We start from the raw sequence: 103,581 nt of genomic DNA on the forward strand, positions 1-103,581 counted from the left end.
TTTTAAGCAGAAGCACTTACCTTCTGCCTGGTCCCTGGGGCCATCTGAGTTTGAGACCTTGGTTTATAGGCAAAGAAAATAAAGGATTTGGGGGACTGGTGGTAGGGTGGGGGAATCCAAATGGCACACCTTCAGGAGGGAGTTGATCCAGGAATCAGAGAGGGTTGGCGCCTGCACTGTCCCTGGTTCCTGCTTTCTGGGCCTCGGCTTCAGTTCAGTTCAGTTCAATTCAGTCGCTCAGTCGTGTCCAACTCTTTGCGACCCCATGAATCGCAGCACTCCAGGCCTCCCTGTCCATCACCAACTCCCGGAGTTCACTCAGACTCACGTCCATGGAGTCAGTGATGCCATCCAGCCATCTCGTCCTCTGTCGTCCCCTTCTCCTCCTGCCCCCAATCCCTCCCAGCATCAGACTCTTTTCCAATGAGTCAACTCTTCGCATGAGGTGGCCAAAGTACTGGAGTTTCAGCTTTAGCATCATTCCTTCCAAAGAAATCCCGGGGCTGATCTCCTTCAGAATGGACTGGTTGGATCTCCTTGCAGTCCAAGGGACTCTCAAGAGTCTTCTCCAACACTACAGTTGAAAAGCATCAATTCTTCGGCGCTCAGCTTTCTTCACAGTCCAACTCTCACATCCATACATGACCACAGGAAAAACCATAGCCTTGACTAGACGGACCTTTGTTGGCAAAGTAATGTCTCTGCTTTTTAATATGCTATCTAGGTTGGTCATAACTTTTCTTCCAAGGAGTAAGCGTCTTTTAATTTCATGGCTGCAGTCACCATCTGCAGTGATTTTGGAGCCCCCAAAAATAAAGTCTGACACTGTTTCCACTGTTTCCCCATATATTTCCCATGAAGTCATGGGACCGGATGCCATGATCTTCGTACTCAGCTGTAAGATGAGGTGATAGATGGGCACACAGTGTTGTGAGGATTGAGTGGCACGATACAGGTCAGGGCAAGTTGCTCATAATGCTAGATGGGGCCGGCTCCATCACCCTCGTTCGGAGGTCGGGATGGAGTGGTGGCGCCTGACGAAAGGAGGCCTCACGCAATGATCTCTCAGTTCTCACAGCCTCGATTGGGTAAGGACAGGGGACCCTAGGATCATCTCCCATCGCCGAGTTCCCAGGGTCCCAGACGGGGAGGGGGCTCTCCCGGGCTGGCTCTGGGGTCGTACGGGTGTCGCCAACTGGCTGCACAGTCGGGAGGGCGCCCTTTCCTGGACTTCACTTGTGGCTCCAACGTCCCAAGCCGGGCGAGGGGCGTGGCCTGGCGGCAGGCGGCCCCCAACCAGATTGGTCCTCCGACCCGTCACTCCCGGGCGCCCGCCCCCAAGTATAAACGCTGGTCTTGGTCCGGCCCAGGACGGTTTTGGAGCTGGCTTTGAAGTAGTGGCAGCTGCGCCCCTGACGTCCCGCTGATCGCGGTGAGAGGCGAGGGGCCCCGATTGAGGTGGGGGTGGGGTCCGCTGAGTCCTGGGGTGCCCTAAGGGAGGTAGGGACAGGGAGGGCCTTCCTGGGGACTCTGCTCGTCTCCGCGGCCTGGGGAGGGGGTCTCCAGCCTGGGCTGAGCACTCTTCCCTCCCCAGAAAAATTCAACTTCTGGAACAGGCTTAGACTTTCAGACTTTGTTCTCTCAATATCTAGGACTTTGGCGGGGGGGAGGCGCACGAAAGAACACCCTAGAAGTGGCAGCATGGGGCGGGGGGCTAAGTCCCCCGTCCCAAACCACATCCTCCTGCATTGCTGACGCACTTTGGAGACAAGCCGCAGCCCATTCCGCGTAGAAATTCCCCCCCAACCCCCACCAGGGGAGCAGTCCCTCTGCCTAGCAAAGCCCCTTCCTCTCCAAATGGTTTTGGCGCCTGGGGACTTGGCCCCTCCCTTGCCCTCCTTCTGGCACCCCAGCTGACCCTGGGAGGGTCTGGGGCCAATCCCGCCTCCTTTTCCTGGGTGGGTGTGGCCAGGGGATTGCACAAAGTGGCGGTGGGAAGGCCTACCCCTTATCTGAGTCCTTGGGACGTTTGTAAAACCGGAGCCGAGGCTTGGGTTCCTTCTCTGGAGAACTCTGGAAGTTGGATCTGAGCATATCCTGCCTGCAGTTGGACGGCTGCGTGACTCCAGTCTCAGCCAGTTCTTGCTCTCACAGCTGAGGCCTGCTGCAGGCAGGTTGCTGACCCCCAAGGACTCTTATGGGGGAGGGGGGTGTGATATCTGCAATGGCCGTTCTTGGTTAAACCAGTTCCAGAGGGATTGGATGGACAAAATGGATGGGAAGGAGGACCTGTGTGCTGTCCAGGTGAACTCAGGCTCAGGGGAAGGGGAGGGGAAGAACAGGAGTCAGGTGATGATCACCAGGGGTGGATGCGCCTCCTCACCCCACTTCCCGGGTGGGGGACCTTTGTACCAAGCAGAAGCTCAATCCTGGCTGGTTTCACCAGTTTCTGTGTGGCAGACAGAGTGGTGTGAAATGGATCCGTTTACTGAGCGCCTGCTACGTGCCAGGTCCCAAGCTGAGTGAGCACGTGCAGTCTCTCCTCCAATCCGCAGGGACTCTGTGCTAGGAATGGTTACCCCCATTTCATAGATGTGGAAAATGAGGCTCCAAGAAGGGGTGTTGCCTTCCTAAGCTCCCACAGCTAGCAAGTTGCAGAGCCGGGATTAGAACCCAGTTTGGACACCAGAACTGGTGCTCTCAAAACATTGGTTTGCTGGGTTCCACTCGTGTGTCTGCATGTGCACGCTAAGTCACTTCAGTCACGTCCAACTCTTCGTGACCCCATGGACTGTAGCCCGCCAGGCTCCTCTGTCCATGGGATTCTCCATGCAGGAATACTGGAGTGGGTTGCCATTTCCTCCTCCAGGGGATCTTCCCAAACCAGGGTTCGAACCCTCCTCTCTTATGTCTCCTGCCTTGGCAGGCAGGGTCTTTACCACTTCCCAGATTCTGGGAAGCCTGGGTTCCACTTAGGGAATGGCAAACACAATATCTGGAAGAAAATGCTCAGACTTGAGGTCAGGGGTTCACCAGAGGCTTCTAGAATGACCGTGGGGGTCATTCATTGTGGGGAGACTTCTCTGGCAGTCCAGTGGTTAAGACTCTGAGTTTCCACTGCAGGGGGGTCACAGGTTTGATCCCTGGTCAGGGAATATGCAGTGTGGTATGACCAAAAAAAAAAAAAAGCACGTGGGGAACCAGCCTTAAGGAAGGTTTAGCCCCATTTTACAGATAAGAGGACTGAGGTTATCAGGTTATGAGGTTATCGGTTACGAGGTTATCAGCTCCTTGCCCACTTGCCCAGCATAGGTGGGGCTAGGACTCCTGAAATGTAATCTGACGAGGCTCTAGGTTTTCCACCTGGCCAGGAAAGTGGAGCACCTGTGGCTGCTGCTGTCTTGCCTGCAAATGTGTGCATTAGATTCACCCAGGGAACCTCTCTTTTGATTTCCCCACATCCCTGAGACTGACATGAGGGACATGCACTGGGGCCAGGCATGTTCTTTCTAGCTTTTTTCTTTTAACGTTAATTTTTTTTTGAACAGATAATATTATCTACTTGGCTCACAAGTCAGAGGCTTGCCCCAGCTACACGATCTTTCTTCCTGTGTCTCTTTAAAGATTTATAAGCAAATACTTTAGCCCCACTCACACCTTTGGTCTCTTAACAATATCTTGTTGTGTTAGTCGCTCAGTAGTGTCTGACTCTTTTTGCGACCCCAGGGACTGTAGCCCGCCAGGCTCCTCTGTCCATGGATTCTCCAGGCAAGAATACTAGAGAGGGTAGCCATTCCCTTTTCCACGGCATCTTCCCAGACGTGGGCTGTGTCAATTATGTGTAAGTTTTACAGTCTTCAGCCACTGCCCTGGGCTACCATTGTTATCTATCTTTATTGCCCTTCTTTTTAGCAACACAGGTACACGTCTCTGTCCACGTGGCAGTACCAGTATGGGACTGTCCCCGCAGTGAGGTTTCTGGGTCAAAGGGAAGGTGTCTTGAAACCCAGTAGTAACTGACAACTTGCAACTCCAGGGGTTTTGCACCATAATATTGATAGAGGTGGGGCTTCCCAGGTGACTCAGCAGTAAAGAATCCATATGCCAGCGCTAGAGGTTTGATCCCTGGGTGGGGAAGATCCCCTGGAGAAGGAAATGGCAACCCACTCCAGTATTCTTGCCTGGGAAATCCCGCGGACAGAGGAGCCTGGTGGGCAACAGTCCACAGGGTCACAAAGAGTTGGACACAACTGAGTGACTAAACAGCTGATACAGGTGAGCCCTTGGAGGGCTGTGCGCAGACCTCGCCCTTTAAGCTGTGGCCCCAAGACCAGCTGCTTGAGCAGCAGCTGGGAGCTTGTTGGAAATGCAGACTTCTGACCTGATGAATCAGCACCATTTTGAACAGGCTCACAAGTGCATGTAATTGATCTAGAGGCAGAGTTCTAGGAAATGGGGGGGGGGAGCCCTGAGGGCAGGTGTGAACTCGGACTTGCCCATGGAGGGAAGCGAGGAGCCAGCTGTACCCTGACTAGTCCTTCTGCTCACAGTGCGTGCTTCTGAGAAATGTCTGCTGACGAGACTGAAGCCACTGCCAGCACCCAGGTGACGGCAGAGGAACCGGTACAGCAGGTGAGAAAGGCCTGGGATCTGTGGGAGGAGCCTTCCCACACGCGAGCCTTGGCAGGAGGCTGCTCGCAGCACAGGGGGGTCGAGAGACACCCTTCCAAGTGGGTCGAGTTCTAGACCCTAGCAGGTTCCCCATTAACAGGCGAAGGTGGGAGAACTGGGGGATCCCAGGGCTCTTGGGAGAACAGGGGTGCAGCTCTGTTTGAACTGCCTGGCTCCCCCAGGCAGATCTTTCCTGTCTCTGCAGGTTCTCTTAGAGTCCTCCTTCTAAGAAAGTCAGTTTCTAATTCCACTTCTGCTTCCCAGTTTAAATAAAATTCCCCTTGCTACATTTTTTTTTTGGCCGTGCCAGGACTCTTAGGATCTTAGTTCCCCAACCGGGGATCGAACCCGAGCCCTCAGCAGTGAACGCTAGGCGTCCTAACCACTGAACTGCCAGGGAGTTCCCCAAAGTCCCTTTTAATAAACAATTGTTTTAAAATAGAAAGTGAAAGTGAAGTCGCTCAGTCGTGTCCGACTCTTGGCGACCCCATGGACTGTAGCCCGTCAGGCTCCTCCATCCTTGGGGTTTTCCAGGCAAGAATACTGGAGTGGGGTGCTGTTTCCTTCTCCAGGAGATCTTCCCGACCCAGGGATTGAACCCAGGTCTCCTGCATTGTAGGCAGACGCTTTACCATCTTAGCCACCAGGGTAGAGGTATCATTCACATACCGTAACTGGAGAAGGAAATGGCAGCCCACTCCAGTGTTCTTGCCCGGAGAATTCCATGGACGGAGGAGCCTGAAGGGCTACAGTTCATGGGGTCGCAAAGAGTCAGACACGACTCAGCGACTAACACATGCGCACACATGTACCATAAAATTCATCCTTATGAGGACTTCCCTGGCAGTCCAGTGGTTAAGACTCTGCATGCCCACTGCAGGGGGCATAGGTTCAATCCCTGGTGGGGGAACCAAGATCTCACATGCCGCATAACAAGGCCAAAAAAAAAAAAAAAAAGATGATGAAGCATTTTTAAAAAGTTTACCCTTATGAAGAGTACTACTCAATGATTTTTAGTAAACTACCCATATGCAGCCATCACCACCACACTGGACATTTTTCATCTCCCCCCAAAAGAGACCCTGTACCCACCAGCAGTCACTCCTCATTTCTCTTTCCTGGGAACCCCTTATCTAGGTTCTGTCTCTACTGATTTGCCTGTTTTGGACATTTCATATAAATGGAGACACACGCTACAATACCCTTTTGTATCTCGCTTCGCTTACTGAGCGTTATCTGTTTGAGGTCCCTCTCTGTGCTGTACTGATAGCATCTGTTGGTGCTCTGTCCCCTTACTTTTTTAAAAATGAATTTTCATTGGAGTATTTTGACTTCCCTGGTGGCTCTGTGTAAAGTACCCTCCTGCCAATGCAGGATGCAAGAGATGAGGGTTTGATCCCTAGGTTGGGAAGATCCCCTGGAGAAGGAAATGACAACCCACTCCAGTATTCTTGCCTGGAGAATGCTATGGACAGAGGAGCCTGATGGGCTACAGTCCATGGGATCACAAAAGAATCAGACACGACTTAAGGACTAAACAACAGCATCAGTTGACTTTTATTTATTAATACAATTAATAATATAATTTATTAATACAATGTTCATTTCTGCTATACAGCAAGGTGAGTCAGTTATACGTATATCTACTGTTTTTTAGATTCTATTTTCATAGGTGATTACAGAATATTGAGTAGAATTCTCTGTGCTATATAGTAGGTCCTTATTAATTTTCTCATTCCTTTTTAAAAATACGGTAAAATACACATAACATAAAAATATACTATTTTACCTGTTTTGAAGTGTGCAGGTCAGTGTCATTAAGTATATTCACAGTGTACAACCATCATCACTGTCTTATTCCAGAACTCTTTGCTCACCCCAAATCGAAACCCCACACCCACTAATAGTCAGGCCCGTTCCCCTCTCCCCCAGCCCCTGACAACCACTAACCTGCTTCCTGCCGATGGATTTACCAAGTGGACATCTTGTAGAAGTGAAATAAGTAGAATCATGTTTATAAAAGTAGAACCTTCTGGGACTTCCCTGGTGGTCTCAGGACTTTGTGCTTCCACTGTAGAGGGTGAGGATCGGATCCCTGGTCACGGAGTTGAGATGCCACAAGGCACAACCGAAAAAGAAGTAGAATCTTCTACGTTAGGTGCCACATAAGTGGAACCATATAGTATTTGTCCTTCCGTGTCTCGCTTATTTCACCAAATATAATGTCCTCAAGGTTCCCCCGTGTTGTATCAGAATTTCCTTTTAAGGCCGAATCCTATCCCACTGTGTGCACGGAGCACAGGACACTCGGCTTGCTTCCACGTTTTAGCTGTTGTGAATAAAGCTTCTTTGACCATGGGTATACAGATGTCTCTTTGAGATTCTGTTTTCAGTGCTTTCGTCTATATACCCAGAAGTGGAACCGCTGGGTCATATGGCAATTCCATTTTTAGTTACTTAAGGATCACCATAATGTTGTCCGTAGGGGCGGCATCATTTTTCTTTCCCGCTAATAGCACACAAGGGCTTCAATTTCTCCACATTCCCACCATCACTTATTAGTATCTGTTCACTTGATAGTAGCCATCACAGTGAGTGTGGGGTATGAGGTGGTATCTCATTGTAGTTTTGACTTGAATTTTCCTAACGACTTGTGATGTGGAGAGTCTTTTGTGCCTGTTAGCCCTTTGAAGGCTGTGTGTGTGTGTGTGTGTGTGTGGGCTGTGGCGAGCGGGGCCTACTGTTCATTGCAGTGTGGGGGCTTCTCATCACGGTGGCTTCTCTTGTGGAGCACGGGCTTTAGGACGCAGGGCTCGATAGTTTTGGCTCCCGGGCTCGAGCACAGGCGATACAGTTGTGGCGCACAGGCTTGGTTGCTCCGTGGCATGTGGGATCTTCCCGGCCCAGGGATGGAACCTGTACCTCTTGCATTGGCAGGTGAATTCTTTACCACTGAGCCACCAGGGAAGTCCTTGGAGGCTATGAATTTTTAAAAACATGCTTTCTACCACATTTTCTGTATCCATTCACGAATTCACGGACATTTGGATTTTTTTCCATTTCTTGGCCATTGTGAATAGTGCTGGTGAGAACATTCATGTACAAGTCTTATGTGGACATGTGTTTTCCTGTCTCTAGAATCATAGGAGCAGCATTACTGGATTTTGTGGTAACTTTGTGATTAACTTCTGAAGAGACCTCCTGGGCAAACGCTGAAGGAGGACTGCCTGAGTCCAAGCTCCAGCTTTGCCATTGGCTCATTTTGTGGCCTCGGATGACTTACTTAGCTTCTTCTTGCCTCAGTTTACCTGTCTGTAAAATTGGAATAGTACTCCCAATCCTGGGACTGGCGATTGCACAGATTCTACAGGTAGAACCTATGAGACTTAAGTCTTCTGTATGCGTCTTCTCACGGGTCACCTTTGCAGCTCCTTTAGGACAGAAATGATTTCTCATTTTATGGGTCAGGAAACTGAGGCTCACAAGGCCTGTCTGACTACTCAGTTCTGCTCTTGTAGGTTAAGAATGGCTACATTCAATACGTAAATGAATGGGAATAGCCATGTGCCAATAAAACTTTATTTACAAAAACCAGGTAGCATGGAATATCATACCATGAAACAATGAGGCACTGACATGCAGTGCAGTGTGGACGAAACTTGAAAGTATGTTCAGTGAGGGAAACCAGGCACAGAAGGACAGATACTGTCTGATCCCACTCACAAGAGCTCCTTAGAGGAGTCAAATCCATAGAGACACGTAGGTGGTGGGGCCAGGGGCTAAGAGAGGGGAGTCAGTGTTTAAAGGGAACAGAGTTTCAGTTTAAGAAGCTGAGAATCTGGAAACAGATGCTGGCAACGGTTGCACAATGTACGTGTACTTAATGCCACTGAGCTGTGCACGTAATTATTTAAATGGTAAATTTTATGTGTATTTGACCACAATTTTTAAAAAAAGGAGTGAAGCACCAGCACACGCTACTACATGGAGGAACCTTGACAATGACACTGAGTGTAAGAGGCCGGACACAAAAGGCCACGTGGGATTCCATATTTTTTGTGAGGTGTCCTGAACAGGCAGCAGTCCACAGAGACAGAAAGTGGATTCATGGTTCCCAGGGGCTGGTAGGCAAGGGTGTGACAGTCAATGACAACAAGTTTCTTTTGAGAGCGATCAATACTCTCATTAAGAAATTAAGACAGTGAGAGTTACACAGCCTTGTGAACAAATGCACTAAAACCCTCTGAATCGTGCATTTCAAAATGGTGAAATTCTATGACGTATGAACCAGATTTCAATAATGCTGTTAGGAAAAAAAAAGGCAAAAGGAAAAGCAAGTAGTGGGCTGGCCCTGGGGGTGGGACGGGGGGCATAGTTCACTGACATCAGTTTTAGACCTGAGCTCCAGGACAGTGGATTCTCATGTCTCGTCACTGCCTGGCACACCATGGGTGTCAAGGTCATGTTCAGACAAGTGGGGTGCTGGGCCAAGATAGAGGAAGCGCCTGGAGGAACCAGGGAGTGCCTGGCTTGTGCAACCGAGTGAGTGCAGAGGGAGGGGAGGCAAGCCACGTCCCCGGCCTGAGCCTCCCTGCCCATAGCCCAGTGTGGTGGACCGCGTGGCCGGCATGCCCCTCATCAGCTCCACCTGCAACATGGTGACCGCCGCCTACACGTCCACCAAGGAGAGCTACCCCCACGTCAAGACTGTCTGCGACGCGGCCGAGAAGGGGTGAAGACCCTCACGGCTGCTGCGGTCAGTGGGGCCCAGCCCATCCTGTCTAAGCTGGAACCGCAGCGTGAGTGAAGCATGGGAGCCCATGGACCGTCCACTCTGGCCTATTTCCGGGTGGGGGAGGCGGGGTGGTGTCTGTGGACCCTCCCAGAGCCCCTGAGGGATGTACGTGCGCAGTAACCATCAGCTGTCTATTGCCCCCACCCCACGCCCACCCCCACAGTCACCTCGGCCAGTGAATACGCCCACAGGGGGCTGGACAAACTGGAGGAGAATCTGCCCATCCTGCAGCAGCCGCCGGAGAAGGTGACTAACCCCCTCCATGAGGGGTGGGGTGGGGAGGATGCTCCACTAAGACTGGGGGCCTAGCTGGGTATGGGGTCTGTGGTCTCAGCTTAACCCATAGCAGACAAATGTGACCGCATTTATTCTCCCACCCTCTCTCCATTGAGCAGCTGGAGGAACATTCTGAACACCAGCCAGATATGCCCAAAGCCCCCTAGGGTCTTCCACCTTGCCTAGAGAAAAAGCCAGAGTGTTTCTGGTGGTCCCACCTGATCTGACTCCACTGCCTCCCGACCCTCTATGCCCACCTCAGTTGCTCCATTCTGTCCGTGCTGGCCTCCGTCCTCCAGTTCAGTCACATTAGTGCCCACATGTACGGGACAGGGTGATGGATACAGAGCCCTTGCCTTCGTGGAACTTTCATCTTGGGGAGGCAGGGGAAAGCAGAGACAGTGAACACATCCATCTCAGAGCTGCCTCAGGACCTTTGCACGTGCCGTTCCTTCTCTGGACCAGGCTGCCCGGTCTCTGAACTTTCTCGGCACATGTTCTTTCTCGGCACCATCCAGTGTGGAAACCAACAACCATATGTGGGTGTTGGGCCCTTAGAAGGTGGCCAGTATGACTGAGGAACTCAGTTACTAATTTTAATTATTTAAAATGTTATTTTTATTTAATCTACTTTCTTTGGATTTTTTGATGTGGACCATCTTTAAAGTTTTTATTGAATTTGTTAGTATTGCTTCTATTTTATGATTTGGTTTTCTGGCCCCAAGGCATGTAGACAGACTGGATTAGGATCCACTATAATGGCCTCATTTTACCTTAATTACTACCTTAAAGTTCTCATCACTAAATACGGTCACATTTTGAAGTCCTGGGGGCTTCAGTACCCTTTAGCCCATAACACCATGGGAAGAAGTGGAGGCCCAGAGAGGTCGAGTGATTTGCCTGAGGATACACAGCTAGGATATATCAAGCCAAGGACTCTAACTGGGCCATCCAGCCCCAGAGCATGTGATCTTAACTGCTCTCACCCTTCAGGGTCACCCGGGAGCTGGAGCTCCTCCCTTCAGCCCACCCCTTGTAGAGGTTGGGGCACAGGGGTCGGGGCACCCAGGTACAAAGGGAGGATGGAGATGCTGACGCTGGTCCTTCTTGTAGGTCCTGGCAGACACCAAGGAGCTTGTGTCGTCCAAGGTGTCAGGGGCCCGACAGGCTGTGTCCAGCACAGTGTCCAGTGCCAAGGACACTGTGGCCTCCCGAGTCACCGAGGCAGTGGACGTCACCCGGGGTGCTGTGCAGAGCGGCGTAGACTTGACCAAGTCCATGGTGACCAGCGGTGTCCACTCAGTTGTGGGCTCCCGTGTCGGCCAGATGGTGCTGAGCGGGGTGGACACAGTGCTGGGCAAGTCGGAGGAGTGGGTGGACAACCACCTGCCCATGACGGACGCTGAGCTTGGTGAGTGCAGGCCTTGACTCTGGGGCCCCTCCCCAGACCATCTGATATGGGTCCCTCCCAGCCACCTGGAGTCTGTCCCTCACAGGCTGTCATCTGGTCCCTGCCGCTTCTCCCCATCTGTCTTAGCCCACCTCAGTCAGCTTGGTTCCTCTGCCCTGGTGCATGGTATCTGTCCTCCCTGAAGCAGCCTCCAGAGGGCGCCTGTGAGCACTCAAGTCAGGCCCCTCCTCTCCCCGCAGCCCTCCAGGGCTCCCATCTCCCTGTGGGTAACAGCCTCAATCCTCCTGGAAGCTCCCTTGTACTTACCCACCTGCCCTCATTCATTCTGCTCCAGGCTCACTGGCCTCCTTGCCCATCCTTGACCATGTTCCCACACCGGGGCCTTTGCACTGGCCTTTTCTTCTACCAGGAACCCTTACATGACATCTAGATGGCTCGTTCCCTTCCACCTCCAGCTTTGTGCTCACATGCCACACACCCCCTGCACCCCTCATAAGACCTCTAAAATCACACCATTCCTTGTTCATATTGTGTCCTGAAACCTCCCCCTTCTTGGCTCTAATTTTTCTCTAGTCATCAGTTCCACAAAGCAGAAGCTGTGTCCCCTGTCTGGTGCCCAGCAGGTGCTCAAGTCCCCGAATAAAATCACTGAAACTCTTCTCTATCATTCCACCCATACCCAGGCATCTATCTGTTCAAACCCTGAGCACCGGTTATATGCCAAACCTGCTTCCAGGTTCTAGGGATATGTCAGTGAACAAAGTTCTGCCCTCATGGAACCTTAAGGGTATAGCAATGAGATTAAAGGAGATGTTTCTGAGTAGGTGACCTTGCCCTGAGGTATATGAAGCTGTGCTGATGTCTGAGCAGAGAGACCAGGGGACAGCGTGGTGCCTGATGTGTGTGGGAGGAGCAGGGAGGCGGCATGTGTGGCTGGAGCAGAGTGAGCCTGGGAGAGAGAGGGAAGAGGGAAGGGCAGCAAGGGTACCGGAGCAGATTGTGAAGGGCCTTGTGAGCCATGGGAGGACTTGGTCTTTTACCCCTAGGGAAATGGGAACCCTGGAAGACTGTGAGCAGAGGGGGTGGGGCCTGACTCAGTGTTCACAGGCGCCCTCTGGTGGCTACTGTGGGAAAGACACCGGGGGTGGGAAGCGAAGGAGACAGGTTCAGGTGACCCTGCTGGTCTAGGTGAGCTGTGATGGGGCTGGACCAGATGGTGGCAGGAATAGACCCGGGGTGAAAGAGGTGAGACAAAGTGGCCAGTCCTACTCGTGGTTTCATATACCTATGGCTCGTGGAGTTGGCCTTGGCCCTGCGTTCGAGGCACAGCCATCCTTTGCACACCGTGATGGGAACTTCCAGCCGTACCAGTATTGCACACACTAGTGCCCATGGCAACAAGGGTCCCCGAGGGCCACGTGTACCCAGACACCACGCTCCATCCAGGGGGAGCAGGGCCAATGATCTCAGGCCCTGCAGCTCCTGGGTTGAGGGTCTCATGTCACTTGGCCTTTGAGTTTTCAAAACTTTACCCTGCATCTCTTGAAGGAAGGGATCCGGCTGATGTCGTCCATCTTGCACACCAAGTGCAGTGCCTGCTGGCCCCTCCTAGTGCTCAGACAGAGTAAGATGCAGCTGTGAGTCTTGGTCAGCAGAAGGCAGGGGAAGATGCAGAGTTTGCAGGGAGGCAGGTTGTGAGCCAGGCCTGGGAGCCACTTCAGAGAACAGATCTATCTGACCAGCTTTGATTTTCTTTCTTTTGTGTCCATCTGCTAAGGATGAACAGCTTCCCTGGTGGCTCAGTGGTAAAGAGTTCGCCTGCCAATGCAGGAGACGTGGTTGGATCCGTGGGTGGGGAAGATCCCACGGCAACCAGCTCCACTAATCTGGCCTGGGGAATCCCATGGACAAAGGAACCTGGCGGGCTACAGTCCAGGGGATCACAAGGAGTCGGACACGACTTCGTGAATAAACAACAGCAACTAAGGATGAAATCATTGTGCCGAGAGGGGCTTCAGGTGCTGGGGGGTCTGTGAGTTAAGGTGCCATGTTATAGCTGGGACGCTACTCATGGGCTTCTGCCAGAACAGCCCTGCTCCCCCCATCTCCTGGGTCTCCCCTTTGCCAAGGGCACCTGCCCCCTCCAGGGGCCCTGCCGGCTTGCTCCCACATGCCTGGACTCTACCAGACAGTTCAGTTCAGTTCAGTTGCTCAGTCGTGTCTGACCCTCTGTGACCCCGTGGCCTGCAGCACACCAGGCTTCCCTGTCTGTCGCCAACTCCTAGAGCTTGCTCAAACTCATGTCCATCAAGTTGGTGATACTATCCAACCATCTCATCCTCTGTTGTCCCCTTCGCCTGCCCTCAATCTTTCCCCACATCAGGTCTTTTCCAATGAGTCATTTCTCATTGGTCTTTTCCAATGAGTCAGTTGTCAGACAGCCTTGGCCTAAATAACGAAGCTGCTTTCACTTCCAAGGGCAGAGCTGCAGGGTTCCCAGAGGGCCATGGAGAAGCTGTGACCAGTAGCCTGGGTTCAGAATGTTGTTGGTTTGGATTTGGTCTTTGCAGACTTGCCTTTGGTCAGGAGAATGGGGCAGGTTTGTTTTTCCCAAGATGCTGACTTTTGCTTTTGTTGCTTTTAAATGTCCCGGGTGTTTAGTACTTTTGTTCAGTCATTTGTTTTATACATTGTATAATCCTTTTTTGGGAAGTTTAAAAAATTTTATTGAAATATAGTTGATTTACAATGTTGTGGTAGTTTCAAGTATACAGCAAAGTAATTCCATTTTACATACGTATATGAATATATTCTTTTTTAGATTCTTTTCCATTAGAGGAAAAGAATATATTACAGGATATTGAGTATAGTTCCCTTTGCTATAGAGTAGGTCCTTGTTAGTTGTCTTTCTCATTTAGTTTTTACTTTTATTTACTTTTTAAAAAATGATTTGTTTATTTATTTTATTCGGCTGCTCTGGGTCTTAGTTGCAGAATGCAGAACACACCTTCAGTTTTTGTCGTGGCAGGCAGGATCTTTAGTTGCAGCAGGTGAACTCTCGGTTGTGGTATGTGGGATCCAGTTCCCTGACCAGGGATTGAACCTGGGCTCCCTGCATTGGGAGCTTGGAGTCTGGACCACTGGACCACCAGGGGGGTTCCTTTTTTTTTTAAGTATAACTTTTTTTCAGGGGACCACATTTTCTTGACAGGCCAGGTGGTAAATAATTTGGGCTTTTTTGGGCCATACACCCTCTGTTCCAACTATGCAACTCTGCATTGTAGCACAGAAGTGTAGTCAGTAAGTAAATGAATGGGTGTGACTACATGTCAAAAAAATTTTGTTGACGAAAGTAGGTGGCATTCAGCCCAGGGGCTGTATTTGCAGACCCTGCTATAGGGCATTTCAAATCCAGATAAGGTTACTTACAAAACTCAAACTTTAAGAGCTACTATATTAAAGTCTACAGGGAGCAGAATAAGATAGGATCAAACTATCAAGACAGATGGATTTCCATCCTGTTACCTTGTAACTTTACGAGTATTTTCTGGACTAGACAGTCCTAACTTTTCCTTAACTGCTGTGAAGATGGTTCTCTTGTGGCTCAGACTTCTCATGGAGAGTCAAGTATCGTGGTTAAGAACATGGGGCCTGGTGTCAGATCTTGACTTGTGGAGCCCCAGCTGTGTGACCTTCGGCAAGTCAATTAATCTCTCTGAGCCCCAGTTTCCCCACCTGTAAAAATGGGATGACGGCGCTTCCCTATTAGAAGTGTTAAGATTTTTTTTTTTAGAACTGTTAAGATTTAATAAGAATACATGTGAGGAATTTGCCTGGTGGTCCAGTAGTTAATAATCCGGGCTCCCAGTGTAGGGGGCACGGGTTTGATTCCTGGTCGGGGAACTAAGATTCCTGAATGCCACGCAGCATGGCCAGAAAAAAAAAGACATAACAGAAAGCATGCAGAGTGCCTAGAACCTTGTAAAAGATTGACCACTATTAATATATGCTAGGACCTGTACAGGCAGCATTGGCCAACTCTTTTTGTAAAGGATCAGATAATGAACGTATTTTTTAAAATATTTATTTGGTTGTACGGGGTCTTAGTTGCAGCACACGAGATCTTTAGTTGAGGCATGCAAACTCTTGGTTGCAACGTGTTGGATCTAGTTCCCTGACCAGGGATCGAATCCAGGCCCCCTGCACTGGGCGCAGAGTCTTAGCCACTGGACCAACCAGGAATTCCCAGACAATATTTTAATCTCTGCAGGCTAAGAGGCCACATACTCTGCCACTATAGTTTGAAAGCCGCTGTAGACAGCATATAACGAACATGCACAATTGTATTCACGGGTTGGATCATATAAAACTGGAGGCAGGACAGATACAGTCCAAGGGTCGTAGTTTTCAGACCCTCACATTAGTCTAAGGCCTCTTAATCCCAGGATATTTGGCCCCCATCCTACCCATTTCACAGATGAGGTAAAAGCCAAGGCAGGGAGATCCTTTTACACTTGGAGACCGGGGCATAAACTCTGCCTTCACCACGCTTCTCCTGCCTCCCCACCGCAGCCCGCCTCGCCACGTCCCTTGAGGGCTTCGACATCGCCTCGGTGGCCCAGCAGCGCCAGGAGCAGAGCTACTTCGTGCGTCTGGGCTCCCTGTCAGAGAGGCTGCGCCAGCGGGCCTACGAACACTCTCTGGGCAAACTGCAGAACACCAGGCAGAGGGCACAGGAGGCCCTGCACCAGCTGTCACAGACGCTTATCCTGGTGAGGTCCATGGTGAGACGGTTCGGTGGTGAGGGCAGTGGCAAGCAGCATATGCACCAGTGAGCCCGCCCCAAGCCTGCTGGCTTACTCCTCCCCATTCTGCATATCTGCTTGGGCCGGCTCATGCGGTTGCAGTCCTGGTTGAGTTTGGTGGGGCTGCTGTAACAAGTACCCCAAACTGGGCAGCTTAAACAACACACATTCATTGCCTCACAGTTCTAGGGGCTGCGAGTTCAAGATCCAGATGTCAGCAGGGTTGGTTCTTTCTGAGGCCTTGCTCCTTGGCGTGTGGATGCTGTCTTCTCCCTATGTCCTCACCTGGTCATCCCACCATGGGTCTGTGTCCTAACATCCCCCTTTTAAAAACATTTCATTCGTTTATTTTCTTTTTGGCCACGTTGTGCGTCATGCAGAAGCTTAGTTCCCTCCCTGACCAGCAATTGAACCTGTGCGCGCCGCAGTGGAACCTCAGAGTCTTAATCACTGCGCCACCAGGGAAGTTCACCTAACAGCCCCTTTTTATTTAAGGACACCAGTCATACAAAAACGTTGTCGTCGTTCAGTTGCTAAGTCATGTCCGACTCTTTGTAACCCCATGGACTCTAGCACACCAGGCTTCCCTGTCCTTCACTATCTCCCAGTGTTTGCTCAGATTCATGTCCATTGAGTCGATGATGCTATGCAACCATCTCATGTTCTGTGACCTCAACCTTTCCCAGCGTCGAGGTCTTTTCCATTGAGTCGGCTCTTCAATCAGGTGGCCAAAGTAATGGAGCTTCAGCATCAGCATCAGTCCTTCCAATGAACATTCCAGGGTTGATTTCTTTTAAGACTGGTTTGATCTCCTTGCAGCCCAAGGGACTCTCAAGAGTCTTCTGCAACACATTTCGAAGGCATCAGTTCTTCAGCACTCAGCCTTTTTTGTGGTCCAACTCTCACATCTATACATGACTACTGGAAAAACCATAGCTTTGACTATATAGACCTTTGTTGGCAAAGAGATGTCTCTGCTTTTTAATATGCTGTTCAGATTTGTCATAGCCTTTCTTCCAAGGAGCAAGCATCTTTAAGGTCCACCCTAATGATCTTATTTTAGCTTAATCACTTCTTTGAAGACCTGTCTTCAAATGAAGTCATAGCCTAAGGTCCTAGGGTTCAGGGCTCCAACCCCCTGGGCTCCCTGTGGATTCTTGCCTCTTCCAGCATGCCTGTGGACCCCCAGGGGCTCTGCCAGCTTCATTCAGGCCCTGAGGCAGCCACCATCTATCTCCCTCTGCCCCAGATGGAAACCATCAAGCAGGGCGTCGATCAGAAGCTGGTGGAGGGTCAGGAGAAACTACACCAGATGTGGCTTGGCTGGAACCAGAAGCAGCTGCAGGGCCCGGAGGAGAACGCGGCCAAGCCAGAGGTAACCACCAGGGGTGGCACTGGGTGCTTGGGGCCCTGGCTTGCCTCTCCACACGCTTTCCCCAGCCTCTCTTCCCATTAACTGCCTTCAGGACCTGATGACAACTCCTCCAGGATGCCTGCCTGGATATTTACTCTTGGGTGCACATATTGCTTCTGAACCACAGGGCACTTGATTGGGATGGGTCTCTACCTGCTGAATTCTAAGCCATGCTCCATTTTCTTGAGTCCTGACTCCTCGGGCTTCCCAGGTGACTCAGTGATAAAAGAATCTACCTGCCAATGCAGGAGGTGCAGGAGACGCCGGTTCAATCCCTGGGTGGGGAAGATCCCCAGGAAGAGGAAATGGCAATCCACTCCAGTATTTTTGCCTGGAAAATCCCATGAACAGAGGCGCTTGGCCGACTACAGTCCACAGGGTCACAGAGTCAGACACGACCGAGTGACTGACTCCTCTCCCCCATCCCAGGGTCCCATGACATCCTTCATATTTACCCGCCAGGCTCCTCACGACAGCTCCTCACTAACACACTCTGGCCCTTCCAGTCTATGGCAAGCGCTGGTCTCTTGAATGAGCCCTGACTTTGCCACCTGTGCTGTCACTCACGGAGAAGGCAATGGCACCCCACTCCAGTGTTCTTGCCTGGAGAATCCCAGGGACGGGGGAGCCTGGTGGGCTGCTGTTTATGGGGTCGCACAGAGTCGGACACGACTGAAGCGACTTAGCAGCAGGTGTCACTCATCCATGCTTTCACTGAGTTGCTGCCTTAAACAATCCTCGTGCCTCATTCTGAACCATAGCCTCTCTGTATTAGGGACTCTTTTGATATCCTAGCACTGTAGGTTCTCAGCCTAACCTCGCTGGGCCTCAATTTCCCCATCTGTGAATGGGGTGCAGGACCATCTGCAGGGTCATTGAGGTGAAATGAACATACGTGTTTATAGCAGTGTTTGAGTCACAACATTCACAAAGGGGAACAACCCAGATGTCCACCAGCAGGTGACGCATCACAACATGTGGTCCTTCCACACACGGGAGCATCACTCGGCTGCGAAAGGAGGGGAGCCTGACACTCACTACCATGTGGGCACACCCTGAGAACACGATGCTGAGAGATGCAGACACAGAAGGACACACAGGGTGGGGCTTCATTGATGGGAAACGTCCAGCACAGGCCGATCTGTTGACACAGAGAGTGGATGAGTGGTTGTTGGGAGCTGGGAGAGGGGTAAGTAGGGATGGAGTTTCTTTTTCTTTCTGTGTTTTTTTTTTTTTATTTTTTGGTTAAGCCAGGAGGCTTATGAGATCTTAGTTCCCTGACCAGGGATCAAACCTGTGCCCCTGGCAGTGACAGCTCAGAGTACTAACCATTGGATCGCTAAGGAATCCCCCCCTTTTTTTTTGGAGTTTCTTTTGGGCTGATGGAATGTTCTGAAATTAGATAGAAGGGCTGGTTGCACTACCTGGTGAATGTACTGTAAAAAAAAAAAAATCACTGAATTTTTCACTTAAAAGCATGAGTTTCCTGGTATAAGAGTTACTTTACATACACACACACACATTGACACATAAGGCACACAGTGTTTAAAAAATGATATTTCTAAAGATATTGTGAGTATCTCTGTAAAACTGTTGCGCATTCAGACCCTAACCACTTAAAACCATCTTCCCCAACCCCCCAACTGCTGAAGAGAAAATAGATATTGATCCTGGCAGCACCTCCTGGCCAGGTTTAAAGCCAGAGTCCTCAGCTGACCAGGCTCAGGACAGTCTAGGGTCCCTACCTGCTTTGATTTCCTCCCCAGACTCAGGAATTTTCGAGGACTCTCATCTCAACCATGGTCTCCCCCACTGCTTACAGCTTCGGCCTCAAAAGTTCTTCCAGACCTTCTCATTTTAAAAAAAAAAAACAAACACTTTTTCAAAAACGAATTTATTGAGGTGTAAAATTCAGTATCTTGTACTTTAAAAGAGTTTTGAGGGAATTCCCTGGTGGTCCAGTGTGTTAAGGACTCAGGACTTTCACTGATGTGGCCCTGGTTCAATCCCTGGTTCAGGGAACTAAGATCCCACATACTGTACGGTGAGACCAGAATTAAAGAAGTTTTGAGATATAATTCGCATACTGTACAACTGACCCATTTAAAGTGTACAATTTATTGGTTTTTAGTATATTCATGGGTTGTGTGACTATCACCTGTGTTAATAATTCAGAGCATTCCCATCACCCCAAGAGGAGACTGTCTCCCTAGTATCATAACAGCCCATTTCTATCTTCCTCCATGCCCTGGAAACTGCAAATGTACTTTGTCCCTGTGGATGTTTCTTATCAATAGAATCATACACCATGTGGCCATCTGTGTCTGGCTTCAAGGTCCATCCACGTGGCAGCAAGTGTCAGGGCTGCACCCCTTCATATGGCGCAAGAACGTGGCGGTGTGCGAATGAACCACATTTTGTGTCCCCGTTTGCCAGCAGATGGGCATTTGGGTTGTTTCCGCTTTCAGCGGCTGTGAATAACACCCCTTTGAGCATTTGTGTACCAGTCTTGGCACAGACATGCGTTTTCTTTTCTCTCGGGCGGAAGTCTAGGGGGTGGAATTGCTGAGTCAAGTGCGCACTTAGGCTTACAGCTTACCATTTTGAGGAACTGTCAGAACGTCTCCCAGAGTGACTGCTGCGCTCCAGTATATGAGGGTTCCAATTTCTTCCCATCCTCACCAGTGCCTGTTCGATCTTTTTTTTTTTTCAAATTTATTTGGCTGTTCCAGGCCTTTGTTGTGGCACTCAGGACCTTGAGTTGCAACATTCAGGATCTAGTTCCCTGACCAGGAATGGAACAGGGACCCCATGCATTGGGAGCATAGAGCCTTAACCACTGGACCACCAGGGAAGTCCCATATATGTCTTTTTTTTAAACAGTTTTTTTTTTGTCTTTTGGCTGTGCTGGGTGTTTGTTGTTGCACAGACTTTCCCTAGTTGCAGCAAGTGGGAGCTATTCTTTCTCTTGGTGCACAGGGCTCTTTCTGAGGTGGCTTCTTTTGTTGCAGAGCACAGGCTCCGGGGTGCACGGGCTTGGTTGCCCCGAGGCACGTGGGAACCTTCCCAGACCAGGGATCGAACCTGTGTCCCCTGCTTTAGCAGGCAGATTCTTAACCACTGGACCACCAGGGAAGCCCCCATGTCCGTCTTTTACCCAAATCATCCTAGTGTGGGTGACGTGTGTCTCATCGTGGGTTTGAGCCACACTTCCCTGATGTCTGATGAGGTTGAACATCTTTTCATGTGCTTATTGTTCTGCGTATCTTCTTTAAAAATATCTCTGTGTCTGTTTTTTAATTTGACCAGCAATTATCTGGCACGGTTTGAAACTCGAAGCGCTGGTATTCTGAGCCTCCATGCCCTGGGGAAAGGCTTTCCCCAAGGCGGGTGGAATACCCCCATTTCCTCTTTCCTGGTCTTTGGGGCCTGTTGTTGTGGTTCAGTCGTGTCAAAAGTCGTGTCTGACTCTTTGTCACCCGGTGGACTGTAGCCTTCCAGGCTCCTCTGTCCATGGGATTTTCTCAGGCAAGAATACTGCAGTGGGTTGCCATTTCCTTCTCCAGGGGATCTTCCCGAACCAGGGATCGAACCCACATCTCCTGCATTGACAGGTGGAATCCTTACCGCTGAGCCACCTGGGAAGCCCCTTGAATCCTATTACCCCCAAAGCAAAGGGTGATGTCATGCCCCCACCCGCCCCTTCTCAGCAGGTCGAGTCTCAGACGCTCGCCATGTTCCGTGACATCACCCAGCAGCTCCAGACCACCTGTGCCTCGCTGGGCTCCGGCCTCCAGGGTCTGCCTGCCCACATCAAGGACCAGGCGCTACAGGCTCGCCAGCAGGTAGAGGACCTCCAAGCCACCTTCTCTGGCATCCACTCCTTCCAGGATCTCTCCAGCAGCGTCCTGACACGGAGCCGCGAGCAGGTGGCCAGGGCCCGAGAGGCCCTGGACCACTTGGTGGAGTATGTGGCCCAGAACACACCCATCATGTGGCTGGTGGGCCCCTTCGCCCCCGGAATCGTCGAGAAAGCCCCAGAAAAGAAGAAATAGGAGAGGCTGGAGGAGGGCTCAGAGGGCTCTGGCCTTCTCCGAGGGGCTGGCGAGTGACAGGGGACCCCTCACTGGGAACGCACCTCAGGAAGCTGAGGTTCTCAAATCTGACCTGTCCCTCATCCTCTCCATGCTTGGAGGAAGCGTGTCCTGAGCATCACATCCGTCATTAGGACAAGAGTTCTAGGGAAAAAAAATTTTTTTTTCTAGAGGGTTCCAAATTTTTTTTCTTCCTTAAAAACCAGGAATATAGTTCTTACATCCCACACCCTTTTTCTACATTGAGGCCCCTGGATATCAGCCTGAAGCTAGTGGACTTGGACCTCTGGGAGGTGAGCCTCTTATGGGTGAGGTGGGGCCAGGGCAGCTGACACTCAGTCTGGAGCAGGAGGGGGCTCAGGCCTGCCCAGCGAGCCCTGGGTGCGGGAGGCTTCAGTGTTGCCTTAATAAATTTTACCTGCAAAGTCCAGGCCTCATATATATGTGTATATGTGTGTATGTGGTTTTTTTATTTTTCAGCAGCTGAACAACTCTGGAGTCTCTGTATGGCCTTCTTGGGCTGTGGGGGTCTTTCATCTTCCCCCCACTCACCTGCCAGAGTCTTGCCCCCGTTGTCACGTCCCAGGCAGCCAGAGGAAGGGAGAAGCCCACCGCTTTTCCTGTACTGGGCCTTCCCAGGCATGTCGGGGAACTTTGTGACCCCTGAAAGATGCTGATGACCTGATTTCTCACATGGCAAAGGAGACTTTACAAATGGGATTCAATTAACACATTACTTACCAGACATATTAATATGTCTTTTTTCACCTGAACATTATTGACTGGAGATGTATCAGTATGTTTTTAGAGAATGATACCGTTATTATCAGGCTTCCCTGGTGGGTCAGGTGGTAAAGAATCCACCTGCCAATGCAGGGGACACAGGTTTGATCCCTAGGTCTGAAAGATCCCCTGGAGAATGGAACGGCAACCCTCTCCAGTGTTCTTGCCTGAAGAATCTCATGGACAGAGGAGCCTGGCAGACTACAGTCCCTGGGGTCGTAAAGAGTCAGACACAACTGAGCAACTAACACACACACACACACACACACATACATATACATATAAATTATATATATATAAAAGACTCCAGACTTCTGACCTCTAGAACTGTCAGATGATAATGTGTGCGGTTTCCAGCCGCTGTGTTTGTGGCCATTTATTACAGTAGACTCAGGGAACTTGTCCTGGCTTTGAGGAATTCAAGGTTGCCAGTTTGGGGTTTCCAAAATTTCTATCCATTTCTGGGACTGGCCGTGTTCCCACTGCTGTGCTAATATTTGCTTACAGAGAAAACACAGCAACCAAATTCTCCACCCACTTTGGCCCAGGGCCATTCCGTACACTTCACGTACAAACCTTTTTGGTCTTGTGCTGTATTTTATTTCATTTAAATTATCTTTTTAGGTTGTGCCATGTGGCATGTGGGGTCTTAGTTCCCCTGCCGGGGGTCGAACTCAGGCACCCTGCATTGGGAGTGTGAAATCTTGACTACTGGACTGCCAGGGAAGCCCTTGGTATTGAGCTTTATAGATGGAGCACACAGTGGGGAAGGGTCCGCCTACTGTCAACCATGTTGGTGATGGCGAGACTGTGCTCATTTTATTTACGACATGCTCTCAAGGGCTCGGCGTCCTGTGCTGGCCTGGCCATGCTGGACTCCAGCTTGGTGATAGGACGTGGGTCCACTGGCCAGCTCCTTGGTCCCTGCTTTGTGACCCTGGGTGGGGTCTTTTGCCTCTCTAGCCCTCGGTTTCATTGATAACCAGCTCAGTGCAGTTCTGTGCAAAGATTCTGTGGAGTGGTGTACTTAAAGATCCTAAGGTCAGGACCTCCCTAGTGGTCCATGTTAAAGATCTTCATCTTGCAATGCAGGAGGTGCAGGTTCGATCCCTGGTTGAGGAGCTAAGATCCCACATGCCTTGTGGCCAAAAAAACACCAAAACATAAAACAGAAGCAATGTTGTAACAAATTCAATAAAGACTTAAAAATGATTCACATCAGGGGCTCCCCTGGTGACTCAGTGGTAAAGAATCTGCCTGCCAACGCAGGAGACATGGGTTTGATCCCTGATCCAGGAAGATCCCACGTGCCGAGGAGCAACTAAGTCCACATGCCACAACTACTGAGCCTGAGCTCTGGAGCCCTCGAATTGCACCTACTGAAGCCCAGACACCCTAGAGCCCATGCTCTGCAACAAGAGAAGCCACTGCAATGAGAAGCCCACGTGCTGCAACTACAGGGTAGCCCCTGCTCAGCACAAATAGAGAAAAGCCTGAGCAGCAAAGGAGACCCAGTGCAGCCAAAAATAAAGTTACATTAATAAAATAATACTGCATTGTGTATTTGAAAGTTGCTGAGAGTAGGTCTTAAAGTTCTCATCATAAGAAAAGAAAAATGTTTAACTATGTGAGGTGATAGATGTTACCTAGACATATTGTGGTCCTTTCACGGATATATTGTTAATATATTGTGTGTGTTAGCCACTCAGTCGTGTCCAACTTTTTGTGACCCCGTGACCTGTAGCCCACCAGGCTCCTCTGTCCATGGAATTCTCCAGGCAAGAATACTGGAGTGGGTTGCCATTTTCTTCTCCAGGGGATCTTCCCAACCCAGGGATCAAACCTGGGTCTCTGGCATTGCAGGCAGATTCTCTACCATCTGAGCCACCAGGGAAGCCCGATATATACATACATCAAACGGTTATGTTGTACGCCTAAGTTTAATGCTCTATTGTATGTCAATTATTTTTCAAAAATAAAAAAAGATTAAATATTTTGGGGTAGTAGTAAGAAAAGGAACACATAAAAATATATTCAGAATTATAGATGCCATGGAAAATTTGCCTGTCGACTCAGAAATGAATACTTGCTGTGTGTCAGGCAGTGTGGTAAAATGATTTAGAGTAAAAGTCTGCAAACCAGCCCAAGGGCCAATACTATCCAAAGAATTTGACTTTTGGCATGACTCACAAGCTAAGAATCTGTACATTTTTAAAGCAAAATTACACAACGGAGACCTCCTGAATCCTGCAAAGCTGAAAAGACTTACTATCTAACCCTTTACAGAAATAGCTTGCCAAACTGCTTGAGACCACCATACTGGCCTTCTTCCTGTTCCATCTTACTGCTTAGACTTAACTGTTTCTCCCAGTACTTAAAGATGGGAACAAGGATGAATTACTGATATTCAAGGACGTGGTTGAAACTCACAGGCATGGTGCTGAGGGAAAGAAGGAAGATGCAAACACACCCACACTCTGATTCCCTTTTGATGAAGTTTCAAAACCAAAACTAAAGCTATGATGAGAGAAACCAGGCGGGCAGTTGTCCTGTGGGTAGGGACAAAGAAGGGACCCTCGGAGACTTGTAGCGGTTGGAATCGCCTCTAATATATCTCGGTAAAGAAGTTGATTACAGGGAGTGTGTGAAATATGAAGGGCTTCCCTGGTGGCTCAGACGGTAAAGAATCTGGCTGCAAGTGTAGAAGACCCAGATTTGATCTCTGGGTCGGAAAGAGTGTGTACATGCCCCCAAACCCACTGAGCTGTCCCTTTAAGCTTTACGCTTGTGAATAACACGTCAATACAAATTAAGAAAGAGAAAGTAGCATGGTGGTAGAGATGTGGGAAGTAAGCCCTTCTGTTCACTTCCGGGGGGAGTGCAAACAGGGATACTCTTTCGGACAAAAAAAATCTCTGGTAGTGTTTAGTAAGAGTGAGAGTGTTTCTTCTCCATGTCTGAAAAGGTCCAGAAGTTCCTGTTCTTTGTAGCTACCCTAGAAACTCTTAGAAACCCTTTCAACGAAGTCACGTAGTCTTTTTTTTTTTTTGGCCCCAGTTCAGTTCAGTCACTCAGTTGTGTCTGACTCTTTGCGACGCCATGGACTGCAGCACTGCCAGGCTTCCCTGTCCATCACCAACTCCCGGAGTTTACCCAGACTCATGTCCTTTGAGTCGGTGATGCCATCCAAACATCTCATCCTCTGTTGTCCCCTTCTCCTCCAGCCTTCAATCTTTCCCAGCATCAGAGTCTTTTCAAATGAGTCAGCTCTCCACATCAGGTGGCCAAAGTATTGGAGTTTCAGCTTCAGCATCAGTCCCTCCAATGAATATTCAGGGTTAATTTCCTTTAGGATTGACTGGTTGGATCTCCTTGCAGTCCAAGGGACTCTCAAGAGTCTTCTCCAACACCACAGTTCAAAAGCATCAGTTCTTTGGCGCTCAGCTTTCTTTATAGTCCAACTCTCACATCCATGCATGACCACTGGAAAAACCATAGCCTTGACTAGACAGACCTTTGTTGGCAAAGCAATGTCTCTGCTTTTTAATATGCCGTCTAGGTTGGTCATAGCTTTTCTTCCAAGGGGCAAGCGTCTTTTAATTTCATGGCTGCAGTCACCATCTGCAGTGATTTTGGAGCCCCCCCAAATAAAGTCAGCCACTGTTTCCCCATCTATTTGCCATGAAGTGATGGGACCGGATGCCATGATCTTTGTTTCTGAATGTTGAGCTTTAAGCCAAATTTTTCACTCTCCTCTTTCACTTTCATCAAGAGGCTCTTTAGTTCTTCACTTTCTGCTATAAGGGTGGTGTCATCTGCATATCTGAGGTTACTGATATTTCTCCCGGCAATCTTGATTCCAGCTTGTGCTTCCTCCAGCCCAGCATTTCTCATGATGTACTCTGCATAGAAGTTAAATAAGCAGGGTGACAATATACAGCCTTGACGTACTCCTTTCCCAATTTGGAACCAGTCTGTTGTTCCATGTCCAGTTCTAACTGTTGCTTCCTGACCTGCATACAGATTTCTCAAGAGGCAGGTCAGGTGGTCTGGTATTCCCATCTCTTTCAGAATTTTCCACAGTTTATTGTGATTCACACAGTCAAAGGCTTTGGCATAGTGAATAAAGCAGAAATAGATGTTTTTCTGGAACTCTCCTGCTTTTTCCATGATCAAGCGGATGTTGGCAATTTGATCCCTAGTTCCTCTGCCTTTTCTAAAACCAGCTTGAACATCTGGAATTTCACGGTATTGTTGAAGCATTGGAGAATTTTGAGCATTACTTTACTAGCGTGTGAGATGAGTGCAATTGTGCGGTAGTTTGAGCATTCTTTGGCATTGCCTTTCTTTGGGATTGGAATGAAAACTGACCTTTTCCAGTCCTGTGGCCACTACTGAGTTTTCCAAATTTGCTGGCATATTGAGTGCAGCACTTTCACAGCATCATCTTTTAGGATTTGAAATGGCTCAACTCTTTTGGCCCTGACCAGAGGTCAAACCTGTGCCCCCTTGTGGTGGAAGCATGGAACCACTGGACCCTCAGGGAAGCCCCATCACCTGATCCTTTCATCAATCCCATGAAGCAGGTGCTGTTACCGTGGCTATGTTACAAGGGAAGGAAACTGAGGCATGGCTCAGAGGACTCGCCCGTGGCCCCATCTCATAGCTGGTAAGTATCAGAATAAGGATTTGAACCCAGCACTCACTCAGACTCCCCCTCCCCGTCCCCTGCTCTGTGTTCATAGCCACTAACGTATAAGGCGTCCATGCCTGTTTGGGGGGGAACATTGGCAGCAACCAGCTTGTCCAATAACAGCTGCTGTGCTCAGTCATGTCTGATTCTTTGTGGCTCCATGGACTGGAGCCCCCCAGGCTCCTCTGTCCATGAGATTCTCCAGGCAAGGATACTGGGCTAGATACTGGGTTGCCATTTCCTTCTCCAGGGAACTTCCCTACCCAAGGATGAAACCCACATTTCCTGCATTGGCAGGCAGAATCTTTACCACTGAGCCACCTGGGAAACCCCTGAACAATGACAGAGGACTCAACAAACTGTGATATAGCAATGCTTAATGAGACCACAACACACTTTAAAAGAACAGAGTTTGGGGACTTCCCTTGTGGTCCAGTGGTTAGGTCTCCGTGCTTCTACTGGAGGGGGAATGGTTTTGACCCCTGGTCAGGGAGCTAGGTTTCCCCAAGCTGCATGGTTTGGTCAAAATAAAAAAGTCTGGGTTACATATACTGGCTTAGAAAAACGCTGGAGACAGTTACCAACTTATGCTAAGTTGCTTCAGTCGTGTCTGACTCTTTGCAACCCTATGGACCATAACCTGCCAGGCTCCTCTGTCCAGTGGATTCTCCAGGCAAGAATATCAGAGTGGGTTGTCATTTCCTACTCCAGGGATCTTTCCAACCCAGGAATGGAATCCAAGTCTCCTGCCTCTCCTACTTTGGTAGGTGGGTTCTTTCAACTAGCTCCAACTGGGAAGCCCATAGTCACCCAGAATAAAGCTAAATATTGACACCATCGATGTCCAGGGTCAGCAAACTACTATCACTGTCCATCCCACTGCCTGGTTTAAATAAAGTTGTAAATAAAGTTTTATTGACACACAGCCACACTCATGTATTGATGTATCACCTGTGACTGCTTTGGGGTTACAAGGAATGGCAGCATCAGGTAGTTGTAATAAAGACACTATGGTCCGTAAGACGGACAGTATTTTACTCTCTAGTCCTTCACAGGAAAAACTTTGCTGACTTCTGGCCAGTTTGGATAAACAGCAAAGCCAGACCAAAGTGAGCTGAAGACGACTGAATGACTGAACAACAATAAACCTACCAGGAACGGTTGTTTTAAGATATGGATCAGATGACCACCAAGATGTGTTTGGTGTGGGAACAGCCATGTTATGGGTGCTTCAAAAAGTAGGTGTGCGGGTGTGGGGAGAGGTGTGGGAAGATCGGTTGGATGCCTTCTCCCTGTCCAGCTCTGGAGGCCCCAAGGGCATGGACCACTTCTTCCCCCACCCCGACCCCAAGGTGTCCCCAGAGCCTAGGCATGCCTAGCACACAATATGGGTTCAATAAAATTTCTCCCTCTCAGGAGACTAGGAATAAGTGAGGCATCGTGGTGGGTGGTGGGGGGGGCAGGCCGACGGAGTAGGACTTAGCATCTACATAATTTACATTTCATCTCTCTCCCAAAAACCTTTCAGTGAACTTTGGCCTGGAATCCTTGCACTGCTTGGGAGATCTAATGATAAAATTCAGGGTGTCCAATGTACCAATTAGGGGGAAACCCTCATATCTTTATTCTCACTGACTCTAACTGATATTTATCATTTCCTCAATTATGGATGAAGTTCTTGTGGCTTTGTCTCAAGTAGAAAACCACAGACATTTTCATATCAGGTCACATGGCCTCAGGTGGCTCAAAATACGGTTGACCCTTGTTACTATTGAGAAATCACTGGAGGGATGAGGTCTTGCTAATGTGGTGATACACACAGAGGTGGAACCCTAAGTTCTGTTTGTTTGCTTGGGTATAGCTCTATTTCAGAAGTCTTTTTGAAGTTATTGTCTTGCAAGTGTTTGAAAGCAATGCTTTAATGTGGTGAAATATAAACATGAAACTTACCTTTTAGCCTTTTTTCTTTTCCCTTTGGTTTTTTTTTGTTTTGGCAGCACCATGTGACATGTTGGATCTTGGTTCCTAGACCAGAGATCAAAGCCACACCCCCTCCGGTGGAAGCGAGGGGTCTTAGCCACTGGACCACCAGGGAAGTATCACCTTTCAACCATTTTTAAGTGCAAAGCTCAGTGACATTAAGTACCTTTACTTTGTTGTGAAACCATCCCCACCATCCATCTCCTGGACTTTCTCATCTTCCCATACTGAAACTCTGTCCCCACGAAACACCGACTCCCCCTCTCCCTGCTGGTGGCACCTACCACCTCCTTTCTGTTTCTATGAATCTGACCCTCCTAGGGGCCCTGAGTGGAATCACACAATATTCGTCCTTCCCTCTCTAGTTGATCTCACTGAGCACAATATCTTTAAGGTTTCACATCGTTGTAGCCTGTGTCAGAATTTCCTTCCTTTTTAAGGTTGAATAATACCTCATTGTGTGGGTAGACTCCATTTCATTTATCCATTCATTCAAGGATGAATCACTAAGCTGTATTTTTTAAAAAGTATTTTAATAAGTATATTTCATATACATGGCTGAGTCCCTTTGCTGTCCATCTGAAACTATCATAACATTGTTAATCGACTATACTCCATATAAAATAGAAAGTTAAAAATATATATATTTCAACATAATGGACTTTGTTGTAACCTCCTGTATTGGGTTTGATGAATCTAACAAATGGTATTTTTAAAATAGAAGTGTTAAAAAAATAAAATAAAATAAAATAGAAGTGTTGTTGCTCAGTAGCTAAGTTGTGTCTAACTCTTTGAGACCCCATGGATTGCGGCACACCAGGGTTCCCTGTCCTTCACTATCTCCTGGAGGTTGCTCAAACTCATGTCCATTGAGTTGGTGATATTATCTAACCATCTCATCCTCTGCTGCCCCCTTTTCCTGCCCTCAGTCTTTTTCAGCATCAGGGTCTTTCCCAATGAGTCAACTCTTCACATCAGGTGGCCAAAGTATTGGAGCTTCAGCTTTAGCATCAGTCCTTCCAATGAGTATTCAGAGTTGATTTCCTTTAGGATTGACTGGTTTGATCTCCTTGCAGTCCAAGGGACTCAAATTGAAGTATAGTTGATTTACAATGTTGTGTTAGCTTCAGGTGTATAGCAAATTGAAAAACATGCATATATTTTTCAGATTCTCTTCCATTATAGGTTATTACACGATATTGAACATAATTCCCTGTGCTCTACAGTAGAACCATATTAGCTGGTTGGGAAGATCCCCTCGAGGAGGGCAAGGCAACCCACTCCAGTATTTCTGCCTGGAGAATCCCATGGACAGAAGAGCCTGGTGGGCTATAGTTGGCAGGCAGCAGTCCATAGGGTCGCACAATCGGACACAACTGATGCAATTTAGCACTCATGAACCTATTAATCCTAAATTCCTGATTAACCCCACCCACACTCCTTTTCCTTTGGGTAACCAGAAGTTTGTTTTTTATAACAAATGGTATTTTGATAAGAGATTCCAGGTGACAAAGAGGCCCAGTAGAAGGTATTATTTATGGCTTTTGTAGGCACCTTCCTCCATTAAAAAAAAAATTACATTTTACAACTGTGTTGGTTTAAAGACATATGTAATTTAAGCTAGATTATACATTTTTTTCCTTTCTGATTTTAAAAGAAATTAAAACATTTTCATGGGTCCCTCTGAGCACGATTGGCTCTGAGCACTGTGGTTTAATTGTGCCAGATAGATATGTAAGCCCTGGGTCTAGGACCTTCCAAAAGGTTAGGACCCCTGTGAATTTAATTTTATATGTATTTTTTATTACTTTTTTTGTTTGTTTGTTTTTGGTTACAGGCTTTAGTTAGTTCTGCTCCCGGTGAATTTTAAAACGTCACGTTTGTGGCTTTAAGAGAGGCCCTCTTGCAAATTCCCTGGCGGTCCTCTGGTTCCGACTCTGCCCTTTCATTGACGAGGGCCTAGGTTCAAGCCCTGCTGAGGGTACTAAGATCCCGCTGGGTGACTCGGCCAAAATATATATATATATATATATATATATATATATATATATATATGCGCCATCATGCTGTCTGTCCCTCTTCCAACCACAAAAGCGTCCCCAAACCCCTCCAGGGTGGCCATGATTCCCACTCTCACCCCTGTCCCCAATTATCCCATCCCTTTTGTTTTTTTCCTGGAAAACATTAATTATCCATTGAGATGCACTAAATTGTGGTGCTTTCTCACTAGACTGTGGGTCCCCGCAGACAGGGTTTTTGTCCCTGCGGAGCCCCGTGGTGGTCTCCCGGGCTCGGGCCTCCCAGAGGTCCCCAAATACGGTCTACGTGGCAGCCGGGGAGGTAGAGAGGACGTCGCTGGGGCGCCTCAGGGACTTTCCCTGTCCCGCTGGGAAAGCGTGATCTCACCCGGTTCCTCCCTCCTCGCCGGACGCGGAAGGGGCGGGCGGAGGCCGTGCGCCTGGGGCTACAGGCGCGCCCTCCGCGCCCTGCCATCCGCGGGCATCGCCACCAGGCCATCAGGCCACCAACATCCGCCCCGAGGACCCGAGCAGTGCGGCCGGTCGCCCCCGCGACCCCAGGTAGGTGAGGAAGGGGCGAGGGCCTGGGGGGATGGGAGAACCCCGCAAGCCTGCATGGGCAGGGGGCCTGGCACCCAGCAACCCTCACCACGGGTCAAGGCCAGTTGCCCTCCTTGGGAGCTTTGAACGTCCTTGCGATGCATGTTCAGGTACCCCGCCTCAACGCTGCAGCTCCCCTCCCTGGCCCAAGTCCTCCTCCCCCCTACTCTTCCTCAACACCCGGAGTCCTCCCCAGCAGGCTCTGTTTCCCTCCCAATACCCCTTTCCTCCTCCTCCTTTCTGATATCTTCTCCAAACGGGGCGCTCTCTCTGCCCCAGCCCGGGTTCCTCCCGCCCCGGGATCGCCACTCACACCGCCCTCTCCTCCAGGGCACTGAATCCCCACTTTTTCCAGGGGCTTCAGGGACCCCTTCCCAGGCGCAGCGCACTTCTTTCAGTGGGTCTCATTCATCAGATGGGTGCCATCCCATTCAGATGGGTCTCCAGGAATGATCAGCTCCTCACTCCCTAGACCTCCCCATGGGGTACCAGGTTAGTTGGTACTGGCCCAGGATTGGATCCAGGTCTGCTCAGTTGTGGCTGCTGGCACCACTCAGGGCCTGGCTGGCCCCAGACCTTCTTGGCGCCTGCACTCTTTCCCTCTCCTTGTGGCTGAGCAGGGATTTGGGGGAGGGGCACCCCCTGTGACCTGGGCAGGCTGAGGTGTGGGTTCTAGAGTTTGGGGGAAGATTGGTGGAAGCCCCAGGCTCCAGAGCCTGCCCCGGGCTTCTGTGTTCTCCTCTGAATTAGGGTCATTCATTCATCCTTCAACAAACATTTATGGAGCACCTGCTGTGTGCCAGTAGACAGTGTTCAGTATGTTGGGCACACAGTAGGGGCCAAATAATGTCCTCATGGAACCACAGTGGGCAGAAACTGTGACTCGTGTGTGTGCTAAGTGCGGAGGGCAGGTATCTGATCCCTTCTTTAGTGGACAGGCTTGATAATTCCTCAGATCCAGGCGTGGGAAGGGGACTGCACATAGTAGGTGCTCAGTGAATAAAGGGGGCTTTATTCTGATGACTCAGATGGTAAAGCATCTGCCTGCAATGCAGGAGATGCGGGTTCGATCCCTGGATCCAGAAGTTCCCCTGGAGAAGGGAATGGCAACCCACTCCAGTATTCTTGCCTGGAGAATCCCATGGACAGAGGATTCTGGTGGGCTACCATCCATGGGGTCGCAGAGTCGGACAGGACTTAGCAACTAACGCCCGCAATGAATAAAGGCAAGGACCCTGTAGCCAGGCTGTCTGGTTTAAATTCCTGCCTCTTTACTTTCTACCTGTGTGATCCTGGGCAAGTCACTCAGCCTGTGTGTGCCTCCCTTTACCCCTGGTAAACAGGCAGTTTTTGAAGTAGTCTTAACTCACAGGGTTGGCTTTTGCTTTGCAGAATGTGTGGCTATAGCAGGTGCTGAAGAAACACTTATTGAATAAATGCCCTTTGAGTCTCCTACATGTTTTCCAGAGATAGTCTGGTTATATTTTAACTTCCATATCTCTTTGGAGCTTTTTAAAAAAATATCTATTTATTTCACTGTACCAGGTCTTAGTTGAGGCAGCCAGGATCTTGGGTCTTGGTTGCAGCATGCAGGATCTTTAGTTGCAGCAAGCAAAAATCTTAGTTGCAGCGTGTGGAATCTAGTTCCCTGACTAGGGATCGAACCTGGGCTCCCTGCATTGGGAGTGCATAGTCCTAACCACTGGACCACCAAGGAATGCTTTATTATATTGTTACTCTAAACCCTCACACATGACAAGGGCCCCTTTCCTGCTGGTTTTACACACAAGGAAACTGAGGCTGAAAAACAGGCTCCTACAAGCTGGCAGGTGGCAGAGCCAGGTTCCCCACTCTTGTGGCTGCTCCCCTGCCGCCCAGGTGCCCACTGTCAGGCTTGAAGTGGACTTTGCCCTGGAGGCCGTGGAAAGTAGGGCAGAATGAAAGCCAGGTTTCCTGAAGGCTGGGGTGACCGCTGAGCAGGGCATGTTGAGTGGATGGGGAACACGCTGGGGGAGACAGTGTCTAGGGAGGGGACACTGAGTCTGGGCTTAGGCTGGCAGACAGGGAGATGGAGAAGAAAGAGGGTGTGATTTTAGGCAATTTGCCAAGAGGGCAAGCAGGAGTGGTTGTGCCTGGGTGGTTCTCAGTCTGACTGTGCTGCGTACTTTTGCACAAACCCAGCCCTGAGCCTCTGCTGCGGGGGCCTCTGGCTCGGGGCCTCAGCTGGGGCGGGGGGCCAGGGTGGGGCAGTCATCATTCATTTGGAGGCTCATGGGACCATCAGGATGTCCCAGGCATTGGTCTATACCATCTCTACATGGATTAACTCATTAGACCTATGGCAGCCCTCGTAGGAAGGGCTTATCTTTGTACCCAATCCACAGAGGAGGAGCCTGAGGCACCGATGTGTATATGGCCAGCCCAAGGTCATAACCTGGGGGAAGTACAGCTGAGATCTGAACCCCAAGGGTACTCTCTCTCTGACTGCTCTCTGTTGCCCTGGAGGTGACTCATTTCAGATGGGTGATCTGTAAAAGGGGGCAGCCTTTGGCTCCCAGACCAGTGCAGCCGGCAGGGTCTCGCTGGCCATCCAAATTCCAAGAGAAACCAAAACATCTGAGTTTCACACACAATCTTCTCTGTTTAACGTTGGCAGCTATTTCAGATTGACTTCTCACACTGTTGCTGGTGTAGTCGGGAGTTGGTAAGTTTCATTTTTCCTTTTTAGCATTTTTTAAGATTTTTTTTTTTAAATGTGGACCATTTTAAAAGTCTATTGAATGTGTTACAACATGGCTTCTGTTTCACATCTTGGTCTTTTGGCCATGAGGTTATGTGAGATCTTAGCTCCCCAGCCGAGGATCGAACCTACACACCTGTCATTGGAAGGCGAAGTCTTAACCACTGGACCACCAGGGAAGTCCCTCCTTTTAACGTTTTATAGACATAGGGCCTGAATTCAGAATAGGACACAGATCCTAAGTATTGAACTTGAATTTTCGGAGTGATCACTGCATGAAATAGAACTTAATGTCCAGCCCCTCTCGTGTCCCGTCCTTCACACTCTATCAGCTGTTGCCCTTTATCAGTTAAAAATTGGAGGGTGCATGTCAACATGTGTCTGATTTTTTTTCTTTTTTAAAATTAATTTTTATTGGAATATAGTTGATTTACAATGTTGTGTTAGTTTCAGGTATACCGGAAAGTGAGTCAATTCTACATATACATATAGACAGTTTGTTTTTTTTTAAGCTTCTGTTCCTGTATATGTCATTACAGAGTACTGAGTAGAGTCCCCTGTGATTTTTTTCTTTTTAAGTTACTACACACACAGCTGTTTCTAGGAGCCACTGAGAGGTGGAAAGAAAGTTGATCCAAGGGTCAAACTGCAAGTAATTTTGATATTTCCATAAGTTTTGGCTGACTTGGGGGCCCATCTGAAAGTAAGATTGTTGTCCTTTTTGATCCATTCTGTCGATGATGGTAACTCACATCAAAGGTAGGAGAAAGTATTCCCTTTGCCTTTTTCTTACTGCTCACTTGTGCCTGCATTATAGCAAGTTGTCTGTCTTCCACTTTCCTCCAGGACTACTCTGGCCATGAGCTCATTGCATGGGCTATTTTAATTATAACTAGATAAATCTGTTTCTCAGGCCATGTAACCAGGTCCATGGAAGCTGGAATCTCTGGTGATACACTTTGGAGACCACAGGGTTAATGAGTTTAGATTCGGGCAGCCTGGGTTCCCGTCCATCTGTGCTCCTTACATACCTTTTCTCATGCTAATTCTTTTTTTCCCCCCTAATATTTATTTATCTGGCTGCACTGGGTCTTAGGACATTAGTTCCCTCACCAGGTATCAAACCCAGGCCCTCTGCCTTGGGAGCACAGAGTCTTGACCACTGGACCACCAGGGAAGTCCCATTCTTGTACTAATTCTTCAAGATCTGGTATGTATTTTTTCAGATCTCAATTCAAACACTTTTATATATATATATATGTACATAGTTTAAGTGAAATCTGAGCCTACTGAAACAAAGTTGGGTTTAACGGGGTGAAATTTTTTCTTTTTTCACACTGCCCAACTTTTCCATTTTCATTTCAATTCAGTCGCTCAGTCATGTCTGACTCTTTGCGACCCCATGAACCACAGCACACCAGGCCTCCCTGTCCATCACCTCCCGGAATCCACCCAAACCCATGTCCATCGAGTTGGTGATGCCATCTAACCATCTCATCCTCTGTCGTCCCCTTCTCCTCCTGCCCTCAATCTTTCCCAGCATCGGGATCTTTTCCAGTGAGTCAGCTCTTTGCATCAGGTGGCCAAAGTATTGGAGTTTCAGCTTCAACATCAGTCCTTCCAATGAACACCCAGGACTGATCTCCTTTAGGATGGACTGGTTGGATCTCCTTGCAGTCCAAGGGACTCTCAAGAGTCTTCTCCAACACCACAGTTCAAAATCATCAGTTCTTTGGCGCTCAGCTTTCTTTATAGTCCAACTCTCCCATCCATACATGACCACTGGAAAAACCATAGCCTTGACTAGACGGACCTTTGTTGGCAAAGTAATGTCTCTGCTTTTTAATATGCTGTCTAGGTTGGTCATAACTTTCCTTCCAAGGAGTGATTTTGGAGTCCAAAAAAATAAACTCAGCCATTGTTTCCACTGTTTCCCCATCAATCTGCCATGAAGTGGTGGGACCGGATGCCATGATCTCAGTTTTCTGAATGTTGAGCTTTAAGCCAACTTTTTCACTCTCCTCTTTCACTTTCATCAAGAGACGCTCTTTAGTTCTTCTTCACTTTCTGCCATAAGGGTGGTGTCATCTGCATATCTGAGGTTATATTTCTCCCAGCAATCTTGATTCCAGCTTGTGCTTCTTCCAGCCCAGCATTTCTCATGATGTAATCTGCATAGAAGTTAAATAAGCAGGGTGAGAATATACAGCCTTGACGTCCTCCTTTTCCTATTTGGAACCAGTCTGTTGTTCCATGTCCAGTTCTAACTGTTGCTTCCTGACCTGCATACAGATTTCTCAAGAGGCAGGTCAGGTGGTCTGGTATTCCCATCTCTTTCAGAATTTTCCACAGTTGATTGTGATCCACACAGTCAAAGGCTTTGGCATAGTCAATAAAGCAGAAATAGATGTTTTTCTGGAACTCTCTTGCTTTTTCCATGATCCAGCGGATGTTGGCAATTTGATCTCTAGTTCCTCTGCCTTTTCTAAAACCAGCTTGAACATCTGGAAGTTCACAGTTCACGTATTGCTGAAGCTTGGCTTGGAGAATTTTGAGCACTACTTCACTAGCGTGTGAGATGAGTGCAATTGTGCGGTAGTTTGAGCATTCTTTGGCATTGCCTTTCTTTGGGATTGGAATGAAAACTGACCTTTTCCAGTCCTGTGGCCACTACTGAGTTTTCCAAATTTGCTGGCATATTGAGTGCAGCACTTTCACAGCATCATCTTTCAGGATTTGGAATAGCTCAACTGGAATTGCATCACCTCCACTAGCTTTGTTCGTAGTGATGCTTTCTAAGGCCCACTTGACTTCACATTCCAGGATGTCTGGCTCTAGGTCAGTGATCACACCATCGTGATTATCTGGGTCGTGAAGATCTTTTTTGTACAGTTCTGCTGTGTATTCTTGCCACCTCTTCTTAATATCTTCTGCTTCAGTTAGGTTCCTGCCATTTCTGTCCTTTATTGAGCCCATCTTTGCATGAAATGTTCCCTTGGTATCTCTAATTTTCTTGAAGAGATCTCTAGTCTTTCCCATTCTATTGTTTTCCTCTATTTCTTTGCATTGATTGCTGAGGAAGGCTTTCTTATCTCTCCTTGCTATTCTTTGGAACTCTGCATTCAAATCGGTATATCTTTCTTTTTCTCCTTTGCTTTTCACTTCCCTTCTTTTTACAGCTATTTGTAAGGCCTCCCCAGACAGCCATTTTGCTTTTCTGCATTTCTTTTTCTTGGGGATGGTCTTGATCCCTGTCTCCTGTACAATGTCACGAACCTCCATCCATAGTTCATCAGGCACTCTGTCTATCAGATCTAGTCCCTTAAATCTATTTCTCACTTCCACTGTATAGTCAGTCATAAGGGATTTGATTTAGGTCATACCTGAATGGTCTAGTGGTTTTCCCCACTTTCTTCAATTTCAGTCTGAATTTGGCAATAAGGAGTTCATGGTCTGAGCCACAATCATCTCCCAGTGTTGTTTTTGCTGACTGTATAGCGCTTCTCCATCTTTGGCTGCAAAGAATATAATCAATCTGATTTCGGTGTCGACCATCTGATGAGGTCCAAGTGTAAAGTCTTCTCTTGTGTTGTTGGAAGAGGGTGTTTGCTATGACCAGTGCATTCTCTTGGCAGAACTCTATTAGCCTTTGCCCTGCTTCATTCTGTACTCCAAGGCCAAATTTGGCTGTTAAAATTGAATACAATGTAATATTTACTTTCTCCCTGGCAACTTGTAGCCACATTTCCAGTGCTCAGTAGCCACACAAAGCTGGGACTGCCATAACAAAGTCCCTCAGGTGTGGGGCTTAAATACCAGAAATTTATACTCTCATGGTCTGGAAGCTGGAAGTCCAAGGTGATGGTGTAGGCAGGGCTGGTTCCCTCTGAGGCCTCTCTCCTTGGCTTGCAAATGGCTGTCTTCTCTCTCTGTGTCCTCAAGAGATCCTCTGTCTGGGGTGTCTGTGTCCTAATCCCGTTTTATAAGGACACCAGTCTTATTGGATTGGGCTTTCCAAGTGGCTCAGTGATAAAGAATCTACCTGCAATGCAAGAGATGCAGGAGACCTAGGTTTGATTCCTGGGTGGGAAGACCCTCTGGAGAAGGAAACAGAAACCCACTTCAGTATTCTTGCTTGGAGAATCCCATGGACAGAGGAGCCTGGCAGGCTACAGTCCGTGGGGTTGCAAAGAGTAGGACACGACTGAGTGACTGAGCGTGCGCGAGTGTGCGCCCGCGCACACACACACACACACACTTAATGGATTAGGGCCCCACCCTAATGACTTCTGGAGAAGGCAATGGCAACCCACTCCAGTACTCTTGCCTGGAAAATCCCATGGACGGAGGAGCCTGGTAGACTGCAGTTCATGGGGTCACTAAGAGTCGGACACGACTGAGCGACTTCACTTTCACTTTTCACTTTCATGCATTGGAGAAGGAAATGGCAACCCACTCCATTGTTCTTGCCTGGAGAATCCCAGGGATGGGGGAGCCTGGTGGGCTGCCGTCTCTGGGGTCGCACAGAGTCAGACATGACTGAAGCGACTTAGCAGCAGCAGCAGCTAGTGACCTCATTTTTACCTGATTACCTCTGTAAAGATCCCGTCTCCACTGTAGTAATATCCTGAGGTCCTAGGGGTTAGAGTTTTAACATCTAAACTTGGGGAGGGGGACCCAATTCAACTACTGACAGCCAGTTAGGATTCCCTGGTGGTCCAGTGGTTAAGACTGTGCTTCCAGCGCAGGGAGCAGGGATTCAGTGCTTGGTCAGGGAACTAAGATTCTGAATGCTGCATGGCAAGGCCAAAACAAACAAACAAACACAACCAGTTATGTTCCATAATAATTATATGGGCCAGTGTGTGTTTCAGTCATATTCAGCTCTTTTCGATCCTACAGACTGTAGCCCAGCAGGCTCCTCTGTCCATAGGATTCTCCAGGCAAGAATACTGGAGTGGGTTGTCGTTTCCTCCTCCAGGGGATCTTTCTGACCCAGGGAATGAACCCGCGTCTCTCATGCCTCCTTCGTTGACAGGCAGGGTCTTTATCACTAGCGCCACCTGGGAAGCCCATTTGGGCTCCAGTGACAGGCATTTTGGTTCTAGGATGAGAAACACCAGTGGTATCGCACTGTTCTGCCCACCCCTAACTGTGCAATCAAAGTTTGCCCCTCCGTGGAATGGAAAAAGAAAAATCTTATACCTCTTTTGTAGCCCAGGTGTTGGCAGACTCTTTCTGGAAAGGATGAGAGTATCTATTGTCATCTGGAGGGGCTACATGATCTCTGTGGCAGCTGCTCAGCGGAAAGCAGCCCTGGGCCCCAGGTCAATGAGTGAGCGCGCCTGTGTTCCAGGACAGCTCCACTAAAACAGCCTGTGGGCTGGGCTTTGTGACCCCTGTCCTAGGCAGTTGAACACAGTGTCATCGGGGCAGGCTTAAAATCTGACGGAGAAGAGGGAGTGAGCTGTGGGGATACCAGGGGATACACAGTGTTCTAGGCAGAGGAGCAGCCCGTGCAAAGGCCCTGAGATAGGACCGTGTCTGGCAAGTTTGAAGGACCGCAGGAAGGACAGTGTGGCAATTAAGAAATATAATATACTAGGTTGGGACTTCCCTGGTGGTCCAGTGGTTGCGACTCTGCGCTTCCACTGCAGGGGGTGCAGGGTTGATCCCTGGTTGGGAAAACTAAGGTCCCACATGTGGCGCAAATAAATACACTTGTCTGTATATTATGTATATATATGGCTTCCCAGGTGGCTCAGTGGTAAAGAATCTGTCTGCCAATGCAGAAGACCCAGGTTTGATCCTTGGATCGGGAAGATCCCCTGAAGAAGGAAATGGCAACCCACTCCAGTATTCTTGCCTGGAAAATCCCATGGACAGAGGAGCCTGGTGGGCCACAGTCCATGGGGTCACAAAGATTTGGACACAACTGAGCGTGCATTTTTTTATATACATATACCTACTTTGTTGCCATATATTTGCTTTTGACAGAAGTAAAAACATTTATGAAAAGAAAAAAGGAACTCTTTGCAGTAATATATGGCTCATATTTAGTTTTTATGGAAAAATAATTCAGAAACCAAGGAAGCACATAAGCAATACTTGTTCTCCTTTTTATAGTTATGACTCTATTTAAAAAAATATATATTTCTTTATATATTATTTATTTGGTCGTGCTGGGTCTTAGTTGCGGCATGTGGGATCTAGTTCCCTGTCCAGGGATTGAACCTGGGCCCTTGTATTGAGAGCTTGGAGTCTTAGCCAAGGGACTGCCAGGGAAATCCCTTTACTATTGACAAATGAAGCACTGAAATGTTGACCTTCAGTCTAGTGGACAGAAGTGGTTTTGTCGCTTTGCTTTTGTCATATATTATACATAATAATAGTATTTTATATACAATATAAATTGGACTGGATTGTCAGCTCCAAGAGGAAAGAGTATTCCTTTTTTATTCTTTCTGTCCTGATATGATCAGTAGTGTTCAATACATGGCAAATGCTGGAAAATTACGTCTTGAATGAATAAATGAATGTTATGTATATATACTTTCCTCCTCTTCACAGACTTCCTTTATTACTTGCAATAAATATGTTTAGAGTTTTTAGTCTGTGGATGGCACAATGGCTTGCTTTTTTTTTTTTTAAGCTCACCAGGTCTCTTAAAAATATCTGAATCGATTGCTAACTTGGCACAACTCAGCAGATTCCTGAAAATCTGCTTTTCTGGCTTGTCTTGAAATGTTAGCAAATGTGGTCCTGCTGAGCCCATTTGTCTTCTTGGCAATACGCATGAGGCAAGGCCACCGCATTTAGACAGGTTGAGGTGGTTCTAGGTTTTCGAGTTAAAGCCCAAGTGCCCTCTCCCCCACACCCCGAGACCCACAAGACCCTGCATGACCTGCCCGTCCCCTGCCTGCCCTCCCCTCCTCCCTCTCTCCTCCTTGCTCAGTCTGCTTCAGCTCCACAGGCCTCCTCAGTGCTCCTCCAACACACCAGACACAGTCCAGCCTCAGGGCCTTTGCACAGGCTATTCCCTCTGCCTGAATCTCTCTTCCCTCAGATGTTCGATGGGTGGCTTTCTCCACGTTTGTGTCCCGTTGAAATCTCTCTTCTCATCAAGACCTCCCTAAACCACGTTGTTTAAAACTGCGCACGGAACTTCCCCTGTGCTCCAGTTGCCGAGACTCCGTGTTCCCAGAGCAGGGGTCCCAGGTCAGGGAAGTAGATCCCACATGCCGCAACTGAGACCTGGTGCAGCCAAATAAATACATATTAAAAACAAAACAAAACTGCACACACCCACCCCTTGATTCGTGGAGTCCATGACCCTCCTCCCCTCCTTGTTTCTCTGTGGCATTTATACAGTATAAATGTGATATACCGTGAATTTCACTCATGTCTCTGTTGACCACTTGTCCGCCCCACTAGGAAGTCAGCGCCATTTTGGGGGGTCTCTGTTATTTCTCCATCCCCATAAGCATTTCAACATGTCAGGCTGCTTCAATTTTCAAAAACAACCCGACAGCTGCTCACCTCCTCGTGGGTTTCCCCCAGCACCGCCTCACCCTCTGCCCCTTCTTGGCCACTTCTCCTCTGCCCACTCTGCTCAGTCATGTCTCCCTCAACCCTCCACCCTCTGGCTCTCTCTGCTCTGTGCCTGGCTTTCCTGGAATCATTGACCTTTGTCCTGGGCCCTATGACATTTGCTCAAAATGAATTTGCAAAAAAAAAAAAATGCTGAGGCATTTATACAGTGACGTGTGTGATTTGTCAGTCAAGGGGATTGATGGATGAATCAGCTCTTGATCCAGACCAGGGTTCCTCCACGTCAGGGCTTAGCAGCATGTAGGGCCAGGTCATTCTCTTGGGGACAGGGGGGTCATCCTGGGTGCTGTGGAATATTGAGCTGCGTCCCTGGCACCCACCGACCCAATGCCAGGAGCCTCCTTTGATGCAGTTGTGACAACCAGAACTGTCCCCAGATGTTGCCAAGTGTCCCCTGTGGGGATAGAGTTGTCCGTGGTGGAGATGCACTGGTTTTGGCTCTTGCAGGGGTGCAGTTCTCATCCTGGGCACCAGGGTGGAACAGGAAGTAGGCATAGTTGAGGGGCAAAGAATGTGTTCTTAGCCCCCTGGACTGGGAGTGAGGCTGTGCATTTATACAGGTCTGAACGTGATATACCTTGAGCACCTGGGGACTTAAATTTGGGGGTTTGGGACACTTTTCATGGTGTCTTGTTCTGTGCCCTTGGGAGAAACCTTCTCTCCATGCCTGCCTTTTTTTTTTTTTTTGCCACACCACGTGGCTTATGGGATCTTAGTTCCCTGGGCTGCTGTGCTGTGCTGTGCTAAGTTGCTTCCACTGTGTCTGACTCTTTGTGACCCCCGTGGACTGTAGCCTACCAGGCTCCTCTGTCCATGGGATTCTCCAGGCAAGAGTACTGGAGTGGGTTGCTATGCCCTCTTCCAGGGGATCTTCCCGACCCAGGGATCACACCCAAGTCTCCTGGGTCTCCTGCATTGCAGGTGGGTTCTTTATCACTAGTGCCACCTGGGAAGCCCTTAGTTCCCTGACCAGGGATCAAACCCAGGCTCCCCTGCAAGTGGAAGTGCTGAGTCCTAACCATTGGACCATGAGGAAAGTCCCTCTTTGCCTGTTTTCTTTTTTTATTTATTTTTGGCTGCACTGGGTCTTTGTTGCTGCATGGGGGCATCCTCTAGTTGTGCCAAGCGGGGGCCACTCTGTAGCTGCAGTGCCAGGGTTATTCATTGAGGTGGCTTCTCTTGTTGCAGAGCGCAGGCTCTAGGCACTCAGGCTTCAGTAGTTGCAGCCCAAGGGCTTAATTGCTCTGAGGCACGTGGGATCTTCCTGGACCAAAGATTGAACATGTGTCTCCTGCCCTGGCTGTGCTGTGCTGTGCTTAGTCACTCAGTCATGTCCAACTTTTTGCGACCTCATGGACTGTAGCCCACCAGGCTCCTCTATCCATGGGGATTCTCCAGACAAGAATACTGGAGTGGGTTACCATGCCTTTCTCCCAGAGATCTTCCCAACCCAGGGATCAAACCCAGGTCTCCTGTATTGCAGGTAGATTCTTTACCAGCTGAGCCATAGGGAAGCCCAAGAATACTGAAGTGGGTAGCCTATCCCTTTTCCAGCGGATATTCCCGACCCAGGAATTGAACTGGGGTCTCCTACATTGCAGGCAGATTCTTTACCAACTGAGCTATCAGGAAAGCTGGTGGTTGTGAGGCAGACAGAAAATGTAAAAGGTTTAACACACAGGAAAAGGTCACCCAGTGGCCAGTTCTGTTGTGGGGGGACATGGAGAAGACAGACTGGGATAGAGAGCCAGGGTGGTTACCGAGGGCTCCCTGAGGTGGTGTCATTGTACCTGGGGGCTGAGGATGAGATTTGGGTCACCCAGGCAAAGGTCTGGGTGCTCCAAGAAGAGGGAATGGTGTGTGAAAAGAGCCTGTGGTGGGAACCAACTTGGCATTTTTCAAGAAATGGAGAGAAGAGGAGAGAGCCTCCAAAGGCTCGGCAGCAGTGTTAGTCATAGACCTGACCCTTGGTCATGATTAACTTCATAGTAATAATGAAACATGTATCAGTTAGCTATTGCTACATAACAAATTACCCCAGAACTATGTGGCTTCAAAACACAAACATTTATTATCTCACACAGTTTCTGAATATTAGGAATCTGGGGGTCAGATGAGCTGGATGGTTCTGTCTCTAGGTCTCTGATGAACCTGCAGTCAGGCTGTCTTCCTGGCTGCATCATCTGAAGACTCAGCTGGGGCTGGATTCTGAGACTGGCACCCCCATGTGGCTGGTGGTGGTGGTGGTTTAGTCACAATTGACTTTTCTCTCTGAACCACTGTTTGGTGGCGGTGGTGGTTTAGTGGCTGGTGGTGAGAAGCCTCAGTTCCTCCCCAGGTGGGCCCTTTATATCATGGTTTGCCCCTGACAGAGTGACAGAGAGAATGACTAAGAAGGAAGCCAGTGTCTTTTATTTATTTTAAAACATTTTATTTATTTTGGCTGTACCATATGGCATGTGCCATCTTAGTTCTCCAACTAGGGATTGAACTCACACTCCCTGCAATGGAAATGCAGAATCTTAACCACCAGACTGCCAGGGAAATCCCAAGCCAGTGTCTTTCATAACCAATGTCACAAGTAATGCCTCATCACTTCTGCCACATTCTATCAAACTCACAGAACTCTAGGACCACATTGGAAGGACCATCCCAGACTGTGAATACCAGGATGTGGGGTCACTGGTGTCACCTAGGAGACTGACTTCCTGAGTGACAGGTATTGAGTGCCTGCTGGCTTCCATTCATGGGACTCAGAACTTTCCATATGTTAACGCTACTCAGCTCCCTGAAACACTCCCATAAGTGGGCTTATTACCATCCTAATAGGCAGTATAGTCTTGTGGTTAAGCACATTAGCCCCAGCCTCTGGAACCAGACAGCTGGGGTTCAAATCCCAGGTCTGGGATTTCTCTGGCAGTCCAATGGTTAAGACTCTGTGCTTTCACTCAAGGGGGCGCAGGTTCCATCCCTGGCTGGGGAACTAAAATCTCCTATGCCATGTGGAAAATATCGAACAAACAACTAACAAACCCCAGATCTCTCACTGGCTGTGACTTGGGGCAAATGACTTCACTTCTCTGGCTTACCTTTTCCCTCTGTGAATGGAAAAAATATTAGTTGCTCAGTCATGTCTGACCCTTTTCCACTTCATGGAATGTAGCCTGCCAGGCTCCTCTGTCCGTGGGATTCTCCAGGCAAAGATACTGGAGTGGGTAGCCATTTCCTTCTCCAGAGGATCTTCCTGGGAATGGCTACCCACTCCAGTATTCTTGCCTGCAGACTTTCCAATTGTGGCACTTGGGCTTTAGAGCCTGGGCTCAGTAGCTCTGCTGCACGTGGAATCTTAGTTCCCCAATCAGGGATCGAACCCACATCCCCTGCATTGCAGGGCAGATTCTGAACCACTGGACCACCATGGCAGTCCGGGTCTGCTGGGTTTTGGTGGCATTGGGGTGGGGGGGGGGTGACGTCTGTACTGCCTCTCAGAGCCCCCTTTCTGGTGATAAGCATGTCTTTCTGCTTCACAGGTCAGTTCTACAGCCCCCAGGGGTCCTGGTGCCCGTGAGCAGGGTGGAGACACCGGGCCTGCAGCGCAGCGGGGCGGCGTGCGGAACATGACTTCATCATCCAGTGTTTCTCCCGCAGCCGCTGGAGGCTACGCCCACCTGAGCCCATGGCCTGCACCGGCCCTTCGCTCTCTGGCGCCTTTGACATTCTAGGCGCCGCGGGTCAGGACAAGCTCTTGTATCTTAAGCACAAACTGAAGACCCTGAGGCCTGGCTGCCGTGGGGCGTACCTCCTGCACGCCATGGTGCTCCTGAAGCTGGGCCAGGAGACCGAGGCCAGGATCTCCCTGGAGGCACTGAAGGCGGATGCGGTGGCCCAACTGGTGGCCCGCCAGTGGGCTGGTGTGGACAGTACCGAGACTCCAGAGGAGCCCCCAGACCTCTCCTGGGCCGTTGCCAGGGTGTACCACCTTCTCACCGAGGAGAAGCTTTGTCCCGCGACTATGCGGGAGGAGGCCTACCGGGCAGCCCTCCGGGCTTTCAGATCCAGGGACGACCTCCAGCTGGGGGAGCTCCAGGAAGAGGCCCGGGACCGGTGCGGGTGGGACGTCCTTGGGGATCTGGGAGGAGTCCAAACACTGCGTTCCGATCTGGGCTGCCTGCCGCCGTCCTCGGCCTCACTTTCCCGGACGCGCAGCGACCCGCGGCCCATAGAGCATCTTTCCGGCTGGAGCACAGCGTGTTCCCTGAGATCCACTGGCAGCCCGGCCTCCCTGGGCAGCAACTTGGAAATCAGTCAGTCGCCCACCATGGCCCTCCTCAGCGTGCACCACAGCCACCACGGGCCCAGCAAGCTGTGTGACCATCCCCAGGCCAGTGTGGTGCCCGAGCCTGCCCCTATGGGTTGCCAGGAACCCGAGGAAATGAGCTGGCCCCCATCGGTGGAGGCTGCCGACTCCCCGGTGCGGCCGAGCAGCCCAGGCCCCGGGCTTCCCGAGGTGACCACCGATGCCTGCCCCGCCAGCCCGCACGACCCACCGGAAGTTCCGGAAATCAGCGCCCACTATCCGGTGGAGTGTACGGATGTGCCAGCAGCCCCGAAATCTCTCCCCTCGCCTTCCAAAAACGCCTGCCTAGTCACAGATCAGACGCCAGTCCAACTTTCAGAGGAAGACACCGCTTACCTGTCGGCTCAGCCACGCCCACCGACTCCTTCCATGCCCCAAACATCCCCGTCTTTTCCTTCCGCATCGACGTCTCCCTTTCCTTCTCCATCGACCCCTCCTGAGGCTCACCCGACCCCTTCTAAGGCTCACCCGACCCCTTCTAAGGCTCACCCGACCCCTCCTAAGGCCCACTCGACCCCTCCTAAGGCTCACCCGACCTCTCCTAAGGCTCACCCGACCTCTCCTAAGGCTCACCCGACCGTCTGGAACCCAGAGCCCCCTCCTCCGGAGCTGGAGTCGTCCGAGCAGAAATTCTATAACTTTGTGGTGCTCCACGCCAGTGCAGACGAGCACATTGCACTGCGAGTGCGCGAGAGGCTGGAGGCGCTAGGCGTGCACGATGGGGCCACGTTCTGCGAGGATTTCCAGGTGCCCGGGCGTGGCGAGCTGCACTGCCTGCAGGATGCTCTAGACCACTCGGCATTCATCATCCTGCTGCTCACCTCCAACTTTGACTGCCGCCTGAGCCAGCATCAGACGAACCAGTCTCTGATGAGCAGCCTCACGCGCCACGGATGGCAGGACTGCGTGATTCCCTTCCTGCCCCTAGAGAGTTCCCTGGCCCAGCTCAGCCCCAGCACGTCTAGCCTGCTTACCGGCCTGGTGTTGCTGGACGAGCACTCCAAGATCTTCGCCAGGAAGGTGACCAACACCTTCAAGCCCCAGATGCTGCGGGCCCGCAAGGCCAAGTGGAGGAAGGAACAGGATGCCCGGGCACTGCGGGAACAGAGCCAACAGCTGGAAAGTGAGCGGCAGCACGCAGCGGCATGGGGCGCGGCGTACTCGGCTTACGTCCATAGCTACCTGGCCTACCAGACGCAAGTGGAGAAGCTCCAGGTTGCTTTGGCGAACTACATGCCATTTGGGACTCAGCTGCCCTTTGGGGGACAGGGGTCCGTAGGAACCCCACCATCACCCTTTCCCACCCTGCCCGGTCATCAGCCACCTCCCCTTCCTCCTTGGCTGGGGGGCACGCCCCCACCAATCTTCCCGCAACCCCCGCCGACCTTCCCGCAACCCCCACCAACCTTTCCGCAACCCCCGCCAACCTTCCAGCAACCCCCACCGGCCTGCCCACAGCCCCCGGACTTCTCACAGGCACCACCTGCACGCCCTCAGAGCCCTGGGCTCCAGCCTCTCATCATACACCATGCACAGATGGTACAGCTGGGGGTCAACAACCACATGTGGAATCAGAGAGGGACCCAGGCACCCGAGGACAACACGCGGGAAACAGAATGACCTAGTGACTGGACCTGATGACCTCGACTTTGACCACCCCCCTTCATCTCTAGGGGGTGGTGGAACACAGGGTTGTTTGCTACTTTCAGGACACTGCAGGGGAGAACTTCCATCTCAGGAAATAGGGCAAAATGGGCCCCATGACTTTCTGGCCCTGCTGCTGCTGCTGCTAAGTCGCTTCAGTCGTGTCTGACTCTGTGCGACCCCATAGACGGCAGCCCACCAGGCTCCCCCGTCCCTGGGATTCTCCAGGCAAGAACACTGGAGTGGGTTGACATTTCCTTCTCCAGTGAATAAAAGTGAAAAGTGAAAGTGAAGTTGCTCAGTCGTGTCCCACTGGAACTGGAGGTGTCCAGAACTGGATATGAGTTTACAAATTCTCTCTCTTCCCCTCTCTCTAATGGTGGTGATGGGGAATGAGCTGGGGGTATGGGTATGATGTTTCAATTGTAATAAATATTTATTGAATGCTTTGATAGCATCATTGTACTCGGGAAGGCCTGCTCCTTGCCATTTGTCAAGATAAAAACGTGGCTAGTGGGACTTCCCTGGTGGTCCAGTGGTTACGACTCTCTGCTTCCAATGCAGGGGGCACGAGTTCCATACCTTGTCAGCGAACTGAGATCCCACATGCCATGCTGTGTGGCCAAAAGCAAAACAAAAAACAGGTGGCTACTATTGCCATAAAAGGAACAGGAGCTGAAAATTTGGTTTCACTTCACTGGTCAGGATGTAGTTGCGTGGACTATCCCCAGCTGCAAGGGAAGCTGGGAGATATAATCTTCTCATGGGCCATGTGCTTTGCCAAGAGTGTTGGTTCTAATGCTAGAGAAGGTGGGGAGAAAACACCTTGAGTTGAGAGTACATTTGGCCTTTCTATTGCAGCCCTTTTTCGGGGAAGAAGGGGTCTGCATTGATGCTCTCACCTTGAAGGCTGGGCTCAGATCACACTGTGTATTCTTGTACAAGTGCCTTCACCTCTCTTGAGTCTCTGCTTTTTCATCTGTGAAATGGGTTTATGAGGCCATTGTTCCAAGGTCATCAGCAGATCACGGGCGATTGCAGTGAAATACCAGGGACAGTGTAAGTACTTGTTAACTTCGTGTCTGGTATGAAGGGGATTAATCTTTTTAAGGGTCTCTTATTCTCTATTGAGAATAAGAATAGAATTAACATTTGTTGAGCACTTACCATTTATCCATTCTGGAGGCTTTACATATGTAAACATTCTAATCCTCAAAAATGACCTCCCTGGGACTTTCGGGGTGGTCCAGTGGTTAAGACTGCAATAGCCACTGGATGGGATGTGGTTTTCATCCCCGGTCAGGGAAATAAGATCCCACATGCCCTGCGGTGTAGCCAAAAAAAAAAAAATTGACCCTCCTCCTGGAGTAAAAGATTTTGTTACTGGGCCCATTTTGCAGATGGGGAAAACCGAGGCTGAGAGAGGTGAATTCTGGCCCCAAAGCCACACTGATTGTAAATGGGGAGATTGCAATGCCATAGTCGGATTTCCGAGGGAGGAAATGAAGACCAGCCCAGGAAGGGTGTATATGGGTCAGGCGTGTAGGCCTTCTCTGGCCCAACAGCAGGATTTGAACACTGACTTAGCATGCCCTTTCTTCCACCAGCCGCCCCAAAGGGCGGGCCTGGTGTGAGTCAGCCAGGCTGTCATGCACCATTTCCTATTTTAGTAGCTGACTAAGATTTTGTCGAGGATCTGCTCCTGGACTGGCCTTCTCCCCGTGAAGTGAAATCCGGAAAGATTAGATTCTTCGTTGGGGTGGAGTCAAGGGAAGAGATGGTTTCCCTTTTTTTTCTCTTCTTTTTGACCCTGCAGCATGTCTTATAGGATCTTAGTTCCCTGACCAACGACCAAACCTGGGCCGCCCCAGTGAAAACGCTGAGTCCCAACCACTGGGCCACCAGGGAAGTCCCAAACAGAAAGTTTCTGATGACTGAGGCTAGGATCTGCCACAATTCATTGGACACTTGCCATTTTTTCAGTTGACCAATATTTATTGAGCTCCTGCTGTGTGCCAGAATCGTCCCAGATATTGGGGTGCAGTAGGGGCAAAGACTCTATTTTCAATTGCAGGCGGAGGTGGAAGGGAGGGAGCAGGGAATGAGTCATCAAATGAGGAAGTGAGGTAGTTTCAGTGAGGAGACTTAGAGGAAATAAACAGGGCACCTAATGGTAGTGCCTCATGAGCAAGAACTTTGGCCCAGATAGCCAGGAAGGGCTTCTCTGAGGAGGTTGTATTACAGCCAATATCTAGAGAAAGAAAAAGAGCTGGTCATCATGGGAAGAACTTGGAAAGGAAGGTGATCTTCTGGGCAGAGGATACAGGCTGTGCAAAGACCCTGGGGCAGGACCGCATATACTGTTGCGTGAACAGCAAAGACAGACAGAGTAGGTGAGGGGGATAGAGGGAGGAGGTCCGGGAGAGAGGGGACAGGCAGGTCGTGCAGGGCTTTGTGGGCTGCAGGAGGACTTAGGTTTTTGCTCTCAGGGAGTTGTGAGCCCTGGAGGGCTACGGGCAAAAGAGGGGCGAAGTCTGACTCAGGTGCTCACATGCGCCCTCTGATGGCTGCTGCAGGGAGGGCAGACTGGGGAGCGAGGCAGAAGCTCTGAGTCCAGGCCAGTGAGGCTGGAGGTTAGACCCCGGTGGAGGCAGAAGAGGGAGGAGAAGTGGACGCATTCAGAACGTGAGCTTTTATTTCGTCCCTGAAATGTGAGTCACAAGTCACAGCCCTTTTCTGGGCCGCATCTTTCTCACCTGTGCCATGGACCCGGGAAGCTTCGGTCTGGAACTCTGGTAGGTATATCACTGCATCAACCCAATGTATTTAAAAATGATCATTTTGAAAGCCCTGAGCTGAGGGCTTCACGTAGTGCCTGGCATCCCAAGTGGCTCAGTGGTATAGAATCTGCCTGCCAATGCAGGAGACATGAGTTTGATCTCTGGGTCGGGAAGATCCCCTAGAGGAGGAAATGGCAACCTGCTCCAGTATTCTTACCTGGAAAATTCCATGGACAGAGGAACCTGGCAGGCTAGGTCCATGGGGTGGCAAAGAATTGGACACGACTGAGTGACCGAGCTTGCATGCCTGCACTCACTTCATTCTCTCAATGGCCATGGGAGCTAGAAACAGTGTTCCCAGTTTACAGATGAGAAAACTGAGGTCAGGAGGGGTGGTGTCATTTATCTAAGGTCATACAGCTCACAAGCAGTCTTTTGGGGCAGGATAAGGAGCCAGGTGTCTCTCTACTGGATTTTAGCAGCTTGTGAATTTATGGCCTTGATTTTAAAAAATTCTTTGAAATATTCCTGTTCATTACTTGCTAATTTCTGGCTTCTCCACTACAGCCTGCCCACCCTGAGGGAGCTTGAGGCTGATCTGTCTTGCTCACTGCAGCATTTTCAGAACCCACCACAGACCGTGGCACACAATAACTATTCAGTAAAGTGAATCCTTTTGACAGACAGTTAGTGAGCACGTACTGTGGGCAGACCCTGCTGAGCGCTGTGGTCACAGGCCTGGTCCCTGCCCCCATGGAGCTTACTGGGCAGTAAGTGGAGAGGATGTGGATTCTTCCATCCATTTAGCCAACCAACATTTACTGAGCTCCTACAATGTGCAGGCCCTTTGATGTAGGGATGACTGAGTGGTCACCCCCTTAGGTGACCCGAGACACCTCTGTTCTGTCCTTCCAGGGGTCATGGAGCAGTTTCAGAGACAGAGTTACAGGGTGGTCAGGACTGTGATAAAGTGTAGGGGGCTCAAAGGGGATCCTTGACCAGCCTGGGGGGAATTAAGAGGACCTTCTGGAAGGAGGAAGTCAGCTGACTTATGTCAGAATGAACCATTGGTGGACAAAAGTGTCCCTGGGGGTGGGCACAGCACTGGCAAAGGCCTGGAGGGGAGACCCTGTAGGGAAGGTCAACTTCACAGGAGGCCACAATTCCTGCTGCCCCAGCGCCCCCTGGTGGCCACCTCCAGCTCAGAGAGCAGCTTACCTCACATGGCTCCAGGGGCCTGAGGGTGCTTCCTCTAGACCAAACAGCCTTGAAGGGAAAACAGAGGAGGGGCTTCCCTGGTGGTCCAGTAGCTAAGAACCCACCTTGCAATGCAAGAGACACTGGTTTGATCCCTGGTCCGGGAAGATTCCATATGCTGTAGAGCCACAACTACTCTCAGCCACAACTACTGAGCCCAAGTGCTCTAGAGCCTGTGCTTGGAAACAAGAGAAGTCACTGCAATCAGAAACCTGAGCGCTGCAACTGGAGAGTAGGCCCTGCTAGCCATAACTAGAAAAAGCTCTTTTGCAGGAGCAAAGACCCAGTACAGCCCCCTTCCCCCGCAAAAAAAAAAGGGGGGGGTGGGAGTTTTTTTAATTTTTTCATATAATCAATATATTGCAAAGTCATCACCAATTCCAGAATGTTCTCATCACTCCTTAAAGAAGCCACATCCCCAGTAGCAGTCACTTGGCAGCCGCCTCCTCAGACCCTGGCAACCATGAATCTGCTTTCTGTCTCTGGACGTTTCATATCAATGGTATCACACAGTATGTGGTCTTTGGCGTCTGACTTCTTTCACTCAGCAGAGCACAAACATGCATTCTTAGGCCACCCCTATTATCAGGAGCATGGGCTACCACTGTTTGTAAGTTCTTATTCTTTTTCATGGCTGCATAGTATTCTTTTCCCCAAATCCCCTTCATAACCCGTATGAGAAACACTCTTGGAAGCTGGATAGCTAGAGCAGTGGGGTGCCTCGGGGTTGATCAGGCAATCCATTGCAGGGTGGGACAAAAATATGAGAAATCACACTTTTACTTTTTATTGTCTGGTTGCACCATCGCCACCCAGTGATGGCCATGGAGTGTCCAGGCTCTCGCCTTAGGTGAGGTAATGAACAAACACATGCCTGGGCAGAGTTGTCCACCAGGGTGCTGGTGTGGAGGTCTGCAGATGGCCCGTGATGAGGCAACCAGTGTCTTGGTTCTTCTAGAAGCATCTGCTTCCTGCTCAGGTCTGGCTCTGTCCTGGGCCTTTGCCAGAAGTCTTGATGCTGGTTGCCCTGACCCACAACCAGGCCAGACAGGCACTAGCTCCGGAAAATGAAAGTCTAGTGGAGTCAGAAGGAGGAAGTTTCTGGAGGCTGTGTAGCCACCCCCTGCCCCACTCTTCTGCCCATGCAAATAGAGGGCCTTCTAGAAAGGGGGCTCCACCCTGAGAGGGGCCAGGGTGGGGTCTTTCCTGAAGTGCTTGCTCTGGAATCAGCCTGCCTTCCTCCCAAGGCTGCAGAAACCGCCCTGGTTTAGATCATTAGTACTGAGTTGTGAAGTCCAGGGATCACTTCTCTGTCCTCCTCCCCTTGTCTGAAGTGTCTACTTGCCTGTTGGCCTCCAAAACCTCCGTCTTCACATGGCTTCAGTGCCCATATTCTCTCACCCCCTTCACGCCCCACGCCATCCCTCCCCACTCTCCTGGACTCCCTGGGGTCTCTCCCCTCCTCAGTGGCCTCAACTGTACACTCAGCCCTGTCTCCAGCTTGGACCTTCCTTGAGCTCCAGGTTCCAGATGCCTCGACGTCTCCAGGTGCTGGGGGTTCATGGGGGGCATCTCACACTCAGCATGGCCACTCTGTGTCTGACCAGCCTCCCTAACCTGTTCCCCCTACGTCTCTTCTTTGTGGATGGAAGCTCTGTCCTGGGAGTTGCTCAGCTAGAAGATGGCAGGCACCCTCGACTAACCTGTCAGTCAAGGTTTCTGCTTCTGCTTTCAAAAAACTGTCCAGAGCCCACCCACTTCTCTCCCCCTTCTGCTCCCACTTGGACCAGCGCCATTACCTGCATCCTGGTCCCTAGACTCCCAGGCTCACTGCCAGTCTGCCCTCCCTGCAGCATCCACAAGAAGGCAGGCCCTGCCCCTCCTCTGCCCTTAACCCTCCAGGGTCTCACCTCCCTGGGAGTAAACCTCCAAGTCCTACCTGAACGACCTGTGCATTTCCTCCGTGCCCTCCGCTCCTCCCTGTCTCCCCCTCGCCCACTTGACTCCAGCCATACAGACTTCCTTGCTAGTTCCTTCCTTGTTAGTTCCTCTAACACACTAGGCACAGTCCTGCCCCAGGGCCTTTGCATATGCTCTGCTCACTGCCCAGTGTCCTCCCTTCACACTCTGCCACAGCTCCTTCTCTCACCTTCTCCAGATCTTTGCTCAAATGTCACTCTCTCAATAGAGGCTTCTATGAGGTCCCCCCATTTAAAATTCATCTTCAATGGCACCCACCAACCCCCCTGACTATGCCTTCTTTTTCCATAACTCTGAGCACTTTGGGACAAATAGAAGTTACCTAGTCATCACACACATTGTTATTGGTCTTCTTTCGGAGGGCACAACGTTTGTCTGACTTCACTGTACCTTGTACACAGTAGGCTGTCAATAAGTGAACAAACATACCTTGTTGTATCCTGTTTCACTTTATTGCCCTCCACAAATATTGCATTTTTTTTTTAAACAAATTGAAGGTCTGTGGCAACTCTGCAACAAGCAAGTCGATCAGCACCATTTTCCCAACAGCCTCTGCTCCCTTTGTGTCTCGGTGCCACGTTTTGGTAATTCACACAGAATTTCAGACTTTTTCATCATGATTGTATTTGTCACAATGAGCTGTGATCAGTGCTCTTTGACTATTGTAATTTTGGGGATGCCATATAAGACTGTGAACTTAATAAATATATATGTGTTTTAAAAAATTTTTTTTGATGTGGATCATTTTTAAAGTCTTTATTGAATTTATTACAATATCACTTCTGTCTTATGTTTTATTTTTTAGACTGCCTGACCAGGGATCAAACCTACAGTCCCTGCATTGGAAGGCAAAGTCTTAATCATTTGACTGCCAGGGAAGTCCCCACTGTGCGTGTGTGTGTGTGTGTTCTGATTGCCGCACCCGCTAGCTCATTCCCCCTCTCTTCCCCTCTCCTTGGGCCCCCTTATCCCCTGAGACACAAGAATATTGAAATTAGGTCAGTGAACAACCCCACAATGGCCTCTACATGTTCTATGGAAAGGAAGAATCACACATCTCTGTAAATCAGAAGCTAGAGATGAAGCTTCATAAGGAAGGCATGCCAAAAGCAGAGAGCAGCTGATCGCTGGGCCTCTTGCTACAAATAATTAGCCAAGTTGTGAATGCAAAGAAAGGAAAAGGCTTTGAAGGAAATCAAGTGCTACTCCAGTGAATGCACGAATGATAACAGAATGAAATAGCCTCACTGCTGATAGGGAGAAAGTTTCTGTGGTCGGGATAGGAGATCAAACCAGCCACAGCATTCCTTCCTGTAAGCCAAAGCCTCATCCAGACCCCGGCCCTAGCCCTCTTCAGTTCTGTGACGGCAGAGAGAGGTGAGGAGCCTACAGGAGAAAAGTGTGAGGCCCGCAGAAGGGGGTTCATGAGGTTGAAGGAAAGAGGCCGTCTTCATAGCAGAACAGCGCAAGGGGAAGGAGTGAGCGCTGGTGTAGTAGCTGCTGCAAGTCCTCCAGAAAATCTGGCTCAGGTCATTCAGGAAGGCAGCTACGCTAAATGAGAGAACTGCTGCACACTTTTATTTTTATTTATTTATGTTTATTTTGGGCTGTGCTGGGTCTTCATTGTGGCGGGCAGGGATGACTCTTCGTTGCAGCGCACAGGCTTCTCGTGACGGTGGCTTCTCTTGTTGCAGAGCGCGGGTTCTAGGGCACCTGGGCTTCAGTAATTGCAGCCGGTGGGCTCCGTAGTTGCAGATCCCGGGCTCTAGAGCACAAGCTCAATAGTTGTGGCACACGGGCTTAGCTGCTTCTGAGGCATCTGTGGGATCTTCCCAGACCAGGGATAGAACTTGTGTCTCCATTGGCAGGCCGATTCTTCACCACTGGACCACCAGGGAAGTCCTGCACATTTAACAGAATACAGTCTTAGTGTAAATTTAACTTATATACACTGGGAACTGGAGAAGGGAATGGCAGCCCACTCCAGTATTCTTGCCTGGGAAATCCCGTGGACAGAGCAGCCTGGTCCACGGGGTTGCAGAGTCGGACACTAAACGACTGAGCGTGCACACACACACACATGCACTGGGAAACCTCAAAATTTGTGTGACTTGATTTATTACGATATTCACTTTATTGCCACAGTCTGGACCCAAACTTACAGTGCCTCTGAGGTCTGCCTGAATTTGCATTACTGCTTAAGTCTGTTTTTGTCTTTAAAACAATCTCTTTTTCTGGTTTACAGCAAGGTGATTCAGTTATACATATGTATATATTTTCATATTATTTTCTGTTATGGTTTAATACAGAATACTGCTGTCTATGGGGTCGCACAGAGTCGGACACAACTGAAGCGACTTAGCAGCAGCAGTATCCCATTGTATACAGGTACTGCTGCTTCTTCATCCATTTATCTGTTGATGGCTACTCAGATTGCTTCTGTGTCATGGCTATTGTAAATAGTGTTGCTATGAACATACAGGTACATGTATCTTTTCAAATTAGAGCTTTCTTCATATATATGCCCACTAGTGCAGTTGCTTCCCTGGTGGCTCAGAGGTTAAAGCGTCTGCCCGCAATGCGGGAGACATGGGTTCGATCCCTGGGTCAGGAAGATCCCCTGGAGAAGGAAATGGCAACCCACTCCAGTATTCTTGCCTGGAGAATCCCATGGATGGAGGAGCCTGGTAGGCTACAGTCCACGGGGTCGCAAAGAGCCGGACACGACTGAGCGACTTCACTTAGGGGAGTTGCAGGTTGTTCTATTTTTATTTTTTTTAAGGAACCTCCATACTGTTCTTCATAGTGGCTGCACCAATTGTACATCCCCACCAAAGGTATAAGAGGGTTCTCTTTTCTCCACATCCTCTCCAGCATTTCCAGAGCATTTTTAACGATGGCCATTCTGACCAGTGTGAGGTGGTACCTAATTTTAGTTTTTGATCTTCATTTCTCTTATGATCAATGATATTGACCATCTTTTAGGTGCCTATTTTCCATCTGTATGTCTTCCTTGGAGAAATGTCTATTTAGGTCTTCTGCCCATTTTTAGATTGGGTTGTTTGTTTTTGTTATTGAGTTGTATAACTGTATGTTTTGGAAATGAAGCCCTTGTCAGTTGCATCATTTGCAAATATTTTCTGGTAGTCTTAGGTTGTCTTCTTTTCCTTTTGTTTATGGTTTCCCTTGCTGTGCAAAACAGACTCTTGATACTATGTTCCCTTCTTGCCTGCCAGTGAGTGAACAGTGTGTATTGAACACTGTTCAATACACAATACAAGGTATTTACTGAACAGTGTGTATTGGCACCGACTGTATGCCAGGGACTGTTTCAGACACACTGTTGATTAAAGCAGACCCTGTTTCTGCTCACACATCTGTGGGGGAGATAGAGATTAGAGTAAGTGGTTACAACCAAGATGGTCCTGGGTGTGGTGGGACATGGTGGAAGGGGAAACAGGGATAAGAGTGGCTGTGGGAGGCTTCCTGGAGGGGCTCATTCCAGGGATAAAGGGTGTTCTAGGTAAGGGGCAGAGCCCAGCATAAGGCCCTGTGGTGGGAAGGAGCCTGGGGCTTGGGAAGGGGAGGGCAGAGCCAGTGTGGTCCAACCTGGTACAGAACTGTGTCCAGCCGTGCGGCGGGGAGGGGGCGGGGCAGAGGGGAGAACAGGATGGTTCCTTTATTTGTGGGGATCCAGAGTCACTGACTCAAGGGACATGAGTTTGAGCAAACTCCAGGAGGTAGGGAAAGACAGGGAACCCTGGCACGCTGCAGTCCATGGGGTTGCAGAGTCGGACAGGACTTAGTGACTAACAAGATGCTGCGATGAGCATTCACTTACACTAGGGGGCACCCTTGAACAGCAGCTCCTGCCTCTCCTTCCCGGTGGCCAGGAAAGGGCTTCTTCCTAAAAGAAACCAGGCAGGGAGGGAGTCAGAACCGCCAGAGAGTGCCAGCTTCCAGGCCATGCCAAAGGCCACTCTCCCTGTTAACAATCTCTGTAAATAAGATCAGCAGCTGTATAAACATGCCCATTCACTGGATGTTTGGAAATCGTTCAGTCTAATGCTGTTGGAGACCAGAGGCCAGAGAGGGCAGACACCTGCCTTAGGTCACACAGAAGACCTACCCTGCCTTGCTACACAGTGTCTCCTCCCAACCCCAAATGCCCCTGGGTGGGGATCTTTTATTTTTAACCTGGTCAGTGAACACACTGCCTTTTTATAGCCCTGGAAGGAGCCCAGGGTTTCCAATTTCCAAAGGAAGTTTTTTAAAAAATGGTCCTCTTCCTGAGAAAAGGAACGGCCTGACCTCTCAGAGGGCCCTAGCCCCATCTCTTATTTTTACCCGAGGCTCCCTGGGGTTCCCCCTGACCCCTCAGCAGGTGCTGCACACATTCGCATCCCTGGTGTTTCTTAGAGGCCCCTTCTGTCAGTCTGGGCCATCACGCCCTCTCAAAGCCTCCCGGGGATTCGCAGGCTTTGCTTACCTGTCTACCCTCCTCAGCATTGCTGCTGGCCATCTGCCTTCTTACTTAATTTCTATTCCTTGAGTCGTTTAATATTTTTCTTTAAACAGATTTAAAAACCAACTTTTTTTTTTCTTCCTGGAATTAGATAGGGCTGATGGTGGCATCCTTAAGGTTATACTAAAGCCACTAACTGTACATTTAAAGTGGTGAAACTTGGGACTTCCCTGTGGGTCCAGAGGTTAAGCCTCCACATTTCCAATGCAGGGGAGGCGGGATTGATCCTTGGCGGGGAAACTAAGATCCCACATGCCTCGTGGTGCAGTCAAAAATAAATTAAAAAAAAAAAAAAAAAAAATATATATATATATTTTTAAATGCAAAAAAAAAAAACAAAACACCCCAAACCCTTAAAAGAATCATCTTAAGATTTTAAATAAATAAAATGATAAGGTTTTATCTCAGAAAAAGATTGTAAAAAAATATGAACTTGTCTTTATTTTGAACTTTTCAAGTATTAACATCTATGAATTCACATATTGGAAATAGAGGGCCTAGCCATACTTTGTTCCCCAAAACACATTCAAATAAATGTATAATTACTAAAGTTTTTTTACAGGTCACCTGTGATTGTTATGTATAAATGAGTGTGCAGGCAGTAGGCACCTATGACAGCTTCGCTGAGCACTTTCCTGTGTGCCAGGGTTTCTTGGATAAACTCATTTAATTCTTCATGCCCACTCCAGTATTGTTGCCTGGAAAATTCCATGGACAGAAGAGACTGGTGGGCTACAATCCCTGGTGTTGCAGAGTTGGACACAACTGGGTGACTGAACCCACTGCACTGCAATGCTGGTAGGCAGCTGCTACCACCAACCCCATTTCACAGATGAGGAAACTGAGGCTCAGGGAGAGGAAGTGCCATTCCCAAGGTAATATGGCCTGTGTCCTAAGGCACCACACCACACTGCCCAGTGAACATATTCATTCTGAGTGAGGAAGCTGGACTATATCGGAGGATTGATTGCAAGGTGGTAACCGCAGGGCAGAATCTAGAACCCCACCCCACCAGCCCATCTGTTTCAGTCAATATTTTTTTATGTGGTCACTTTTTAAAGTCTTTATTTAATTTGTTACAATATTGTTTCTGCTTTATGTTTTGTGTATTTGACCTCAAGGCATATGAGATCTTAGCTCCCTGACCAGGGATTGAACCCACATCCCCTGCATTAGAAGCAGGGTCTTCACCACTGGACCACCAGGCAAGCTTCTGTGTTTCATTCCATTTTCTTAAACTTTCTAAAGAACCAGCTTTGCTTTCATTGGTTTTTACTCTATCATTTGCCCATTTCTATTTTGTTGATTTCCACTCTTTATTTTTTGGATTTAGTTGGCACTGAATTGTCTAGCTTTGTAAGGTGAGATTTTAGATCAGGCATTGGCATGCTTCTATCTATAAAGGGCTAAACATTATATTAATATTAATTATTAATTTATTAAGTACATATTTTAGGCTTTGGGGGCCAGATGCGTCTCTAGCATAACTTCTCAGTTCTGCCACTGCAGCGTGAGCGTGGCCACAGGGAAGGTGTGAGCACAGGAATGTGGCTGTGCCAGTAACACTTAATTTGTGAAAATGAGGCTGGATTTGGCCCATGGGCCACAGTTTGCAGATTCTGCTTTTCTTGTCTTCTAGCGCAAGCACTTAAAGCTCCACGTTGCCCTCTAAGCACTGCTTGAGCTGCACTGCACACATTAGCGTACCTTGTGCTGTATGAGGAGTCTAGCAGGCTATGGGGTCCCAAAAGAGTCAGACACGACTGAGCAAGTCAACAACAGCAGCAAAATGCTCAAAGAATTCTCTAGTTTTCTTGGTGATTTCTTCTTTGACTGAAGCTGGGTCACAGCTGCCGACCCACCAGCTCACTCACATGCCTTCCCCGGGGCTAAAAGCCTTTTATCAGTCAACACGTAGTGACTGAACTCCCACTACTTGCCAGGCATTTTCCTAGTATTGACTAAACAGTGGTGAACGAGGCCGCTCCAGTGGAGCTCCCATTAGGCCCTGGAGTCACTCTGAGTCAGCAACTCTGCTCCATTTGTCCCTGGCCCATCAAACGGACCCACCATCCATCCACTTATTGGTTCTGGCCAACAAGCTCAGGAGTCACCTCAGACTCTTCTTCCCCAAACCAGTTCATCGAGTCCTGCCAGCCCTCCTCCAAAGATCTGAAATATGTTCATTTCTCTGCATCCCACCGCCTCCTCCAATCCGTTCTTCCAGCTGCAGCCAGTGATCTCAAGGCTTAAATCAGGCCATGTCTCTCCTTGGTGTGAAATTCTGCTTTGGTTCCCCACAGCCCTGAGGGTAAATATTACTCTGTTCTGTAGGGCCTTAAGGCCCTACACCATCTGCCTGTGTCCACCAGCTCCTCCTGCATTCCCCCCTTTTCTTTTTGGTCACACCGCACAGCCTGTGGGATCTTAGTTCCCCAGTAACGGATTGGACCTGCATCTCTTGCAGTGGAAACTCAGAGTATTAAACACTGGACCACCAAGGAAGTCCAGTCTCCTCACTCACTCTGATTCAGCCACACAGAGCTCCTTGTTCTTTTTTTTGAATGAGCCATGTGAGCTCATTTATTCATTCAACAAATGCTTAATGAACTACTGAGTTAGGCCCTCTTCTAGGTGCTATGGATGCAGCATGGGATGAACTTGAGTAGCTGCCATTCTAAGGAAGGGACATGATGAATAAACAAGGAAACAAAGAAAAAGGTGACAGGGTTAACATTTTAAGGATTAAGAGGCAAGTACACAGGAGGATGGGGTAGAGGTTGTCTGGGGCCACATTATTGATATGATCTGGGAGGGCTTCATGGAGGAGGTGACATTCGAGCAAGACCATTGCTTGACAGGCTTTTAATAGAAGACATCAGAACTCAGGTCAGGGGGAGTTGGCTGCACTGGAGGATCTCAAATGTCCTGTTCACTGTGGAGGATCACCGTCTCTTTTGCAACCTACTAAAAAGACAGATGATCAGGCCAGAGGAGGGAACACTCCCTCCCCCTGATCCCCCTCGCCCCCAGGACGGATGGTGCTGCCCGCATCTGCACTGGGTCTTGCTTAACACTTGTTGTGGCAACCACTGGGTGGATCCCCCCCACCCCCACCTTTACCCAGTCCTAAGTGAATCTCCCAAAGGACTCCACACCCCCCAACCTTTCTGCAGGGACACGGGGTCAGCACCCTGCAGTGCCAGCCGAGTGCCACCACTGGGGGCTGGCCCATCATCTCCTTTTGGGCCTGTGATGTGAGCCCCTGAGGTGTGCTATCTTTAACCTCGGGCTGGGACGCTCTGCTCCCTGTAAACACTGCTCAGATGACAGTCCTGGAATCCCGTGGGGGTGGCGGGTTCCGTGTGTGGCAGAGCCATCAGGGGTTGCTCCCAGTTGTTAGAGGAGGACTGGAATCTCCAGAGGCAAGAGGCATTGGTTCTTTCACTCACCACAGGGGTCACTCAGTGGGGACCAGCACAGACACTCCCAGGGTTCCGCAAGATCTGAGGCAGGCATTAACTGAACAGATGAGTCAGTGAGCAGAACTTCAGGCTGACTCCGTTGTGTGGAGGCCAGAAGTGGGGTAGGGGTGACACTGAGAGGGGCAGAGGCTCCCCCTGGTGGGGTGGGCTGCACACTTTCAATGCCTTCAACCTTGGGTCTCAGCCTTGCCCCCGGTGAGCGCAGGCAAACCTCCTCACTCTGAGCCTTTGTCTGCTGCGCCTACCAGCAAGGTGGGCCACCACCCTGGCTGTGTGACCTGGGGCAGACCACTTGGCCTCTCTGAGCTTGTCTCGTCACTGATAACTTGCACATAATAATTGACCCGGGTTTCCCAGGTGGCTCAGTGGTAAAGAATCCACCTGCCAATGCAGGAAATGCAGATTTGACTGCTGGATCTGGAAGATCCCCTGGAGAAGGAAATGACAACCCACTCATATGTTCTTGAGGAGCCTGGTGGGCTACAGTCCAGGGGATCAGAAAAGAGTGGGACACGACTTGGTGGCTAAACAATAATTGACTGTCAGCATGACCCACACCTGGGCTGCTGTGGCCCATCCAGTCCCAGTGAATGTCTCGATGTTGGCTGCCACGTGGCCTTCCGCTGGCCGCCATGTCAGGACCCAGGAGGACCCGTGTCATTCCTAAGTTCTGAGCTGCTGGGTCAACCCACACTGGAAATCTGCCTGAGCTTTACGATGGCCTTCTCTGAGAGTCTCGGGCTTAAGTCACAAGTCTCAGGCGTGAGCTTTTAAAGCATGCATTTGGCCCACATGGGTTCCCCTCTTTGGTGAGTCCTGTCAAACCCACGAATGGGGCCTACCACCCAGTCGGGGTTCAGTAAATGCTGCCAGTGCAGGTGTCTCCTGGGAGGCTGCTGAGTGGTGTCGGCTGGTAAGGGTCGTTGGGTCCCCATGAAATCAGGAGTTGGAGAACCCTCCAGCCCAATTTGCCACTGGAAGTGAGACGGCCCCAAGGCACAGTCTCCCTGTTGTCTCGGGAGGTGAGGATGTGGGGAGATGCCTGCCTCAGGTATGGCTGGGTCAATCCTTTCCTCTACAGGGGCTTGAACCCGGCCTGGTGCAAGGCAGGCCCTGGGGAAACAGTCAACATCGGACTCCCAGGACGGTGCTGTGGGCGAGGAGTTGACTGACGATGCCAGTGCAGAGAAAATCAGAATTTAACAACATGGCAGGACAAAAGGAAAGGGTGGGACTTTCCTCTGGGAAACCCAAGTTTATGCAGAGACCTCTTGGACCAGAGGGTTCATAGGCTCCATCACATGGTCTCAGGGAAGCAGGGCTGAGTTGGGGGCCTTCCTGTTCCCTTAGACCTTCCGGAAGGTCAAATCATGCCATGCTCTCCTCTGAGGCAACCCTCCTGCACAGCAGAGTTGACGACTAAGTCAGTGGTTTTATGTTTTTTCTGCAGTAATACATTTTCCTGACTAACTCTGACACTAAGCCCCAGGACATAAACTGGGATGGGAGCCGTGCTCCTTACCTGGGCCTTCCACACCAGGCAGACCCCTCCTCCCCCACCCACTCAGCACTCCCTTCCGCCCGCCCCCCCAAGTCGTCCATTTAACACAAGGTTGAACAACAGCACCGCACATGCAGTTGACACTCCTCCTCTTTTTATTCCGGGCTTCAGGAGGGACAGTGAGGGCGGTTCCCGCCTTGATGGAAGGCAAAACCTGGTCTTGGAAATAAAGAACGTCCTAACTAACACTGCAAATCCAAAGAGACCTGGTTCCCTCGCTGGGGGCGGGGCATCCGGGGACCCACTGTGCTGCGGAAGACTTCCATCAGTGTAGCTGCCCCGTGACAAGGCTGCGGGAGGGGCACCGGCTCCAGTCCCCTTCCGCTCTCCCAACAGGCCAAGGACACTCTCCTGCTGGCGGCCAGGGCCATGGAGGACAGGCCCTGAGAATCCCACTGGGGAGGGTTCTCTGGCAGGAGGACTAACAATCCCCCTCCCCAGAAGCCCCCAGTGACGGGAGGCCGAGAGACACCCACCGTCTATCTAGCTGACACAGTGGGTCAACAGTGTACCTGGCGTTGCCTCAGGGTCACCTGCATCCAGGTCTCCGAGCAGCTAAAAACTGGACACAGCCACTCAGGATGCTGGCCACGCACCTGTGCCGTCGGGCGTGACTTGTGATGTGGAAGCGGCCTGCGGTTTTAACTCATAAATTGTGAAAACCAAAGCCCAAACCAACCATGCTAGGTTTTGCTGGGCGAGAAGCAGCCTGGCCCCTAAAAAAGGCTAAGAGTGAACTATCAGAAAGAAACGTACTGTCACCTTCGCTCTGGGGACGGATACGTGGGGCTGGCACCTCCCTTCCTTAACACAATAAAGCTCACCTCTGCCGGCTGGGCCACCTCGGGCACGACAAAACCCTTGCTGCATGAAAATAACTTAGCGAGTCTGACAAACCAAAAATTTTAGAAAAAGAAAAAAAGTATATGGCAGCAAAACTTCAGGACTCCTGCATCACACCTGTAACCTGCCCGCTTAGTAAATAAACAGAACACCAAACCACGAAAGCTACGCAAAGGGCAGGCTGCCCCTCCCCGGGTGGAGACCCTTACCCACTGCAGGGTGGAGGGAGCAGGTGTGAACGTGCTAGAAAAGGCAGGTCTCCCAGTTTCCCCTCAGGGCCCCCCGTCCTAACCCTGCACTGGGGGGGTCTACGTCTATCCAGAGACCGGACCAACTCTCAGCTTCTTCCTGCGTTTCTAGGTGGGGGAGGAAGGCAATGGCTTCAACTCATCCGCCTCTGAGTCAGAAGGAAAGACCCTCCTTAACCCAGGCAAACGGGGCGTGTGGGAGGTTGAGCGTCTTCTCAGGCCAAGGATGGGTGCGCAGGCTCCTGCAATAAAGTCCATTCTCCGAGCGCGTCACCCTGAAGGCTTCTAGCACCGACAGCTCGCTCACTCCTATCCCCGCTCCCTGCAGAGGGGAGGGGGGCCATGGAGGCGGGAGAGCCCCTCCCCTTTGTCGCTCTCCCAGGTTTCTAGCCACAGGAAGTGCTCCCAGAGAGAGGGTGGGACCGGTGCAGGCCCCGCCCTCCTGGGGTTTGCCTCTCCCACTGTGGTCAGTGTGGTCAGTGCAGCTCGATGAAGGCCTCCAGCTCCTCAGGGATGAAGCCCTTGTAGGGGATCTTGTTCTTGTCCAGGGCGCGGGCCGCAAGGCACTGCAGGGTCACGTAGTTGAAGGGCTGGATGGTGCTCTTGGCCAGCAGCTTCTCGTCCAGCAGCTCATAGGCCGTCTTCTTGAAGGCGTTGGTGGCGTCCATGTGGGCCCCCGCCTCAATCAGGGCGTTCATGATGCCCGGGCAGTTGTTCTGTGCTGCGATGTGCAGTGGGGTGTTGTTGTCGAAGTCCCGGCTATCTGGGTCGGCCCCGCAGTCCAGCAGCACCTTGACCACCTGCAGGGAGGGGAACCTGCCCACCGGGTAGCGGCCCACGTTGGTGGTCTCTGCATCCACGGCCATGTGCAAAGGGGTGAAGCCGTTCTTGCCACGAGGGGCGCACTTGAGCAGCCGGTAGACTGTCTGGTGTTTCAGGTGCTCCTGGTCGGCGTACACTCCACCTTCTCCAGCAGGTAGAGCAGGTGGAGGATGATGGCCAGGGCCTTGGTAAACTGTGCCGAGTCCCCGGGCTCCTTGGGCAGCTGCAGGGCCCGCTCCACTTCCCGCACCCCTTTGCACAGCACCCCCATGAGGTCTGCGAAGCCGATGGGCGTGCCTAGGCTGCCCTTGGCCGAGCGGTCCTGGAGCACGTAGGAGAAGAGTTCGGCGAAGGACAGGAAACTGCTGGCCGTCATGGGACTCAGAGGCTCCAGGTTGTTTTGCTGCATGTCCAGGGCATACTTCCAAAGGCGGATGCAGCGCTCGAAGTTGCCCGAATCGGCGTACACAGCGCCCCGGTAGCGGATGTAGTAAGACGTGTCCGGGTGGGAAGGACCTAGGATGCGCTCTCGGATCAGCAGGGCCTGCATGCGCATCTCATCTGGGTCGGTGATGAGCGCCTCCAGTTCTTCGGTGGTGTTCACCTCCCTCGAGTAGTCATAGGCCAGGACCAGTTGCGGGGGCTCCGGTTTGGGCAGATACTCGCCCCCCTGGTGCCGCAGCTCCATGGCCCGTCTCCAGTGTTTCAGGGCCCCGAGCAGATCCCGCTTCTTATCCACGTAGGTGGCTCCCAGCAGCTCCAAGGCTTCCACGGCGGCTTCCCTGCTGGTGGGGCAGCAGCTCTCGTACGATTCACCGCTCGGGGGTTCCTCGGGGGACGAGCGGGCGCCCTGGGGCTGCACCCTGGCCAGCCCGGGCTGCGCCTGCTCGTCCCCAGCAGGCTGCTCCTGGATGAGGTACTCCACGATGTTGGTGTGGCCCGTCACGCTGGCCGCCAGCAACGGTGTCATGCCGTAGCCATCACGCTCCATGCGGGCGTTGCAGCCGAGCAGCAGCTGCAGAATCTCCAGGCTGCCGGACTCGGCGCAGTCGTGCAGGGCTGTGTTGCCCTTGGCGCTGCGCCGGTTCACCTGGGCGCCCTGCTCCAGCAGGTAGCGGGCGATCTCGCGGTGGCCCTTGTAACAGGAGATCATGAGGCACGTGTGCCCGTGCCGGTTGGCCACCTCCAGGTCCGCCTGGTGCTCGCCCACCAAATAGCGCACCACCTCCAGGTGCCCATCGAAGCAGGCGGCGCGCAGGGGCGTCGAGTTGGTACGCGTGGTGCGGTTCACCGAGGCCCCGCGGCGCAGCAGGCTCCGCACCACGTCCAAGTGGCCGGCGGCCGAGGCGGCCCACAGCGGCGGCGCGCCCTCGATGATCTCGCCATCGAAGTGCACCGAGCCGCCCGCCTCCACACTCGCGCCGCACCGGTCCACCAGGTACTCGACTACGTCCAGGTGGCCGTAACGGGCGGCGATGAGCAGCGGCGTACCCCCGCTGGCCACCTCGCCCGTCAGCTCTTCCAGCTCCTCGCGGCTCCGGCCGCTGAGCAGCTTCTGAAGGAGCTGCAGCTTGCCGTCGCGGGCGGCATTGTACACGGCGGTGTGGAGGTCCATGATCTGGGCCTCCGCCAGGCCATGGGCCGGCCGCCGGGGGACGACGGGACCGGGGGACGGCGGACTAGCGCCCCGAGGGGCAGGCGGCAACCTTCACCGTCTCCCCCACCGCCATCTTAGGTGCTTCTGGGGCGGAATAAAATGGCTGCCGCGGCCTGTTTCCGTTGGAGCATGGAAATGTGCAGGGAAATGTAGTTCTCTGAGCGGGCACACTCCGTGGGACAGAAGAAGAACTGTAAGGTGGTAGAACTACAACTCCCAGAATGCCGCGGGCCAGCCGCGGCGAAGTGGGTGCACGCTGTATAGCGGGAATAGCAGTTCCAATCCCAGCCAATTGTGATGGAAACTGGCTGCTCGCGGACTACGACTTCCGTCATCCAATGCTATCGCAATGGCTTGTGGGACCCAGGGAAGTTTGGTTACGTACTTCCTGTGGCTGTTAGTGGCTGTCAGTGCCTGAGCCGACAGGAAACGCTGACTCCAGCCAGAGGACTGTATTCCATAAAAGGCAGGGCGAGCGACTTGGAGCCAACCAGAAGCGAGAACGAAGGCGAAGCCAGGCGAGTGGTCCGATTTGGGCTTCGCGAGGCTAAACCTCTCACTGGCAGGGGGCGCTCAGGAGAGGCAGGAAAGTGAGTCGGAGTGGGTACATTTGGAGAGCAGAAAGTACAGGTGACCCTAAGGGTCCGTGTCCTGCGCGCTTGTTCATTTCTCATTCATTTGTTCGTTCATTCACACACTTATATATTTATTTACTTACTCATTAATACCCTATTAAAATTTTAGTTTTCCTTCATTCACCCCTCAGCATCCTCAATGTTGTCCGGTCGCTCAATCGTGTCCAACTCTTTGCGGCCCCATGGACTGCAGCACTCCAGCAGCTTCTCTGTTCCTCACTGTCTCCTGGAGTTTGCTCAAACTCATGTACATTGACTCGGTGATAATTTGCAAGGCCCAGTGCAAATGGAAAATGTAGAGCCCCTTGTCCAAAAGTGATTAAAATTTTTCCAACAAAGACAACAGGGCATTAAACAAAGCGTCAGGCCCTTCTGAGTGAGGGGTCCCAGATGACTGCTCACATGGACACCCCTGTGAAGACAGAACTCCACACTCAAAGACAAACCCTTACCTCCAGCACTGTCTGACTTCCATTTTGCTGCTGCCTGCCCCAGGGTTATTGAAGATAATGGGAAAAATGAGGAAGTTGCCATGTCCAGGAATGTTCAAGAAATGCATGCTGTTCTCTACACCTCCTGACTTTTGTGTGGGCTGTTCCCTCTGCTTGGAATACTGTTCCAGACCTTCTTCACTTGGCTACCCCGTTGGCCTTTTTCAGGTCTCAGCTGAGACTTCAGGTCTTCCTGGATGATTCCTTGACCTAAGGCTTAGTGGGTGTCCTCCCTGGCACCATTGGCATTCTGATCCCTGAATCTTAGTGAAATACTATGTTTTGATCAATTCAGGGTGTTGTAATAAATACCACAGGCTGGGTAGCTATATTAGTTAGGAATCTCCAGAGAAACTGGAGAAGGAAATGGCAGCCCACTCCAGTATTCTTGCCTGGAGAATTCCATGGACAGAGGAGCCTGGTGGGCTGCAGTCTACCGGTTGTAGAGAGTTAGACATGACTGAGTGACTTTCATTTTTCCAGAACCCAATAGGCTATTTATATATTATATCCATATTCATATCTACACACACACACACACATTACATTTACCAAACTCAGGATTTGGCTGCTGACTGATCAAAAGCCAATAATCTAGTGGCAAGTGTCAGTAGAAAGGAAGGATGGTTTATTGAGAAAAGCCAGCAGTTTGAGAAGAAGGTTAACTTACGTCTAGAGCCCAACTCTGCAGATTCTGCTCAGCCATGACAGTTTTTAAAGGGAAAAAGAGGGGAGTCTCAGTTAATCATTATGGTAAGAGCTAAGATTCTTCATCCTTTCTCCAGTGTGTGCAGACCACTGACTTCTCCTGATCTTCTTTTTTTTAATAAAAAAAAAAATGTAGTCTTTTTTTCCAAACCCTTTGGCCACACTGCCTGTGTCTGAGACCTTAGTTTCCAGACCGGGGATTGAACCAGCACCTCCTGCTTTGGCAGTGTGGAGTCTTAGCCACTCCACCACCAGGGAAGTCCCTCCTGATCTTTCTCTGGATGCTGTCTTGCCTGCATGGTCCACCTGCAGGTTTGCTATGGGGAAGCTGGGAGTAGAGAGCCAGTAGTTCTTCAGTCCTTCATTCTTAACAGCTTTTAATCCAGGAAAGTAATCAACAGGTTAGGCAAGGGCATTGTATACATTCTGTAAAGCAAAAGTCAGGAATGCTACCCAGTGATCTCATTTTTTATGATTAAGGTTTAAGGGGAACAGAAATAGATAAACAGGAAAGAGGCAAATGAGATGCTTACAAATCCCCACTTGTCAGACATCATTCCACTTCTGTGAGATTAGGGACAGAGGTCCATCTCCTGTAACTTCTTCATGCTGACATAGAGCGCTGTGTTTTCAGAGAGGAAGATGTTGACATGGGTCTGTAGCATGTATTTGCCAACAGTTTTAGTTGCCTGCTTACATATGTGGGCAGAGCAAGCTATGATTATTCTAATCCCACAAAGATATAGATGATTACGAGCAATGGTGTTAATCTCATTCTTTCATTGGACACTGAGACTATGCCTCTAGTGCCTACTCTGTGACTGCCTGTGCCTGCTCTTTTGTGACTCAGGGAGGCCCAGGAGACTTCAGCTTTACTACAGACAAGAGGCAGGGGACATAAAAGGGCTTTGTATTTGGGGAGGGCCCTGCAGGGCCCCTGGGAACTTTCCTTCTCCAGTTTCTCTGGAGATTCCTGACTAATATAACCCCTGAACTCGTATGGCTATGGAGTCTGAGAAGTTCTGTGATCTTCCATCTGTAAGCTGGAGAACAAGCAAAGCTGATGGTGTAACTCAGACTGAGTCCGCAGCCCTGAAACCCAGGAGCTCTGATGTCTGAGGGCAGGAAATATGGATGTCCCAGCTCAAGAAGGAAGAGAATTAACCCTTCCTCCATTTCCTTGTTCGATTCCTGCCCTTCTTGGATTGGGTGAATCAAATGCTAACTAACCTCTTCCAGAAACACCCTCACAAACACACCCAGAAATAATGTTTTACCTGCTCCCTAGGCATCTCTTAGCCCAGTCAAGTTGACACGTACGGACTTCCCTGGTGGTCCAGTGGTTAACTTCCACTGCAGTGGGGCATGGGTTCAGTCCCTGGCTGGGGGAGTTCTGAATGTTGTGTAGTGCTGCCAACAAAACAAAACAAAACAAAACACACACACACACACAATCGACACATACAATTAACCATCACAGTGGCTTTAACAATGAACATGTATTTCTTACAGTTTTGGAGGCTAGAAGTTGAAGGTTAGGATGCCAGCCTGATTAGGTTTCTGGTAAAGACTCTCTTCCTGGCTTGTAGACACCTCCTCACATAGAGGAGAGAAAGAAAGAGAGCTCCAGTCCCTTTACCCCTTTCTAAGTGCACCAAGGACTTTGCTGGTGGTCCAGTGGCTAAGACTCTGCGCTCCCAATACAGGGGGCCCAGGTTTGATCCCTGCTCAGGGAACTAGATCCCACATGCAGCAACAAAGATCCTGTATGCCCCAACTAAGACCCAGTACAGCCAAAAAAAAAAAAAAAAAAGAGCTGTTAAATTGTCAGGATTTTTGACAACCAGAGATTAAACCCAGCCAATATTGAACATTAAAACACAGAGATTTAACTCTTAACAAGTCATATAAAAACAAAAGTGAAAGTGCAAGTTGCTCAGTCGTGTCCAATGCTTTGCAGCCCCAGGCCAGAATACTGGAGTGGGTAGCCTTTCCCTTCTCCAGGGGGTCTTCCCAACCCAGGGATTGAACCCAGGTCTCCCGAGTTGCAGGCAGATTCTTTACCAGCTGAGCCACAAGGGAAGCCCAATAAAAAACAAAGGTGACACTCAAAACCTCACCACCTCCTAAGTGTTCACTAAGTATTGCTGTTGTCTATCTTTCAAGGTGACTTATGCCTCTGAATCTACATGGCAGAAATACCACACAGTGGTGTGGACCTGCCCACCTCTTTCTAGTTTTCCACTCTATGACTCCACCAGGTAGCTCAAAACCATTGATGGGAGTATCTGCATTCTCAGCAACCCTCCTCCCAGGGCCCCCGACCTTGCTTTCTTTTTATTATTTTCTGGCCCCTATGTGGGATCTTAGTTCCCTGACCAGGAATGGAACCAGGGCTAGCCTCCCAACCCCCTGGCGGCACAGAAAGCACGAGTCTCAACCGCTGGACGGCCCCGGAAGTCCCGCCTCACTCTATTTTGTTTCCCACAGCACGTTTCAGCTTGCTACCTAAGTTCCTATGTCATTTGCGTGTTTATGGCATGTATCAGTCTGCCTGCTTACCATGCCAGCCCAGACAAGCCAGGGAGGTTGGCTGTTTGTGTTCACTGCTGTGTCCCAGTTTCTAGCAGCACACAGTAGGCGCTTGATAAATATGAGTGGCAGTGAATAAAGAGGTCGCTCCAGGAAGCCCATTTTAACCACACCTACACCCTGCCTAGGGCTTCTCAGGTGGCTCAGGAGTAAAGAATCTGCCTGCCAATGCAGGAGACTCAGGTTCGATCCCTGGGTAGGGAAGATCCTCTGGCGAAGGAAATGGCAACTCATTCCCAGTATTCTTGCTTGGGAAATCCAATGGACAAGAAGGACCTGGCGAGCTACATACAGTCCATGGGGTGGTGAAAGGTCCGGCACGACTTAAGGACTAAACAACAACCACCCTTGCTAATGTTTCCTGGCCCTGGCAGGATCAGCCTCCTTCTTGTGATACATTGGGGTTGGCCAAAAAGTTCGTTCCTGGTCATCCGTACCACGTGGCAGAGAACCCAACCTAGCTGTTCGGCCAACTCCACTATTTCTGCCGCCCAGCAGGCTTCCAGGGAGGGAGGCACAGTAGGGCCCGCTATTTGGCAACGACGGTGGCCCACCCAGGTGGCGGCCCCTTCTCTCACCCCTCTGCATCTGGGGAGCCCGTTCTCCCAGCGCCTGTCCCCGCGCCAGGCCCGGGCGGCTGCAAACGTCCGGGCCCCCATGCGCGGGCACATCCCCCGCGGCCCGCCAGGTGCGCACCGCGGGGCGCCCGCAGCTGCGCGCTTGCCCTCCCGCGCAGCCTAATCGCGGCAGCCGATGCGGGCCCACGGCCGGGCCACCTGCGCGTAGAAGCAAGGAAGCCGCGGGGACCTCTGGGGCGGGCCAAACCCCAGCTGGGGGGCTTTCATCAGAGGGCGCTTTAAAATCTTTCTAATGAGAAAATATTTCAAACGTTCAGGAACATAGGGAAAATAATATGAGAGACCCCCAAGATAGCAATGCCAAAGACAAGGCGTCCTCATTCAATCCCATAAATATTTCATGAGGTTACCAGTCGGGTTGGCATTGTTTTAGGAGCTGAGACACAACTGGGAGAAAAATACACAAACCCCCCTTCTCTCCGGAATCTGGTTCAAGGAGGGAGAGGCTGGTATGAAATTAAATAACTGTGTTCATTTGTAGGTGTGTGTTACGGGCTGAGTTTTGTGCCTCTGTCCATCCCCGAATTCATAGCTAGCCCCCAAAGATGATAGTATTAGGAGGTGGGGTCTCTGGGAGGTGATGAGGTCGTGAGGGTGGAGCCCTCCCTAATGAGATTTTGTTTTGTTTACTCGCTCAGTTATGTCTGATTCTTCGAGACCCCATAGACTGTAGCCCACCAGGCTCCTCTGTCCATGGGATTTCTCAGGGAAGAATACTGGAGTGGGCTGCCATCCCCTTCTCCAGGGGATCTTCCTGTCCCAGAGATTGAAGCCGTGACTCCTGCATTGGTAGGCGGTTTTATACCACTGAGTCACCAGGGAAGCCCCCTAGGGGATTATTTCCCTTATAAAGGGGCCATAGAGACTGCTCTTCCCCCTTTGCCCGGTGAGGACACAGCAAGAAGACCCAGGAAGGGAGCCCTCGCTGGACTGTGCTGGCACCCTGATTTTGGACTTCACAGTTTTCCCATGAAAAATAGATTTCTATTGTTTATAATAGGGGTCTGTGGTATGTTATCAGCCCAAACTGACTAAGACAGAGTGGGCGCCTTAAGCAACAGATTGTTTATTGTATCACCTTCTGGAGGCTCAAAGTCCAAGGCCAAGGTGTTGGAGGGCTGATTTTTCCTGAAGCCCCACTCCTTCCCCCTCCTCCTTCCTTGCTACTTCAGTAGGTGTTTGTGGTACTTCTGAAATGTGACCCCCACAGTCACTGACCCTTCTCCCATCGAGAGGTGAGGTCAGTGTCTGCTCCCCTTTAATGTAGGTGGACACATGCCTGCCTCGACCTCTACAAGAAAGCAGAAGTGGCACTGGGATTTCTTCTTTTTTTCTCCTTTTTTTTTTAGTTCTCTGTGCTATACAGTAGGTCTTTTTTGCTTATCTGTTTTATTTTTTAATTTTTGGCATGACCACGTGGTGCACATGGCATCTTAGTTCCCCGACCAGGGATGGAACCCACGTCCCCTGCATTGGAAACTTAGGATCTTAACCACTGGACCACCAGGGAAGTCCCTGCACCAGGATTTCTGAGGCTAGGACACAAAAGGTCACCAGCTCCCCCTGGTTCTCTTGAGGTACCAAGTCTGAGAATTCAGCTGCCAGGAAAGAAGTCAACCCCCCAAAGACCATCATGCTGAAGGCACATGTAGACCCTCTGGTCTGCTGTCTCCACTGATCCCTGCCTTCCAACCCTTTCCCTTTAGGATGTCCCCCATCTAGGAGGTCATCTAGGACCTTCCAGACCAGCCATCTACCTGACCCCACCCACAGGTCACAGAAGCTGAGTCTGCCCAGAGTCCTGACCTGAGATACATAAATATCTGAGAGATATACACAAATGACTGTTCTAAGCCTGTACGTTTTGGAATAGTTTGATGCGCGGTAATAACTGGAAAAGCATTACATGTAGCTCGTGGCTTTAATTTGCCTGTCTGTAATTACTGAGCGGATCACAGAGTTCCCTCCCGAGAGTTTGTTTACTGTCTGCTCCCTCTTGGGGGCACTGCCTGTTCATCGGTTAAGATGCCACAATTTAGTTTCTAAGAGGCAGCCTCAATGTGCCTCTCTCCCCCAGAGGGATAGATAGATTGATGTTGTCTCTCACAGCCTGAGGGGTTCTGTCTTTCATTCATTCATTCAGCCATGCTGATTTATATTCTAAGCACTTACTGCACGGTGGGCCTGGTGCTGGAAGCCGGGATGCTGCTCTGAGCGAGACACACAGTGTTCTCAGGAGCCAGGAATCTGGTGGAGGGAGAGAACTTGAGTCAGGGGCTGTGGTCCAGGATGCAAGAGCCCCGGAGACCCATAGATTATAGCTGACTGGAGAGGGAATGAGGAAGTGGAGAGGGGCTTCATTCACGGACAGGGTTTTTCGGGTAGAGTGTTTGAATGAAGCGGTGTTCCAGATCACTCGAGTCGTCCATTTTGGCTTAACAAACTACCTCAAGCCTAGTGTCTGCTGGGGACTGAATGGGTCCTCTCCAAATTCTTACATTGAAGCCCTAACCCCTGAAAGTGAAAGTGAAAATGTTAGTCACTCAGTTATGTCTAACCCTTTGCGACCCCATGGACTATAGCCTGTCAAGCTCCTCTGTCCATGGAATTCTCCAGACATGAATACTAGAGTACCTAGGGATCGAACCCAGGTCTTCTGCATTGCAGGCAGATTTCTTTACCGTCTGAGTCACCAGGGAAACCCTAACCCCTAATGTGACTGTATTTGCAGATAGAGGAAGCATGCAGCCTCAGAAGTCACTTAGCATCACTTCCACCCCATTCTGTTTTGCTGGAAGGAAGTTGATAAGGCTTGCCCTCGTTAAGGGAGAGAGGGGCTTCAGAGGTGGCTCAGAGGCAAAGAACCCAACTGCTAGTGCAGGCTCACTCCCTGGTCCGGGAAGATCCCCTGGAGGAGGGCATGGCAGCCCACTCCATTATTCTTGCTGGGAGAATCCTCATGGACAGAGGAGCCTGGCAGGCTACAGTCTAAAGGGCCACAAAGAATCGGACACAACTGAAGCGACTGAGCCCATAGGAATGCATTCATTCAGTACCTCATGGAATCACTCCATACCCACAAGATAGAAGTTCAGGGACATTTGTTACCAAAGGTGAGGGGACACGCTTCTCATTAAAAGCCCCCAAATTAATCACACAAGGGGGCCTTTTTGTAACACAGTGAGTGAGACTCAGAGTTAAACACATCCATCCAAAGCACATTTCAACAAAATCCTCTTCATTTTCCTCTCAAGATCAGACATCTCTGAGTAATAAACCAACATCATCCATACTACTTTCCTAGCTGCCTGTGATGAAATGTCTGTTTTTTTAAATGGCAGGATTCTGAGCTGTAAAGACCATTCCCTAACATTAATTAAAGTGTATTAAATGCATTTAGTATGTTTACTGTGTTCTGCAGCTGTCATTTTTATCTCATTTCAAAATATTTTCATCAGCCTCAAAGACAGCCACATCCCATCAGCAGTCACTCTGCACCCTCTTTCCACCAACCCACTCTGTGCGTCAGTGGATTTGCCTGTTCTGGGTATTTCGTATACATGGAATCACACACTGTGTGGCCTTCTGTGCCTGGCTCCTCTCACTGAGCATCACGTTTTCAAGGATCATCTACATTGTAGCAAATGTCATTGTTTCTTTCTTTTTCATCATGGCTCAGTAATAGTCCATGGTGTCGATGGACCACATTGTGTTTATCCATTCATCCATTGATGGACATTTGGGTCATTTCCACATTTTGTCTGCTGTGACTAGTGCTGCAATGAATACTTGTGTATGAGAATTTGTATTCCTGGCTTTAATTCTTTGGGGTATAGAGGAAAGAGTGGAATTGTGGGATCATATGGTAATTCTATGTTTAACGTTTGGAAACAACACCATACGGTTTTCCTATGTCTCTGTTTAAAAAAAAAAAAAACAGTTTTGCCGGGACTTCCCTGGTGATCTGGTGGCCAAGACTCCACGTTCCCAATGCGGGAGGGGGGCGGGGGCTGGATTTGATCCTGGTCAGGGAACTAGGTCCCACATGCCACAACAAAGATCAAAGATCTTCACAGTCAAATAAAAATGAATATTTTTTAAAAATGAACATTAAAAAATGGCTTTACTAAGTAAAGTTTGCATATAAGAAACTAGACATATTTAAAATGCACAATCATGTCCTCCATAAATAAAGGCAGCTTTTCTTCTTCCTTCCAGAGAAGATGCTGTTTGCTACAGGTTTTCATAGGTATCCTTTCTTGGGTTGAGAAAATTCCCCTCTATGACTAGTTTCCTGAAACTTAAGAAAAATCAAGAATAGGTGTTAGGTTTTGTCAAGTGCTTTCTCTGCACTTACTGAAATGATCACGTGGTTTTTCTTTTAGTTGTTCATATAGTGAATTATTTTGATTGGTTTTCAGGTGTTAAGCCAACCTTGCCTTGTTTGTAACTTTTTGTGCTCAGACTGTGCAGTCGAATCCATGCTTTGTGAACCCATAGACTTTAACTCTCCAGGCCCCTCTGTCCATGGAATTTTCCAGACAAGAATACTGGAGTGGGTAGCCATTTCCTTCTCCAGGGGATCTTCCTGACCCAGGGATCAAACACATGTTGCCTGCATTGGCAGGCAGATTCTTTACCACTGAGCTACCAGAGAAGCCCAACCTGTACTCTGGGGTCTGTCAGATATCCCTTCTCTGCCCTGAGGAGCAAATTCTGTAAACTGTGTGGTCACTGTCAGTTAAAAAGTCTTACCTTGTCCCTAGCCCTGTTTACCACTTCTGCCTCACAGCTTTTTCCATCCCCTTTGTTGGCTAGATGCGTGTCTAGGAAAGCTCGGGTGATGTGGAGGCCCCTGGGAGCACCTCCTCCTGTGCCGTGTCCCTTCTGCTTTGCTTTGCACATGTGCCTGGTGTGTGCTGTTTGCGTCAATCCCTCCCTCGCCGCGCTGGGGCTGGGCCGAAGAGAGGGAGCTCTGAGCATACCTGTGGGTGTGAGCACTGACCGCCCACACAGCTGCCCTCTCTGGGCTGGGCTGGGCACCAGCTGGGATCCAGAAAGGCAGCGATGGGAGGGAACAGATTCCTGAGCCAGCTGTGAGTTGGGGGAGGAAACTCAGCCATCTCCTTGCGATGCTGCCTGCTTGTTGTCATGGAAACCGAAGCCACTCTCTTTTGAAGGACCCATTAAGGTACAGGATATAATCTGCGCTCTCTCTGGCTGACCCCCACCCTCCCTGGTGGAAGGCGACCACCCTCTGAGCAGCAGCCCCTAGATGATGAAGCATCCGAGTTCTGCTCTCACTCTCCCTTCCCAGCACTGGTTGGAGACCATGTGTGGTGACCTTATTGGCACCTTGGCCAACTCCCCCATGGAGATGACAGAAGGACATGGCACAGTCACCACACTGTCTCTGTGTACTACGCTATGATAGGGTAGTGGTTCCACATGCCTACCCTGGTCACAGAGTGCCCAAGTTCAGCTCCTGGCTCTGACACCCACTAGCTGTGCAACCTTGAGCAACTTGCTTGACCTCTCTGGGCCCTAGTTTTCTCTCCTCTAAAATGGGGTATAATAATGGTACCTGACTGAAGGCAACAAGAGAAGGGGGCAGCAGAGGATGAGATGGTTAAATAGCATCACTGACTCAATGAATTTGAGCAAACTCCAGGAGTAGTGGAGGACAGAGGAGCTTGACATGCTTCAGTCCATGGGGTTGAAAAGAGTCAGACATGACTTAGCGACTGAACAAAAACAACCTCGGAGGAGGTAATGTAGTTAAAGTTGTGTGTCTGGATGAAGAAAATATAGTATATTCACACCATGAAATATTACTCAGCCATGAAAAAGTAAGGAAGCACTGGTACACACTACCTTGAAAAAATTATGTTCAGTGAAAGAAGCCACATGCCACAGACCACATGGTGTATGATGCCATTTATATGAGATGTCCACAACAGATGAGTCCTCAGGGACAGAAAACAGACGGATGGTTGCCAGGGGTTGTGGGGAGAGGGAAGTAGGGAGTGACTGCTTAATGGGAATGGGGCTCCTTTTAGGGTGATGGAATGTTCTGGAAGTAGGTAGTGGTACTGGCTCTGGATCTTTGTGAATGTACTAAATGCCACTGAATTGTCACTTTAAGATGGTTGAAATAGGGGATTTCCCTGTGGTCCAGAGGTTAGGACTCTGTGTCTTCACTGCTGAGGGCTCAGGTTCAATCCCGGACAAGGAACCAAGATCCCATCCCACAAGCTGTGTGGCACGGCCAAGGCAGTGGGGCCGTCCCTAGTTGCCGCTAGTTCCAAGACAATGGGGCAATCAGAGCAGGTGTGCGGTGGCCCTTGAGTATGAGAGCCGATACAGGAAGTGATCCAGGTGTGGACTTAGGCAGTTTCTCGAGAAGCACTGGACCAGTCTCTGTCCAGGCCCTGAGAAATGGGTCCATCACTCTTCCTTCTCTCCTTCCATCTTTCCTCTCTCCCTCCTCTTTCCTCCCTCCCTTCCTTCTCCCTCTCTCCCTTCCTTTCTTCCTTCCTTCTTCTTTTTCTCTTGTCTATCAAACCATCGTTTGTCCCTCTTTATACTTTTGTCAGCATCATTATTTCCTCGGGATCATTTCCTGAGTCCATGGTGCCATGCACTTACACACACTATCTTCTTGATCTTTATAACAGTTTGAAGAACGAAGCTGTAATCACTCCATTTCACAGACAGGGAAACTGAGGCTGACAGAGGCAAAGCACTTGCCCAATGTCCCTGTTCAGCATCCTTTACTGCCCTGCCCCATGCCTTGGAAAGGCTTCTGATCCCATCAGTGTGCTCAGCTGCTCAGTCGTGTCCAGCTTTTTGCGACCACATGGACTGTAGCCCACCAGGCTCCTCTGTCCATGGGGATTCTCCTGGCAAGAATACTTCAGTGGGTTGCCATACCCTTCTCCAGGGGATCTTCCCAACCCAGGGATCGAACCCAGGTTTCCCACATTGCAGGCGGATTCTTTACTGTCTGAGCCACCAGGGAAGTCCATCTAATCCCATCAGAGAGCAATAAATTGTTTTTTCTGAAAGACCCTGTGGAAGGAGTCACTTTCTCTCTTTTTTAAAATATTTATTTCTGTATTTATTTGGCTGCGCTGGGTCCTCGTTGCAGCACTCAGGATCTTTGATCATCCTTGCGGCGTGTGAACTCTTAGTTGTGGCAAGTGGCATCTACTTCCCTGACCAGGGATGAAACCTGTGTCCCCTGCAGTGGAAGCAGGGAGTCTTAATCACTGGACTGTCAGGGAGTTCCCTGCCAGTTCTTAAATATCGAATAAATGGAAGCATGCAGTATGTATCCTTCTGTGTCCACCTTCTTTTGTTCCGCATGACTCTTCGTCATCTGGGCTGCTGCCTGTACCATCAACTTGTTCCTCCCCCTGCACCTGGAGAGGCCTCCCATGATGTGGCTCTACCACAGTTTATCCATTTGCCAGTGATTAGTTTTTAGCTATTCCCAGCAAAGCTGTCATGACCGTTTTTGTGAAATTTGCTCAGTGGAAATATTCTTTTCCCTTCTATGTAGATCTAGGCATTACATTGATGAGTCAAAAGGAAGAAAATACACTTGCATTTTGTTAGAAGAACTCCACTATCTTCCTATACATTGGTGTCTCCTCCTTCTTTGCCTCACTCTGGTTTCTTCACGTCTGCTTTCTTGGGACTACCTTCCAAATAAACCAAACTTGTCTTAGGCTCTACTTTCATGGGTTTTCCAAATTTAGCTAATTGGACACTGATGAAATATAATAAGATGGCTCCATGGGTTGTACCTTCAGTTCCTATGTCCACAGCACCTCTGGTGATGGATGGACATCTTTATAGGTTCATACGGGTGATGGCTCATCTTTGTAGGTACATGTGGCCCCCATGCTTTTGTGTCTGATGAATGTGACAGGGTTTCATACATTAGCATCTCAACTGAATACTTATTAGATGCTAGCACGAAGCTTGGCATAGGGGGGCTACAAAGATGAAACTGGTGTGATTAACTGGGGTTCCCCCCACCCAGTGGTCACTGGAAGAAATAAAAGGTTGGTGTGTTTTTGTTTGTTTTTTGTGCCATTCCACAGAATATGGAATCTTATTTCCCAGACCAGGGATTGAACCCACATCCCCTGAAGTAAAAGCGTGGGATCTTAACCACTGGACCACCAGGGAAGTCCCAAGACTAGTGGGGCTTTTTTTTTTAACCAAAGGAAGGATTCCCCTAAATAAGGATCAGTGGGGAAGCTGCTCAAAATGCAGATTCCTTGAACTACCCCACCCCTGGCTTATTGAAACTGAGAGGATCCTGGGAAGGTGCATTCTCTATGAGTTTCCTAGGGGAATCATCCTCATACTAAAATTGGAGAATTCAAGCAAGAGGTGATAGTGGGCAGGCTAGTTGTTGAGTATACCTGGTGGGAAATGACAGGCTATTACTCTCAGCAAGGAGGGGCAAGATCATGCAAGTCACGTGAGGATATTTGAATCTTATCCTGCAGGTGATGGGAGTCTTGAAAGAGTTAAAGCAAGGGTGGGACATGGTCAGATTTGTGATCTAGAAAGACCCCTCACTGTATGTGGGGAATGAAGTGGCTGTGTGTGTGTTTTGAGGGAAGAAGGAAGAGACTATGAGATGAACAGGTAGTGATGGAGGTAGGGGGCTGGAGAAGAGGACAGATATGATGAGAATGACTTTCCCTGGGGAATATGGGAGAGGGTGGGTCTCTGGGATGTGGAGAGCCTGCCACATGATGGGGGCCTGAAGGGAGGGGCAAGTTTGGAGTTGGGTGGATTGGGCATTCAGCTTGACATTACTAATTTGGAGTGATGGAGAGACACCCAGGGATAGGTATTCTTAGCTCCTCTTTCACTGGGGTCCCTAAAGGGCAGTCTCTGGGTGCCTTTCATATCTGAAAGCTCTCTCATTCCCAGAGAAGAATTCTAAATATACCAGAAAGTCTCTCACAATTAGCCTTAACCCAGATATTGAACTCTCTCTCCCCTCCCCATTCATGAAGAGCCTCTGGCATTTAGATATCTCATAATCCTATTTTCTCTGCTTGTTAATGGACCCACTGAGGCAGTACTCCTGGGAAAGAGAAAGATTTCATTCGTCTGGAGCTGAGGAGGGAGACGAGGTTGCCAGAGCTAATGAGGAATCAATGCCTTGTAATTGCTAATTAAATGAGCCTGGCTCTCTCCTGGGGCTATTAGTTGGCTGGCTGGCCCTTGAGTGTCCACAAATTTAATTATTCTTCCCAATAAACACCTGCTGCAACCATCACCCTCTGGTATCTCTTAGGGGAGACCAGAGAGAAGTGGGGTCTTCATGTATGTTCCAAAACCATCAGTTCATTTATTGATGGGTGTATTGATTTATTCCAAGATGCCTTTGTTGAGTCAACAAATGTGTTTATTGAGCACCTGCTGTGTACCAGGCCCTGGACTGGGTACCAGGGACACAGCACTGAACATACAAGCACAGTCTCTGCCCTCATGGAGCTCACAGTGTCATTGGGGGATGGTTCTGTAAATAGCTAGCACAAAAACAATTAGACCAAGTGCCAGTGGAAGCTTCCCCAGGTCTGTGAGAATGTATAATGTAGACTGGACATAGGGAATGGTCAGGCAACAAAGAAAGATTCCCTTGATGAAATGAGGCTTGGATGAAGAGGCAGAATGAGCCCTGGGGCACACTGGGTGGCGGGGGAGGTGCAGAGCAAAGGTGGAGGCTGTTCTGAGACTGAACTGAGTTGGATGTGACTTAACTGGGGGGTCAGAGAGAACTGGGGGTGAGCTTCAGTGATGCCACAACCCACCTACTAGACACAAGTTTGTACGTGTTCCGGTAATTGGTCTATGGAACTGATGGCAAGGTCGGGGAGGAAAAAAAAAATCACTCCTCAGAACTGTTATTGAGAAGTCTCTGTAAAACCCTAACCTAGGGAGGCCTTCAAATGCCATTCCTTCATTGATCCCCCAGGAAGGTGTAATGAGATGGTTAAGAGCCCTGAGCTCAGAGGCAGGTGTTTTGTATTTCCAGGCCTGTGGAATGCATCTGAGGGACAAGGCCAACAGCATATATCGCCATATGTTCTTGGGGTGCATGCCCCCTATATTGTTCCCTCCCCTGCCCTTGTTCCATGGTATTAGCCCAACCCCTGGGTGGAAGTGATTCCTCCCTGAGTCCCCACCCCCAACACTTCCTTGTTCATCTTGGGAGGAGGTCGACGGGAGTCCACGCTATGAGGAAGCTGTGACTTGTTGTCATAGTACATCAGAACAACAAAATCACTAGTCTTCCACACAGCACTAGACCACAACCGCTCCAGTCTTCTTCGCCACCGTCTGCCCCATGTCTTAGATCCCCACCGAGTTATCTCCCCTCACCTGAGCTAAGCCAAGACACCTGTTATCCACTGTCTCCTGGTATCCATTTCTGGTCCTCCTGGAGAGAGGCAGGGTCTGATCCCCAAAGGCCCAACTCCCAGCCAGCTATATTGGAAACATGGAATTTGGAGTTGGGAAGCTGTGGGGTTGACTTGCAGCTTCACTCTTGGGCTTGTTATATCTCTTCCCCTCTTTGGGTCTCAGTTTCCTCAACTGTCAGCTGAGTGTAACAAAAACTCATGTCCCAGGGCCAAAGAAGGTAAGATATAATGTATGTAAAATGCTTGGCACTATGCTTCTCACAGAAGTCTGGAAAGAGGACACTAATGCCATGTTGGCAGGCGCCTGCCCACCCCCCCCCCAACCGTACTACCGATTGGCCACCTCACCTGTTGTAAATTAGATTTTTTTGTGTGTGCACTTGTATCTCACCTGCTTGTCTGAAAAATAATTCGTTGAGAGATTCATTAAATGAAGAACAAGTCTCCAGAAACGTCAGACACTTCAGACCACCCTCTGTACCACCACCCCCACCCCCACCCCCCACCCCCCTTATCCCCCCACCCCGCTACCCGCCGCCCCCTCCCCCCCCCCACCCAGCCCCGCCTCCTTGTGAGTACAAGGGCTTCCCGCTACCCAGGGAAGCTATCCAGCGTCCTGGTTCTGAAATGAAGTCGGCCCCGAAATCCCTAGGAGCTGTCCGGAGCTCTGGTGCTGAAGCAGGTTGTGGCTTGCTTCCTGGACCCCGAGTGGCGCTGTCCGGAGTCTAGGTGCTGAAATAATAGCAATTTCCTTCCGTGGTCTTCGGAGAGCTGTTCTCCGCCTCGGCGCTGAAGAAACTTGATTTGCTTTCCTCTCCTCCCCAGGTCACTCCAATCCCCTCTGTTCTTCTCTCTCTTGGGAACCAGTACAGTTTTTCCCCTCCACTCTTCTTCCAGGCGCGCTTTCCGGCGCTAGGTAGGGGAGACACGGAGAGGTCTTAACTAGGACTTATACCTGCACCCCACCTCGTGGCATGTTTCCAGAACTTACCTCCCAGATAGTCAGCGCGGCTGGCCTCTGCTTTCCAGACCGTCAAACTTCACAGTCTTCGTCGCCTATTAGGAAAATGTCCATGCCCTGATCTGCAAACCAGCCCCATTCACAGGAACCCGGGTCCCCCAGACCACCCCCTCCCCCCACGCAGCTTCGTCTAGCCCTGTGTGCCTCACCTTTCAGTCCTGTAGGCAGTTGCAGGTGTCCAGTGGCTGCCTAGGCGGGGGACCTGCGCTTTTATGAGCTTCAGGGAAGGCGGGGCGCCGGGAACCTGGGGGAGGGGATTCGCCAACCTGCCAATGGGACTCCGCCTCGAATGCAACTCCGAAGATTACCTCATAGGTTGTGGCCTCGGCTTCAGAATAAGAGTCTGGCATCTGCCCAAAACCTGGGTTAGAGGTTTTCAGGAGAGGGAAGGGGCACTCATTGTGTTCCCCAGGGTCTTCCCCCAGGGCCCAACCCCCTCCTAGGTCTCTGAACTCCCTGTCAGCTCAGGAGCCCTGGTCTATATTTGCTTCTCCCCATCCCCAGCTTGTGCTATTGCTGAATCAGGAGAGAGAAAACTAGTGCAAAGTGCAGAACATATAAGTCCAGTTCCAGATAAGGAAACTGCAGTCTGTGGGACTAGAGGGCTCAGAGGAGACTGGGGCTGAGGTGAGATTAAACCCGAGATTTTTTTAAAAAAATAACTTGCTAGGATTCTTTAAATATATATATTTATTTATTTGGCTGCTCCTGGTCTTAGTGCGGCATGTGGAATCTTTAGTTGAGGCATGCAAACTCTTAGTTGCAAGCCTAGATCTTTTTATTCCTTGATTCAAAATCAAACTCATAACTTTAGTTTATTGTTTTGCTTTCCTGAGCAGGCTCTGAGCCAAAACACACACGAACTTGGCTTCAAACTCAGATTTTTCTCCTCCTTGCTGTGGGTATTCCAGTACAATCAAACCTCTTCATGCTTCAGTTTCCCCAGTTGTGAAATGACGGTGATTGTAGTACCTTCTCAGAGCATTGAGATGAGGAATTAATGATATTTTTGTGGATTGCATGTTGGAAATAAATAATCAGGACTGGGGCTAGGGTGAGGGAGCCAGTGGCCTCAGATGCAAAACTAAAGGGGCTACAAAAAAAAAGAAAAAAAAACCCTCAGTAATCCAGTGTTTTATGAAATAAAAATTAATGCAAAAAATCCACAATGAACAAAATACCTAACTTTAAGTAAAGACTTGATCAGCATTACTGATTTCTCCTCTTGCCTCAGGCTCCAGTGCAGCTTGGCATGGCACTAGAAATCATGTCTGAACATGATAAGTTTCCCAATAGTGTAGCTATGATCATTTTCTGAGACATTCCACTCACTTACTGACTCAACAAACTTTTCTTCTATTAGAGAATGAGGACACATACATGAAATCAGCAACCAACACTACCTTTATGGAGGAAGACATGAAGCTGTAACTATGCTTAGAAGTACTTTGTGTGACAACAGAGGGACTTGTGTCCTGGCTTGTGCTGTCCCTAGTGTGAACGTCCCCTGAAGGAGCTGCTAATTGTGTGGAATCTGAGCTCACAAGTGAGCTACCTGGAGATCCCCTGTGAATTCAGGGGCATCAGATAAGGCACCTAGTGTTTGTCAACAAAGTGCCAAACCAAGGGTTAGCCCCATCCATGCATTGGGGAAAAGTTCAGTCAAACCCATAGGGATGGGGCTCCCCTGGTGGCTCAGTGGTAAAGAATTCTGCCTGCTAATGCAGGAGACACAGTTTTGATCCCTGGTCTGGGAAGATCCCACATGCTGCAGAGCAACTAAGCCCAGGCACAACAACTATTGAGCCTGTGCTCTAGAACCTGGGAGCTGCAACTGTTGAGCCTGAGCACCACAACTACTGAAGCCTGAGTACCCTAGAGCCTGTGCCCTGCAACCAGAGAAACCACCGCAATGAGAAGCCCAAGCCCTGCAGCTAGAGAGTAGCCCCTGCTCACCACAACTAGAAAAAAGCCCACACTGCAACAAAAATCCAGCACAGCCAAAAATGAATCATTAAAACAAAAAAACATAAGGATGGATGCAGAAGGGAATTCTGACACATAGTAGATACTCACCAAGTTCACTGTCAGCTACATGACTTGTGGGAGTGCAGCTGAAACACTCTGCCTTAATTCTTCCATTCTGCCTCCCACGTGGAGGACAGCTCTGACTTCCCAGCTCCAAAGGAGGAGCATGGAGCCTGCCATGAAAGGAAGAGGAAGAAACAGGAATGAAGTCTGGGGGTGGCTACCTCATTTATTTTTTCTCCTCTTAAAAAAAAATTTTTTTTAGAAATTCAAACCCACAGGAAAGTTGCAAGAATAGTGCAATGAACTCGAATCTCATCTTTACCTGGATTAATCCACCCATTGTTAACATTTGGCCACGTTTACTTTCATGGCATCCGTTCCCATCACTTCATGGCAAATAGATGGGGAAATAGTGGCTGACTTTATTTTTCTGGGCTCTAAAATCACTGCAGATGGTGACTGCAGCCATGAAATTAAAAGACACTTACTCCTTGGAAGGAAAGTAATGACCAACCTGGACAACATATTAAAAAGCCAACAAAGGTCCATCTAGTCAAGGCTATGGTTTTTCCAATGGTTATGTATGGATGTGAGAGTTGGACTATAAAGAAAGCTGAGCGCAGAAGAATTTATGCTTTTGAACTGTAGTGTTGGAGAAGACTCTTGAGAGTCCCTTGGACTGCAAGGAGATCCAACCAGTCCATCCTAAAGGAGATCAGTCCTGGGTGTTCGTTGGAAGGACTGATGTTGAAGCTGAAACTCCAATACTTTGGCCACCTGATGCAAAGAGCTGACTCGTTGGAAAAGACCCTGATGCTGGGAAAGATTGAGGGCAGGAGGAGAAGGGGATGACAGAGGATGAGATGGTTGGATGGCATCACCAACTCAATGGACATGGGTTTGGGTGGACTCCAGGAGGTGATGGACAGGGAGGCCTGGCATGCTGCAGTTCATGGGGTCGCAAAGAGTCAGACACAACTGAGCGACTGAACTGACTGACTGACTTTCTCTTTGTCTTTTTCTCTACAGATATCTTTGCCTCTGTTCCAATCATGTAAACTGCAGACACAACTGCTCCTTCATCCTAAATACTTGAGCACACATTCCCCAAGATCAAGTCTACTATGTAACTTAATGCAATGATCCCAACTAAAAAGTTAAAGCTGTTACAACACCACTGTCTAATCCAAAGTCCACATTCCAGTATCACCAGTCATCCCAGTCCTGTGTGTTATTTTTTTAATTAATAAAATTGCTTTACAATATTGTGTTAGTTTCTGCTGTGCAACAGTGTGAATCAGCCAGCCATGTGTATACATATATCCCTTTCCTCTTGAGCCTTCCTTCCACCTTCCCATCCCACCCCTCTAAGTAATTACAGAGCACAGAGCTGAGCTCCCTGTGCTCTACAGCAGCTTCCTGCTAGCTAGCTATCGCCAGTCCTGTCATTAACGGCATTTCTTCCCAAGCCAGGATCCAATTCAGAATCATGCATTGCATTTCATTGTCCCATCTTCCATTTCTTTTGCAAAGGGGTGGGCTTTGTAATAAGAAGATGAATCAGACTCCAGGCTCTTCCTTTCAACCCCTTTGGCCCCATCTCTGTCTTCTACAAGGGTGTGCCGTGTACACAGGGTCTGCCCCCCCCCCATTTGTGTGCTTAGTCACTCACTCATGTCCAACTCTTTGTGACCTCATAGACTGCAGCCTCCTAGGCTTCTCTGTCCATGGGAATCCTCCAGGCAAGAATACTGGAGTGGGTTGCCATGCCCTCCTCCAGGGGTTCTTCCCAAGCCAGGGATCTAACCCAGGTCTCCTGCATTGCAGGCAGATTCTTTACCAACTGAGCCACCAGGGAAGCAGGGGTTTGTTTAGAGGATTTCTTAAGTCCCCTCTCCTCCAAAATTCTGGAAAGACATGACCAGATCTGCACCTCACCTCCAAAACCTACTTGATACATTCATCTACTCCAGAAAAAAAAAAGTTTGTTTGTTTGTTTAATATCTGCTATATACCAACTACTTTCCTCATGGCTTAAACAGTAAAGAATCTGCCTGTAATGCAGGAGACCCAGGTTTGATTGCAAGGTCGGGAAGATTCCCTGGCAAAGGGAAGGGAATGGCAATCCACTCCAGTATTCTTGCCATGGACAGAGGAGCCTGGTGGGCTATAGTCCATAGGGTCACAAACAGTCAGACACGACTGAGCAAGTAACACACACACATGTGCTAGGCACTGGGAATATAACAGCGAACCAAGCTAATGATTTTTTTGCCCTCCGTTTAGTGCAGAAGATAATAAACAAGTAAAGAAATAAAGGAACAGGATAACCTCACACAGTGATGACTGCTACGAAAAAAAAACAGACCAGGGGTTTGTGATAACGCAGCAGTCAGCAAAGTTTTCTGTAAAGGGCCAGAAAGTAAATATTTTCAGCTTTGCAAGCCAGCTGGTCTCCCTCGTGGCTACTCCCCTCTGCTGTTGTTGCTCAAAAGCAGCCTTGAAGAATATATAACTGGATAAGTGTGACTGTGTGCCAATAAAACTTTATTTGTAAAATAAAGTGGCAGCTGTGGAGAAATTTAAAGGATAAACATGAGACTGAAGGAACAGTTGTTGTAAAAGCCCTGGGGGCAGGGGAACAGGTCCTGATGGATGTGTTGGAGGATGACCAAGGGTGGTATTAGGAGATATAATCAGAGAGAGGTGTCCAGGGGTCTGGTCACTCAGGACAGGAGTCGATCACACAGAAAAGCCTCTCCCAACTTTCTTCCTCTCCCTCCTCAAGCTTTTACTTTGTGCAGGGTTCTGTGCCAAACATTCTACATGCCAAGTATTTCTAAGGCCTTGGGACAACCCCATAGGATACATACCATTGTTGTTCCCAATTTACAGATGAAGAAACTGAGTCTCAGAGTTGCTAAGAAGCTAACGCAAGGCCACCCAGAAAGCAAGTGAGCAAGTGACACACTGGAATTTGAATATAGCTCTGACTCTTGGTTCCAAAGCTCATGCCCCTCTCCACTGTCCCTCCACATTCCCTTCTTTTTTTAAGAAAAAAAGTATTTGGCTGTGTTAGGTCTTAGTTGCATGCGGGATCTTTAGTTGGAGCTTGTGGGATCTAGTTCCCTGACCAGGGATTAAACCTGGCCCCCATGCTTTGGGAGCTCAGAGTCTTAGCCACTGGATGACTAGGGAAGTCCTTTCTCCTCCTATTTAAAAAAAAAAAAAAATCTAAGGAAGCATTCTATTCAAACCTTGCAAAATGCTCTTTTTTACTTACTAGCATGTGTGGAAGAACAAGACATAATCTTTGACAAAACATCTAAGAGAGACAGTCCCGGGCTGTTACAGCTCCAAATGAACAAAGCTGTGATGGAGGAGACTTGTGGGAACTCAGAGGAGTCACCTGCCCCCATTCAGGCCAAGGATGGAGGAGTAAATCAAGGAGGGCTTCCTGGAGGTTGCCCCACTGTCTAAACCCTTAGGCCGAGGAGGAGCAAGCTAGGTGAAGTTGCAGGAAATGCATTCCTGATGGGGGAAACAGCATGTGCAAAGGTCAGGGGAGAATATGGACTCTGCACATTTGGAGTCAGGACCCCTGGTGCCTCCTCTTAGCCCTCTGAGCCTGCCTTTCAGTCTGACAGGTCCATTCAAAGAGATGGGGCCACTTTTCCTTGCAAACACTGGCACCTCAGGAGGCTGCATTCCGCCTTCCAGAATTCATCATAGCTGGCATTTAAAAATCACTTACTGTGCCCTTGCTCATTGGAGCTCTGCCCTTGTCAGCTTGCTGGGAATCTCAGCTTCCCGGCGCTGAGCCCCCTTTGTTCCGCCTGAGCCTCCTGGGTCCCCAAGATCTTCACCATTTGCATATGTCCCAGGCAGGTGCAGGTGGGCAGAAATGGATGAATCTCTTTATAAAACGTTCCCCGGGAGACTCCAGTTAGGAACAGTAGTAGCTCATTATCTCTGGGGATAATAAGCCAGCAGTGAGAAGTAATTAATAGCTCATCACGGCAGAAATAAAGGTTTAGGAGTAAGGGTTAAGGGTCTGGGATGATTCTTCCTCCCTGTCCCCTGCCTTACACACACACACACACTCACGCACACACACAAGCACAGAGAGGCACACGCACACACAGCCCCTTCCTCAGCCGTTACTATAGAGACCTCCTTCCTGCCACCCTCATGAGCATTTACAAACCAAGACTGCACAGATGGTGGCCTCAGCGGGCCCGCTGTTCTCTCTTCTAAGGACAGGCCCTGGAGCCCCGAGGATTAAGGAAACAGGGCTACTCTGGACAACATCTGCCTGGGGCCCCGAAACCTGACCCTGAAGCCCAGGCAGGGGGAGATTAATGGAAGCCTTTATCCAGAAGGGACAGTGTGCACAAACAGGACCACACACAGGTCGCCCTCCCCACCTGAGGCCACCGGGGAATCCCTCATGAAGGTCTCAGTCCGCCCCCATCCCCTCGAGGGAGAATCACCCCAAAGGTCAGGCAGTTTAAACTTCAGACCCTGTGACAAAGGGGAACAGCTTGCCGTGTGTGTCCTGGAAACTACTGCAATAGTATTACCTAGGGTTTCCTGAGCATCTATTGTGTGTCAAACACCGCACACTTTATATGTAATAAATGCATGGTGTGTGTGTGCGTGCCTAGTCACTCAGTCGTGTCCAACTCTTTGTGACCCCATGGGCTGTAACCTGCCAGGCTCCTCTGTCCATGGGATTTCCTAGGCGAGAATACTGGAGTGGGTTGCCATTTCCTTCTCCAGGGAATCTTAACAACCCTGCAATCGAACCGGCATCTCCTGCATTGACAGGCAGATTCTTTACAACTGAGCCACCTGGGAAGTCCAATCACAATGATACTAGTGCTCATTTATCTGTCATTAACTATATGCTTCGGAGAAGGCAATGCCACCCCACTCCAGTACTCTTGCCTGGAAAATCCCAAGGACAGAGGAGCCTGGTGGGCTGCAGTCCATGGGGTCGCAAAGAGTCGGACACGACTGAGTGACTTCACTTTCACTTTTCACTTTCATGCATCGGAGAAGGAAATGGCAACCCACTCCAGTGTTCTTGCCTGGAGAATCCCAGGGATGGGGGAGCCTGGTGGGCTGCCATCTCTGGGGTCACACAGAGTCGGACACGACTGAAGCGACTTAGCAGCAGCAGCAGCAACTATATGCTTAGAGCTTTATAAGGGCAAGGATCTTGCCCATTTGTTATTCTTTTCTTTTAAAAATATTTATTTATTTGCGTTGGGTTTTAGTTGCAGCACATGGGATCTGCTGTTGTGGTGCACAGACTCTCTAGTCGTGGCACACGGGCTCCAGGGTGTGTGGGCTCTGCTGCGTGTGGGCTCTGCTGCGTGTGGGATCCTAGCTCTCTGACCAGAGACTGAACTTGCGTCCTCTGCATTGCAAGGCAGATTCTTAACCACTGGACCTGCTGATCTTGCCCATTTTTACCCCAGTGCGTATTTTCCAGTGCTCAGAATTGATAGCCATTAAGTGAATGAATGAATGATCGAATTTACTCCTCTCAGCCACCCTGCTGCATAATTACTGAATCCCCTTTTTTTCAGAAGTGGAAACTGAGGCTCAGAGAAGTGGAGAGATCCTTCCAAGGACACCGAGGAAGTAGGGAGCAAAGGAGGGACCTGAAGGGAGGTCTTCCTATTGCAGAGACCCCCTGTGACTCATTTTGAGGAGGCTCAGAGAGGGAAAGGAACTTTCTCCAGCTCACACAGTATGTCAGGGATACCAGCCAGGACTAGAATCCAGCTTTCCCAGCCCTCTCTCAGGTGCCCTTTCCCTTGGCTCTCCCGTAGTTCCTTGTAGTCCTAGTACTAAGTACAATGTCTGGAAAGCATTGGGCCACAATAGATATTTGTGAGGGATGCGGTGGGCCTTTCCAGAACCCTTCTCAGGTGGTTATCTCCTCTGATCTCACACCCTTGCCTTCCAGGTGTCCAGAACTTGGAGTTTTGTCCCTGTCTGAAAGGTGAGGGAAGAGGGAAGCACAGAGCCTCTAGATGGGTAGCTCATGGTCACACCCGAGGTGAGGCTGGGGCTGGATGTCTCCACCGTCTGTCACCCTGCCACTCCTTTGAACGGCTCCTCTCTTGGTATCCTCCTGTTTTCAAAACCAATTTTCTAGTTACTGAGCACCTACTAGTTGTGGGATCTTTCTGGTTCATCTCATCCTCATGTTAACCTACCAAGCTCTCTGCTCTTAGCCTCTTTTCCCAAAGACAGAGGCAGACATAGAGGTTGAGACACTTGCCCAAGCACACAGGGCAGATAAGAAGGGAGAGCTGACATTTGAATCCAGAGTCCACATGCATGGCCACATTCTGTGGTTGGTGTTTGTGTCCTGAGTGGGACCAGCCCCCAGTCTCTGAAGGGGGGTTCTTGGGCTGCTGAGTCGAACAGTATAGCCCAGTCAGTAAAGACCTGGTTTCCCCTTCAGCCCTGAGTCCTGGAAGGACCCTGAGTTAATGCTGTCTTCTCCCTTCTCAGCTTTTGGACATGTTTCATAAACTGTATGGAAAAAATTTCCCATACAGCCCTCCCACAACTGTCCTTGCTCTGACTGCCTGACCTAGCGTCCTAGTGGCCGTGGAGGAGGGGACAGGAACAGAATTCCTGACTGCCACAGTGGTGGAGGGGAGTGCACCAAAGCTGAGGCAAAGAAGAGATAAGCATGTTTCAGGGGGCCCCTCCATGCTATCTGTGCAGAAAAACACAAGGGTTGATCAGTCAGAGGGTGCAAAGGCCTGGAGCGGAAACCAGCCCTGGAGAAACTTCGAGAAGAGGCCAGATACATGCTCTCCCGTCCACTGAGATCCTGGGTCATTCCCTGTGGTCCATGATAGAGTAGGTCTGTGGAGCCTCTGGTCTCTGTAATGAGGCTGAGGATTCAAACCCGCAACAGAGCCCAGTACACAGCAGGGGCTCAACTAATGCTTGTTGATGAAAGAATGAACAAAGCAAAAAACTGGAAGGAATTTAAGAGATTGGCTAGTCAAAGAATGGAAAACTCAAGTGCCCACAGGAGTGTTTCACGTTGAAAACCTCCGATTTGGGCTCTTTTAAAAAGAATTATTCAAAGAAATGAACTTCAGTGGCAGCCAACTCGCCATGAGGTCCCTTATCCAATCCCTTCATTTTATCTATGGAAGAAACTGAGTTCAGAGCCATTGAATGACATTTGGACGGTCTCACAGACCATAACTGAAAGCTGGGACAGTGATGAATAGTTTCCTTTTACTGAATGCTTACTATGCGCCTCCCATACATTCTCTCAATGATACTTAAAATCCCCATGAATAGATACTGGGATTTTCCAAGTTGCTTTTTAACTGATGGGGAATCAGAGGCCCAGAGTGGTTAAGGGAGAGTCACACAACGCTAAATGGAAGCGATGGGATTCGAACGTGTCTATCCAGAACTGAGTCTGTATGCACTCCCTACAAGAGCGTATTTTCCATATCTTTCATACAGAAGGAAACCGAAACTCAGCGGAGGGTGGATGGGAGGTGGGGGTTCGTGTGTGATTCAGTACAGCCAACCGCTATCGAACAGTTCCGTGAGACCACGAATTTTAGGAATCAAACCCATTGATCTGATTCGCGCCCCCAAACCCAGAAATACCCAAGCAAAAGGCTAGGGTTCCCCACCCCTACCGCTAGCGAGCTGGCCCTCCTCCCTTACAGTAGGTGTATACAGTAGGCGCTTAATGAGCGCTTTGATGACAATTACGGAGGCAAAGGCGAGGTTGCTGAGGTAAGAAGGTCCTGCTTCTCTGCCCTGCATGCTCAACCTCTCGGGGCCTGCCCAGCCCCCAGCCCCAGCCCCCGCGCACTCGGGAGCTCTCCCGCAGCAATTACGGTAATTAGCTCCGAGCGGCTGGCGGGGGAGGGAGGACGGAGGGAGGCGGACTTTGGCCCAAACTGACCTGCTTCCCGGCCGAAGCTCAGATTGGTCTGCGCCAGGCACGTGGCACCCGCCACGGACTTGTTGCTGGGCATCCCGGCGTTGCCAAGGCAACGCCTGCCGCGTGTCCTCTCTGCCAAGAGCCGGGGAGAAGTGGCTGTGCTGAGGGTCTCGAGACTCACAGGAGGCGAGGATGGGGGATCCGAAGAGCGAGGCGAGCTGCCTCTCTTCCCCAGCTCTCTCCAGGCCCGTCCTACCCCCACCTCCCCGCAGCCCAGTCGCCCTTAGGCTCCTGGGAACGCGTCGTCTATAAAGACGGACCCAGCAGATTCAAGGTCGCAGACAGAGCCAGGGCACACGCAGCACCCTTGCCACGGACTCCCCCGTGCGCAGACAGAGTATATAGGCAGAATGGAGAGGCACTGATCCTGCATTAACAAGCACACAGTTGCTCAAAGCCCTCCAGCCTCATAGCCTGTATTCAGAGGGGTGACGCCAGACAAGGCAGAAATGAGACGTCTTTGTGCCCCCGATCATTATTCTCATCACGGGACCCCGTGCACCTGATGACTCCCACCTGGAGGGCCTCAGCTAAGCACATCACCTGCATCTCATCCTCATTACCTGCCTATATTAATCCCATTTTACAGATGAAGAAACTCAGGCTCCGAAAGGGGCAAACATGTAGCCAGGAGGCAGGGACTCCACCCTTCAAGGGTGTACCTATTAAAGCCCATATAATTCTTCCCTTTATAAAGTTAAGCTAATGATAACAGTAACAGTAGTAATAATGATAGTGTATTAGCCATTGTTGTGTAACAAATTACCCCAAAACTTAGTGGCTGAGAACAACAATATGTATCATCTCACAGTGTCCTTGGGTCAGAAATTTGCATGTGACTTGGCTGGGTTCTCTGCCTTAGAGGCTTTCCGGCTGAATTTAAGGTGTTGAGCAGGGCTGTGGTCTCATCTGAGATTTGACTGGGGAAGGATCCACTTCTAATTCATGTGGTTCTGGGCAAGACTCAGTTCCTAGAGGGCTGTTGACTGGAGATGGCTGTCAGTTCTTTGCCATGTGGGTCTCTGCATCACAGTAGATTGCTTCATTAAAGCACATTAGCCCAGGAGACAACAAACAGTCTGCTAGCAAGATGGGAAGTTGGAGTCTTTTATAGTATAACCTAATCACGGAGATGACATCCCATTACTTTATGTGTGTGTGTGCTTATTGTGGTAAAATAAATGCAACACAAAATTTGCCTTCATAACTAGTTTAAGTGTACATTTCAGTGGCATTTAGTACATTCAAAATGTGGTACAGCCACCACCACTATTTCTCACCCCCAAACAGAAGCAAAAGCTCCCCATTCACCTTTCTCCTCAGTCCCTGTGACCTCTACTCTACTTTCTGTCTTTATGAATTTGACTATTATAGGAACCTCATGTATAACAAATGGAATCCTAGACTATTCTTTATTGCCTGGTTTATTTTACTTAGTATAATGTTTTCAAGGTTCACCCCTGTTGTAGTGTGTGTTAGAATTCCTTCCTTTGAAAAAGCTGAATAATATTCCATTTTAAGGGGTGGCTCACATTTTGTCTATCCATTCATCTCTCAGTGCACACTTGGGTTGCTTCCACCTTTTGACTATTGTGAATAATGCTGCTAGGAACATGTGAAAATATGTCTCTGAGACTCTGCTTTCAGTTCTTTTGGATATATACCCAGAAGTAGGACTGCTGAATCATTTGGTAATTCTATTTTTAGCATTTTTGAAGAACCTACATACTGTGCATACAGTTTTCCACAGAGACTTTACCATTTTATATTACCACCAACAGTGCACAACGGGCCCAACTTCTCTACATCCTTGCCAACTCTTGCTATTATCTTTCTTTTTTGGGGGAGATTAATTTTATTATTTATTTGTACTTTATTTTTTGGCTGTACCACGTGGCAGAGGGATCTTAATTCCTCAACCAGGTGTCAAACCTGTGTCCCCTGCAGTGGAAGTGTAGAGTCTTAACCACTGAAGAGCCAGGGAAGTCTCTGTTTGCTATTTACCTTTCTTTCTTTCTTTTTTTAATGCTAATGAGTGTGGCAGTTGGGTGCATTTTGCATCAAGGTCTTGCCAGGTGAGTTTGAAAGGCTTGAAGGACAAAGAGTGATTAAGGACAGGGAGAGTCAATCAATCAACATATTGGCCATAAGATAGGCATTACAGGTTCACCCCAAAGCTTTGGGGTCATGTGGAAGGATACCAAGATGATTATGGGATAAAAGGCAGAGAGGAAAGCTGTTGGAAGAGTTTGTTGGAGTGCTATGATGTTATGGTTTATTTTAAAAATTAAAAAAAAAATTTTTTTGGCTGTGCCGCTGGCATGTGGGATCTTGTTTCCTTGACTAAGGATCAGATCTGCTCCCCTTGCATTGGGTTAGCACTGAGTCCTAACCCCTGGACAGCCAGAGAAGTCCCGATATTCTGATTTATCATAAGATAGATACAGATATCCACTGGTCCATATAGTCAAAGCTATGGTTTTTTGAACTGTGGTGTTGGAGAAGACTCTTGAGAGTCCCTTAGACTGCAAGGAGATCAAACCAGTCAATCCTAAAGGAAATTAACCTTGAATATTCATTGGAAGGACTGATGCTGAAGCTGAAGCTCCAGTACTTTGGCCACCTGATTCAAAGAGCCGATTCATTGGAAAAGACCCTGATGCTGGGAAAGATTGAGAGCAGGAGGAGAAAGGGATGACAGAGGATGAGATGGTTGGATGGCATCACCAACTCAATGGACATGAGTTTGAGCAAGCTCCGGGAGATGGTGAAGGACCAGGAGGCCTGACGTGCTGCAGTTCATGGGATCACAAAGAGTTGGACATGACTGAGCGACTGAACAATAATAACAGATACAGACATAGATATATTTGGTCTTTCCCCCTGTTCCTGGCACAGAGCTGCTAAAACCCTTGGAATTTCCTAAATGGTAAGAGCAATTAAAGGTGAAATGGGTGTTATCTAAATAGCCAACAATTTTATCAGTTTTTCCTCCATAATGAAACCTCCATAAAAATCTCTATGGGTCTGGAGAACTTGCAGGTCGATGACCACGTGGAGATGCTGGGCGGGCGGCACCCCCCAGAGAGGGCGCAGAAGACCCTCCCCTCCTCCACACCTTGCCCTGTGCATCTCCTCCATCTGACTGTTGCATTTTTTTCATAATACCTGTGTCATCTAGTAAGTAAACTAAGCGAAACAGATCCCTGAGTTCTGTGAGCCACTCTAGCAAATTACCTAACCTGAGGAAGGCATTGAGGGAGCCTTATTTATAAGCTGGTCAGTCACAGGCCCAAGTGATGATGGCCAGGACTTGTGATTAGCATCTGAAGGCAGGGGGAAGTCTTTTGGGATTGGGTCCACAACCTACGGGATCTAATGCTATCTCAGGGTTTGTGTCAGAATTAAGTTGAATTCAGGGCACCCAACTGGTCTCTGAGAACTATTTTGTGTGTGATAAAACCTGCACATTTTGGTGTCAGCAGTCCTAGAGAGGAAACACAGGAGTTCTTCCTTCCAGGTAGAGTTTCAGTGGAGGAGCTCTGGTTGCCAGCAACAGAAGCCACACCAGTGACCCCCACAGAAGAAATGGATTGTTCACAGGGTTCACTGAATATAGGACCCAGAGCAGTTCTGGAGATCTGGGGAGCAGGAGTCAGTGGATGTCCGCTTGGGGGAGCTTCGGTCACCATGGTTGACTGAATAATGCTGCAAAGGCATTATTCATCCTGACCTCCTCCCACTCAGGGGGAAAATTCTGAGAAATTTCTCCTAATTGGCTCAGATTCATGAAACTGTCCCCTGCTTGAGTGGGATGTGTGGATTGACAGCCCATCCAAGACCCAGCATCTAGGGAAGGAAGTGTTCCCCAGCAGTAAATCTAGGTGCTGTGAAAAAATGAAAGTGTTAGTTGCTCAGTCGTGTCCAGTTCTTTGCAACTCCATGAACTGTAGCCCTCCAGGCTCCTCTGTCCATGGAATTCTCCAGGCAAGAATACTGGAGTGGGTTGCATTCCCTTCTCTAGGGGATCTTCCCAACCCAGGGATCAAACCCAGGTCTCTGTCTTTGGACACAGATTCTTTACCATCTGAGCCACCAGGGAAGCCCTAAAAATCCCACCAGTTCACTATAAATAGTGCCCCAGGAACCCAGGCACTGGGACAAAGAGGAATGAGCTGACCCTCAAGTCCAGGAGAAAAGTGTCTGTGGTCAGAGTCACCCAAGTCATATAGTCTTACAAGGTTGCTTATGTTCTTCCCCTGCCCTGAGCTCTTCCATTGCTCCCTATTGCCCTCAGGATAAATGCCATGCCTCAGTTTGCTCATCTGCAAAATAGGGCTATTGTTCTTTTTAATAGAATCAGCCTCCTCAGGATACAGTGAGAATAAAATGAGTTACCATAGGGAGGGCACGTAAACAGTGTCAGGCATGTAGTCATCATTTAAGAAATGAAAGTGACCATGATGATAATTAAAGGCTTCCCTGGTGGCTCAGTGCTAAAGAATCCACCTGCCAGTTCGGGAGACCCAGGTTCGATCCCTGGATCGGGAAGATCCCCTGAAGAATGGAATGGCTACCCACTCCAGTATTCTTGCCTGGAGAATCCCATGGACAGAGGAGCCTGGCAGACTACAGTCCATGGGGTCCCAAAGAGTTGGATACGACTGAGTGACTAAGCATGTACACATGTGATGTTAATTATCTTTATGATGGATATTATAAAGTCTTTTGCGAGCCTTCACATCCCCACCTCAAACACCCCCAGAGATTCTGATATGCTTTCCTTCTGCTCAAAAAACTCCAATTATGCCTCAGAAACTATTTCTGCTTCTGTGAGATGGACACAGTGACACGAACCCCCCACCCCCCACCAACAGGTTTGTTGTTGTTGTTCAGTCACTAAGTTGGACAGGTTGTGGTGCATATATTTTTAAACCCACGTGTCAAAGGCTTAACCAGTGCTGAGGACATGAGAAGGGCCCAGAAATTTTTATTTTTTAAGAAAACATTTATTTATTTATCTGACTGCACAGAATCTTAGTTGCAGCATGCAGAATCATTTTTTTTTTTTCCCAATTGCAGCATACAGGATCTTTAGTTGAGACATGTGGGATCTAGTTCCCTGACTAGAGAATCAAACCTGGGCCCCCTGCATTGGGAGTTCAGAGTCTTAGCTACTGGACCACCAGGTAAGTCCTAAAATTTTTAGATAGTATTACACACCTTCTGTGAAACTTTTAATTTTGTGATAATTGTAGGTTCATATGCAGTTCTAGAAACCCAGCAGGGTCTGGGGTATCCTCTACCCAGTGACTACATCTTGCAAAACTATAGATGTATATCCAGAAAATTGACACTGAACACTTCCGACACTGTGAGGGGCCCTCCTGTTGATCTTTTAAAGCTACCCCCAACTTCCTTCTACTCCATCCTTTTTTGGGCTCAGCATGTGGAATCTTAGTTCCCCAACCAGGGATCAAACCTGGGTGCCCTGCATTAGAGGTGTGGGATCTTAACCACTGGGCTGCCATGGGATCCCCCTTAGTCCACCCTCTAAACCCCTGGCAAGTACTAATACATCTCCTGTTTCTCCGGTTTTGTCATCTCAAGAAGGCCTGTTAGAGGAATGCATACAATGTGTGAGCTTTGGGGACTGGCTTTCTTTACTCAACCTAATTTTTTGAAGATTTATTCAAGTTGTTGCATGTTATCAGTCATCTGTTTCTTGTAACTACTGAGTAGTTCCATATGTTAGATTTTCATTTTTTCTTTTGAAAAGAATATCAAAGGTTATAAGACTGGTACCATGACCTCTTGGGTACCCATTGCTCTACCTCACGTTTTGTTGTTCACATTTTAATAGATACATCTTACATTGTCACCACGCTCCAGGGGATTTGGCACCTCTAAGAAAAAGGCCATCCTCTTACATAATCATACAACAAATTCATGCAATTTAACATCGAGTCGATGTTATTATCCAATATATGTAATCCATATTCAAATTTCTCCAACAGTCCGCATTGTGTTTGTTAGAGCCCTTTCCTTTTCTGATCTGGGGTGTAGTCAGAATCACATGTTGCACTTGTGTTTCTGTCTCAGCCAGCTTTCATTGTCTTCCATGACATTTGAAGAGAGCAGAAAAGTTTTGTTTTTTTTTTAAGGTTGTACTGCATGGCATGTAGGAGCTTAGTTCCACAACCAGGGTTTGAACCTGTGCCCGCTGCATTGGGAACACCAAGTCTTAACCACTGGACCACAAGGGAAGTCCCAAAGTTGTTTCATAGATGGAATTTGTCTGATGAACAAATCTGTCTGTCTCTAATTCATTTCATTCAGCCAGCACACACTTACTGAGCATCTACCAAGCCAGGTGGGCTTCCCAGGTGGCACTAGTGATGAAGAATCCACCTGCCGATGCAGGAGACCTAAGAGACACAGGTGTGATCCCTGGGCCAGGAAGATCCTCTGGAGGAGGGCATGGCAACACACTCCAGTATTCTTGCCTGGAGAACTCCACAGACAGAAGAGCCTGGCAGGCTACAGTCCACAGGGTGGCAAAAAATCAGACAGGACTGAAGCGACTGAGCACGCAGACATGCAATGATTGAAGCAATCCATGATTAAGACACCAAGCCCTACATATGTACTCAACCAAGTGTTGAACGATGCTGAGGAATATAGCCAACTGCTAAGCATCCAAGGGTCTCTGGTTCCACAAGGCTAAGGTTTCCCAAGCTGTGGTCAGACTCTCTGCTTTTTGCCCAGCCCACCCGGTCCCCAGATCTCTACCCCTGGTTCATCCACACTGTGCCTCTACGGGTCTGGATGCACCTGCCTGCCCAGCCTCTATCGCCAGCCGCTGCCGAGAAGAGGAGCTCAGGTTTCTGCTAAGAGCAGCTGCTCGGAGGCCCGGGGCAGGTGAGGGACTTGGCAGTGAAGCCTTGCTGACGAGGAAGGAGTCAAATAATCCCTGTGTCACTCTTGTCCCTTGCAGTATCCCAGGTCACCTGTGAGAGCCAGCTCAGGGGTCCGAGAACCAGTGAGAGCATGTGTGGGTGGGTGAGCATACAGAAACAGCCATTGGCAGTCAGCTGGATTGGGGGGTTTGCCCCCCTCCAGAGGACATTTGGCAATGTCTGGAGACATTTTAAAATTTTTTTGTGCTTTCATTTATTTATTTATCTTATTTTGGCTATACTGGATCTTTGTTGTTGTGCATATGCTTTCTCTAGTTGCGGCAAGCAGGGGCTGCTCTCTGATTGCGATGTGTGGACTTATGGCAGTGGTTCTCTTGTTGCGGAGCACAGACTCTAGGGCACTCAGGCTTCAGCAGTTGTGGCACGTGAGTTCTAGAGCACAGGGTCAGTAGTTGTGATGCTTGGGCTTAGTTGCTTTGCGGCATGTGGGATCTTTCCTACCCATAGGATCGAACCCATGTCTCCTGCTTTGGCTGGTGGATTCTTTACCACTAAGCCATCAGGGAAGCCCTAGAGATATTTTTGATGGAGGTGTTGCTGGCGTATAATAGGTAGAGGCCTGGGATGTCCCTAAACATCCTACAATGCACAGGACCATCCCTAAAAACAAGACTCATCTGGCCCCAAATGTCAACAGTACTGAGTGGGAGGAACCCTGATCTGTGAAGACGGAAAGGGGTTCATTTCATCTCATCTTTTCAAAAATAGTCTTCCTTGTTGTCTTCTTATTATTACATGAATGCAAGTTGCCTGCAGATAATTTAAAGATTAGAGAAAAACAACAAAGAACATAAAAGTCGCCCACAAATACCCCATGCAGAGGGAATTGCTGCTAGCAATTTTTTAATATCCTCGCCCCTAGTATATCTGTGTTCTCATTCATATATTTACAAAAATTGAATCATTCAGCACACTATTTCACGTAATAGATGGGAAAATCTTTTTACATCTTAAAAAAAATTTTTTTTTGACAGAACCCCCTTAGCATGCAGGGATCTTAGTTCCTTGACCAGGGATGGAACCTGCACCCTCTGTAGTGGAAGGCAGACTCTTTAACCGCTGGATTGCCAGGGTAGTCCTGATCTTTTGCATATTGAAATTCTCTCCTATATCCTATTTTCTGATATGGCCACGTTGACACTTAAGTAGGAGCCTCATCATTGGACATCCCAGTTGGTCACAGTTTAGAGCTAACGCACCTTTGTGACAAAGCTCTTTGAGATTAACTCTTTATACTGGTTCATATCTATTTCCTTAAGATAAGCAGTTGGAGGCTGAATTGCCATACTAACAAGCATGCTCATTTTGAAGTATTTTTTAAATGACAACTTATCTGCTACCTATAACTGCAAGTAGTTGATAATAATTACATTGTTCACTACAATGCAATTTGTAAAAAAAAAAAAAAAGGATTAAAGAAGGATATGAAGCAGGAAAGTAAATGTTTCAGTTAGCTCCACTTCTTAGTACCATCTCTCTAGCTAGTTTGGAGCACACCTTACCAAAGCTTTTTCTACATGGACACAAACCTCTGATCACCAATTTCACATCTATAAAATGTGAGCTTGCTCTGTTCCTAACTATAAAACTCCAGAAAAATGATAAAGATGAACCTATTTGCAGGGCAAGAATAGAGACACAGACATAGAGAATGGATACGGTGACAGAGTTTGGGAAGTGGAGGATGGGAGGAATTGAGAGAGTAGCATCAACATGTATACACTACCATGTGTAACATGGATGGCTTGCAGAAAGCTGCTATACAGCACAGGGAGCTCAGTTCAGTGCTCTGTGATGAGCTGGTGGCATGGGATGAGGGAGCGGTAGAGAGGGGATATATGTGTACTTATAGCTGATTCACTTCATTGTCCAGCAGAAACTAACACGACACTGTAAAGCAGCTGTACCCCAATAAAAAATCCTAAAATGAATAAGACCATTTCCATGCCCTCTTTTCATCTCCTAATCACTTCAAAAGCATAGACCCATCTGATTCTCATTTTTCTCAAGTGTTGTGACCTGAGGGTGGAAAATGTCTGCATCCATTCATCCATTTATCCACCACATATTTACTGAGCATCTGCCGTGTGCTGGACATTACTCTAGATGAGCAGTGGACAAGACAGACAAAGATCCGTGCCTTCATAGAGGTTACAACTCAGACAGGGAGATAGACACTAAACGAGGAAGCATTCTAACACAGAGCATTGGAGAAAAGTATACGATATTGTGAGTAAATAACAGGTGACCGGGGCCAGCTTCTCTGATTGTGTGAGCCGACACAGAAGGGTGCATTGGCACAAATAAGAGGCCCGGGAGGAAAGAGTGTTCCCGGTGGTGGATACAGCATGTGCAAGGGCCCTGAGGTTCGAGGGAAAATGAACCATTTGGGGCACTGCAACCAGGCTGGTGAGGAGCAGAGGGTGTGGGGGGATCCCGTGTTGCTGGAAGGGTCCTGATTGTGATGCTGGCCGAGATTAAACTGGGTGTGGGGAGGTGGAATTTCAGATGGGAGCAGTGGAAGTGTTGGGGGACTCCCAAAACCCTGTCAGGATGGATGAAGGCCAGGTTTACAGGGGATGGATCACAGGTTGGGGGTCTGTGAGGGTTCAAATTGCAGACCTTTATAACAGCCTCCTTTCTCTCTCCTAGAACTTTGAATATTTGTCTATGTCAGTTAAATCCAAAGCCTGTAAAACTTAAAAAAAATTTTTTTGGCTGTACCTCATGGCATGAGGGATCTTAGTTCCCCAACCAGGGATTGAATCTGGGCTGCCTGCACTGGAAGCATGGAATCTTAGCCCCTGGACCTCCAGGGAAGTCCCCTAAGCCAGTAAAACTTATACCAAGGTAGCAAATGTCTTCTTTAAACAGAGAGAGAGAAAAAGGGGTGGAGGGAGGGAGAGAAACTGGCAAGTGCAGACTGTATCCTCCTGAAACCATGGTGACCAGAATAATGACCTGGGG

General features: G+C 49.3%; 3 protein-coding genes and 1 non-coding gene across 7 annotated transcripts; 2 read left to right on the forward strand and 2 right to left on the reverse strand.

Annotated features, from left to right (window-relative positions):
• The first annotated feature begins 1,311 nt into the window (after positions 1-1,311).
• On the forward strand, positions 1,312-21,905 carry PLIN3 (perilipin 3). The gene is given in 9 exon segments (XM_070373880.1): positions 1,312-1,432; positions 4,551-4,632; positions 9,273-9,402; positions 9,405-9,470; positions 9,630-9,712; positions 10,856-11,153; positions 15,726-15,925; positions 17,208-17,333; positions 21,086-21,905. Coding segments are annotated over 8 exon segments (1,311 nt in total). The 5' UTR covers positions 1,312-1,432; positions 4,551-4,566; the 3' UTR covers positions 21,428-21,905.
• A 9,442-nt stretch (positions 21,906-31,347) lies between these two features.
• On the forward strand, positions 31,348-48,185 carry TICAM1 (TIR domain containing adaptor molecule 1). Of its 4 annotated transcripts, XM_070373884.1 has the most exons (4): positions 31,349-31,501; positions 34,197-34,244; positions 34,860-35,039; positions 45,422-48,185. In XM_070373884.1, the coding sequence occupies exon 4, from the start codon at positions 45,568-45,570 to the stop codon at positions 47,866-47,868; it is 2,301 nt and encodes a 766-aa protein (XP_070229985.1). In that variant the 5' UTR covers positions 31,349-31,501; positions 34,197-34,244; positions 34,860-35,039; positions 45,422-45,567; the 3' UTR covers positions 47,869-48,185. The 4 variants fall into 4 exon arrangements, with proteins under 4 accessions (XP_070229984.1, XP_070229985.1, XP_070229983.1 ...); XM_070373882.1 differs by lacking the exon at positions 34,860-35,039; XM_070373883.1 differs by lacking the exons at positions 34,197-34,244; positions 34,860-35,039 and having other exon boundaries at positions 31,348-31,501.
• Positions 33,185-33,257, reverse strand: TRNAG-CCC (transfer RNA glycine (anticodon CCC)). Its single transcript has one exon. It is a non-coding gene; the product is annotated as a tRNA-Gly (tRNA).
• Positions 48,186-63,552: 15,367 nt separating the features above from the next.
• On the reverse strand, positions 63,553-67,139 carry FEM1A (fem-1 homolog A). Its single transcript, XM_005909015.3, is given in 2 exon segments — positions 63,553-65,523; positions 65,526-67,139. Coding segments are annotated over 2 exon segments (1,959 nt in total). The 5' UTR covers positions 67,009-67,139; the 3' UTR covers positions 63,553-65,047.
• Between the last annotated feature and the right edge of the window lie 36,442 nt (positions 67,140-103,581).

The sequence above is a fragment of the Bos mutus genome, chromosome 7 (assembly GCF_027580195.1).
Source record: "Bos mutus isolate GX-2022 chromosome 7, NWIPB_WYAK_1.1, whole genome shotgun sequence".
Taxonomy (NCBI): domain Eukaryota; kingdom Metazoa; phylum Chordata; class Mammalia; order Artiodactyla; family Bovidae; genus Bos; species Bos mutus.

Excerpts from the sequence above, each read along its gene's own strand:
- TICAM1 (XM_070373883.1), top strand. The coding sequence starts at position 45,568 with ATGGCCTGCACCGGCCCTTCGCTCTCTGGCGCCTTTGACATTCTAGGC.